The sequence below is a fragment of the Lepisosteus oculatus genome, chromosome 16, assembly GCF_040954835.1.
Source record: "Lepisosteus oculatus isolate fLepOcu1 chromosome 16, fLepOcu1.hap2, whole genome shotgun sequence".
Classification (NCBI taxonomy): Eukaryota; Metazoa; Chordata; class Actinopteri; order Semionotiformes; family Lepisosteidae; genus Lepisosteus; species Lepisosteus oculatus.
Window position 1 is genome coordinate 3,535,470 of NC_090711.1, and position 144,179 is coordinate 3,679,648.

A 144,179-nucleotide genomic window follows, 5' to 3' on the forward strand; every position below is an offset into this window, starting at 1 on the left:
AAGGAGGCAGACAGCACAGGAGGATCAACCATGAGTGACTGTTGTGTGGGCCGGGGTGGAGACTCTGCAACTGCCAGGATTTCCTTGTGCCTTTAATACTTGGTGTGTTTTGAAGCACCATAATGTCTGAAGAACGCTGGGGAACAGAAAAGCAAAGTCTTTTGAGTCCAGTACAGTCATCAAAGGAAGTGTTTATCTTTTCTGTTTTAAAAATGCTTCCTAATATTTTCTGCTTAATACTTACCCAAAGACTGGTTTACTTGACTTGCGGTTAATACGTTTTTCCCCAGTGAGCTGAAAAACTCCACATGTGCGCTGTCATAACATGTTACTTGTTTAGAAAAGTTGTGGCACAGAAAATACATTAAGCATTGCAAAATCATGTGAGAGCTGACGTCTCCTTTGACTGGATATAAAAACATCCTGCCCAGGCAATTCTGTATGTTAGATTTAATTGATGAAGGAGTATACCTAGATTAAGTGAAATTGAAACACTGAGAAATCACAGTAAGAGGGCTGTCTCAGTTCTAAGCTTGTTATAATTTGTAATAACCACAAAAGGCCAATAAATGCACAATTTCAGCTTGATGATTGAAGAGCAGTGTCTGAGAGCGTACAAAAGAACAGTTTTATTTGCGTCTGCATGAGCACCTTATTCAGGAGGCTCAACGGGAGGGGAATATGAGAAAGCCATTTTCCCAGAAATGTCAATAGAGTATGATTTTTTTTTCTCCCTTTTGCACGAAGAGATCCTTTTAAATTCTATGCACCTGAAAAAAAAATTCAAAGGCTTTTGTGTTCTTTTAAAGCAGGTTGCTGCTGGCTTTCAAAAGCAAAAGAAATGTTGAAGTTTCTGGTTGATATTTTGATGTATTGGAGATTAACTGCCAGTCCCTCTTTCATCTTCTGTAGATGGATGTGTGCTCTGTGTGGACCGTTTATAAGCCGTAGACATTTTGTGAGTTAATGCAGGGTTTTGCTGTCCTGATCCCAGAGTCTCGCATACCTGCTGGAGTTTGTTCCAAATGACCTCTTTTTTTTTTAAATTTGGCCCCTTCATATGACTAACACATTTTTTTCATGACTTCTGCAAAATAGAAAAAAGAACTGAGGGAGTGTGGTTGAGCGTGCGGCTCTCTGCATTTTTCTCAGTGACGCTGTGCGTCTCATTGCCTTTCTTGGTGTGTGATTCTCCTCTAATCCATTTTAAGTCTGGGACCTGGACCAGCAGAGTACTGTTGACTTGCATCCAAATCTGGGATCTGGGTTACTGCTCTGGGCTCGCAGTCCTCTTCTCATCTTAAATCGAAGAATTGAGATGGCCGCACGTGCTGTACTTGGCCGTGATTTTTTTTGTCCTTGCTGCATGTCTGGTTGTAAGATGTTGGTTTTTTTTGAAGACATTGAGATGGGATAGAAATGACCATGGCAAAAAAAAAAGGATAAAAATCTCAAGGAGCTGCTCAATTAAATGAATATGATACATTTAGACATTTACAGTAAGTTGCCTTTCATAGGATCTGCGTGGTTGAAGTTTTTGTTTTTTTTTCCTGTTAGCCCCAAAGCCCAAACAATACCTCCGGGTCAGGGTTTTATCTGTCTGATTCGAAACTAAGACGTTCTGTACATAATTTATGATGAACTTATGTTTGCAGCAATGTGTGATAAATTGACATCATTGCTGTAAATGTTTCATCACATAATGAACTAAAATGTGTATTTGTTTGTGCAAAATAGTCTCAAAAGCTGATTGACTTGAAAACGGTCTTACATTTTCAGCATTTCCTAGAACCTCTTTTAATGATTATTTTGCTTTTAAAATCTGTGTGGCATAACTCCCTATGGTCTACTCCCATCACTAAACACTTATTGGATGTTCTGTCAATCTGAATGCATTTTGTCTGCTTGTGCGCACTGTCTCTCCATATCCATAAATTATAACTAAACGACTGTGTTCTTCTTAATGGTGCCAATTTATCACACACTGCTGCGAGCATTAGGTCTTAATAAATTATGTCAAACAGAAAGCTGCTCAGAAGCAGCCCCCCTATTTACTGTTTGTACATATAAATGACCCGAGGCAGTGCCAGAGGAACCAAAAAACCTATCATAACTTGAAGAGTCAGATGTTTAAGGCCCACTTGCTGGCCTGGCGTCATTCATTTTATCTGTTACTTTCTATATAACTCTTTATTTCGAGATTGGTGTTTTCCAGGAGCAAAGGATTTTATGGATTGATCTAAAGAAGCAATGGTTGCTGGAGGTAAAAATGAAGTAAATTTTACAGTGGAGGCAAAAACTCCAAGAGGTTGTAAACCCCTGTGATCGGAAGATGATATAGGAAGCTCTGCTTCGGCTCACTGTTGTCATGCTACTGTACGTTTAACTCCTAACACAGTGCTAACATTAGGTTATTGAGAAAAACTACGTTTGCACAGTACTTGCTGGAGAACTGGAAAACTTGTAGGAAACTCTAGACCCACCAGATCCCTAGGTCTGGAGTAGGACTATCCTGTCCTCGGGTGTTAGATCACTATAAAAGGCATGCTGAATGAGGCCTGTTATTTAAGCAAAACTGTAGTACCTACTGTATCACCATAATACTGTAATCCTGCTGTAATTATTTGAACTTAATACCTCAGCTGTCCAGTTGTACCTTTTATGTGATTTACTGATAGAAAGACACCAGTTCTCCAAGCAATTTCTTTCTTGAAGACATTCAATTCAATTTACATTGAATTGCAGAGATTAAAAAAAACAAAAAGGAGCAATAAAAGTGTGCAGAGATTACCCGGAGCAGAGACCTTGGAATAAGCAGAATTTATCTTAGCTTGGTCTAGTTCTCGCTACTGCACTGGCAGTAAACCCACTGTTGCGTTGAAAGTTACCGATTTCTTTGCTATGCCTTCTGCTGGAAATGCAAGGAAGGAGAAAATGCCAAAAACATATTCATTAAAGAGCAGAGAGGATAAGGAATGTATTTTCTGCAGTAAGAGAAATACTGCCTCACCTGGGTTTTTGCATAAAACAAATACTCTCTGTCCCAGAAAAATACGTCTAATTCTAGAACTGCATGAGATTAAAAAAGACTTTGCCTGAAGTACACAAAATATACAAAGATTTGTACAGTACCATTTTAACATTTCAACTTTTGGTTAGCTACTGTAGTTCTTAAGACAACAACTGCAGAAATCCATGAGATTCCTAATGAAATCCACAAAATTGTGTAATACTACAATGCAACAATTTTATATTACATGTTGGCTTAACTTTATATAAAACGTATATCCTAACTTGCGTGTTTCCTCACCTTGAGGGATCGCATCTTTGAATCAGACAGCCTGGTCTCTTTGGCTGTTAATGATTCTTTGGCTCAGTTAATAAATATTAATTTTTCAAAGGAGGGAAGAGACGTCTGGATGGCTTTTGACATCAAAATGGAAGAAGAGGCACCAAGAGCTTTAAGAAGTTTAGGATATCTGCATTTTAATGGCAGAATAAATCCCTCAGAGGCCTCTCTAGTCCTTTGGGATAATCTCTTTTGTGCGACTGCTCACCAGATCACTTTAAGGACAGAATATTAAAGTAGTTATTTCTTCTAAACCCGAAATGAAGTCTCTTGTCTCCCTCGCTGGACCCCCCTGTTTTATAGGGGTTACATGCAATGTTCAGCCTTCTCCTCGCCTTATTTTACTCTTTTTACAGACTCTGGTAAATTTACAGCCACAAGACTAACTGTGCAATGCAGGAGTTTTGTATAAATGAACTCAGAGGTGGAATCTGTGACCATACTGTACTGCACCTTCACTGACTTCACTTACACTGTGTGTTGGACCATATTTGCTGTTCAGAGATGATACTATATACACTCTGTGTACACATCTTTTGAATCACCTTTGTATGTATGAATATATAAGAAAAAAACAAAGTAAAAGTATCAAGAAGGTATTGTCTCTCACCTCATGGTACCTTATAGTAAGCCCCTGATGACTGTTTGACATCTGGCAAATAAATGAAATCATCCATCCTGTGACAGGCTAACCCTCTTGTCCAAGTTAGCAGAGCTTGAATTCTGTGTGCTTGATTGCTGTTTGCATTACCAAATTAGACGTTGGATTTAAGAAGCAATCAGTTTAATTACTCCACGACACAAGCATCCATTTTCCATTTTCCAAATATCTAATGAGGGATGATCAATAACTCATGTGCAATTGGTGCAATTAACGGCAGCTGGTGCAGGCTGGAGAGCACTCAATTAAAGGCCTGCGTGCTGCATCTCACAGCAGTAACTAGCCTCTCGGAAGAGAACAGTGAGAGGGCTGACATTCTGGTCGAACTTTCTAAACGTGTCTTACAACCTGTTGCTGCAGGGAATTCAACAGGTCTTACAAGCTGTTGCTGCTGGGACAGGGGAGGGGAGAACCACATCCCAGAAACAATCGGGACAGTATGCCGAAAACGAAAACATGGTTTCAGTGTCTTTGTCTCTGTTTTTGTGTGTCATTCCTTCACTGGCGAGGCAGTGCTGCCGTCACCATGTCATTCCAAATGATCCCAGTGGCTGGCTTGCCAGTCTTTTTGACTGGGTCAGGCTGTCCCCAGCGAGAAGCACTTCTTAGGGTGTAGATGGCAGTTGTATAGTTCTGTTGAAGTGCAGTATGCAGAAATATTCTAGAAGTGCAAGGTCACAGGATCCCCACATGTTCTTTTTTGTTGCTGTACATCTTTCTGGAGGTCGGGTCTGCTTTCTGATTTAGGTTTTCACACACAAAAGGTCATCCTTATGTGACCTTTTAAAAAGTCACTTATAAGAAAAGTCCTAAATTAACAGTGTGAAATGGCCCTTTTTTGCAAAAAAAAAAAAACCTTGGTTATTTACTCTGTGTCTCTAAGGCTTTTTCTTCTTGAAAAACACTGCAATATTATCTTTAGACAACAGCAACTTGATTGATATTTATTTTACTCTTCATGAACTATGCTTTACAATTCTACAGATGGAATACCGAGCTCTTCACTTGGCTCTCTCAGGCTTGTGTTTTTTATAGGAGCATATCAGCCTTATTTGTTTTCCTAAGACCTAATAAACAAATGCCCTGTGCCACAGACGAGTCATGTAGCTTTAAATTATACAGTACATCTCCATCTACTGACAGCATTTATTTCCATCCATCCTGTCTTCAAGAGCTCCTCCAGTACAGCAAGGTGTTCTTCAGCACTTGAACGTCTGTGTTAGAAAAACACATCTTTTTCATATATTGTATTTTGTGTATCGTTCATTTTGGGATAGACCTAGGTTTGGACAATTTCAGTGTGGCACAATCTCGTTATATACATTCTTAATGTACTGTGTATCGGCTTATGACAGAAAGTTTACAGGAATATACAGTACATTTTTAATGTATGTCAAAGAGGTTTTGACTGATTTTTTTTCTTTTAAACCACAATACACAGGTTATCTCTGGCAGCTAATATTGTTATGAAGCTTTATTCTGAAAAGTGCAATTATTTTCCGAGAAGTTTGCCATTATAAAAGGATTTTGAAAACGTGATGTTTTCATCCTGTATTTCTATCTTCAGGTCACTAGATGCTTCCTTTTTGCAGTGTTTGTTTTGTTAAAAACATGCTGAATATAAGCCCTTGTGGAGATAAATTCTCTGTATGTCAGCCATTTAATGTTGAGATATGAAATGTTCTAAATATACACAATCACCACTGACCTTGAATTGTTGTGTGTTTTTATGGGATAGCTGATGTAATTGGCTGTAAATAAGCATCTTTTTTTGCTTCTTGTTATCAGTAAGTGAAATGTGATGAGGTTATGTAGACATCTGGCTCAGTAATTTAAATTTGGGTGAAATCTTGTCCATCTACAGGATAGTTAGGACACAGATGTCTGCCTCAGTCTTCCTCTGTTCTGTTTCTTCACATGAGCATGGGTCCTTTATTTAATTGCATTGCTCAGCTTCATTAAGTTAATTAATTTGAGATTTTTCTCAGTGGTGTTTGCTGTAAAATATCTCCATCACCTTGACATCACCATGACTGGGCTTCAGAAATGTTTCTGTTGCTACAGATTTTATTTGAATTCACAACCATCTGCCTTAGAGTGTTAGAAGTTCTACAAAAACGATCACGCCTAATTAATCCTTTGATGGATTAGCTTCTTTAACTGCGCAGTGTTGGTAGTTAGGCAATGCTACAGTCCCCATTTCCTTCCAGTCTTTTGTGTTAAATTTGAAAAATGCAAAATAATACATTTAGTATACATCTAGAAAATTGAGATTTATTTTAAAAAGTCAGTCATCTCCTGTAAAAAGATCAATAAGCGTTTTTATGCCAGATGTGCTTGCTAGATTCAGCCCTTCCACAAACTTGCAACCCATAGTGGTTTCTGAAGCACAGCTTTAGAAAAAACTGAGAGCTGGCAGGCTGAAGGATTACAGTCAACAAGAATGAAGAATAGGCAGTGGATCTTCACATCTTTTTTTCTCTTGGCCTTTTCAGACATGGATCAAATCTGGAAAAGGAGTACAATCTCTCTTACAATACAACAGGAATAAATCCAACAAAATGGCAAACGCATTCACAGCCTGTAACAGGTAATGATTGCTGTGACTTAAGCGCTTGATGAAATTGTGCATTTCAGTCACATAGTGACTTGTTCTCTGTGCTCAGGTAAACAGCACTGCACCAATTATATGCTCGTCAAACACTTGTGGAAGTGTTACAGGGGGGGCTGTTAAAAAATGAGGATAATTGCTGATCATGTTAATTAAAACATGCCTTTTTATATTACTTTCATAGAACCTTTGCAGCTGTGCTTGATTATGCCATATAGGTATAATGATTGATGGAACACAAAAATGAACATACAGTAGCATTAGGTTTCCTAATGATATTTCGGGCCATCACTTCATTTGGTATCTGGTATCTGCTTGATCTCTTCCAGCTGTTTCTTGAGATAAGTTCTGGTATTGGCTTTGACAATGTGGCTGGGCTACTTGTTCCAAACACCTGCAACTCTTTGCATAAAGAAGTGCCTCCTCTTCGTAGGAGTTCTCGGGTGTTTTAAAAACACTTTCCCTTAGTTTCTGTTTGTGTGCTCTGGTTCATGTTGTGCAGGTGATTCTGAGGACGTCCAGAGGGTTAGCTTTGTCAGAGGTCCTCAGGATATGGAGTACTTAAAACAGGTCCTCTGAATCTCAAGCACTTCTTATTTTTATTTAACAATTCACCAGTTTTCCCTGATGATCTTATCTATGTACTTTTGATTCTTTTCAGTACTTATAAACTTGTACCGTTTACAATGTTGTTTGGATGGATTTTTCAAAGTGTGAGAATTTGGGACTCTTCTCTGGTGAGGTCTGGTGTAACCTTGATTTCTTAATCGTTAAACAGTCTTTTGAAACCGTGACCTCAAAGGAATAAGGGAAGACAGCGCCGTAATGAGATTTGCGTAGTGTAAGGCACTAGTGTCCAGATGTTTGTACCTACAGGTTAGTCTATGACTGACATATACCACTTCATTTATTCATTTAGAAAAGTGCTCTAAAAAAAGGTTTCATTTTTTAAAACAAAAATCATTAAGTAGAAACACTTTAAAGATTAGATATATTGGGGAAGACCAAATATCTTAAAACCCATAAAGAACATGAGATAGTACTTTACTTATGGGTATTTTGTTACCGGAATATGCAGTGCTGTATATCCTCGCTAGCAGTGTCCTCTGCCTGCTGGAGCATGCTACAGTACCTCTGCAACAGTCTGTGGCCTGTACAGTACTGTGCGAAGCTGTGCTCTGTGTTTGGCTACAATGTGGCACTTGCCTGTTTATTAATGAAAAAACAATCCACATGAACAATGGAAAAAAGTTATTGGCCACAAGGAAGAAAATGGTTTTATTTCAATGCATATTGTTTTGCTTCAATGTATGTAAGATGGTTATACTGTTATTACTGAAGGTATTGACATTCTGTTCCAGTAAAAGCCTGACTTGTCATTTTTGTATTGTATTCTGATCTGTCATTTTAGAAAGAAGGTGTTTATCTACCTACTGTAATAGCCTGTCAAGATCAGTTACTGTCAGACAGGCAATTTTTCATGACCAATTGTTTTTATTAAATCTGTCAATGTGTAAGGTCAAGTTCCTATCATTTGAAAGGCTAACAGTCAGTTTCAGACAGCTACAAATAGCTAATGAAATTGTTATTGTGATTCAAAGTCAAATCATTGAGAAACAAGTCATTTTCCATAATGGCAACTGGGTGTCATTCAAATCACAGTCTCACAGCCTGCACATCCAGCAAAGTGATTCGTTAATTGATCAAGAGTAATAACTTAACACAAAATGTATGCTTGTTCAACAGTGTTTTCTATGAGGATAATGAACACTCACAAGTTTTATTGACACAGAGGTGCATTGATTCTTCATCTCCTGCTATAACATTGAGTGTTTCCTCACTGGTAATTGTCTGTCAATGACAACAGTTTACTCTTTACAGCTATCACTGCAGTCAAGGATTCCTAGTCTGAACAAGAGGTTAAAGGTGATCAGGCTGTGCTAGGTCACCCTGAAAAGATGGGCTTTTTCCTTGCTTTGCAAATAATCTGGGTGCAAAACGTTCTCCAGTAACGTGTGAGGAAAATTGGATTTACTTGTCTTTCGTTCTTCTTTTCACTGCTATTTGAAAGCTAACAGAATATGAAAGGCAGACTAATTTTAAATACGGCTTGTCGAGAGTGAGAGTCATTTTGTATTCCCCATTCCCCAAATTGCCATTCTTTTTCTTTTGCCATATTGCATTATTATTCATGTTCTGAATTAGGTTTTCAGACTTTTAGCCCATGTCTTCATTATTTTTTTATTTATTCAGTGGGACTCCTTTCCTAGGACACAAGAAAGTAAAAAAAAAGAAACAGACTGTAAACATCCTTCCATTCTCTAAAGCACTTCTTTTAATTCCGGATCGCAGGCGAGCCGAAGCCTATCCCAGCAAGCAGTGGGAGCCAGGAAGGGTACACCCTGGATGAGTCATCAGTCCATCGCAGGGCACACCAACACACACAAATTCACACCAGGGCAAATGTTCCCAGGAGAAAACAAGAGCACCAAGAAGAAACCCACTCAAACACAGGGACAACATACAAACTCCACGCAGATACAGTAGTACCCCAGTTCCGGAAGTGAACCCAGGGCCCCACTGCTGTTAACCATGCATTTAAATAATTGATCAAAATGTAAAATAAAAGAACAATAGGAAAAAACTAAAGCTTTATGCTTTGCGCACATTTGAAGAAAAACTAGACGGCATCAAAATCAAATATTTTCAACAAGTGCAGAGATGTACAGTACATCTCATATTACAAAAACTAGACTCCACAGCCCTCAGGGTCATGATCTGGATGGAAATACTTGCAGACAGAAAATGACAGATCCAGCAGTGTGGTTGGTTATATCTGATGTTCTGAATTCAGAATCCGAGTTCATTAAAAATCGTTGCAGCATAATGGAACCAAGCAGGTTATTTCAGCTGGTTTTCATCTTTCTGACGAGGAATGAGGTCTGGTCTCCGAAATCCAAGTGGCAAGACCTGTGGATGTTTTGTGTCGGAAGGAGATGATTTGTTAGCTGATGAAAGTAAAACTGTGGTCATGCTGTGGTTTCCCATTTAAAATTTTAAAACGAACATTTAATTTGATCTTCCCTGATCCTCTAGTGCCGCAGGGTAAGCAATTGATTTAGTCATGATTGTTCAGGCAGCTAAACGCAGCCGCATTGCAGATATTATAGTGGGAGTTGGGGTTTTGTGTTCAGCTGGGGGGCTTGTGAGCACAAGGACCTCGCCTGCCAGGCGTTTGGTTGCACAGGGATGGTGAGACCGTCCGTTGCACTGAGAGGTGTTGACTAGCCATTGGGAATGACCGAAATGCAGGCCGCCACGCGACGGCAGAGCTCAACTGGAAACCGGCTGTGTCAGAGGATGCTTCACGTTAAAGGTCTGCTGTGGCTGTTTGTGTCACCGCTGCACAGTGGGGCTGTCGCTCTGCGACATCGCCGCTGGGGACATCCGCAGAACGTGCCATGGCGTTGTGACGTCAGACAGTCACGGCACAGGTGTAGCCTTGTTTTTGGAAGAGCAAGGGGTTCGAAATGGATTGCTGCGATGCCTGTTTTAGATGACAATCCTTGCAATGTGGGCTGCAAGTTTTAAATATAACAGGCCAGACTTAATAAGCGGAATGGCTGTGGAAGAATACATTTTGTGCATTGCCTAGGTTTATTGCTCATTTGACCCCTATTTTAAAGTTGCGCTTTCCAGATGATCATTATTGGTTTTTAATGTAGTAGAAAATAAGAGGTACATTTAGACAAGTTATCATCTAATTTGGAGACTACAGGGCTTTTAATGAGACTTTATGAAAGTACTTCCTACGTTGTTTAGCTGTTATGACTCCTTTTAGTGTGCAGTACAATTCCCACAGACGTACTGCAGGTACAGCAGGGGTCAAGTCTTCGCCACTAGCCAGCTCTGGTGAGGAACCTACAGTAGGTGACATGCAGTATAGGATGTTTGGCTGAGCTTGCTTGGTGCTTGAGCTGGCTGAAAAGGTTCAGCTGATGGATCCCAAGATCTTGGTCTGGTGGTGTAGCTGCAGGGTCATTGCCCTGAAGTACGTACCTGTGCACCACAGGGAGCACCTGCATGTCGGAAAGGTTGGTACTGCGCTCGCTATTCCACACCAAATTAGGGGTTTTCATCCAGACAGGAGCCTCAGCTCCGCCTGCTATTCTCCCTGGGGGGGTGGTGGATGGGGGAGTTACAGCCCTGGACGTTTGGAAGGCAGCTCTGCAGTGTTTGGCAAAATGAGTTTAATCTTCCAGTCCGTGTGTGTCTGTCATTGGCAATGCCGTGAAAAAAAAAACAGCTGGAGCAAAGTGCAGAGAAGAGAATTTGAACTAACAGAACTGATGAAAGCCATGTTTGCTCAGAAGGTTTATTCACACCTTACTGGAGGGAGCTAGCTGTGCACAGCGAAACATCACAGCTAATGAACAGTACAGGAGGTTACAAGGTACAAAGTAAAAAAAAATTAAAAGATGTTCTTTTCTCTGGTGGTATTTTTTATTTGTAATATGGCTCAAAATGTACGTCTAAGTGTAACCTAATTTTTCGGGGGAGACTGCACTTTGTTGCCATAGCAAAGCAAATTTGTTTACCAAATTCTCCATTAGACGAGTCTGCCTTGTACAATTAGACCTCTCATCATCCTATGTGCATACCATGAACATATTCCTGCTTAATTATCATCCTCCCGCTTTCTGCTTCATGTGATTCCTTAACCCCAGCAATATTCCTGTTCTCAGTCTGAACCATGATGCAGCTTTAACCTTTAACGAGTGCATTTTGTAGGTTCAGGGGTTTACAGTCTTGGTCCTGGAGGGTCAGTGTGTCCACAGGGTGTCCAGTCCTGGAGGGTCAGTGTGTTCACAGGGTTTCCAGTCTTGGTCCTGGAAGTCAGTGTGTCCACAGGGTGTCCAGTCCTGGTCCTGGGGGGTCAGTGTGTCTGCACGGTGTCCAGTCCTGGAGGACCAGTGTGTCCACAGATTTTCTAGGTATTTAAAGCAGCAGCACCTGAAGAGCTGGGAGATGCTGTTATACTGGTCCAGCTCATTAAACAACCAGCTGGATTCGCTCATCGACTGCTGAGCTGGGATGAAAACCCACTGAAAAACCGTCCCTCCAGTGGCAGGACTGGACACACCTGAACTACGACAAGACATTTTTACTCCCCTCTGCTCATGTTTTAACTTCCCCGTTGAATCCTTCTCTCTCCACAGAAACACAAAAGATGAAGCATTTTATTTCAAATCTGACCTGGCATGTGTTAAAATGTATTTATGTAATAAACACAAAGTGTTTTTTTATTAAGTGCACCTCACAGCATCACATCTGCGAACGTTAGAGTTGCTTCTGATTCTCGTCTCTTTCCAATACAGGGCATTCTGATCCCCTCTGAGAAAGGATCTCAGAAATATGTCATTCTTTCTTTCAGAAGGCATTTAAAATATCTCCACGCTCCTAAATGAGAAGCCTTTCAGGACTGTGTTCTCATCTTCAGTATTTTCTTCCTTTTTGAATATTAACAGCAGACAGAGAAGAAAGGAGGAAAGTGGAGGTCAGAGTCTCTGCCCTAGGCTTCCATAATTTATGAAACTGAAAAAGAAAAGAACACACCTCTTTTATTATTGAAATCGGCAGGTCTCCAAGTGTGTACACGTGAGGGGCAGAAAGGAGGACAAAAGAATTAATCTGTCGTATATCCAATGACCCGACCAAGAAGTCCCTTTATTGTCATATGGTTTGCTAAGGCAGTGTTGGCACATCTTTTACCTTAATGTACAGACAGCGCGTCTAAGCTGTCATCCAATCAGGACAGAAGAGGGAAGCATTCGAGTTTATGATCTATGTTATAGAATACTTGTTAGTGTTTGAGCCAGACAGCAGAATAGACCAATGTAATTATGGTTTGTTATTCCTCTAAGAAGTTACAAAGAAGAAGGTCACTTAAAATTGAGGACAAGAGGCACTTGTTTAGTCAAAGTACACAAAGAGTTGTGGAGGTTTGGATCAAGCACAGAGACAAATCACTTCTTTCAAGAAGGGCCTGCTGCACTTTAGGGGTGGGTCACCTGGGTCCCCTCTTATACGTAAGAATCTTTAAGATCCTGTGGAATATACAAGCAAATTATTATTATTATTATTGGTGGTAAAAAATTATGGCTTTTATATCTCATAAAAAACAGGTAAATCAACTACAGGGTCCTCTGGGCAAGTGATTATACAGAAAGGCTTCCCAATAAAGTGGATTTGAAAATGAGAAGGAGGAGGAGAATTATGAAGGAAAAAAAAGTTGATTGAAGTTGCATTGAATAAGCAATATTAGATGTACTGTAGGACTGTTCTTGTCAACCGAACTGAAAAGGCTGTTCTTTATGAAAATATTTTGATTTCATTTGTACATACAGTATAAATACAATGGAATAAATGTTATGGATGGAACCAATTTCCATCCATAACGTATGAATATTTTTCAGCAGATACATACAGTATAAAGTTGTTGCATTCTGAAATAGTTCATTTTATTTCATGAGCCTCATGAAACAGCAGAGGAAAGAGAAGGACTGGTGAAGAAACCCATGAAACAAATGAGAAGAGGCTGCTAGCCTGTTTGCTAGTTAGTAGTTATTAATTTGTAGTTAGTAGTGGATCCATGGATCTTACTCAGTTGTATTTTTTTAGGGAAGCCAGGGTGTCGGCTTCAACAACATGGCTGAGCTGCTTGTTCCACACTCCCACCACCTTTGGTGTACAGAAGTGCCTTTTGTTCTTCTTTCAAAAGCACTTCCCTGTACTGTAAGTTCCTGTGTCCCTTCTGGAGCATGAGTTTCACTGCTGATTTAGTAAGAAATCCAGTGGGCTGAAATACAGCCAGAGGCCGCCCTAGCATATACAGCAGAACTGTTTTAAATTGTGTTGCAAACTGTAGCAAACCATCGCAGATCATAGTGAGTGTTTGCTATACAGTAAGTGCCAACTGATAAATAAAAAGGTAAAATTAATAAAATTAGACAAAATGTCCAAAATTTCCTGTGACACGTTTTCAAAGGGGTGTTTTATTGCCAAATAGAAAAACACAGCTGTGCCAATAGCTTGGCCGATCCACAGCACCGTTAAAACCAGTTATCACAACAAAAACGTACTGGTGCTATCCATCAGGGAGAGAGCCCAGATGATGTCATTAAGCGCTAATTACATTTTCTCAAGATGCAAGGTTGGAGATTGTGCTTTCGGCTGAATTTGTGGTGGCTTAATTAAATCCAGTCAAAACAGAACAGAAAGAGAATGCAAAGGAAACTGTATTTGCTCAACATTCCCCAAAATGCCCTAGAGACGCTGCAAGCCCCAACATGACAAGTTATATTTATTTTTTTTAATAAGCGCACATTACTTGGATTTAGGAGCATGTACAGTACTGAAAGCGTAAACACCCGTTTCAGAATACTGACATCAGATCATCTGAGTGTTTGAATTCACATTGCAAAATCACAACCAAATGCAAAATGAAGGGAATTTGTCCGTCAGAATAACCCCTACCGAACTGTGACTTAACTTTTCCAAGAGCAAATACGGTACAAACATAATGCATAATGAGTACAATAAACAGGTAAACAATGGCAAAAAAACAAAAACCCAGACATTTACAGTAAAACCTCTGAAATTATATAAAAATTCAACCTCTAATCAAGCCTCGTTTTCTTCTCTATGTAGTATTCATACTGTTTTAATCTTTTTTTAAATGTAATCCTCCACTGGTTATAGCTAAATGCCAGGGCTCTAGGGGGAAATAAGTTATCTCTGTGATCGAGAGCGTAATGATTTTTCACAGTCCTGTTACTCACAGGGCTACAATGTTGATGTGTTCTCCATCCGTCTTCGGTGACTGCGCAATCGTGAGCGAGTCAAGGGGAGCCAGAGTCTGAAATGGGACCCTCAGTGCAGCAGGTGTGCCCACTCCATGGCCAGGATGCCAGTCCATCTCACAGACACACACACACACACTCCCCCTGGGAAGCATATGGTATCTCTGGGAGCGGGGCACCCTAAAATAACCTAAAAGAACATGCGAGCTTCGCACACAACGGGCCCCTGGCTTGATTCAGATTCGTAGGAAACTATGAGCCAGCAATGCCAAACTTGTGTTTACAGTTTTACGTGAAAAAGTGTCAAAAGCCAAATGCTGTCTTGTGTAAGCCCTCCTAGTTCCGTTAAAGATACAGTATGCCTTCGTGATTTTCACTTCCGTATTTAATTTAAATGGCCTGGGCACAATAAAAATGGTTCTAATCTTTTTCTCCCTTTACAGCTTTCTATTAGGAATATAGTACAGAAGGCAGACTGCTCTCTAGTCGGGTAATGTCGCCCAAGAGTGAAATACAAGCAAAGCCAGTGTTCAGATTAGAGGAGGCGGCTTCAGTGTTTATTTCTTTAATCTGTTTTATCCTAGCCATCAGCATTGACAGCTGCCCCTGATTGGCACTTATTGCAAGAAGCGCCGGCCCTGCCATCGTTAGTTTTCAGAAAATGCGTCATTGAGACTGACGGTGTCTGAGAAAACTGCCAGGTGCAAATATCAAGATTCCCAAGTGTAGCTTGGTCTCGCTGCTGCAAGCATTCAGGGGCAAAGTGAATGCTCAGAGAAAGACAGGGCCAGTTCTGCTGGTAGGCTTGTTCGTTCTGGGCTCAGGTCTTACAAGTGCGATGTTTGCTCGAGCAGTGAGGTGCAGGAGCTTGGACATGTGCCCGTGACACCGATTTGTGCCGGGGGGGCTGAGCACACGTGCACAGCCACCTGTGTCCTCTTTAGCGCTGCAGAAAGCATGAGCCATCACCGTTCCCTAAGGCATGTGCGCTTGGCTTCAGCCCCTGGGCAGCGTGCAGTCCTGGTTGCCCAGCGATCGGACAGCAGTGGAGAGACCAGTGTGGTCCTGCCACAGCTGTGAGCGAGCATGCACTCTGTGTCAGGATCCCTCAGGAAGAGATGGAGTGTGCAGTCGGTTATGTTTGGTTTCCAAGAAAAAAACTGCTTGCCTGCTACCCTGAACTGCAATTAATTTCACTACATGAAGCAATATCTGTTTTTAATATATTTTTAACTCACTCTGGGTTGGCACAGTAGCGTGATATTGAGCTCCACAGCCTCAGGGCTTCACTTGAGTAAGTGGATGTTGCATGTTATCCCTGCGTATGTGGTGGTGCTTGTCTGGGTGGAGTTTGCATGTTCTGTCTGTGTTCATATTAGATTTTGCCAGGTACCCTTGCTCCCTCCACCTCCTACAGACATGCTGGCTGGCTTTGATCAGCTACTTTAAACCTTCCCTTTCTGCATAGCCTTGAAACGGACTGGTGTCTCGTCCAGGTGTGCTCCCAGTGTTTCTGGGCTCAACTCCAGGTTGCTGTGACCTTCGTCAGGATAAGCAGATTTCAGATAATGAACAGATGGATGGAAAAACATTCACATCAATGGGTCAACCTCTTGACCAGATCATTGGCGAGGCAGAAAAAAAAAAAGAAACCCTTCCAAAATCAAGATTAAGCAGAATTGTGAGTGGAAACGTGCAAAGTGTCAGTCCTTGCAGTCACATTGGACTGGCTTTCCATCTCTCTCCAGAGAGCAGCACTAACCAGTAGATATGAATTCAACGAGAGCTGCCACTTTGCTACTTGAACTGGACTAATTTGATGTCAGGGTCTGAAGGCACAAATCAAACACAACACTGTGCCCCGAAGTGGGATTCCATAATTTATATTTGGAGCATCTCAGTGGTCAGCATTTGACATGGTCTCTTCCTGGAAGGAGAGAAGAATGCCTTCGGCTTACCCTGGAGGAAAACGAGCGACCTGGCTTTCACATCAGCACGATGGCTGTCGAGGGACAGCTTCTGAAGAACAGGATACACACTCATCTTTGCCCTTTGATCTTTAATTAGCAGCTAGGCCAGCTTTAAATAAGATGGTGTGGTCTGTGTAATCTCTGTTGAACCCAGTCACATGAAAACCATCAGTGCTTTTCGGACATGTTATTAGTGGGAATTTGTGGATAGGAATTTCGATTGTGCTACGCTATATATTGTTACACGATTATTAGATGGTGCCTGTTAGGAAACATGTTTAAATTCCTCAGTGTGAAAGATGAATTGTCGATGTTGGTCATAGAGCCAGAACCAATTGTCATTCTAAGTATCTGCCTTAGAAGCGGGTTCGCATTGCAAACAGAGGAACCTGGACTTCCTGTTTCTAAACACTCATCTGTTTTATTAATGAACGCATAGTATTTATTCACCATTCAGGACTACATTGGTGTCCTGAAGGGCATATAAGACATTTCTTGATGCTGTAGCTTCAGAATTGCAACGTTACATATGGAAGACAGCAGAATTACTGATACAGTAATAAAACTAATAAAACAAATTACGAATAAAACAGATTACTTGCAATCTGTTTATGGTCTTGAAATCAAAGTAACACTGTGCTGCTCAGTGCAGTGTTTTTTTTTTAATAATCAACATTTACAGCTAAACACCGTGCCATTCACCAAAATCATTTTCCCACGTTTTCAGTCCACAAAGCATTTCAATTCCTACCATTTCTAAATTAACGATATGAAAACAGGTTCTTTCAAACTTACATCGCACACAGTGCTTATAGACACGGAAAACATAACTCATTTCTAAAAAAAAAATACATTATTGATACCCCTTGTGCCAAAACGTGAGTTGATTTTGATTTATTTTTGTTATAATTATTAACAGTAGCTGTTGCAGAGTCGTTCTCCCTAGTTGGGTTGTCTCCAAGAGCCAGCGCGACTGTGTTGTTGCTGTGTGTGTGTGAACACAGCACTCCAGCGCCACATGCTTGTGGGACTCTGTGCTGACATTACCTTGGTCTCCGAAATCTGCCGCTTCAATGCTACTCTGCTCACAGGCGGAAGCTGGGGCCTGCTGGGCAATAGCCTGCATCAACCCTGTGCAGCTCTTCTGCCAGAAACACGTTTCCTGGACGAGCGGAGAGCTCGTCGGGAGACGTCCAGGGGGGCTGAAGTATCTTTGGAGACCGACGGCTCTCGGCTTTGAGTAGCCGACAGCTCGCTGGCAGCCCAAACATTTCTGTTCCTCTTTCAGAGGCACTTACTGTACTCACGGGCCCCAGAGATGGTCTAGGCAGACTGGTAACACAAAATTACACGATAGAGATAACGCGGAGGTCTCTCTGCTCCTCTAACTCATACTCCACCAAAACGTCACTTCACAGTATACCGTGGAGAACCAGTTACACAATATTCCGGTTGTGTATTTCAATGGAAGATCTGTGTGTTAAACATCCAGTACAAAATACACAGATCTACCACTGCAATACACAAATGGAATATAATGCACAGACATTTTTTTTTGTGGAAGGGTGCATAACACTTTTTTATTTTGTGCCTTTGGACGTTGCATTGATTCTAAATTTCAAAATACGTAGCTTAACACTGCTTAACTAGTTTCCCCGACTGGCGCTGAACCATGGCATTTGAGCGCCACCTAGTGAACAAACGAAGAAAGACCCAATGTACGGACAAGGGGAAGGAAATGTTGAAGGTCCTGGATCACTGAAGCTCGATATCCGCTGGGCTGCCAGAGTCGCAGGAAAATCTCAACACACAAATGTGAAATGTGCAGTGTGAGGCTACTGATCACCTAGGTGAGTCCAGTGTGTAGTGTACTGTAGGTGCACGTTTATGATGTGTATTTAAATGTCAGTGGTCATGGACGAATGCATTGGTTGTGCACATTGACAATAACAGTGTTTCTTTATCGTGATAAGTGTGCAATATCAGCTTTCAGCCCGGATGTGTATCTTAATGAATCTGCGAAAAACTTACCATGAATATGATTTTTTTTGGGGGGGGATCGAGGTTGAAAAACTACAATTACTTGACATTTTAAATAAGAACTTTTATTTAAGCAAACTGGTACAAAACATCGTTTCATAAAAAAAAAACGTTGCATTGTTTAGCAACGCCAACAAATGTGCTGTCAGTTTTAGATGCAAATATAGTTCTGAGGCAGATAGAGCATGTACACTTTACACCAGACAAAATCACAATTCAAACAACATTGCATGTGCTAACAGCAGCTTTTCTTCTCAACAGCTTGTTGTTCTCTGTCCGTAACAGAGCCGTTCATTCTAGTTCATGTTAAAATGGCACTAAATTGCCTTTTGAACAGAAACAGGATGAAAGAGAAGCACAGACGGCAGAACCTAAAGAACTGCTGAGCAGCTCTTAGCAAGCACTTCACAGAACTACAGGCAGATAGATCCTGGGTCTGCATCATGCTGAAAAGAGTTGCAGGGAAGTAGCTACAGTGATTGGCTTTCAGCATCTATAACCTATAATGGCATCGGACTGTAATCCTCCATACAGGACTTTCCCTGTCAGCCAGTCCTCAGGAAAAGGAGAAATACCTGCACATGGGTGTCGTCAACATCATTGATAGGAAAAGTAGAGATTTCTCTTTAAGAGACAGTTGTCCAGGTGGACTAGCTTTTCAGCCAGATAGCAGCAATACTTTGAATTTATTTCAAGCGTAACCTCAGTCATTCTGCTCTCCACGGCAAAGGCTGCAATAAACATTTATTTCACGATCATTAAAGTAATATCCACTTAACTGCACACCCTAAGCACTTTACACCGAAATGTACCACGTCCAATGAAATATTATCCTTTACTCTGCTTGCTTTGTAAGCCAAATATGTAGGTTTCGCATCAATCCCGCCTCTTCAGCCTTGCAGATCAGCAAAGTCTTGCGGAAAAGGGCAATGTTTCTTTTTTCCCTTCGAAAAGTGGCGCCGTGACTTTTATCTTCCGCCACCTACTCTTAGGAAAGAGAATACAAAAAATATCTACACGCACAAGCACGCACACACTGCACAACAATCACACCCACCAACCCAGAGACATCACGAGATACAGGATTCTCTGCCACTGTTATTCTTCAGAAGTCCACATTTAAAGTGCCTGCAGCAGTACATAATAAACAGAAGAAGAGATGGAGCTCTTCGTCATTTTCATAATGAAACGTGCATTTCCGAATGCCAGCATTTTAAACAATCTGGACTACTTCACAATCTCTTGTGTCTCTTCTGTTATGTTTTACACTTTGTTTTGACTGAATTGCTACCCTCTGAACACACGGTTGATTCTGTACATTTGTTTCCAAAGCTCAACACAAGAAGTTTGAAAGCACCTCCTGTTCCCGAAGGACACTGCGGGCCAGTGCAGTGTGCAGACCAGTTCCTGACCCTGCTATTTCAATTGCTGTGCTGACTCCCTGTTTTCTTAACCCTTTTTCAAATAAAACTGTTTTTCATCAGCGCAGTTATTCCTATCATTTTTCCTCACATGTTTAGCAGAGGTACGACGGCATTGGGCACAACGTTGCTGGAATATGAGCCAAGACCAGCTTCTCCAGCTCCAGCCACGCACGGTACAGTAAACTGCTTTGGACCAAAATACTACCAAACCAGACAAACACACATCTATCCATTTTCTACTCAGTGCAGCCCTTTTAGCACGCAGCCATTGAGGCAGGCTCACGTAAGGAATACTAGTTACAACTTGTCTTGTGCAACAAGAAAATAAAAGGACTGGAATGTTTTGGGCTCGCATCTGTGTTTTCCCTGATTCATTTCATTTCCCTGAGCCCAGTTCCGTCGGCTTTTTTTATCACGAGGAGCTCTAAGAAAAGACAAATCCAGGCAGGGAAATTGATTTTCGGAGTGGTGTGCTCAAACCGCAGGCAGAGGCTTTGGAAGTTTCTTCATTCCTGCTTTGCTTTCCTACAGGGTCGTGTGAGCAGGATGCGGCCCCACTCCGCCGCTGACCGCCCTGCGCTCGCCTGGCTGGAACCAGGCTGTCCTCGTGGCCGCGGGGGCTGGGGTCTGGGAGGCCCTGGGCACCGCCCGTCCCCATGCTGCACAGGCTTGTTCAGCACTGCGTCCAGAAGCAGAGGAAAAAGGGAAAAAAAGGAGAAAGGTTAGTAAAATGATCAAATGCACTTAACGTCGTTTGTCACGAACGACAAAAACAGATGACAGGCGCTTCTGCAGCGCCCCAAATCCTGGGGTACAATGTTAAGTGTGTTGAACTGGAATCAAGGGTCTTCATTGTAAAATGTGGTTTTGGTTACAAGACAGGTGTTGCTGCCCCTAGAGGCAGGACAAGGGAGAGCAGCCAGAGGAACTGCTTGTCTAAAGCAAAGGTGTTATGAACTGAGTCAGCTCAGGGAACCTCCTTAAGATCATCAGCATCGCAAGGACCCAGGGACACAGTTGGAAATGAAGTTCAGGACATTTGAGACTGAAAACAGGAGACTGTCCTTTTCACAGAGGGATTGTGGGGGTGCTGGAACCAACTCTCAGGCCCATGGAGTTGAGGCTGTTGCTGGAACATTATTTAAGAAAGGATCAGAGAGAAATCTTGAAACAAAAAGTCACTCGCAATCAAATGAGCAACTGTGTCTCGTGTTCTTAACAAGGAGGGGACATTACAGAATAGGCACACCTGGGGGCAAAATGATTCCCGGTGTTGAGACCCCTGAAACACTGCCCACAGGAAGTGGGTTTGGACTGCTTGGTGCACATGTCTGTGGGATCGTTCTGCACCAACAGGTTCATTTCTTATTCGAGGTTCTTAGATTGCACCTATGCTGCAAGTTCTAAAGAAACTGAAGGGTGGGCCATGCTGAATTAATGGCTTGTAGACAGTTTGTCAGCTACAAAACCTGTGAAAGCTGACGGTACTTATTTATAATCTAATATGATGGATAACATGGAATGTGAAACAACAAAAAGAAAAATCACACTGAATGAACGAGTAAATAAAAAATGACACACAAGACTTTTCATGCCATGCATTTCCTGCATTTTAGTTCTTCATTTAAAAAAATGCTTAGAATTACATTTATGTTGCCATATAAAATAACAAACAAAAATATAGAATACTTGTCATTTCAAATCAAACGATAAATGAAGGCATTAAAAACAATCTGCTTTTTACAAGGAAATACAGAATGAGAACTGTTTAGGTCACATAGTGCCTTTTGCCACAACAGAATATATGAACATCAGTTTGTAATCACAGACAATGACAAGGACAGGTTTATAAGATCAAATACCCACTGTATTAAATCTGCTGTAGGCATCTAATTATTTGCCATGTCAAGAATTATGAGACCTTATCTCCAGTATTCAGATGTTGATGTGTCAGTGATTTTGTTTTAAACTGGAAGAAACAGCCAGTAGTCAACTGGGTGTTATTCACATCTTTGCTGGCAGCTTCAAGCCTTCAGTATTGTGTACAGAGTGAGGAAGCAGACCCCTCCAGCCTGTCCACCTTGTCTTTTAACATGTCACATGCTGCACCTGCCCCACATGCCAGAGAATCAGTGCTGATTGGAGGAGAGGCATGCTCCTCACAGGCAGCACCGCCTCATGCCAGAGCATCAGTGCTGATTGGAGGAGAGACATGTTTCTCACAGGCAGCACCGCCTCATGCCAGAGCATCAGTGCTGATTGGAGGAGAGACATGTTTCTCACAGGCAGCACCGCCTCATGCCAGAGCATCAGTGCTGATTGGAAGAGAGACATGTTTCTCACAGGCAGCACCGCCTCATGCCAGAGCATCAGTGCTGATTGGAGGAGAGACATGTTTCTCACAGGCAGCACCGCCTCATGCCAGAGCATCAGTGCTGATTGGAGGAGAGACATGTTCCTCACAGGCAGCACCGCCTCATGCCAGAGCATCAGTGCTGATTGGAGGAGAGGCTTGTTTCTCACCGACATTCTCCCCTTACCAGGGGATCAGTGCCGATTGAAGGAGAGGAATACACCTCACAGACATCACCGCCCCCTACTGGAGCATCAGTGCTGACTGGAGGAGAACCCCCGATCGTAGAGCTCATGCCGAGACCCTTTACCAGTTGAGCCATAAAGGAAGCCACTGGCCAGTGATTTCTGTATCCAATTTAATACAAAAGAGCACAGTCACTGCTCTCCTGTTCCATGAAATCCCAGACACAGGGCTGTAGTGCCATACTGAAGAGCAGACACAGGGCTGTAGTGCCATACTGAAGACCAGACACAGGGTTGAGTGCCATACTGAAGGCCAGACTCAAGGACTGTAGTGCCATACTGAAGACCAGACTCAAGGACTGTAGTGTCATACTGAAGGCCAGACTCAAGGGCCCCATCCTTTGGGTCTAAACTCATCTAGGACTTCAAACAGCTGAGCTGGGTAGGAGCTTTGACTGTTCCTCCTTGTTGAAATTCAACGATAGGAAGAAAGATCAAAAGGATTTTGGAAATCAGCTCTCGGGTTTTCAAAATAAGACATTCATCTTTGGAAAACCTAATGTGACATCTAACTGCTGTCTGTGGCCAACACTGGCTGGCACTCTGACAGGGTCTCTGAAGAGATGCCAGCTTGCCTTTAGCAAACAAATATGAAACCAATTAAAAAAAGAAAAAGATGTACTCTGCAGTGTTTGTACAGTACATCACAAATAAATACTCTTAATAAATAAACTGTGAAGAAGCAAGACATAAAGAGAGCACACATCTGCACCAATTTCCTGCTCTTTTCTGTGCACTTCGATAAAACCTTTTTAAGACATAATGGCAGAAATTTTGGCAATGGACGTCCGAGAGACAGGTCACTTAAACTAGGGAAGAACTATCGCCTAAAGTGCTCTGTTTGGGGTCAGCAGTGTTTTCTTATTGAAAAATCATGAGTTTATTTAAATTACACCCCTTAACCAGCTTACTTCATTCGCCAGACTCTGACACCTGCTATCAGATTCAGGTAGAAAGGAGATGAAATACCTAGTTTCTCAAACCATTCATCCTTTTGTTTCTGTTTTGTTCCATTTCAGCTTATCTGGAGATCAAACACATTTGTTTTTAATTATTTTGGTAAAATATGAACTCTATTCTTTTGCTTCACTGCCATGCGTTTCTAATTTGTGCTTAGGATTTAAAGGCCAACTACCATTTGAAAGTCAATTTAAATAATTCTCTTTGCCGCAGATTTGAGCTACAGTAAGAACCCCTGATGGCATCCTTGAAAATTATTAGCAGAAATAAAATAATTATTTTTGTCTAGCAGTGCAGACTGCCCGCCCACCTTGTAGCTTTTTCCATCAATAAAATTGAACATATTTACAAAACACATCCATGGCCTGTATGGTCCCAAGACTATTGACTTCATATTTCACGTGTAAAAGACCTGCAGCTTGCAGCCTGTAAACACAGGATAACCATCACCACGCCAGTTTACCCAACAGAAGACCAGCCCTCAGTGTTGGTGTCAACCACCAGCTTTAAATTGACAAAAGTGCTTATTGTCTGTCCTCATCGAGGTCCGGTCACGCCGTATCGGCTGCGAGTATCTTACACATTCCTCTCTGGGATAAGGACGTTGGGCTGTTCAGCACTAGTTTACAGCGCCGAAGACCGATTGTAGACGGTGCTAAAACATACTGCCGCAGCATTCAAACGGAAATCTGCACTAGCCTTCTTGCAGGAGCAGTGAAGCAGGAGGAGAGCGCCTCTCTCCGGGTGATGACGTACTTCACGAAGCTCCAGATGGTTATCGCTATTGTTAACCCAGATAGCGGTCACTGATTGTCACGTACTGTATAGCGGTGCGTGCTCAAAGCAGTGTTGGACACCACTCTGTGAGAACAAGTTTTCTTTTTTGTTCAGTAGTTACGAGGAGTGTGAAAATGTGATTGTATTAATCTAGTTAATGTATTAGTGTGTAAGTATATTAAATATTCAGCAGACATTTGCTAGTGGAAATTAAAGAATTAAAACACTGGATATGCTGGGCCTATTGTCCGGCGCAGTCTTTGGCCTGTTGAATTATTTGAGGTCCAGGAGGCTACATTGAGTGAATGTCATATAAGTGAATGACCGGCTCTAGAGGAGCCTACAGGATTTGCCAATGGAGCCACAAGTGCTCTTTTAGTATCTGGCAGAACACACGTTTTTGACAAAAAGCCTACAGTACAGAAACAATGTCTGTGGAACTGAGGTTGACAGAAATACTTCAATAATTTTCAGGTTCAGCGTCTTGAACTGTCTGCGTTGATTTCTTAAGAGCGAAGAGCTCCGAAATCAGCGCTGTTGAATAGCTTTGACTGTCCCCTCGTCTCCTCTGTGACCTTGGCTGCGCTCTGGAGGCCTGCAGGGGGGGTGGATGCGGATGGGGGGGAGTGATGTCAGAGCTTGGTATTTACGGCCTGGAGGATCTCCTGCGGCGCGGCCTTCTCGGGCAGCTCGGGCTCGTCCTCCTTGTCCGCCGCGCTCTGGTCCGTGTTCTCCCGGCTGCTCTGCGGCGACTCGGGCGGCGGCGAGTACAGCACCGCGGCCAGGAAGAAGAACAGCGTCCCCAGAGCCTGCCGGGAGGAAACCAGTGGGGCCTTCAGGCAACGCTGCCGCGGAACGAGGGTGCTCGGCGTTGCAAACAAGGATACGAGGACCAGGGGCAACACGTGCCCACAGACACTGGGGACCCCCATACCTGCTGGGTTTCATTGCACCCGAGCTCCTTAGGGCTCCTGAACTGAACCAACAAGTTGTTTGGTTGGAGTCAATTGCCGGTTTTCTCTTCTACTGAAAGGTTGGAGACTTGAGGTTACTTAAGGACTCCTCCTACATGTTAAGGAACTGAAAACAATTTAAAGAGGTTCAGTTAAACCTATTATTGGGTCTATTTAGGTGGAACAAACCCCAGTAGGCTTCGTGGGAGTCCCTGCTCTCGGCTGTGAATGTGCAGATCACCTGTAAGCAGCAGATGGTCTTCAGGAAGGCAACTGAGCCCCACACTTCGGCGGCCCCTGGTGTGTACTGCTATGTCCTTGTACTTCAATCTATAACCTGTCTCTATCCATCTTCCCATTATCGGACAGCCACGTCTCTTCCTGGTGAGAGCCATGGCTAGCCAGCGTGAACCCCAGAGGCACAGTGTGCAAGGAGGGGCCGAGAGCACGAGACGGCTCTTCCTCCAGACAGAAGTCAGACCGATACTGATCCTCAGTTTTCACGCTCGGCAGGGTAATGCCCATGACACAGGTGTTTGGGTAAATAGTTTAAATGTGAAATTTAAACACTGTCTTCCGCTGAGTGTCATGCCCAGACACGCAGACCAGTTATCTTCTGCACTTTTAAGGAAGTGACATACTGTAGGCACCTGCACCTGACCTAACTTCATTTCCTGCCATGTAAAGAACAATATGTTTCACTGTGTGACTAGAGATGTGCTGCAAATGGACAATAGTTTTAAATAACTTAGCTTCTGAAAAGTGTCCTAAAAGTCCAGTTTAGGCTAGTTACTTCTGCACAGCCCTGAAGGTCATAATATCTGACTGTGCTTTTCTGGACTGTTGATGCAAACTGCGTGGTCATACTTTCTGTAAAACCCTCTTAACAAATTGAATTCAAGCTTTATTATTCCCTAGGGGAAATTGGTTGTGTGCTAGGACTACAATATTTCATGAGATAAAAGAACCATTTTGCATTATTTAAGAATGATTCTGCAGAGGGAAGAATCATTTCCTGAGTTCGTTTCTGTTACCCCTGAGGGCACAGAAGCGTCTTCCAGATGGGAGGAGTGTAAATTCACAGTGGAGGGGGTGTGCCACATACTCCTATATCTGTAGAGTGCATTTAGGTTGTTCTGTTTTACCCCAGTGATTAAACACATGAATAAAACAACGGTAATCTTGAGACATGGGGGTGGCATGCAAGTTTTCATGAGGACTGAATCTGTTTCATGACTGAATTGAGGGAAGTCAGAATAGGACTCTGTGCTTTTACCTTGTAGATGATGCCAGCTATCAGGGTATATCTGCTCATGGCTGAGTTTTGGTAGAGGTAGCAGGATCCCTGTTCTCCACATTGGTCTTGCCACAGCAAACAGGAGATGTCAATAACCGAGCCAAAGGCTATTGGACCGGGAATCCCCCCTGTCGACACACAAATGGTGGAGCTTAGATTAAATCTGCAATGACACAGATCGTGACATAAATGACATCAATTTTATAGTGAAAGTGAAACCTTAAAAAGTACTACATGTGGAGAACTGAGGTTAAGCAGGGGAATGAAATTCTAGAAAATTGCTTACTTTAAAAAAATAATAAAATTACGCGGGTCACCCAGAAAGCAGTACTCCACTTTTTTTCTTAGGCAAACTGTAATCAGAAAGTTCACTTGGCAGCACAGAAGGTTTCTTCGTTTTCTTGTGGGAATGTGCAGGGCAGATTGTGGGCAGGCATTGTACAGTATGTTTAAAAGTAATAAAAAGATGCGCTGGTTGATCATTCCTAGTATTGACTGTTAAATGGAGTTTTTAGTGAACTTTCTCTAGACTGGGGTGTTTGATTTGGAACGGGAGGTAAAAACCAGGCTGTACCCAGCGTTCGGACAACAATCCACTGAATCCCCAGGCCAAAGGATCTCTGACTGTCTGGAACGCACCTTTGGGAAAGACAAAATAAAGGACTGGAAGTCATCGGAATGCCACAGTGCAAATAAACTCGACAACGGGCGATTAGCTGCAGGGATTAGTTCTGTCCTGGCTATGAGCTACTCGAACAGTCAAACAGCAGGCGCGTATTTTTCCTTTTTTACATAAAAAAAACTGGGAGAATAAGTCTGGAAAGGGGCGAAGCTTAGCAGCCAGAATGAAGCCAGACAAAATACAGCTTAATCAAATTTTGCTCCTTTGTAACTTGAAAGACGTGCAAAGGCAATGATGATGAACATTTTCACGTCTGAAAGTTAAAATAACATCTTAATCATTCATGGAAAAAATAACATCTTAATCATTCATGGAAAAAAACAACCTTATAAAGACCTGACATTTATCTGCCTGTTAAATCTGTCTTGTTTTAACTGCAAAACCAGACTGATCTATGTACATTTTGTCAATTTTATTAGTCAAAAATGTGCTTCATGCTCCGCGGCCCACAGAGAAGCTGGTTCAAGACACATTGTTTGTGTCTGGGGGATGAACCACAGACCATAACATTGGCCAAGAAAATGACACAGGGCCACGCCTCCATGTGGAAGACCTCATGCCCCCACCTAACAGACGACACTTCTGGGAACACGTTTTGCTCAGCCCTTTTGTACTGGATGGATTTGATCTGAGCAAGCCACCGTTTAAACAATCAGCCCTCCCGGATCGCTCTACCGCCAACGCCACAGGGCTCCGGCCTCTGCTCATACCTCAGGGTAGCTGTCAAAGCGGGGATGCTGCAGAGGAAGGTGAAGAGGATGACGATGAACAGGAAAACGAGGAAGACGGGCATGTACTGACAGGAAGAGGTGCACTTCCCTGCCTCCGCGACACCCTGCTCCCAGGACGACAGGTTCCACACAATGCACCTGCAGCCAGAGTACACCTGCAGCAAGAGAGAGCACACGCAGACGGCCCGTTCAGTTTGATTGCAACCGGTTATAAAGCAGTGGGCCAAGATATACATTTTAAATTTAAAATGCGTGGTTCTGTACTGGAAGAAACTATATGAGAAAGATCTAAGAGTTTGACTCAGATTCCTCATCTAGACAGCGAAGAGAAGCAGTGAAAAAAGCTAACAAAATGCTTGCACATCTTGTTAGGGTTGTAGAATTCAAATCAAGGAAAGTCATGTTTAAATTAAATACAGCATCGGTCAGAACTCGCTTGCAATATTGTGCTCAGTGTTTGTGACCACTCTGATTCCTAAAAGGGAAAGACACATGCAAACAATGGGACCTGAGATGTTATAGCCTAGAACAGAGAAGGTTATAGGGGGACTCATAGTGCAAGGCATTGCCTTTTTAGAGATCAACAACCCAAGGACCCAAGTGGAGAGCAAAGCTTAAAAACATTCTGCACAGGACACAGAAACACGGCCTTTCTTTACCCTGTAGGAGACTGAATGCCAATCCCTGTGGCTGAAGCTGGCTCTATGGGATTGTCTGGGAAACAGCTCTGTGGAATTCTTGGATTAGTCCATAAACCCAAGCAACCAAATGAGCCTGATGATGGTCTGAATGGGCTCCACTTGGCTACAACCTCTCCATCTTTTAATTTTGTTCCCCTGGGCAGTAGGAACCTTCTGACTACATAAACCCTTCAGTAGTTTGGTCAGATGCTAATAAATGCGATAGAACTTTGGAGGGGGAATGTTTTAGAGGCTGTCCGGTGTAACTCGCCGATTGAACGACAGCCTAATTGTGAGGAATGAGCCAGGAAGCTGCTCCAAGGGTTCAGCTGGGGTGCCTGGAGGGGAGTGAGAAACACAAGCAAAGGGAGGTACACAGGGAGCATGCCTCTCATTTCCTCAAAAGGAAGACAACGATGGGCACCGAGTATTTTCATGGCATGTTCCCCCGAAGTGAAGTCCATTTTATGTCGACGAGAACCCAGGCTGCAGTTCCCACTCCTGCCACCAGGGGTCCGCGGCAACGCCGAGGTGCGACCGAGCGCACTCGTTGTCGGAATAGGAAAGCTACCTTTTTGCCTGCCGTGCTGAGCGTCTGGTTGATGCCGCTGCAGCCCGCGTGGCAGGGAGAGTAGTACATGGTGCCGTCTGCCCCACAAACGGGGTTGTAGAGCTCCTTCGCACAGCTGCACTCCGAGTTGCAGCCCACTGTCAGGTTCAGAGGTCCGCCTGACGCTGAGCTGTAACTTCAAGAGAAAGGATGGACTCAGTTCGGTAGGGTCTCGACCTCTGCGAGCCAAACATTCGCGAATTCGCCTATTCGTGATCCGGTTTGGCCCACCGGGTCTCGTATGGAAGGAGAGCCGAGGGGGAGGACACCAAGACATAGGCTGTCACCCACAACGTCCGGATTGGGGGCGCAAGAGACTGGGCTCGTGAGAGGAATCTTTCCAAGTACCCACTGCCCGGCGTCCACATCTCAACGCGCGCCTGTTTTTATATAACAACGCTCCAGGTTCTGTGTCAGCAGAATGACAGGCTGGAGACAACTTTACAGGCCCTCTGGCTGTTTTATTTTAGTGTTGTGCTACACTGGGGAGTGCTGATCACTGCGGAGGCACACAGAGACACAGGAGAAAGGATTCAGAGGGAGGGCTACTTATGCGTTTTAACTACATATTGTAGTACATTATGTGACGGTATACATTAGGAGTGGCCTTGGTGATCCATGAATTTAGCGTTTTTCTGCACCAAACCCTCGCGAATGTGGAGACCCTAAAGTACACAGACTCGTATGGAAGTAACCTATAGAAGACCCATAAGACGGCATTTGGACATTTCTAAAGAAAACTTGAAGTTATTTTTGTAAATAATAGTTAGAAACAGTGAAACAGTTTCAATAACCATGGACAAGGAAACGTTGTTCTAAAGTGGTCTTACGTTACACAGAACAAGTTGACCCAGATGTCTTCTTCTAATGCTGAACATAAACAGCTTTTGACTTTACAGTACTCATTATTGCTGTGTTTGCCAGGGCATCATTTCAGGAGGGATCTACTCAATCCCTCAGCGCTGGGAAAATGAACTTCGCCCTCTTCGTAGCTATCGCCCAGCTGCCAAGTCACAATATTTCTGTTGGCCCCATTTTTGGCTTTTATCTTCGTTTTACTTGGTGGTGAATTTGACATTTCATCTCTTGAAGTCGCCGTGTTATCTCCGAAATCCAAAACGTCTGAAATTAAAATTCCCTGGCGATTAATGATTTTCTCCGCCTCTGCATTCTCTTCGGAGCGCGCCCCTGTTCTATCCCCCCCCCCCCCACTGTTGTTTGTTTTCCGTCGTTTGGGCGTGTTCTTTCTGGAAATAACCCTTCCTCATACAACGGACGTGCACAAGCGGGGCTTTCGCATCGCTTGCGCTGCTGGCATTTCGAACCCTTAGACAAAGGGGGCGGGGCCCAGCGGCTCTTGGCACTTTGCGGGACCCTGCCTCCGTTTTCCCTCTAGTGCTCCTGGGGCTCAGGGGTGCTGCGCGAAAGGGGGCGGTGTAGGAGCGGAGGGAGGAAGACTGCCCATCCGACGCGCGAGGATGTGCAAGACCCAGGCCGCCGCCACGCCTCGCGCCCCTCCCGTCTCACCTGTCGAAGTAGGGGGCGTTGACGCCCGCCATGGGCATGTTGGGGCAGTGAATCAGGAAGATGAAGATGGCCAGCAGGCTGATGACGCCGCAGAACATGCAGAACTTGATGATGCCCCTGCAGCGCAGGTTCAGCTTCTTCACAATGTAGCCCCCCAGGAACGTGCCCCCTCCCCCGGCAGGCACCACCATGTAGCCTGCAGAACCAGGCAGGGGGGGCAGGGGACACAGGCACAATAAGAAGAGGGTGACCTCAGCACAAGTACTGTACATAATGAAGCGCACTTACTATTGAAAGAAGCAAAACGCATTATATTATCATAGGACGGCCACTTGCATAAAGAAAGCAGGCTACAGGCTACTGCCTGCCTGCCTCCTTCGGGTCTTTTCGGCAGTGGTTGTATGATACTTGTTGAGCGTACTGCTGTGTTGGCAGAAGCGAGCCTGTCGCTGTCCAGTACATTGAGGAGTTTTATTTTTAAATCAAACGCTTACCAAACCACGTGGCTGCTTCTGAGGCACTGAGGCTGAACTGGGATTCCAGGAATTTGGGGCCAAAGGTGGACATGCCCGCAATGAGAGTGGCTTCTGTGGCTCCGGCGAAGCACAGGAAGATGAAGGTGGGGTTCTTCAGCAGCAGCAGCACGGACCTGGGGAGAGGGAAGGGCATTACGCGCGAGTAGAAAAGGAGCTCATCGACAGATGACAAGTTATTTTATGTTGGGACTCATCCACACATCGAAGCAAATTTTAAAAAGGAGATCAACACATAAGGACACACTTGTTGTATCCTTGTTTAAAAGTAAAGAATTAAAATCAAGTGCGGTTAAAATTGGGATATGGTGTACAGTCTGGGGTCTGTGTTGGGTTTAGGAGTTTCCAGAAACATGTCAGGTGAAGCCTCTGAACACTCCACAAAGATCTAAAAACATAAATACCTATATATTTACCTTCTCATAATACTCACTGTGTTTCCTAAGACCCTTAGATTCTTCTAAAAATTAAAGTCACCTTATCACCCAGCTCGGACTTAAAAACCTGTGTTTTTTAGCCACTATAAACATCAGTAGTGTCCAAAAAAGCTTTTGGAAAAATATCATCAGTGGTGTGTGCCAAGACTCTGTTTGGCTCTGGTTTGTAAATGTAGAACTTGTGCTGAACCGCCTGTTTTCCAGCTCTGCTCTAATTCTGCAGCACAAAGGAAATGTTTACGATGGAGTTGCTTGAACAGAAAGGAGAGTTCTGCAAAGGCAAGTCCAGGACCTCACACCTGAAGAAGGCTCCATGGCCGAAACGTTGCGTTTTCTTTCTTCTCTTTTCAGCATGGAATAAATTACTTGTTCCTTTATTAAAAAATGGCTTCTGTATCAGGCTGAATGATTTTTTGCTTAAAACAGTCTTATGATCTTACTGATCACCAATAAAGGTTATCATTCCTGAGATGTGGTAACAGTCATTCAGCTAAAGACCAAAACCATCAGAACTTCATATACACAACACCTGTCATTGTACCTTGGAAGGCTTTCATGCCATAATGGAAGCTGGGGCCAAACGTAGGAACTTTCTATCTTTCTCAGGGTGTGGTTTTCACCCTTTTACCCTAGAGAGGAGGTAATTCTTCAACCAGGCCAAAGAGTGTGGTGATTTAATGATGCTGACCAAGGGATTACACTGCATTAGAAGAGCAAGGCAGTGAGAGCTTGTGTACCAGTTTGTCCAGCCTCAGAGATTGCCACTGCGGCCGCCTGGCTGAACCCTCTGTGTAAAGAAGCACCCAGTGCTGTACCTGGGCATATCTTTGACGGTTTTTCCAAACTGGGGGTCCAAGGCCGTTTCCTGGCTGCCGTCCTTCAGCTGGTGAGCCTCCGACACCCGCATGGCCACATAGCGCTGGGATCCTGGAGAAGAGGGAGCAGGTCATCACAGCTCAGGAGCTGGCCGGTCAGAAGCTAGCTGGCACGAGCGCAAAGTGAGCTAAACACAGCCCGAGGGTACGGATTCCCTGGGCTTGCGGGCACTACAAAGGGTCATTTCTGGAGGACGGAAAAGCTACCAACCACCAGTACATTTTACAGCATTGGGACAACTGTTATCCTCTCGTCCTGTGAGCACAGACTCCTCACACTTACAAAGGAGAAGAACGCCCTTGTATCCACAAACCCACCAAGCCTTTATGTGGTACGACTAAGCTCTTTCTCCGCCGGGAACAGTTTGCACCTGTGGCGCTGGGGATCGGTAGCTTGTTGCAGCGGTGCCGCGGTGGCGGAACGGCGGGAGAGGCCGGGTACCTGGCAGCTGCCTGGGATAACCCAGGATAGGGATGGACACGAGGAGCGAAGCCGCTCCCCCCACCAGGAAGCCGATCCACCAGGCTCCCACCCAGAGAGGGTTCTCGGGGGTCAGCTCCATCCTGGAAAGGTCAAGAAGGAAGGAGCACGGCGTCAGCACGTGGCGGACGGGGGGGGGTTTCAGCCGAGGCAGGACACAGACGAGTCTATAAACCCAACCCTTCGGTGCCCATTCCCCTCCAGCCCAATCAAACCTCATTCCAGAAGAGCCCGTTGCAGCTCTCCCTGAGCCTGCACACAGCGACTGCAGCCCTACTACACCCCAGCTTCTCCCCCTGCAGGAAGCGAGCAGGAAGGAGCCGGGGAACTGGGGCACAGTTTGTGTGCTAGTGCCCCCGACAGCTGGGGAGCTGGACGTAGAATCATGGGATTTGACACCGATAGGCTCCTGTCTCCTTTCCACAAGTTTATGAGTGTTTGGGGGCAGTATTGCACAAGAATTTGGATCATGGGTCACGTCTGTGAATATAATTTTTGCAGGCTTGTGGACGTGAGCCAAGTAGTGGACAAGCAGAGGTCTTTGAATTTTTGGTTCAATACGTGTGATCTCTTATTCTGTTTTCTGATTATCGACCCCTATGACCTACATTTATGACCTTGACTACAGCTGCAGTTTGGGAGTTCTGCCTAAATACCTGTATCACAAGGGTGCTAGACACAGTTTATTTTCTAGAATATTTTTTCTTAAAATTGTATTGGTGCTTTTTTGTCCCAATGGTGTCAGGGTTCACTTGAGAGTTGTGGCATCGATCATGGTTATTCGCATAATTATCCCCAAACTGCAACATGTGCTCTTTCATAATCTAAGCTCTAAAATAAGCTCTCTTTTGTAAGGACTTTACTAGATTTGCTCCTTTTGATACTCGATCAGTAAACAACAAGGCTCTGACTCTTAATGAGTTTATTATTGACTGGAAAATGGATGTCTTTTCACCAACTGAAACATGGCACCTACCAGATGTCCACTGAAAGAATTACTGTAGAATGAGGTTATACCCTCTGGTTACACTGAAAAGAATCCTGCAACTCTGGTAAGTGTAGCAGTAGTTCATCTCTTAGATGCTGGTCTACAAATACAGCTCCTGTGCAGAATGGTACAGCCTTTCAAGGTTTCGTTTATAGCACAGGATCATCCAAATTAGACTACTTGCTGGGGCATCTTCAAAGGTAATATGCTACAGTATGTCCAGACGTCTTCGTGTCATGTGCTAATTAAAAGGTTTCTGCCTCAACATATAACTCTTGTCCTAAGTAAACTACACTGACTCTATGTATAACTTAGAATGGACTTTAAGGTTCTCCTCTTACACATAAGGCACTGAATGATCTAGCTCCAGATTATTTTAAGGTGTTTTCAGGAGTATAGTCCAGTTCTTAATCTGAGATCATATGATTTGGGCATTCTGCCACAGACCAGGCTCTACACTCTGGACATAAGTGTTTCTACTCAGCTGAAGACCAGGCTATATTTCTCATTCTGCGAAAACCAGGTTACACACAATGGATGACAGAGCCTTATTCTGTGCAATGCTGTGTTGGAGGAACTCACCTTAGACACCGGAACCCTTCTCAGTAACTGAGGACTCTCTTAAACCTCACTTAAAAATCTGTCTAAGGCATTTAATGTGTGGTTTAGTTGAATTCTTACTGTTACAGGGCCACTGATCTGTGCTTTTCTTTTCTGTTTTCCTTTTTTCTCCTCTCTGAAGTATGATTCGCGCACTATTTAACAGCGCTTTTCTCACAAGAGCTTATGAAATTAAACGATTGTTGTTGGCGGTAATGCGGTCTTGCAGCAGGATATCTGGACCAGCATGTTTTTGATTCTACCGCTAGAGGGCACTGCCTAGGCAAATCAGAGCCCTCCCTTCACAAACAGTAGCTTGCCCTCAAATGAACCAGTGCGCCTGCAGGAACTAATTATGAGAAGAGCCCGATTTGCGGTGTGTGTTACCGTACCTACTGTACAGCACTGTTGCATCTAGACAGGCGGGGTCCCGGACGACAAGGAAAATACTTACGTTTCGTGGATTTCCGTGTACATGTTGAGAAAGAAACCCCCTAACAAGTAACCAGCAGCCGGTCCCACGATAGCAGCTGTGTAAAAAATTCCTACAAGAGGAAAAAGAGAAGCAGTCGTGACGATTTAAAAAAAAAACAGCGAAACGTTTCCAGTGGTTAAGCAGCGTCGTGGATTCTCTGTCGGATTAATAAACCACTGAAAACCAAACGAGACAGACGAGCCGATTTCTTCTATACTCGGATACTAGGATGTCCCTTAAACTGTATTTGTACAGTATGTTATCAATCAGTATATTATAAATTAATATGGATATTTGTTGACTAGTTTTCGTTAATTTTAATAAAGTAAGTATAAAACAGTATGATGCAACACCACAGCAATTATTCCTTATTGCTAATATTAAAATAATATTAATATTGATGCTCTTGGTGAATGAAGCTACAGCACTCATATATCACTCATATACAGTACTGTACATCTTAACCTCTTTTCTCAATGAGAGCAAAAATAAGCCCAGGTCCAAGTTTGATTTTATTGATTAGTTTCAGTCATCGGTCCAATAACAATGCAATAAAATATAAAATTATCTTAGTGATGCAAAGATCAGGTCAATCTAATCTTTTTCGGATGCACAGAAAACATCCCACGCTTTTATCCGACCCTGATAAGGCTACTGCAAGTACTATAGTCTGGCTGCTGGTGGTGTCACTAGTCATGTCATGTGCTGAATGTTTCTGAATGGGCCTGTTGGTAAAAAGGCCAAATATCCTGATGGATTTCAACATTCGTCTACTAGAGGTCCATACATAACCACATGTGGTTTAGCACCAGATTATACTGATGCTGTGACTGTCTCTGCGTACCGACCATGAGGTTAAAATAACAGTAAGAAGCTGCCGTGCCTGATGAGTCCCACTGCATTACAAGCCCCGCTTCTGCGTTTATTTTTACACCTGTTCTCGACGCTTATTTCTGTACGTTAGGTTTGCATTTTCTGTTGACACATTGTTCACTTTGCTCTCTGGAACTCCTCTTGTCTGTTTCCAGTTCTCTTTCCTCAATTGGACTTCTTAATTTTGTTCAGTTCCCCGAAGGTACTTTTTAAAGATTATTTTTTTCAAATGTTTTGTAACAAATGATAACGCTAAATTCAGACTTTCTTAGACATAAGAGACAATGGTTTATAATGGTTTCAGAAGTGAACTCTTGCAGCACTGACTTCAACCTCGTTGAGCAATTATGTAAATCGGCATAATGGTGTTTGTTCTAAACACTGCAGTGTTTGAAGAACTTCAACAAAAATAAATATACTGTAAGGCTTACTGACTCTTTCGGGAAAAGCGCTTCTGGCCTGTTTAAACTGAGACTTCTATTTAAACCAGCGCTTCCATGGCTACAGCTAAGAGTTACTTTTGTGCTACAAGTTCTTACTGAGACCTTTTTTTGTTTTCTTGTCTAAGACGCAGGCAGTAGTGATGCAAGTCATCTACTTCTCAGAAAAGGCCCGGAAACTCAACAGTCAATTAAAAGCCTGTTTTCTGCGAGACAAAATGCTGGGAATCTTTGCCAAGTCAAATTGTTAGGCTTCACACTTCACATGCAGTGTTTTGGTAACAGCCCGGCCAGCCTGGTTGTGATTCCTAGCAGCTTGTTCGGTGATTCTAAATTATCTAATTATTTAAACTGTCCCAAAATCTCAGGTCTCCTGATGAAAATACATAACCAAGGTAGACATGAACAGAGTGGTTGCACTAAATAAGGTCTTCAGTAGATGAAGTATTTGCCCTCTGTACTGATGTGTGTTGTATTAAGAGTTAAACTGTTTTTGTGTTAAACGGTCTATCTGGTGTCTGACTACGTGTCTATTTATGAGAAACAAGTATGCTGCATGTAGGTGGGGCTGGTGCACAAGCACAGCTTCTTGATGAGCCAGGAAAGTTCATGCATCACGTACAGCACTGCACTTTGTTACTGTTCTGTACATGTGGCTCCTGTCAGATTTTATCACTGTTGGATTACCTCACTGGCAGATACAGTATTTCATGTTTTATGACCTCAGGGGATTAAAAAACAAAATCCAAGTTTTAATAAGGGGAGTTTAAACTGCATTAGCTTTTAGCACAAAAACAAATGCATGTTATAAACAGAAAAGGGAAAAAGGCCCAATCTGTCTCGGGGCTAAAATAAAAAGTCTTCATTGTTGCCAAAACAAAACTCTCCCCAAGGGATTACCCTAGGACAGACATCATGGAGGTTAGACAATGCTGTAAGATTGCTACAGCACCAGGAAAGGGTTTTGCAAGTAGATAACACAGGCTTGTAAACCAAAATACAACAACTGGAAACTCAGTTGACATACAACAGCTATCTTCAGCTGCTCACATCAACACAAACATAAGGCCTGTTGCACATGGGAATGAGAACTTCCCTAATGATACATCGAATGACTCCTCTGTTCCCTTGTGCCCTTAACTCCTGAATTCCCCTGCACTCAGACACTAACATTAGGGATGTCCACTCAATGCCTCAGGCTTGAACTCCTCCTGAGAGCGGACCATGGTGGATCAGGGGTCAACACAGAGAAGTGGAGCCTGCCTAAAGCAGACTGTGGAACAACCTGCCGGGATATAGTCCCCAGCCCACCCAGTGGAAATGCATTGCCTGCACCCAGTGCTGGGCGAGCACACCACAGTGGGACGGTCCAGGTGGGCACAAAACAGGAGACCATCTGATCCAGCACTGCCAGGGAGCGTGCATGCTGCAGCTGCCCTCCATCGGGCAATCAGACGAGATTCATCAACCTTGAAAGAAGGGCGAGGGTATTGCTATAACTGATATTTGACATCTAGTGCTCAATCACAAAGCAGTCCCTCAGCCTGAGCTATTCAAAACACCATTCACACGCGAGAGTCTTCAGTTGCACACTGTAACAGAGGGACGTTTGTAGTCTCAGCTGACCTTACTCGGCAGCCTGAGGTTCCGACAAAAAAGTAAATGACAAACTCTGCCTGAATACTGATTCTTCTTCTTGATCTGCAGAGTATTTTCATTATTAACAGATCAAGAAGGTCTCTATACTATAACACCTAAAATTACAGTATATACAGTATGCTAAAAGAGTAAGTAAGGATTCTAACTTGCACTGAAAGATGCTATCATGAGCAGGTTAGCTCACTGGTTTTAAGGACGCTGCCGCCTATCGCCTTTAATCACAATGAGGATATTATTCACAAATCATCTGAGAAGTTCAGTTCAGAATGAGTGTTTCGATCTGGTAGGAGTGGTGGTGAAATGTGGTTTATTATCTGGGAGCGGCTTTAATGTAGGAGAGGTCATAAAATGTGAAAGAGTCAAGAATTTTTTTAAAAAGTCTTTAGTTTTAACACCCCCCCGCCCCCGAAGTCACAAACGTATTAAAAAGGAGTTTTCCTAACGCTCCAGCACACTGTGAACTGCCACATGTGCAGATGGAAATGTGGCGTCCAGCCTCTGAAGCAAATAAATAACTGAGAAACCACATTGTTTCACAAGAGAATGGGCACAGAAGCATGTTTCCATTCTTTCTTCAAGCCGCATGTGGACAATTGAGTCACTGCTTTATGTGCCCCTGAGGAATTCTTCTTCATAGGTGTTTCAGCAGTGTGATTATATTATGGTAAAAACATTGTGTGCTTATTTTTTAAAATGGGAACGCCCTGAATTTCCCCAAATCTCTAGGGAACATCTCCTGAAAAACAACACCCCTAGCCGGTGACAGGTGATAGAATCAGGAAGGCCGGCCGGACTTACCGATGTAGACAGGTGCATAGTTGGACTTGACGTTCTCATCCAGGTAGGTGACGCCCAGGGTGTAAAGAGGCGTGGCTCCCATGCCGTGCAGGAACTGCCCCAGCATGAACATGTACCTGTAGCTGGAGAGGCTGGAGCTGCTCTCCTGGCAGGGCGTCGTCTGGTTGTCCGAGCAGAGGCCGGTGTGGTCCAGCACCGTCACCTTGTAGCTGTCCGTGACGAAGTGCGGTAGGGAGAACACCAGGGACCCCAGCGCCATCACCAGCACCCCCCAGCCCAGCCACTTGGGCTTGTGCCCGGTGCCCCCGAAGTAGCTGACGAAGGTCAGGCAGATGCAGGCGGCGATGTCGTAGGAGCTGGCGATGAGGCCGCTCTGGTAGCTCCGCAGGTCGAAGCGGCGCTCGATGGAGGTGATGACCGTGTTGATGAAGCCGTTGACGATCATGCCCTGCAGGAAGGACGCCACGCAGAGGAAGAACAGCACCCACTTGGGCGTGTTGAAGGCCTGGATGAACCGGGGCGTGAGGGCGCCCCAGCCACAGAGCTGCTCCGTCTCCGTGGGGACGAACTTGAACCCGTAGGGCTGGTCCTCCTCGTACTCCCCAGCTCCGCTGCCTGGAGCCCCCCCAGGGGAGTCGGCAGAGGTGGGGCTGGCAGTGTCCGACAGTGCGCTGTTGGCAAAGCCATCCAGGGGGCTGGCAGCCTGCAGTGGCAGGTCACCTGCGCCAGCCTGGCTGTCATTCAGGTCCAGGAGCTCCTGCTTGGAGCTGAAGGAGGTGTCTGTGTTTAGGAGGTTGGGCATTGCCAGTCTCGGGGCTCAGCTACGCTTCACGTACGGGTGTGACTTACTGAACCGCACGGGCATCGACTCCCTGCAGGTGTGGGACCTGGTGGACGGAGCTCTTGGCTTTTAAACACAGTGATCCTGAGATGCAAGCAGAGGGCTTCTGGGACTTCATGCTGCAGGAGGGAAGCCAAAGCACAGTTCAGTATTTCTTAAGAAAACATGAAAGGTCGGAGTGTAGTGAGAAACACTGCATTTCAGTCTACTAGCATACTGAATCAGAACTGGAGGGGAACTGATCTAACTTGTCGGGCGATTCTCACATTTTGAGAAACGAAAACAGAGAGCAAATTGGGATAAAAAAGTCATGTTCGCAAAAGAGATAAAATGGTGCAGTAAAAAAAACTAAAGTGGCATACTAAAATACAAAGTCTGCTCTATACGGGTGAAAAGCAGGTTCCCCAAGCTTGTTGAGCATTCAGGCCGGGTGAGTCAAGGTGAGATGCAAAAACACACTCATGTAAAAAAAGTCCTAGCAATACTAACCAGAGAGCCAGCGCTCAAGCAGCATCTTCTCCTGCCAGCAGCATGACTTGTGGAGCAGCACAGCCACAGGCGTGTGCGATCACACAGATCAGAAAACCCCAACCTGTCAGCAGAGCCCCCCTTTTTTTCTTCTGTCTGCTACTAAACCTTCTGCTTCTGCCTTGTCCGGAACAACCGTCAGGTCGAACCTGCTGCGCCGCGATCGAGCCTCGGCGCATTTTATAGTTCGGATGAGTTTCGAAATCACTGAGATCAGAAGACAAAAACATTTCTGGATCTGCCTTTCCGGGAAGTGCTTCAGTTGCTCCACAACACGCCGAATTCAGCTTTCCAAGGCTAGCCCTCCCAACTGCTTTACAATTACATCATTCCAAGCGCTGATGTTTTTTTTTTATACTCCGGGAGAGTTCACGGGGCAGCCTGTTCTCGCTGCAGGTAGAGAGCCAGGGACACACAACTGTTTAAGACCGGGACGGACCAGAGTATCATTTACAGTGTTGCCTCGCAGCAGATGGCTACGTTTTGGAAATGCGAGCTTAGTATGTTGTGATTTCTTAGTATTGCGACAGTGGAGCACATGTGCAGCTCATCAAGATTCCCCACGAGAGCTCGGACGGGGTCCGGGCTCCCGACCCGCGTTGTAGCGAGACGGCTACTGAACTATGATTTTTCCCTTTAGTGGGAAGATGCGACCACACACCGACATGCCGCTCGCTCTCTGGCTAAGGAAGAGAAGCGCTCTGCTGGCGCTCAGGCAAACCCAGGAAGTGCAGTGAGCGCCTGGCCTCGTTACTCCGTTTTAACTCCCTGTTCCTGCTCCGGATTTTAACTTCGTCTGTCTCGGCTGGATCCCCCGGTTATAACACTATAAAATAACACTAGTGGATCAACTAGAAGGATGCCCAAACTTTTGCACATACCACGTTTACTGTTTTATTTTTTTCAATCTGTTAATTTCAGCAAATAAATAGTAATTGTGCATTAACATTTTGCAGAAATATGTCAAGTTTAAGCTTGTCTGCTGCAGAGGTTGTGTTAACTTCTTTTCACTTAGAAAATCAACAAAACATGTAATTTGGCCAGGGGTGCCCAACCCTTTGCGTACAACTGTATTTAAACTCAGGAGTGAAGTATTTGTGGTATTTGGGAACAAACCAGCTTGGACAGTGTGCGTCTTTTCCCCTCCAGCTGTCAGTAGGTTTCAGGCACCGACTGCATCTTGCGGTCTCAAATTTCCCAAATGTTGGACCACAACCATGAAAAGAAAAAAAAAAGTTTTTTTTTTATTAAGCATCTGTAATCGTGTGATAGAAATGGTGGCTGAGCCATTTTGTGACCTGTGACAATTAATTGTTTGACTGCTGTTTGAAGTGGATACACATGCATCCAGTCCTACAGCTGGGTATTTGACTCAATTCGGGTGACGTGTTTTAGTTTAGAACCCTGAGCACTGCTCCCACAGACAAGAGCGCGTGCTACAGGTTAACGTGTGTATTAGCGTGTGGATACCTACGTGTGCTGTGGATTAAAGGAGGCATGATGTTACATAGAGAATATTCTTTGGTGGCCGTCAAGGTGGAGCAGTGATTAGCTGCCTCACAGGGCTGGGGCTTCGGGTACAATTCTGGAAATGGGGTGTTGTCTGCTGGAGTTTCTACGATCTCCCCATGTTTGTGTGGGTTTTCTCCAGGTGCTCCGGTTTCCTCCCACAGTCCAAAGTCCCGCTGGTAGGTTAACTGGCTTCTGGAGAAACTGTGTCTGTGTGTGCCTTGCGATGGACTAGTGTCCTTTACGGGTGTACCCTGCCTTGTGCCAGTTGCTTGCTAAGATAGACTCCAGCTCCCCTTCGAACCTGAACTGGACGACGGGGTTAGAAAATGGATTGGACTGTTCTTTGGTGTTCACATAGGGAGGGTCCGAATTGTCCCTATGCAGCTCATAGTTTTCTGATATGACACTGGTATTGTGGCTGAGCTCTATGATCCAGGTGTCACGGGATCGAGCCTGAGCTTATGTCACTCGCTGACTGAGCTGGCTGGATGCCTCTGGGTGAGCAGGTTGTGATTAGTCTCGCGGGGCTCTCTCGACAATCCCAGCGATCCTGGCGAGGGAGCTGAAGGAGTCTGCTTACACTTCCTTGTTCTCCCCTGCCTGAGCTGCCAACACCCAACTGGAGATTCCCAATCAGCTGGGCATGCAACAGAAAGTGACTGGCGATCCTGAATTTCTAAAAAAGCTAGAAACAAAGTAGTTGGCACCATTGTCCGTTGCCACCTCACAGCTGAGGTTTCAGGTTTGTTCCCCACAGAGAACAAATAGATGTTCTGCTGTTAAACACAGTTCACAGTCAGCCGAACACATTATAGTTAGAAATATTCAAGTATTCAAATTTGGCTCCCGTTTAGACATCACCCTGGAAATGATGGCACCTGTCAGACCGACAAAGGTGTGAGATAAACGGTTCTTCTCTCACCCAGCAAACTCTCCCGCTCCTGGTAGATTTGTCAACAGCACCAGAAACAGCCAAATAAACTCAGACAAACAGAAGAACTTAAATCAAAGCCCAGTGAAAAAGTAAAAAATGTGGAGGTCGCGTAAGTACTTTTGGAATTAAATTAGCCCTCACATTAAGAGTAAATCCTCTTATAGCTTAATGTCTATTGGGACCAATATATTATTATTCATGAAGAAGAAAAAGACTTACCCAAACCATAAAAATCCTAGACATCTAAGTGTTAAATCCAATCAGCGGTCACCATAAAGCTGTTTTTTCTCTAAGAAGATTACCCCATATTTTGTGTTCTTTCCAGAAAGGTGTCACTTTGATAGGAAAATTAGCTTCAGTACCTCCCTCTTCCTCGCTCCACTCAGCACGCTACTAGGCACATTTGGCAAGAGCCCCTTCCAAAGCCCCGAAGACCAGTAGGTACTAGGAGATACCGTTTGTGAGGTCCAGCAGCGACACGCTGACACTCTGCAAGCTCCACAGTGCCTGACAGGAGAGTCAGCACCAACTGGATGAATGACATATCCCTCGCTGACATCACGAGGGCAGGCTACTTATCCAGAAAAAGGAGTAGAAAGCTCCTGTTCTTAGCAAGGCTGAGGTGGACGAATGTGGTAGTTATTGTTAGCATTATTATTTGTTTTTATTATTAACAAGACTTAAGAAAATGTAAGTAAAGCCTTATACTGTATGTATGCAAAACAATAAATACATACTTATACTGTATGTATGATTCAATAAAGCAAACAGGATGCTCTGAAGTGGTTATATTTACTGTTTTAATGAAGAGCTTTAAAAAACTTTCATAGAAAAGCATAGTGCAATGGAACATAGTGCAATGGAGCACGAATGGTAAACAAGGCCCAGTCTCTGTGCACAGCATTCGGCATGCTTTTGTGTGAAATACTGCCAGACTGGGCCAGATGACAATTACTCTCTTGTTATGCTTGAGAAAGGTGGTATGTTTTGCATACAAAAATTCAGAGATAATTCTCACAGTATTCTTTCTGTTTGTGCCATTAAGGAAATTATCGTTCTTTTTACTTACAGCCTCTCTGGAGCCATGGCAGAAGTATACAGTACCAATTCATTGAGATCTGATGTTGTTTCTGTTGTCCAACTCTGCAGCTACAGAGCTACAATGCAATTAAGATTCCAAGGAAATCTACAAAAAGCTCAGTAGTCAGGGGTCTGGGCACCTTTTGAACTTCAGACCCAAAGCTTCTTAAACTGTTGCTGAAGCAACAAATGCTCCTCCAAGCACCAATCCTATTAACTCAGAAATTCAACTGCAGCTACTGTTACAAAGACGAACTCTGTTTTCCAACTCTGCTCTTGATAATACAGCCGATGAAGAAACACCAACAGCAATAAAGCTGACAATCAAGAGAGATGCTACACATTTGCAACAGTGAAGATGTTGCTAGATCAGCAGCTCTTAAAATGTAGCATTCATGATGTTTATGCCATGAGGAGAGTGAGTAGGACGACCGTTATCTGACTTTAAACCTGAGAGGTTCGTATTAAAATACATGCAGGAACTGAAGAGTAGCCAAGTAGCTGAATGGGACACAATGAAGTTCTCATGGCTTGTCCTCCAACTTGTCAAAACTGGGCACCGAGCATCACAGATCACAAGAAGAACAATTAAGTGCCATCAGCCCTTGGGCTGAGCAGAGGGAAATGGAGAGGAGATGGGGATGCTGGAACGGTGGGGGTCGTGCTGGTTCTCCACCCACCAGAAAAAGAAAGAGGCTCCCCAGTGACTCAGCCAACAATGGTCTCGCCCGGAGCAATGGCTGAGCCCCACAGCTACAGGACGCCAATTTGAGACGGAAACGGTTACAAACGAGAGGAGAATATCTAGCCCATTTGGCAGTCAGTAGCCAATTGATAAGAAAGCTGCTGGGTCACCAATGCCCATGAGGATTTGGAATATAAGAATATAATATTCTGTATAAGCATTTAGGTCTGTGCCTGAGGCTCAGGCACATGGCTAGTCCAGCTCGACCCAGAAATGTGCAGGAATGCAGACACACGAGAAATGTGGGACACCTATCATGACTGCTGTCTCCACTATCTCCACTGTCTCACACTGCTGTCAGCTCCAGGCAGCCAACAAGGCGTGCAGGAGAGTCTTTGTTCTCCCTGTTTAGTACAGTGACCTGAGATGATTAACAGAAATTGATCATTATACTTTAAAACACACACACATACACAAAGGAGAAGTACCGCCATCAAAATATCTGTGAATTTTCACTTTCCACAGTTCTGAATTGCAATGCGGTCCCAGGCGCAGCTGCTGTCCATCAGTCCTGCGGTCACCCAGGAAGAATGAAGTTAAAGATCTTGCTGGATACATGAGTCATGACCACAAGCCTCTGATCGCACATGACAAAACTCCTGGTCCAGGGGCTTGAAGCCCAAAGAAACGTCAAAGTAAGAGCCAAGGGATCTTAAAAACCTGGAGGAGACGGTGATGTCAGGAACACAAGCCAAGGTTGTGTGCGTTTGTTTATTCTGAGTCTGATTAAATATAAGAAGGCCCCAGTCAATAAAGGCACCCTCGCGTTTGAAAACTAAATGTTTGCTTTTGAGTGCTTGGTCTCCTTCCCCTCCACAAATAATCTCCTTTGTTTTCTCCACTCCAGTCCATACATTGTCCGGAGGTTTACTTTCAGAAGACAGCCTGAAAACAATGCACATAAATACTGATCTAACGAAACAATAGAAACTAGATCTGTGCCAAAGGTTTCTTTTAAAAACATTTGTTGCTGTTTTGCTTTGTTAACAACAGAAAAAGCCCTGTGAATGAATCAGGACAGCAACCCGCCTTTGAAAGGACTTAATTCTGGACCACAGGCATTTTTTTTGCTCCCTCGGGCACAAGCAGTTATCCTAGGATGTTTTACACAACACTGAAAAAAGGGCTTGGCCACATTTTAATTTCTCATCATAGTCATGAATGAATTTGGTTGGTGGACAATGCAGGTGAATACAGCATGCCTTAATAGTATGGTGCAACTGTCTCCTGAAGCCCATTTACAAAAATGTCTGGGTAAAAACTCAGCCACAATTAGACTGCTCATTACTAACAACTGAGAATCATAGTTATGGAATAACTAATTATAACTGATAATTACTCATCCGTGTTATGATGAGAACTCACAACAGATGATTGTCATGAAAACCACCCATCCATCCTCATTCAGCAGGTGTGAACATCACCCAGCAGACACAGGGTCCAGGTTGGAGAGGACACCAGTCCATCACCGGAGACAAGGCAGGACTAGACACTGGAGAGGACACCTGACCATCACAGGACACAAGGCAGGACCAGACACTGGACTGGACACCAGTCCATCACCGGAGACAAGGCAGGACTAGACACTGGAGTGGACACCAGCCGATCACCGGAGATAAGGCAGGACTAGACACTGGAGTGGACACCAGTCCATCACAGGACACAAGGCAGGAGTGCACCCAAGGCAGGAACACAGCCTGAAATCCATCCATCCTCGTTCAGAAGTATGAACTTCACCAGATTCTAAACCCAGGACACTTGTCCATTATAGAAGACAAGGGAGGACCACAGCCTGGACAGACACGTGGCCATCACAGGAGACAAGGCAGGTCCATACCCTGGAGAGGATGCAAGCAGTGGGCCGGTTAGGGCCGCTGTTAACCATGTCTTTGGGCGTGAACTTGGGGAGAACTTGCAAATTCCACACAGACACAGACAGATTCAAACGCAGAACACTCGAGATGAGAAGAGATGGTCCTTCCCTCCTCCATCAAACATCACTGATGATTCTTTCTGAGCAATCCGAACTGCACTGGGTTATATCAGACCTGTTTACATTCTGTTCTGCACCATTTTATAATATCCAAGCCACAGCATCACATTGCAACAGTCCCAGTCAAGATGCAAAGATAGGGAGCCAAGACGAAATGATAAGCTATTCAAGCAGCCCCATCTCTGTATCTCTGGGGTGGCAAATTATGCTGTGTGTAGAAACAGATAATCAAATCAGATGTTATTTTCAAAGTGCCGGTATGCCTGCAAGAATGAAAACAATTTTTCACCCGGCATCATTTTATTTTGTGTTTTGTTATTTAATTTCCACTAACTGACAAGCTCAGACAGTCAGTCTCAGGTCAGGAGATAACATACTGGGCAAATGTTAACTATCAGAGTCTAACAATTACCCTTAACAAGCCTACCGGCAGGAACCTGGTTTCTGCAGGGTTAAGTGAAAGAAGCATTGAAGACTCTTCTTGGGTTGTCTGCAATGTTGGCACCCACCTAACACAACATACATATTTTTATTTCATCCTTTATTTCACCAGATAAATCAGTTCAGAACAAATGATCATTTACACAGCCTTATACAGCAGAGCAGTAAGTGAAACAATGGGGATGAATTACCCTGCTCAGGAGAACAAAACCAGTGTCCCACCCGGGATCTAAGGACTTCAGCCCAAGGCTCTCCAGAGCCTGACGGAGCTCCACACTGTGTGGTGCTCAGGGCGCTGCACCACTCCACAGTGGGAACATGAATCCACAGCACTGACCATTCACTGAAATATTAATATTGCAAACCCTTCTTTCTGCTAGAGCAGCTAATGATTCATAACATGCTTTGCAATCAGTGCACATCACATTATGGCATTCTTCAGTCTGGCTTTCCCTAATGAGCTTAATGGATCTCTGGTAAACAAACTGCATGTTTTTATCGTTAGGAAACAATACCACTATTACTTCCTAATAGCTCTCTTAACTAATTTATAAGGGCAGCATGTATTCACTCTTAAGGACAGTTTTAAGACCCTTTAATTATGTTATCTACTGTACAGTACATTCACAAATTCAGGGTACAAATTTGTCTTCGGCAAATTACAGGTTTGTATTTTTTAGGAAGAACTCAACGGAAATGGGCACACTTACAAAATGCACAGTAACAATAATGGATTGCATTTATCTCAAAGAAGTACAGAATCAGGTGTCCGAACAAGACACCACACTTTTATATGATCCCAAAACGCTCACTTGTCATTACTTGAGTAATGGATCTGGGACAGTTCCTTTAATGTGTGTATCCAGTGCACAGATGTTTTGATGCCACAGGTTTATGAAATCTGCTCCAAAAGCATGTTGTCAAATTGTATTATGTAAAGATAATTTCTGAAAAGGTACTGTACAGTGAGGATACAAGTGTGAGTGTGTTGTCCTATCCCACCCTGGAGTGACACGGATTCACACAGGCCCAAAGCAAAGCTCAAAGAACAGTCACAATAAACACACCCCACCTATCTGTGCTTCAAGCAGAGTTGTTTGCAAACTAGGACTGGATTTTCCAACTCTGGCGACTTCATTCAATAACAATTATCTTCCACAGGAAGCAACTGTAATGACCACTCAGCACAGGTTCTAGCACAGAGATCACCCCTGGGCTTCTCTCTCTCTCTGGAACCGGACAGACGCCTCTGGACAAAAACATGACAACTTCCTTCCTACCGGTCAGCTCTCTGCCCGTCTGCCACAAGAAGACATCATCACCCCGAACTGCGAGACTCTATCAGAAACTAAACTTCACAGCTTTCTGTATTCCTCTCGGGACGGTGAAAACGAAACTGGAGCATGTGAACGGAATATCTGGGAATTGTTTCTCCATGTTTGCATGAATCACACTTGGATCCAGGGAGCTCCCAGTTAATCAGCCAAAAGGAGTGGGTGTCCATAAAAAAGGGATAATTAGGCTGCGTGGTGTTTTTAATTTTGCTTCTTAATGTACAATGGAGATGTTAGATGTTTTGGTCAAAGGAGTGTCCCCTTAAAAAAAAGCTGAGGGCAGGAACCCAGCATGTCTCAGCTGGGCTCAACAGAGGAACAACGAAACCGTCAGAAACACAGCAAGCATGGCCTGTATTTTCAAAGCTCCGGGTCGAATTTTACTGATCCCGAAACTTTTTAATTTCTACAGAGCTGCTGTGGGTTTTAGAGCAGGATGTGAGATGGGGCTGCTTTTTGAGCAACGTGTCACAGATGTCACGGGTTCGAGCCTGGGTTATCATGTCACTTTCCAATTGCAACCAGGTTTCCCCAAGCAGGCTCAAGGTGACGTCAGACACGGACGAGCCACACGCCAGAGATTGGTGCTTGCTCTGTTGTTCCTGTGGAAAGTTCACCTGTGGAGAGCAGCACCCTCTCTTGTCTAATAGTCCCTGTACTGCATGCAGGCCAGCTCCTGAGCTCATTTACTGCAGCCCTTCACAGCTGTCCTGGAGCAGATGGTGAGAACGAGCGATATGTGTGGTCATGAGTGTTTCCTAATATCAGATATGAAAGGCTCTGACTGAAGGTAAACCCCAGACAAATCAAACGCAATCCCAGGAAAAAGAAGTGCTAACCTCATGATTCAGGCCATCTGTGGCTTCATCTTAATTCTTTTACACTGGGACAAGGCCGCAACACATTGCAAACTATCTCCTTAGCATTTGGCAGGCAGAGCGGTGGCTCTGTGGCTAAGGACCTTCCCTGTGGCTGGAAGGTTGCTGGTTCAAATCCTGTGGCTAGCAGAGGAATCCTACCCCCTTGGGCCCCTCAGCAAGGCCCTTAACCCTGGCTGTATAAATGGCTGACCTGGAACTCTGACCCCAAGCTTCTCTCTCCCTGTCTGTGTGTCTCATGGAGAGCAAGCTGGGGTATGTGAAAAGACAAATCCCTAATGCAAGAAATTGTGGCATGACTGGTCTTTCTTTTTTTAAAACTCTGGACAATGAAGATTATATGTTCAACCACAAGCAAGCAAAGGCTTTTTATGGTTAAGCATATTCTCCCCACTATTCTTATACTTATGATTACTGCTGGAGAACATCTGGCCTACTGTACTAAATGTGATTCACTGACTATATTCTCACACGGAGTAGCTTAATACCATTTTAATAACATGTATCACATGTAACACATGCCAGGGCAAATCATACTAGAGAGAAAAGGATACAAGGGGTCGATCACACCTCTCTTCCCACGGGATTTCTCCCCACAGCAATGGAGCCAGCCTGCAGAGCCAAGAACAGCTTGGCGAACTGGCAAATTGAATTTGCACTGCCCGCAGTCCAGTATGTACTGAAACGCTACCCCAGCCTCCGGCGTGACGCTATGCCTTGCCTGCGCGCGGACAGGGCTTCGCTGTCCATCGGGGCTGGCCTTGACTCGCCAGCGGGGCTCAGCGACCCGCTCACTCGAGCGCTGGAAGTGCACAACGGCGCCACTGCTGTGCCTAACCAGCTGTCCCGTGATTAACAATTCATGTATCACTTAGGCAGGAGAACGAGCCAAAACATTTCCTGGAAACCTGCTGTGCGATAGGCAGCGTTGGGTAGCACATTTGACTGGGGAGATATCCTTCCATTCATCTGCTGACTGCTGCTTAAAATGCATGGCTGAGAGGAAGCCAGAGCCTATCCCCGGCACGCGGTGGGGATAAGGGAGATTGTTTTCTTCCACACTTTCATTTTTCCCCTTTTTCTCCTCCAGGGCTTGAACTGCCCTCTGAATGAGTTAAATCAGCAGAGGAAAACTGATATAATGGAATACTTTCCTCCCCACCCTCCAAAAAGATGCAGCACCATTAGCATGAGTGGGCTCACTTACCCTAATTGCTGTTCTTAAAAAGCAACGTGGCGAGTTTTTTTTACTGCTGCTGAAAGAGCACGGTACTGTATTGGATTTTACAGTAGGCCTTGAAGCAACTATGAAACTGTGCAACAACCTACACAATGTGTTTAGAAAACAGAAACCTTGAAAGGGTTCCCCTGCATTAGGACACAGTTGTACTGCACATCAGGTGCACACGGCAGAAACACATCAACTCTCATCCCTGATAAAGGGAGCATGCACATTCCAGAGCTAAATCTTAATCACACTGTATCACCCAGCTGTTATCATCAAACAAGACTGTGTCACCCTTTAGATCAAGTGGTATAAAGGAGTATTTCATAGATATTGCAGTTTCCAAAATTAAGAATGTTAATAAAGCATTCTGTATCTACAGATACAGAGTAGTGTTGGTCCTAATCCTATCCTTAACTTAACCATTATCAGGTATCCAAGGTATGTTCTATTAGTATTCTGCAGGTCCTCAATTTTGAGTTAACTGAGGATTAACAGAATATCATTTAAATTTAAACCACTAATTATCTGATTTACCCTACACCCTGACCCACAATTGTGTAAAGCACCAGTGTTTTTTGCTACTTAAGCTGGGGGCCTTCCTGCCCACCACAGCTAGCAGCCCACACTGTGGTTTGCTACAATCATTTCACTGTATATAACGTCATATGACCTAGATTTTCCCACGATTCCCAGAAGTGACTCTGCTCGCTTTAAGCCCCGAAATCATACGTCGACCATCTTTATTAAAAACCCTGTTCAGGGTTTTACTGTCAAGCTTTGCCTGTGTAGTCCTACCTCTTCAGAACTGCCAGGCAGTAAGACCGATGGACAACTAACTGCACTTCCTGCTGAACACAGCTGACCCGACTTGATCTGTGGAGACACGGCGCCTCTCAGACAGATGCAGAGGAAGTTCTGTTTTGCAGTGGACACCTGGGAAGCAAGGCATCACAGAGAGAGACCTAAAGCTCATTATCACACCCATCCTTCCCTACTGTATGTCACTTCCTGCCATTCAGCTTTGAAAAAGTTTTTTTTTTTAAGTTATTTTTGCTGGAACAGTCACCTGTTATGGAGAAGCACGGTGTGCGTGGCTAATGTAGCAGAACACATTTCAGAAGATATACAGGAATGTAGCAATTAATGGTGGTGATTGCTGTTTCTACAGTACCTTGCTCCTTTAAAACCCTGCTCTTTAAAGATGTCCTCAACTGAACCACAGGGCCCTAGAAATGTAAGAAGGGGGTATCAGATCCACCCTGCTGTGTTTCTGGGTCTCCTCTGGGTGACCTTTTTCAAAAGCCAAGCTGGAATCTTCTCCCCGCCGGACCCTGCACTTCTCGAGAGCTGACAAGTTTGAAATGCCCCACACCACGACTGCCCCGGCAGCATTTTGACGAACATCTGTTTCGGTCGAGCTCGCCGCTCAGGTTACGTCGCGCTGACTGACAGTAACTGCACTGTTCGCAGCGCGCACACACACACACACCAAAAAATGTAGTTTCGACAAAAACATTTTCAGACGGAGCAATTACGCGGGCGAAACGTACTATCCTGTACGTGCCGTGACGGTTTTTTTTTATCAAAGCTTTTCTTGTCAGGCTTTAAGCAAGCGTCTTATCACGACGCTGACTTTTCGTCCTTCCTACCGGTTCAGAAGCCTTCTGTGATAAAAAAAAAAAGATGTCATTGAAAAGTTTGTGCAGTTGGTCGCGATAAAGATAATTTTTCAGGGAGAGGCAGATTTAAGGGTTGAAAAGTGCAACAACCAGATTTTGCGAATAATTTATGTGCTGGGATTTCTGAGGGAGGAAAGACGTGCAGGTTCATCATCACACGTGAGACTTGAGTCAGAGCTGACCAGATCTGAGATAGCGCAGAACATCACACTCGTGGGAAGTTGTTTCATTCAACATAAACTGGAACAAATATAGGGCAACATATGGAGACGGCTCTGTCGGATTCATGGAGGTCTCAGAAGTAGAAAAAAAAAACCTTCCACTCCATCACATTGAACTTCAAACAAACAGCTTTTGTCATCAGTCCAAAAGCTAAGAAAGATGAGTTTCAGCTACAGGCAAAAGATGCAGAAGCCTTGTTTGGCAGTTGGTTAAAAAAAGAAACACACACACACACACCTTTCAGACAGTCTCTCTCCCACCCACACAAGCACCAGAACGCTAGTCTTACTTTCTTAACTGCTTCGCATTCAAGTCCAGGCGTTCAGGTTACACTGCATTCTGAATGACTGCAACCTCAGGCGCAAAGCAAGAAATGCGATGTGATGCATTATATCGCAATGCAGCACCACTAGTGTAAACAGGTTCACATAACTGCTGTCCTTCAGAAGCAATAAGGCAATGCAATTTCTTTTTACTGCTGCTGATGGGGCACTCTATTACCTTGTGGGTGCAGGTGGCTGTAACCCAGGGCTGGGGACTAGGAAGGAGCTGTACAGTGCAGCCTGGGCTCCCCTCTGCTCGCTGCAGCTCTGGGCAGGCTGTCATAGCTCATGCCTGAGTCATGTGAATAAAGCACAGGAAGGACTCTGGTACAGATACAGGAGATGAGGCGATATACAGCCCAGCTGTGGCTGTGGCAGAACGTCAGAGAAACGTCAGGCTTGTTATATTCAAGAGCTCAGTAGACGCACCCTGTTCGGGATTTTTTTGTGCTTAATTATTAAATATTTGCTCATTCTTCCAACAGAGAAGGGCGGCACCTTTTGCAGAAGTATGGTTTGCCATGGATTGGACGTGACAGGAAGCCGGATGGACTGAATCTGCGAGGTGTCCCTTCCGTTCCCCTACAGTACACAGCATCTCCTAAAACAAACCCCTGAACCCCTGTCTCTGTGACCAAGAGGCAGCTGTGGAATAGTGCTCGATCTGCGCACATTGACCCTCTCGTTTGTGTCAGCGGTGTTAACTGGGACGCTTACATTTCGGTATTCCAGTCTGTAAAAATTCATTTTTTATGTGCTGTGACACAAAAGAGGTGCAAAATTACCGCTGTGCTTAAAACTCCACATCTCCTTCTCCCAAGAGTCCTCTATGAAGGCATTTGTGATTGGTTTTACAGCATGAACGACTAGAACGTTATAGAAATGCCACGTACTGCTTCAGAACCTTAGGAACATAGGTATTTTACAGTATGCCATATGACTGGCACAGGGTGACCATCAGGGAAGCATGTAGTGCCTTTATGACTATGTGTTATTAGAGAGATTACTCAGGTGCCAGCAAGGAACTCTGCCATTACACTTAATATTGTCCCTGCACAGCTGTGCACTGTATGTTACAGAGGTTACTGTTAGTTTCTCCAGCATAGTCGGTGGTTGGAGAGCTCTATAGTGTGACACTACACAGGGCAGCCTCTCCTCACAGTTTGCTTGCACTTTTATTTTCCCTGCTGGCTCTCTTGTGTGCATAACACATTTTTTGGTTTTTGTCTGTGGCTCATTTCTGCTCAGGTTACATCAAAACAGATCAAACCATTTTTCAAGTGGGCTCAATAGGGTTCTGTCTCTGCAATACAGATGTCCCAGGACAATGCCTGGACTTGGCAGCCTGGGCCGGCCTGTGAACACTCCCCATCTTTTGTGTTGCAACGGATTCTATCAATGAGCCCACGAATGTTTGTTTTTTCAATCATCGCTAACACAGGGCTATTCTTAGTTTGCCAGCCCTATCATTTTCACTTTCCCCAAGTTAAAAGGAAATTAATCTCTAAAATCACGCAGCTCTGCTTCTTTCTCTGCTTGTTTTCACCATGAAAATATCTGGGGCAGCAGAGCAAACGTCATGTTTTGTGGAAAAGGAATTGACCTTGATTGCATCCTTGCATACTGGAGCTTCCATAGAGAACATAAGGCTAATGACAAAGTACTGTATGTGTTTCATCTTTCCATCAGTATTTTCTGTAAAGTGGTACATACCAAGTCGCAAGGCTTCCCTTGATCCCATAGATGACTTTAAAGTTCCATAATGATCTCTGATCCTCTTCTGCCAGAGTGAAGTCTCCAGAGTGGGTGCAGGCCCTCTGTGACTGTTATTAGTAGAGTTTCAAATGGTATCCACTATTGTCACACCATGAACAAACAGGCAAATGTTGATTGGACGAATGCCGGTAGTCTCTCTTGCCTGGTAGTGTGACAGTCTTCTCCAGGTAAAGCTGAGGCTGCATAAATAAATAAATTTAAAAAAAAAGCAACATGAGATGATGAACTTTGAGCTGCTGGGGTTAATTATTTTTCAATCACTGCCACTCCTCTGGGTGTTTTATTTATGTATAAAAAATCTCTGCCAGCTTCCACAGGTGCAGCTTCACTTCCTGGCTCTTGAGCTGGGAAAGGAGCTGCTGGAAAAGGAGACTCGACCCAAACAGAAAATGCATGAATGCATCACAACTAATGACTGAGTGATTAAAAGCCACTGCTATAAATTGACACAATACATTTGTGACACAATTGCAAGCTACATGGAAAAGCCAGGTGAAATACAGACATCGTTTCCTATATACAGTACTATATAGGAAGTAAAATAATATTATTTGTGTATTATATATTATATTAATAACCATAAACGTTTATAGTTTTTAGGGCTTTAAAAATACATCATCTCAAAGTGCTTGTTTTAATAACGCTAATAACGCAAAGCGCTTCACCTGAACTACTCCAGTTCAATGCCCAGCTGTATAAATGGGTGCAGGTGTGAAAAACCCAGCGTCTGGAAACACAAAAGGAAGAACAGAGCTGTACAGTTGCCTGCTTTCTCGGGAGTGTGGCAACGTGAATTTCATAACAGGAACCTGAGGAACGTCTTCACACAGAGCACGTGCTCATTTAGTCCTCGTCTTCACTTCTGAATATCGTTATTTTCATCAGCGGGGGTCCAGATGGCTTGGCACATACAGATTGAGGGTCAACAAATCTTTTATTGTAAATGGCTTCCTACAATCCGCTGACCTAATTGTACAGACGCAGCCACGGACTGCTGTAGACTGCAGTGCAGTGGAATTAATTCCCTTGGCCCGCGATTGACCCTGATTTTGCCTTAAGCTATAGCAGCAGTAGGTCAAGTTGTAGGAACAGCAGTTATTGCAGGGAAAACAAAAAAATGATGTCACATGACATACAGCCCATTTGTCCACATCGCACTGCGCTCGACACCGTGAAGGCACCCGTCCTCTCCCGGATCCCCGAGCTGTGGGCTCACAAAGGCAGGCGACCGGAAAAGGAGTTGGGGCGCAACTCGACACGGATGACAAATCCATCGCGCTTTGCCTCCAGCGGGATACTTTCAGAAAATAATTTTATTTTTCAGTCACATTCATTCACGGCTGACTGATGAGACCCATTAGGTGCATCTAGTCAGGAGTGACGAGGCAGACTATATTTAGGACTATATTTTTATCCAGGCCACTCCCTAAAAAACATGGGCAGAGCATGGGAATATGGAAAAATGGGAATAAAGGAGCTATGGAGAAGACTTACTGTAGGTCTTGTGACACTGGTGTGGCGAATTTAGACAGATCGTGGAAGGCCGTGCTGTGCCCGAGTGCACGTACAGTACAGGTGACCTGATAGCTGGGGCAAGAGGGTGGCATGTCTGGCCAAGCTGGAGAAACCCATTCCCATTAAATTAGCTCTGCCTTACAGGGGACAAGCTACTGAGCTACAGCTGTGGTCATTTTATTTCTACAGCACCTCCCTCCCAGTGTTAATTCTAGTACATACGTGACAGCAGAATGAATACAATCAAAAACACGAAGTGTGCAGGCGAAAGAGTGTCGGAGCATGACGTGTTCCGTGTGCACGGGTGTGTCGCTTTCAATCTGTCACACTCGGAAGTGAGCGTGGCACCTGTAAGAGCAGAACCAGCAGAGGATGCGAGGAGATTGATCGCAGGTCTGCTGGGACGAGACCATCAGCGCCGACGTGACAGTGCCTTTTGAATGAAGGACCAGGCATCTTGCAAAACATACTGCAGATCTGAAGATAGCAAGTGAAATCAAAGACGGCCTGATATTTGGGTTCAGCAGAGCACAGCTTTGCCGTTAGTTTTAGTGACACGAAAAACAAATGATTTTCATTGTTAACCTTCACCCAACCACAAAGCAGCATAATGTCACATGTGACATTTTACTGAGACCATTTCCCGTTTGATCTAAGGCCTGTGCGAAGTTCCATGAAGCTGTAGTGCCAGGTGAGTGCCGTGTCATGTTTTGTTAAGGTTTAATTGATATTGTGAGATACTCGAGCTCTGGATCTGGCCTCTCCCATACTGGTGCGACAGGGTGCCCTTTTCTGCAGGTATTCATTCTCAGTTCTTAGGGGCACGGATCAGCTCACTATTGGTTGAACTAGATTTAATGTAACAACTTCTCCCAGCTCTCTAGGTGATGGCTGTTCCAGTGTGATGATCCTTGAATCCAGTTTGCGCTTATATTGCTCATGAGGTTCTCCCCATTATCATACAGAGCAAATGGTAATTATACAAGTGAACCAGTTACGTGGATAAATTATTGGCATTTCTAGTGTATTTTATGCCAGTGGTTCCCAGTGCTGCTATTGCGGACCCAGACAGCTGCTGGGTTTCACTGCAGCTCAGTCTCTGTCCTTCAGTGACTCCTGAACTAAACCAACAAGCTGCTCGGCTGGAACCTTAGTTTCTGGCTTCTGTTTCTTCTCAGAGGACGGAGACTTTTAAGTTTCTCAAGAAACACGACAGTGAAAAGGCAGCCTCTCACATGTTTAGGAAACAATTAAATAAGTTTTGATTAAACCTACGATAAGCTCTATTAAGGGTTCATTGATTTAATTGAATACTCAGCAGGAACAAGCACCAGGAGCAGGATTGTTTTATACAGACTTGGACGCAGGCAGTTCTTGTATAAATGACTTCATTTTTGCATATACAGTATGCAAATTGAATTCCACATTTTAATTGCCAAATACTGGCACGACTGCTTTATACTTTGCAATTTAGTGTGCACACCAAGTGCAGCCTCTTCCTAACTGGTCCAGTTCCTTCACCATCTGCCACACGTGACTTTGTCAGCACAGGTGCGTACTTTGGGCTCTTTTTATGGTGCAGTGTGTGATTCTGGGCCGAAGGCCTCCAGAGTCAGGCTATGTGGTGAATCATATGCTACCTGTCGGGGCCAGCTGGACGCATGACAGGCAATATCGGGACGCCAAGGCTGTGTGCCAATGCCCAGCCACCTCCAGGTCCGTCACAGTACATGTAAAGTGAACTAGGAACTGGGTGAAGGCTTACCCAGCAAGCTGCAGACTGCAGGACTTTCCCGTAAAGACCATGCTAGAAGAAGATTCCAAAGGCTCTCAGAAGCGAGCAGGCTCGTTGCGTGTGCTTGCGTAATAAGCAGGAAAGGATGGAGGAATTTCACGGGGCGAATGTTATGAGAAATATCTCATTTTATTGTTCGGTGCATTGCTGAGGTCCACAGGAGGCTGTGGGAATCTGTGCTCTGAGAAATCCACTCTGATCCAGTGCTGTGATGTCCGCCTGCTATTTAACTTCTCTCTGATAACAACGGGGTATTTATTTGTGCTTTTCGTGAGATCAGAGGCAACTGCAACAATAAAAGGAGATTTAAAAAAATGCAGCCTGTGAAATTGATTCCAGTTATGCTCCCGAGAAAGAGAGAATTAGACCGAAGACTTCAGTTTTTCATTTGTTTATACCAAGGTAGTGCCTTTAACCAGAACCAGGGATCTCAAATGTACTCCACAGGAGAGCAGCAGCGAGTCCAACCACAACACACCTTAGTACAACCAAACACAAACTTGAGCCGCAGTAAATGAGTAGGGTGGGGGTGAGGGGACAGTATGAAGTAGAAGTTAAGGCTCTGAACCCTGTGTTGGAGGGCTGTTAGCTCAAGTCCCCATTGCTGTTGCTTCCTTGAGCAAGGTAGCCTGACAGCTCCGATCCAGCCAGCTGCACCGCCCCCTAGAGGCAGAGCCTCGTATTCTCCATCCGCCTAACGCTACAGAATCTGGAACAGGCTCCGGCTTGATGAATCACGAGGCTCGATTACGGACCCTGCTCCCTACAGAGTGGGGCAGATTGTGAAGATGCTAAGGCACCCTCCCATTTTGCACCTGGCAGGAGAGTGAGTGACTAGCAAGCGGCCAATGAGAGGAGGGCAGGCAGCCCCGCCGGGTCCCCTCTGGAGTAGGAGTGGCTGGCCCGAGTCACATGACGCTGAAAAGGGGCGTGTCTTCGCGATGAGCCCCTCGGCCCGCTCAGCTGGGCTTGGGTCGATCACTTATGGCTGGTATTGTCTGTGACACCATCCGTTCAAGAAGAAGTGTGACACACATGCCGATAATCTGTGTTGCCACCATTTTATTTGTCTTCACCAAGACAACGCATTAGAGTGCAGCCAATCAAAGAACGTGGAGTGGTGAACCAACAGCATGCAATTGCACATGAAACACTCCCTGCTGCACTAGGGGGGGCAGGGAAACAGTCTGCGTAGGGCCCTGCGCCTATGTCAGCCCATACTGCCATCGCTCATCTGTCCTGTAGAAAGTGCGGATTGCCAGTTCTCCAGTCTCTGATGTTTTCACACCCACTAGCTTTTACATTTTTCATTACAAGGGTGGAGAGATTTCCTTCTCCCTCAGAAGTCAAGTCAATTGTGAGAGAGAGCCCGCGGGAGGATAAAAATCAAGCCGCTGGAATGTCGCTGGTTTCAAAACCAAACCAGAAATAGTGGTGTCCACATCCCCGGCACAACCGTAATTGTTAATTAAAGCCAAACTCTATGTTTTATAAGTATAAAATAAGTAATAAAATATCGTTTATGGCTTCTCTGTGGATGAGAACTGAATAAACATCCATAAAGCACATATTACACTATTTTATTATCAGTAACTGACCCACATCTTTGAAAACTCATTGTCTTTTCAATGTAATGAGATGTTTTCTTTGGTAAAGTCGTCTTTCTATGTCCGAATTTCAGACCTAAAATTTATAGGAAAAGGACGTTTTTTTTACTATGTAATTAGGCTAATCCTGTTACACAAAGCAAACTATCCATTTACAGTACACAGCTGGGTACTGGAGTGTTGCTGTTTTGCATCATGATATCGTACTGTTGGTGTATTGTAGTACTGTCATACTGTATATGTTACATGCTTAGAAGCTCTTGAAGTACAAGACAAATTCACTTCGGGCTAATGAAGGGCAATTCAAAGTTAATTCAGCTCAGGTAACTTACTCGAAGGTACTGTACAGCAGCACTGCCTCAGCTGGGATTTGAACCTCCAGCCTTCAGATTACAAACTCAGGACCCCAAACACAACTCCCTGTTTGACAGCACAAAAGATAATACCCCAAAGGCTAAAATAAATCAAAGCATATTGCAGAAGGGCTACGATATCTGGTCTCTGTTAAGTCTTATGTAACTAGAACTTCATTAATTCAGACTGTTGCTTCCCAACTGCTTTCTAAACAAAATCCCAGCAAGAACCATTTTTTTTTCTGAAATGTAATTTGAAAAGCAGATTTCTAACGGCACCCTCCAAACAACAACATTGACAATACAGCAATCCCTTGCGTGTTTACAGGTCGCGTCATGCCAAAGTATCCCATAGTGCTTCACACAGCGGCTCAGGCATGCAGGCGAGAAATTGCTTCACCTATTGAATCAAGGGGGAACTGTTGATGGACTGTTCAGACCTGGGGTGGAATTCATCCAGGCCACCAGGGTAAACACCCATATGCTTACAAAACAGGGCTAAGGGACTGGTGATGACCAAGCAGTGTCAGGAGCTCTCTCTAACATCTCATTCAAGGGACAATGACTTTACAGCACAGAGCCCCTGGTCCCCACAGGTTTGGCAATTGTGTTCCAGAAGGAAGACAGCCCACCTACTGGTCCACCCTCACTGCCCACAGTGACACGCTCTCCTTAAGAAGTCTCCTACCCCGGCAGTGACCTGGCATGTCTTTGCCTTGCTTATCTTCCACCAGCTCCTGTATTTTTCCTGCTACTGTGCAGCTCTCATTTGGTTACTTGCTGTGGGAGCAGTGAGCTCACACATTACATTTGACTACTGCGATCAAAGTGTCTTTCAGCTCTTTCCCAAACAAAAAAGGCAGTCCTCCCTGCAACAGGAGGCAATGCCCTGCCACTTGCGTCAGATTCCATGGAAATTGAACATCTCATGCTGCGAGTGTTATTGTCGGATTCAAATTCTTACGGGAATTCAAACTTTGAAGCTACACTATGTGACATAACAAAAATTTGCTTTGAAGAGAAAGCATGATTTTTTTTTCCCCCTCCGTTTGTGTTGGCTTTAAAGGATTGATATCATCTCAGTTATACCGGTTTATACTGAGTAATACTGAAGTCTAGTGGGCGACACGGCACGGACATCTTTAATCTACGGGAACCACCGGTCTACCATGACAAACGTTTAAAAGTCGGGGACTCATCACTAGAAGTCATGCCTATTTGTTTTATACTGCACTCCAGCCTGTGCATGCGTGCATTTACATCGAGAACGATCCTATTGCTCGGCGCAGAGCGACGCCCCCCAGAGGCAGCCCGCCGCCGCGAGGAACAGGTGCGCGACCGCTAGTAACCCCCGCGAGGGGAGGCGCCCCAGTTCCGGTAACCGCCTCTCAGGTGAGGCGGGTGGCGGCCGCTGGTCGTAACCGAACCGCGGACCCGGGACCCGGAGACTGGGGTTCCGGTCCGGCGGGGCCCACTGAAGAAACCGTGGCGCGATAACGCCCCGTAGTGACAGGCGAAACGAGTGCCGCAGCGTGTCTTGTGAAGACGAGCACAGCGGCGAAACGTCACGGGAGCGTTAGGGGCAGCTCCTTCCTAAACCTAAACCGCCGCCGCAGCTGCTAATTCACATACGACCTCCCGTGTTGCGCGATCATACACGGTATAAACGTGATGTGAAGGAAATCCTAAATGAATCACCTGCGCCCCGTCGAAAGGTGGACCCTTACCATCGCACAGTACCTCTCCTGACCCCCGATCTGATCATCCCGGTGACGTCGGCGGGGCAGGTGTACCCACATCAAGTGAAACGCACGATGGGAGAGTCATTCAAACGCCGTGGCTTCTGGAAAGGCGATTTCTGATATCTTACACCTTTTGCGGGCTTATTTGCCTCGGGGGAGGCATTTACGAGAAAAAAAACAACACACCACCACTGGATTATTACGGCTACGAGACTGATCAAGCATCTCCCGTGAGGAGGGAGAGCGTTGTACTCTGGTGCACGGTGGTACCACAAAACATTTCCATGAGGGGATATCCCATTTTTTCATTTTCTGTCTGAGCGGAGCTCAGGGGAGATACTATCCCCGGGCTCGACACGAAGGGCCGTCATAACGTGACAAGTCATCGATACGGCAACCCCCCCGCACGCCGATTTAAAATGGATGAACAAAGCCCACCACACGGAGAGATTTCTTTCTTTTGCAAAACACGGTCCTGTTTGTTTAAAAAAAAAATCCGTACACACCCCGTAACCCACGGACTGACAGAAAAACGATCTTACCGATCGCATGGCGATGTATTGGGGAGAGAAAAAAAAAAGACCAAGCAGATATTTATCAGAAATGATGAGATATTCAAACGCGTTTTACAAACATCGGATGGAAGGGCCGATTTAAGACGCCGAATGTGCGCACATAATAAGGAAAATGAAGCTGGGAGCGGAATGAAGATACTTTAACTTACACAGCTTTTCATCATTCTTTATCACTGTTAGGAGGGTCAGTCTCTCCCGGCTGTGAACCACTACAGCGTGGTTAATAGGATTACCCGGTTGGTAATGACATTAATTCAATCTTGCACCGCTGCTCCCCTCTGTACGCGCCGATGTCTCCGGGATCGGCCTCACAGTCCCGCATCTCGCTTTTGCGAGGACAGAAGAATCACGATCTCGGTAGGAGCTGGCTAGACAGCTAGACGTAGTAGCATCCTCATGTACCCCACATGGGGCAGTGAGGGGGGCTTTTCAGCCCGCTTCCAGGCAAACGCTACGGAAACCCATTTGCCGGCTTGATACAACGCCGATCACTTACCCGCCTGCTGGTGCCTCAGTCGCCGATGTATTGCTATTATTATTATTATTATTATTGATAATAATATTCAATGATCACCTCTCCGTAGCGGCTCCATTCCTTTCGAGCGATTCACCGGCTTCATCTGTCATTATAATAGAAATCTACCGCTCAGCTTCCGAGATCGGCAGCCAATGCGCTTCAGCCCCCTGTGGTGCCAGCATGCTCAGCCAATGGGGACGGCGGCTCAGGCGAGCCCACGCCCGGCTCCCCCTCGCACGCAGAAGCAGCCCGACAAGCCCAGTGCACTCGTGTGTGCGCCGCGAACACGCGTTGCCTGTCGATTATTGATGTCAATCATCTTTTAAGGACAGTGGTAAGGAACCGCATTCCCAGCGTGTTCACTGTGCGGGCTGAGAGCTCGTTTCCGCTTTCATGCAGCAGTTGGATTCCTGCGCTTGGCTCCATACAGCAGGTGTGCGCGCCAGACAGGAGGAGGAGAGCAGACCTTCCCGCAGGTCGGTCATTGATGCCGTTCAGACGAGCCAGGCCAGAAACATGTACAGTATAAGAGTTAGGAGTGTCCTCAGTCAGTTAAGGTCGTGACTGGGGCACTGAGCTGGAGAAAACACAGCAGATAGGACCAGAGTTGGGGGTTAACGCGCTCCTCCTGAGCTCAGGGCGTTTTAGTCTGTCACAAAATTGTGACGCGTTCCCTCCAAACACAAGCCAGTGTGATGGTGCAGCCTAAACACGTGAACTGACCCTTTCTACACCCCCCTCCCCAATCAATCAATTAAAAAGAAATTGAGAAGGACCCAAACAAGGCTTGAATTATATGATCTCATTTCTTCACGAGTTGTAAGCGTCTGGGTGCCTCTGAGGACCTCAGGTCGCCCTCAGTCGACGCAAGGATATTTCCCAGCACACGAATCTCACTTTATTTCTGAAGTCCCGATATTCTATACTGTATATATATCCCATTTATTGATATTTATATATATGCAGATTGGCAAGTAATAATTTATTGTGAAACTGTTAAGCACAGGGGCCCAGAGACTGTGACTCACGTGAACTTGTGAAAGTTCAGCTGAAATGTACATCGGGTGAGGGCTTTGAATTCCAAGTTTGTTTTGGCCTGATATCTTAAAAGGGGGGCTACGCCACCTGCTTCGGAATCAGATCACAGGGAGGATGAAGGCCGATTCTAAACTACTTTTAAGCCCTTTTCCTGTCATCTGAGCCGCCTGCGCTGAGTGGAGGAAGAATGACACACTCCTGCAGACAGATCCTGTTTGACTTGGCCAGAGACGGGCTGTGGCTAGCGAGAGGCTCACAGAGGTCTCGGGAGGTTCACCCAGGGCCGTGACAGCAGTGCACCGCTGCAGGAGCACATGTGGGCCGATGTGTTCGTGTGTCGGGTCAGGGGGTCAGGGGGTCGAGGGGAGGGTGTGGGGTCGGGGTGACTGGGGGCTGGTTTGGAAACTGTTCTCGCCTTCGATTTTCAAAACACCTTCACTTCAACTGTCTCCCGGGGACGCTTCTCTCATTAAGTGTCTTCCTGCAGGATGACATAACAACATCCTGTTTATTTAGATCGTATGTAGAATGGTGCTCTCACATTCCTCATCCTCAGTCAGTAGACATCCCTAAGTATAATGTCCCCATGTAATGACGCTGTGAAAAAGTCAGATTTTAATCCTTTTTGTGTTCTTTTGATGTACAGTGTACGAACTAATGAGGTCTTGATTCTGATGTATGTATATCAAACAGTGTAGATTTAAATTTTGTAATTTAATATGAGGGTATGGTGTTACTTAGATGTTCTTTAATACTGTATCTATAAAAACAATATTCTAGTGTAGATTTTAATTCTTTTTTTGTCGCAATGAATACATTTTGCGAAGTTGACCAGTACAGTGTAACCGCCAGGGGGCGCTATTTTACCATTGGGGTCATTGCTGGAACTGCAGCTTCTTTGTTTTCGATACCGGAAGGACAAAATGGAAAATTATTTTTTTTCCACTTCATTCAGTCACAACAACAGCTAAATACTCTTCCATGAGAGACGGCTCTGACCTGAATACGTTTTGTTAACAGGAAATACAGGGGTGGACAGGGAGAAAACTGTACAGAGAGGACTCACCTCGTACTGATCCAAAACAGCAGCAAAGACGACCACAGACAGGTGAAAAAGAAATAATGCCAAACACGCACCCATCTAATCATTTTCTCAATTGCGTTTTTTTAAATCTAGCTGTAGATAAATTTTAAGTTTCCCTTAAAATTTCATAGGCAGCTTGAAATCTTAGACTTGAAACCAAGTTAAAATAAAAAGGCGCCATCTTCCGGATGAGACGTAAAACCGAGGTCCTGACTCTCTGTGGTCCTTAAAAATCCCAGGGCGTTTCTCGAGAAGAGTAGGGGTGTAACCCCGGCGTCCTGGCCAAATTTCCCATTGGCCCTTACCAATCATGGCCTCCTAATAATCCCCATCTATGAACTGGCTTCATCACTCTGCTCTCCTCCCCACTGAGAGCTGGTGTGTGGGGAGCGGACTGGCATCATCCAGGTGGGGCTGCGCACTGGTGGTGCTGGAGGGGATCCCCATTACCTGTAAAGCGCTTTGAGTGGAGTGTCCAGGAAAGGACACTCCACTCAAGGAAATTATTATTATTATTATTATTATTATTATTATTATTATTATTATTATTATTATTATTATTATTTAATGAAAAGGATCTGCTTCAGGAAGCGGCTAGTTCAATCCAGGCCGTGGCTAAGCTGTCTGCAGTTAAGACAGGAAGAGACGGGGGTCTCTGAGCAGTCCGATGAGGAAACTCATCAAAAAGTCTGTTGCACACACTGCCCCTCTGGTAGTTTCTCTAATGGGGTTGCGTGTTGGCTTCTGGATATCTAGGGTTTAGAATGAGATGAAACAGAACAAATAAAACAACATTTAATTCAACGGAAACCATTACTCTACGGAACGATTTGTTGAGGAGCCTGGAATATATCTGTCTGTTAATAAATAGATGCAATTATTATTAAACAGTACCGTTTGGAAAATCTGCTGAGATTGTTGCTCTTGAAAAGATTAATGTTTGTTTCCCTTTAAAGGGATTTTGAGCCCCGAGTTTAATAAATTGCCCAGATTTGAAAATCCCTGTGATGTTTTTTGGCTGTTGAGCTAAGAGCTCACTACGCTTTCCAAATGTTCGCTCTAAAGACTTTTACAAATTTAATGTTTTGCATCTGTTTTCTGATATGTGTTGCTGATCTAATGTTTTAAGTATCGCGCTGTAATTTAATAACCGCATTATTTGTTGATTTTCTCCAAAATGTCGAAGAAAAAATGTTTATACTTCAAGCATTCTTTTCCTAGACATATAATGCCTGTGTCCTATTACCCACCAGATCACAAAATAGCAGAAACCAGAAGACTATGAGTGTTACCACCACTTTTCATAAGTTCCTTTAACCTAATATAATTCTGTCATACTATTAATCCTAAAATCGCGAAAAGCAGTGTTAGTCAACACGCACGGTGACTTAAGCCAGGAAATAAGATGTTGTTTCTAGGATATCCAATTTTTGGATCCAATTATAATAATTGAATCCAATTATTGTATTGGTACAAAATCGTATGTAACAGCCTGTCTCTGTTTTTCCGTGTTTGTGACTGATTTAGTATTGGACTCCACGGCAACCTTTGTTTTTCTTTTTCTGTTTTTATTTTTCCACAGCGTACTTTGCCCTCGTTCAATGTGTTGATATTTGAATTGTTCTGAAGCTCTCTGAGCGATATTATTGACGTGCTTTGCCCTGTCAGCGCGGAAGTGTTCATTGATCCCTGGTGTCTTTTCAGACACTACACCGTGTTTTACAGTAACAAAAGCGGTTTACAGAAATAACAGGTGCTTATTTTTTTCCCACATGAATGATAAAAAAAAATCAAAGGTCATCTTTACTGGCTCATGCACAACGCGGTATTGTTTCCCGTGGGTATATTCATTCATTCCTGCGGCTTAGGTTGCAGCACACGATCTAGATACTGTATTAGGGAGCTCCACACCTGCGTGCGGTACTTTCCACTTTTGAGCATTTTTAGCTGTTCTGCTTACTGGAGCTTTTGTGTCAGATATCTTGCCTTTTAAAAAAAACAACTCTCCGTAGAATATTTTCTTATGTTTATAAGCTGATATTGGAAGCGTATGTTGTTTTTTTATAGTGTCAGGAAAGCATTGCGACCCGTTCACAAGCCAGTTTTAATATCTACCGCTAGAGGGCGTCCTTACACAAAAATGGTTAATAAATTATTTGGCTGAAAGGCTCTGAAGCATCTTTTTAAAAGACATATCTCTTTGACGTTGTTCCGTTGATTTTAAGGGATTTTCAAAAGGCAAAAGAAATTTCAGTTTCTTAATATCATTAGGTTTTGAACAGAGGCAGCTCTGTCCAGCAGTAGGCTGTTTTTTTTTTTAATGAACTAAAATCTATCCTTCCGTGTGTGGGGAGCTGGAGCCTGTGCTGGTGAACAACAGGTGCAAGGAAGGATACACCCTGGACAGGATGTCAGTCCAGTGCAGGAGCAACACAGACACACACACACACACACACACACACACACACGCCAGTACCAGTTTCCCCAGAAACCAATTACCCACCAGCGTGTCTTTGAACTGTAGGAGACAACTGGAGCACCCAGAGGAAACCCATGTGAACCCCACACAGACAGCACCCCAGGAATTGGACTCCGGGCCGCAGCGCAGAGGGGCAGGGATGCCGCCCACCACGCCACTGTGCCACCCCAAAACCCCAACTGAGCCGCAGCATTCCGTGAGCTGAGGTTTGAGATCTTTGGACAGTGTGCTTTTGTGTCTCCGGCTCGAGAGGAGTGCTTGACACCGTAGCTTAGGCTTCTGTGGAACAGTGCAAAGCTGGCCCTGGCTGCTGTCCAAAGTGTTCACATGAATGGGTGATCTCTGGCTGAGGTCCAGCTGGAAGTGAAACTGGTGCAGAAGCACTGATTTGCTCATCTATGTATTAAAGAAACCAAACATAATGGAATTTAAAAAATATATATAGTGGAGCAGGAAAACAGAGATCCGTAAAGAGAGACAGAGAGCGTGTGAACATTGAAAGTTTTCTAGGTGTTTTATTCAGCCTTGTAAGGTCTTTTAAGAATGCCTGACCTAAAAACAAAGGGCTATTTTAACAGACTGATTTTACTTTAATCAAGGTGTCTCCCTTAGGATTGTTTAGATATTAGGTATCATTAAACAGGATTGTTTCACACTCCTCTAAGTGTTATCTGTAATGTAAAAAGGCAGTCATTTGTAGGGGGGAAACAGAGTATAGGTAAAATACTCTGATGACGTCTTCTGTGTCTCAATGCAGGGTAATTAAGAGAGCGTGCTTGGCAGGGAGGCTGTGGTTTGAAAAAAAAATGACTTGTGCATTTCATACGGTGCATTTCAGACAATGGCTTTTGAAAATTGCGTGGTGTCTCACTGAAGAAGGCCGAGGTGTGCGGACAGCCCAATTTTGAATTGATTAATGCCTCTACCGCTAGTTAGCAGAGCTGTAGCCAGGAGGGTGTGTAGGAAGTTGAAATTACATCTTCATTAATCAAGCATGCAGCCTGTCGAGTTAGTATTCATCAGTGTTGCATTATGATTTTAAAATGATTCAATACAAAGTGAATTCTGTGCAGAAAATCAATGTGCATAGAAAAGGGTTTAGTCAGCAGTCAAGTCAGCCTTGCTGGTAATAGAGTCTTACTGGAGAATTGGGTGGCAGCCGGGATTAATGACCTGGCTATTTTTTATGTTAGGCCTCGGGGTTTCAATTCACCTTAAAAAGGTCAAAGAGCTTGATAACAATCAAAATGGGAGGAATAGCAGACTGTACACTCACTATGATCACAAGTATTTAAAAGTACCCCATCGTTTATGCATAGCTAAGGTTTTAATTCACCGGTACATCATGACAGCTGCGTGAAATAGCCAGTACCTGGAAGCTAGGATCTATCACGTCTATGCTTTTAGTAGCAACATTAAATTAGATTTTTACAGGTTTCAAACCATCAAATATGCAGTACATTGTAGCTTTAATCCCTCTAGAGATTCAGTGTGAGCACAAACCAGATACAAGATAATAAATCTGGCGTGTAACTGCTGACAAAATTATGGTTGCATCATTTCACTCACATATGTTATAGAGAGCCTTTTCTTTGTGAACAAAATCTGAAGGTCTTCACATAGTACTGCTGTATGTTTCCGAGAGGCGTTACAAGCTGTTTGGACCCACGTCATCGTCGGCTGGGGTTGGACAACTGTGAAATACAGTAGCAGCAATGCTTTGGGTCTTAATTGGGCTATTATATTGTGACATATCCCAATTTTTGCAGTCCTTACACAATTGCTGGATTAAATGCGAAAAGTAAACACATTGAAACAATAAATACTTTTTTTGTACCCCCTGGAGCATAACATTTTTAAGCCTTGCATTTGAGAGGTGTTTCTTCTTAGTGGGGTGTCAGTTTGGGGCTTGTGCAGTTAAGATATGTGGATTGTTTGTGGCTGGCCAGAACTGAAGCTGTTTTAGAAGTCAGCTCGTTTGGCCGTTCGGCTCCAGGCTGTTTTAATTAAGGAGAAACTGAATCTTTGATTATCCAGGAGGATTGATCGGAGAGATAATTACCATTGTAAAACATGGAAGGCAGAGCGCATGGGGTGCTAGCCCGCCATAGCTGGGACTGCAGTCTTCCCCAGGAGCGGAGCCCTAAAGTGGTCTTTGTCAGAGTTCAGAAATCTCAGGAAAAATTAGGATAGCTGAATTAGTTTGGCTGATACTTTAATCCCAAGCAATTTATATTTGCTTTGCACTTCTACAGCAGAGCATTGCTCTTTTATTGGAGCAATGTGAATGCACTCTGCACAAGGGCACAACAGCTCTCCTTCCACAGTTTGGACCCACAACCTTCCAATTAGGAGCAACCCTGCACACTGCAGCCACTGTTTAATTTGATCACCATTATTCTTATAACGAGCCGAGGCTGTGATACAATCAAACGGCAATAATTAATTTCAAGAATAACCTATAATGTAGGATTTTTTTTAAATGAAAGCTTATTACAATAATGATGATTAATCTGGGGGAAATAATCTTTTATTGCTTCTACAACTTCCTGGTGTATGAGGATATTTAATAATCAGTTGATTTATTGTGACATTTTGGTTCAGCAGTTTTACCTCTAAAATTACCACCAGCAGATGGTGTTGTTATGGCCAGTGAGCACATGAGTATGTCCTTTTTTATAGCCTGCTGTCATGCACTTTTTATTTTACCACAGGAGGGCGCCATGCTGTTTCTTTTGTAGGCTCTAAGAAACTTGTCTCAACAGGGCCTGGGACGGTGCGGTCAGAGATCATTTCTGCGTAGTGTAGTGCTCACCGTGGTGGTTACACAGCCTGCGGTTGTAGGTGTAGACTGACCAGGTGTTGAGAAGACAATAAAATGAGTTCACATAGTTTGTATTATTATTATTAATGTGTAATTCACATTCATTTAAAATTCATTTATTTCACTGGTTGGAAATCAAGTGTGCTGGACTTTATACTACTGTTACAAACCTTGGTTGTCTCCCCAGAAATTACTTTTTGTCTCGGATGAAGAGCCTTGTGTGCTCATAGTACAGTATGTACTGTAGTGCAGCACAGACCCCTGAAGAGGTTCAACAGTCCAAATGTTGTGATTGTTCTTTCTAATCTTCAGAGTGAAATGAACTTCCACCTGTCCCTTGACAGCCAGAGGAGTTCTGCACTCGTACAGTTTACACGTCTAGTAAATGCGATGGCTTGTTAATACAGATATATCTATATTAAGAAGCAGCCACAGAAGCATTAACTAAAAACACGGGGTATATAAAAATATACAGATATAAGACTGTGTGAAGGATACCATACATAACCGTTTGTAAAAAGTAATTGAAACATGTAATGTGAGAGTTTGAGAGTGAGCTGGACCAATCAGACTAAAGGTGACTGAACACTTGGTGGAGGGCAGTTTTAAATAAAACCGAACTTCAAGAAAAACTCTTGTTTTATATAAAGACAGGACAGGGGTATTCTGCGGGAATAATTGTAGATAGTACATTTCAGTGCAAAACACTGTATTACACTTCAATTTGTAGAATGAATGTGAGATTTATTTCTTCAGTTCAGATGCAAAGCTAATCTATTTAAAAACCAGAAACATCTTGTCAGCCCTTCGATGAAGCCGGGGTTTATCGGTGTCGGAGAGACTGGGGCCTACTTGTGCTGTGTGACCCAGGAACAGGAATTCAGCAGAAGGATTGACTTTAAATCCAGGTTAGAATCAAGCTATACAGCCACAGTGAGTTGTACTTTTTGTCTTCAAAATCTAAGTATGATTCACAATCGCTCATACCTTAATGCTGACTGTTGTTTTGTGTGTTAAACATCTCTGCTCATTGCGATTAGCTGAAGACATCGACAGCAGTGATCATCATTATCCAAATGATGATCACTGCTATCACTGCTTTTTACAGCTAAGAGGCTGCAATTAATTAAGAATAAAACTGATTCTTTACACTTGACTAAAAACAGTCTTAAGTACTGATTTTACTCAAGTGCAAAGAATCAGTTTTATTCTTAATTAACGGCAGCCTCTTAGCTGTAAAATGCCTTGCCTCTTTTCCTTTGCTGTTAAATTGAATGAAGAAATAACGCATGATCCTGAAATAAGAAACCGTGCTAACCACAAAAAAAAAAATGTTCTGACGCCGAGGCTCTCCCAAATAAGGCACCCTGTGGTGTGTTTACGCATTATTCACGAGCTGTCTTGGGGAAGGCTGGTGCTGTCATCTCTTTGATCACATTCCTCGATGCAGGCCTCACAGGGCGTTTAGCAATCACCTGTGCTTCCGCAGTGCGAGAGAGCAGCTGGGGGATGCACAGCAGACTCCAGGGAAGGGAGCAGGGTTTGAAGATTCAGATTCCACATTGTTCCCAGGTCAGGCCCAGCAAGTCCCGGCTGGGCGAGCACAGCCCAGTGCTCTCACTGGAAGGCAGCGCACACCGTTCACTGGCTTACAGCTGTTCTACTGGGAGATCTCTGGACTGCAGAGGCTCCCAGCCCTGGCCCCGGTGCCCCACACCCCTGCCGGTTTTCAGTCCATCCCCTCCTTCTCAGATAATTGCTGTCTTAATCGATCTAAGGAGTTGTTTGCATTGTGTTTCCAGTCGCAAGTTTGGGATTTCGTCTCACTAACAAAATACAACAACAGTTAAGGCTCCAACATACCAAAGACCTGGGAACAAACAGTTCCACTCAGTCTAATTATTATTAAGTCAATTAAGGGTTTGATTGTGAAACTGAGGGCTCGATTGGTAGGTAGGTGGGTCACCATAACCAGGACTGGGAGCCACTGCTTTAGGTGGAGGGGAAAAAAAAAGAATCCTGTCTCAGGGAAAGGTCAATGTGTTGAGAATCCCTGTTTCAGTTTCACCATTCAGTCTGCCTCCAAATCTCCCATTAGCTTTGATGAATTACTCTGCAGCAATTAGACCTGTACAATGAATGTATCCACTGGCATTTCAAAAAAAAAAATAGACCTCAAGATTCAAATAAAGGCTCAATGAAAAAGCACTTCTGTGTCAGCATTAAAGTTTTAATTTGACACAGCTCATCTGACTGGACAGAAATGTGACATGAAAGACACTTTGAATTACTTCTCCCTCCCAATCACCCTCTCCTCACAGAGAGACCTAATTTGTTGTAGAAGGGAAATAATGAACACTTCAAGATGCAAATCTCTTTATAGCTGTTAGTGATTTAAATTGAAATGTGTTTACTTTAATATTACATTTCAATTTAAATCAGCGCAGAGTGATGCTAAAATAACCGATAGATCCCTCCGAAATGCGTCCTTTAATACAACCCTCGTTCTGTAGAGTCGCAGTCTCGCAGTTCGTGAAACACACGTGAACACACGTGGCTTTTTGGTCAATTTAGTAAGTTAATTGGTTCAAATTAATTCTGAAATAGCCACCTTTGGTCTTTGTGAGCTACGTGGTGTTGGTGTTCTTATTTCAAACGATTCCCTAAAATAATTAAAACGCACTGCCTGCTTACAGCAAGAGGCTGAAACAAAAGTTGTTTTGAAACTGCTGATTAAAAGGAGAAGCGGTTCTCGGGGACCAGGGCTGGTAAGACATATATATATATTCTCCCGACAGTGTTACAGTCTTTCTTTATTCGTGCAAGTGATTTGTAAAGATACCTTTCGCCTTCCCCCTGGCGTAAAGGTCTTCATTGTGGCGCATTGCAGTACACGTGCGCACGCAGGTCTGCTGGGGGGATAAACTGAAGAACAGTTCAACTACACTTTTATCGTTTTATTATTTTGCCTTAGTCGTTTTGGCCCTAGTAGCAGCTGCGGGGGCGGTACTGTTGTCTTAGTTAAGAGCGTTATTTTTTTTTGTCCGCCAACGATGTAGGAATAAACTGCATTTGGGGGGCGCTCCTAAGAAAAAAACAGTAAAACGTTGAAAAATCGCTTCCTGCCCCCCGTGATGTTTCAGACTTGCGGAGGGGTACCAAAGTGGTATCAGGAATACCGCACGCCTCGTATCCCCTCTTCTGGGGAGAACCAGCTGTCCTAAAAGTGACTTGGGCCGCATGTAAATCGGACACTAACTTTTTATAGCTGCGGAAGGGATAAAAACCACTCTGTAAAGTGATTATTGATTTTTCCGCGTTGCCTTGATTCATTCAGCGCCGTGGCGTTTCCAAATGTTGGCTAATTTATTTAATTTAATTTGATTTAATTTCTTTCGTTGAGAGCGTGATTTTTTTTTCCTTCCTCCCCCGAGTGTTCGCGAGCACGGCGGAACCTCGGGAACGAGTGGGTGGGAGGAATGGGACTGGAACTGGGGGGGCGAGGCGGTGGGAGGAATGGGACTGGGACAGACCCGTCCTGTCTCCGGTTAGACCCCGTGGCCTGGGGGTGAGAGACAGGATTCTCAAACTCATTACAGCCGGTGCTAAACGGGGCAGATCCATTCGCTGTTGGAGTGGCAGTGTGTTATTTTATTGAATGAAGTGAGTAAAGACCACCACGTTCAAAGAGTCTAAGGAGTGGACCACAGTCGCTATGGTGTCTTCACACCCAGGACCACAGGGGAAGTCGCAGTGTTTGGATTATTCTGTGGAGGTTTCTTTGTTTTCCTTGGAAGTCTGAATGTATCATGGAGGGGATGTTCCCAAACGCAACATCTTTTAAGGATTTTTTTTTAACTAGCTGGACTCCGGAAGGGGTCAGCTTGTCTGGGCAGCTCGTTAGATCATATCATACCTGAACGTGCATTCCTGTCCTTGTCAATTAAAAACAATTTGTGAGATTGCTCACAGTTCAATGAACTCCACTTGACTTGAAATTTACCACAGCTTATGCGTCCTTCTTTTTAAAAAAAAAATCTGAGCAGGTTCAAAAGCCAATTTGCTAACGGCCATCTATGACGTGTACAAATACTGTTTAACACAGGACACCTATTGTATCTGGGCCACTGTTGCCTGTGTGATGCGACAAAGTCCTTCACTGCTGTTTCGCAGGGGTCTGATGGAGAAAGCAATGACGTTTTCAGAACATATACAGTAGTGAGCAAGCTGTGCCAGGAGGCCAAGTGGGGTTTCATGAAGTGTAGTGAAAGCGCTTGAGTGTCAAGAGGCTCCATGGGAGGATTCGGGTCAGCCCGCTTGGCTAAGGGCCAGCTTCCTGGCCACAGGACGGGGAGCCTGGGATCGCCGTGTGGAGTGAGGTGTGACCCCAGGATCCTGCAGCTGCACAGGCGCAAAAGCAATGGAGGACGGGAGCAAAAGACGAACGCGAAGTAAAAAGATAGGCTTACGTGTGGCAGCGATGGTTTTTGTTTCTAATTCTAGGGGAAGTGGTTCCAAGTTAGAGCAGCTGAGGTGAAAGCACACACCCACCCACCGTGACACCCATGTGCTGTATCGAGAGTATCGAGAGACTGGACAGTGTCGGTTCTCCTACCGCTCATCTTGGAGGGGTCTCGGAAGACGGCCACCCCGATCCCTCTGGGTCTGGGTTTTCCTTCAGTAATGTTGTACAGTATTGGCTCATGGCTGCTGTTGCCGACCGGTCTGAGTGATCTACAGTGCATCAGTGGGGAAACTTAATTAAACCAGCTGGCACAGACATTTTCCCTCTCTTCCTTGTTCTTCAGACCTCCTTAATCTCGGAATCGGATGCCTTTCAGTCCTCCCTCTCCGTCTCCTGTGATGATTGGGCCACCCGGGCAGTCCCCAGAACTCTCCCGTGATTTGTGACAGACTGTCAGCTTCAAATCTCCATCACAGCCACAACGGCAATGGAAAATACTGTAAACTGGCAAATATCCCAGTGGTTTAGACCAAGTTGTGTAACTAGTGCTTGAGATGGCATTTTTCTTTTCTTTTTTCTTCCCCCTCTTCTCAAAACCATGCGACAATGACTGGTTGTGCTGCGTTTACAGCCATCAACAAACGAGATATTCCCAGAGAAAGTGCCAGCTGGAGAAACACCACTGGTTTGGGTTATTTCCAGAACCATTTGACCCCAAACCAGGAGAGAACAAAAGTATGCATGCGCTGAAAATGAAAGGGGTTGGTGGCAAGTGAGGTTATTTGTTTTTGCTTTTGTTTTTAGTTTAGTCAGAGAAGACTAAGATCCTGCCTAACGGACTCTTTAGGTTTTCTGGACTCTGTCCTGTTCATTGCTTATTCCCCACGGTAGTTTCTGCTGTACTGAGCAGCACATGGCTCGAGGTGTGAGGGGATACCGGGGGCGTCGAGCTGCAGGGAAACTGCTGCCAATGTGGCACAGTGACAACCACTTTAAATACTGCTGAGTCAAAACCACTGAGCAGGACCTTGGCATGCTGCCGCTGTAATCCTCTGGTCAGAGATGGTTTAATTATTAATCGCCGATGGTAATCAATACCAGAGTTTACAAGAATCTTTTCTTTGATTGGGGAATTTTTTGGCCGCAGAAACCTGCGCTATTCAGGAAGGGAAGATTCTAGCTGTAGAAGATGCTTGTTCGTGCATGCCATTGGAGGGGTGAGGAGATTTCTGTGAGTGAGATGAATAAACTGTGCACACTCAGATCTGGCATTTAAAACTTCTGCTGAAAACATGCCACCATGGCCAAAATGTGGGTCTTTGCTTTTGACTCCTGGGGCACTTTCAAGTCTAGGAATACTGTGCCAGGATTTATACAGGAACAACCTATTGTAACTGTAACAGAACTCTGCTTTCATCTCGTACTGTAAGTCACGATTTAGAAATTATGGATTTTAGCCAAGCGCTACAGGCACAGTACAGCAGAGTGACCATTGCCAGGGCTGTAAAAGCACGTAGTTGGTGAGTGGTGCAGGTCTGTGTCATTATTTAGGCTGAACTTTTCTTATTGCCTCTTAACTGAAGTGCCATTCTCTCTTAGACATAAGGCAAGCTTAGTTTTCCAGCAGTCATTTACTCTGAATCATAGCTAAATGTCTGGACCTCTGTTCCTAATGACTCAGACAGGAATCGTCTCCATTTTAAACACTCTGTCAGCTAAACCCCCTCTCAGCACACGTCAGGACTGAAAATCCAGTCTGAAGGCAAATGTAGACTAGTATGGAGAGGAAGATGTTTGGCACATTAAAACAATTTCAATTTAGGCTCTTTCAGGGGTTTATTTAGCGACGAAATTGGTTAATCACATTATCTGCTAGAAGCTGGATTTAAGAAATATTTATATGTGACGAACAGGAATTCAGAAGAAACTGGAAAGAGATCTGTATTCTTAGTGGCATTTCTACTTCCTCAATACCAAAGCAACAAAATGCAGAACAAGTGTAACAACACACCTGTTTCAGTGAAAGCACGTAGCCTAAAGCAACAGTAAAGCATCTGTTACTGTATATCCAAGGACAGTTTATTTCAACAGCAGGAAATCAGCACAGAGTGTTCCCCTCCAGCCCCTAAGCTGTGGGAGTCTGAAGAGTAGCAGTCTCATGTGAATCATTGATATCCATCACAGAACATACCGGCCAATCGCAGCACAATATGTGATGTATTAGAACTTGGATTTGAAAAAATGTCTTATTACAGTAATAACTATGGTGGCACATTGGTTAGCACTGCTAACCTGGTTTCAGTTCTGCACCTTGGTTGCTGTCTGCGAAGAGTTTGTATATTCTCCCCTTGTTTGTGTGGGTTTCCTCCCAGCCCAAAGACATACTGTACCGGTAGGCTAATCAGCTTCTGAGAAAAATGGGTAGGTTTGTCTGCCCTGCCCTGAATAACTGATAGATATTCTTAATGGGAAGTGTTGTTGTTGTTATTTCTGTCTGAAATAGTGTACAGTCCCAAGCTGGAGTCAGACAGGAGTGGGGAAAGCAACAGATCCCTGCTGCAGGCTGAAGTGACAAAGCAGTAATTAAGATCAAATGAGAACCTAAACAAACTGTTTCACCAAGGCATTAGTTGGGCTTAGTCAATAAAATGATTTATACGCTGTAGCAGAACAAACAGTAATGTGCAAAGATAATAAGTTTCGTGAATACAAATTATCACGCAGCGAGAGCCCCCAATGAAAAGTTGGGATCGGTTTCAGATATACATATATACAATATACTATATACAGATATTAATCTAGGACCTTAAATGAGATTTTTCACTTCATTTGCAGGGCAGGAGGGAGAGGTTTAACCAACTGTGGGAATGCAGTTTGGAGTTCTGAAGCTAGACTGAAATGTTTAGTAACATTATATCATCACATGTCTGTGTGTGTTGATGCATTGAGCTGGGGTGAGGAAAGCAAGCGTCTCTCTGTCCTGTCTGTTATTGTGGCTTTTCCTAAATATCCGTCATACACTGCACATGTGCTTACACCGTGTGTTCTTGCTGATATAAAGAAGCTGAGCTTTCCAATGCACGTGTGACCTTTTCTTTACTCGTCGCAATCTCTATCTGAGCAGAAGTCATGTATGACAACGCACCGTTCCACGCATCTGAGCCTTTTCTTGTACCGCTCTGTGTTCACACGCCACGTTCAACAGTGTCATGCAACTTTTATGAAACTGCCTCTTCAGGTCAAACGGTAACAGATGTAAGATCCAGCCTGGGCAGAGGTAAACTTTTCTCTTGTTTCACTCTCTAGGGATTTGACAGATGTACATTTTTTTTTTACATTAGCAGGGAAGGAACACAGTATTTATGTGGCCTCAGACGTGAACTAGATTGTTGCTTTGTTGTCTTCCAGTTCATCCTGTATGGTACAGTAACAGTATCTCGGTTACCTTCGATAGCAATCAGCTGGGTCTCTGTCTGCAGGTACGGTACAGCAGACAGCCTTTACTCCCAGCAGCAGACAACAGAAGGCATAATAGATTCAAAGCCCATCACCCCTTACTTCCTAGCAGAGAAGCCCAGAGGGAGAGAATAATGATTTTACTCCATCAAGGTTAAATTGGACATCTGATTCTTAGCTGTGTAAAACAGGCCCGTGATCCTGGGCTCATTTATTGTGTGGGGGATTTTTTTTTTCTTTTTTGTTTTGTTTTGTGCCAGAGGGACAGTTTAGAGGGGAAGGAAATTGTTAGTTCCTGGGGACCACGATAAAACAGTTTATTGTATTTATGAAAAGATTGACAAGAAGTTTGATTGTGCGACACAGAGAATTACTTAAACCTGTCGTGCTTCCAATGGACTGGAAACAGCATGCGGTAACTGGAGACTTATGGGCTTTGAAGCAGCTGTGGTACCCAGGAATTGAAAAGGGAAGGGAAGAAATGTGCAGTGATTTTCACTTTAGCTCTTTATTGATTTTCCTCTGTTTGCTTTCTCTGGGGCGGCCTCGCTCGGAGCACACAGCACAGCAATGTTCAAGCTATCGTCTCTATTTAAGCAAAGCTTGGCTGACCTGTGCATGTTATCACTTGCCCGGCATCTCTGTTTTGGAAAGAGGAACTTCAAAACCTTGCGTGAGGCTCTAATTGAACAAGTGTATTGGGTCTCCTCTGAGCTCTTGACTGGTAATGCCATCAGAATTGCTCTTGAGACAAACCTGGGTCCAATCAGCCCCGTACAGTACCATTCAGTTCAGTTCAGTCATTCATCTCTGTTCCAGCCTGGGCTTCACTGAGATCCAGATGTGGTTAAGGGTAAGGCTTTGTAGCCCTACATACTGTAGACCCCCATTTGAAGGAGAATTTCTTTTGCAAGTAACACAACTTCACATGGGGTTTGTAAAGAGTGTTCTGTAGTGCACCATAAAGGGTTCTGTGAAACACCCTTGATATTTCCCTTTCTATAAAATAATGAAAAGATTGGGTTTGGACAAACATAATTGAATACATGAGTGAGCTGCAATTTGCAAACCTCATAATAACACAGCAGATTGATTTTATAGATGGAATAAACAATGCCAATATAGATATTCAAAGTAATCGACCAGGAATAGTACAGCTAGTAGTAGTAGTGATGGTAGTAATTAAAAATTAATACTGTGTTCTTATTTATTTATTTTACTTTATGGATACTTGAAATTCTAGAATTTAAAACTCCAGGCATGAATGATTCTCAAAGCCTGATGACCTCATTGAAGTTTTCCAAAAATAAAATATGCACTTCTGGTAAAAAAAAAAGAAAGAAAAGTATGGTAATTTCCACTTCTTTATAATGTTACTTGTTAAGTGACTGGTTTGTCCCTTATTGTGTTTCCTTTCTTTCTGCAGACAGACAACTGAGGCAAAGCTTTGTAAGAACTGCCACATTCAGGGTCATTAGAGACCAAAAGACCTCATATCTCCTTTTTCTCTGGCAATAGCTGTATGAAACACTGTTGTTAATTACACCACCTCAATAAAGATGCTAGACATGTACATTAAGTTTATTTACAACTTTAATTGTCAGTGTAGTGGTCTTTGGGAGACTTTCACCAAAGAGAGACACTCACTGAGATAGCTCATTCTTATACAGCTTATCTCTGGGGCAGAAATGGCTGTCAGTGAGCAATGACTGCAGTTCATGTATTCACTCACATTTGGAATAATTTACGTTTAAACTCTAGATGTATCAATGAGTGCTATATTCGCACATTTGGCATAAAAAGAGCTTAATTGATTTCCCTCTTAGCTCTGAGTGCTAATTTGAAGGTGCATTATCCTTTTGGAGTGGTAAGAGTCATTATCGTTCTGCGACAAGATTTTTTCTTTTCTATTCTTGGGTGGCATTAATATATATATATAGAAAAAGTAGAGGCTTTAGAATCTCAGTAGCCCCTGGCTACTTAAATATTAACTGGGTTAATAAAGGCTCTGATAACAATGTCTTCCTAGTTTGTTGCTTGGTTGCCTGCTTTAGCTGTTTTTCTTCATTCCTATACCCAGTGTTGGTTCTGGATTATTACTCTCTCGCTCAGTAATCCAGCTTTAAAATACAGTACTCATGCACTTAACTGGAAAATTAGAAAGTTAATAAACTATAACTGTAAGCCTCTGTAACATTCTGTAAAGTATTACAACACCTACATTACAAAACATAGAATTCTATAGAATTACAGGTTCTTTCCAAACAGAATGACTTACAGTATTTTTTTTGTCTTTGTATATCTAGTGATTGGCTGGTGTCTAGTCCTGGGTTTCTCCTGCCTTGTGTGCATCAGTTGCTGGGATAAGCTCCATCTCCCCCACTACTCTGTAAAGCAGTTAGAGGATTTGTCGCTTATGCATGACTTCGGTTTGTCTGTAACTAACTGAAGCCTTTATCCAAAGACCCTTAATATTCAAAAAGCGTATAGAACTGTCAAACTTTTCAAAGGTTTTGTCTGAAATGGTGTCATTTCCTCGTCATTCTTGATGGTAAAGGTATGTTTCTGTGTGTGCAATAAACCCAGATTTCCCAGGACTGTATACTGAATTCTATATACACAATGGTCGGGAGAGTCCATTCACCCTGGTGTTAATTTCCCTCCCGGTGTCCTAGGTACACATTTCATAGACCCTCTCAAGACAAGATGCTTTGTCTGCCACAATTTTTTTTAATTCCTGATCTAGAGTAAGCACTTTGTGTGTGAAGCAAGACCTTCCTTCCTCTGCTTGCAGGAGCAGTGTTGAGCCCAGAATCTCGCACTCCGTTCGGCCGAGGGATCTCAGAGGGCCTGTGGAGTCTCAAAGGAGGAGAGGGGATGTGATACTGCCAACGGGCTCCCTTGATTTGGTCGTTGCGTCTTTGGTGCAGAAGCTGAGCCGCGAACTGCTGTGAGCAGTCTTGGCGTGCTGTCCCTTCAAGAGTGAAGTCCGTCAGCCGCATAGAGAGGTCCAGGGAGGGAGGCTGCTGTAGTTTACATGCAGACAGCATGGTGCTCTCTTGGACACATGCCCCTTAATGTTAAGTACCAGATAGCAGTTAAGAACCTTTTTAGCCACAGTTGATTCAAAGGCGATTTCCTCCATGTACAGCTGTGTCCTGTGCTTTTTTTTTCTTGCATAGGATTTAGGTAGTCTCCCAGAATGCAGGGAGGGGACTGCACTCAACCACATGAAAGATGCAAGAGAACGCGTGCGTTCACATGTGAACAAGATAAGCACCCGCCGCAGTCATGTGCGCTCAGTAGTGTAGTGGCGTCCCTTTTAAATGACAAGGAGCCTGGCTGGTTCTTTCCACAATCTTTGATGTTTAGAATTGATTCAAGCCCAGAAATCACAGAGTGAGGAGCAGGCTGCTTACCAGCCATCTTCTCTCCAGGGACAGTTCTCGATTCGTTGCGAGAAAGTGGGCAAGTAGTAAGGCTCTGCCGCTTCTCTTGTATTAAAAGGCTGGTTTTTCCTTGGGCCTGTGGCGGCAGGTGCAACTCGCTCCACATTCGTGCCTTTGCATTGCCCTGACGTTGCAGTCTTTCGCGATGGCTGCCTGGTTTCCACGGAATTGATTCTCGGATCTTGATTGTAACTCACAGAGCTCTGCCTGGGGAACACTCTTGTGTGGCACAAAGATAAAAAGTTAAAGTGTTCGAAAAGACAAGCCATAAAGTATTTTAATTACACGTTTCGTCATCCAGCTACCACCCTGCTCAGTCTGGATCTCCACACACAAGATGTCTCTTTTTATTGAGATGTATTTATGTGAATAAATGCATCATAAAATAAATGCATGTCGGAGCCGTGCTTCTGATGTTTAAATCTGTTTGCAGTGTTCTGGCATGCAGTATGGTAGACTAAACTGAACCTTTTATTTTTATTTTTTCTATTACTCTCTTTGCTGTTAAAAGGACATCTGACGTCTCTCCAGATGGAGAGGGATAAAAATGAGCATTCCTAACTTGCAAATCCATTCACACTCTCCTATAAGAAGCCGCTGTCTTTTGTAAGGCTTTGGTTCTCATGTACAGTATTACATTTTCATCTGGGAATTAAAGAGCTCAGCTTTCGTTGGACACCTGTGACAAAACTGAGTGATGAAATTCACTGGAAAGCATTTAACTTTGATCCCTTTGATCTGCTAAAGATATGACCAATGAACTGCTTCATAGGTGTGCTGTGTATAATTACATACACCAAAGAAACATTTGTGATGTTGTACATTAACAAGCCATCACTGCCTTCTCAAAAACGATATGGTATAGAACAAGGAGTTTCTTAATAAAAGCATACTGACCCCTTCCTTTCTGTTTGATTGGCCTACCTGACATTTAAGGGCAGCTTGTTGAGGTCTAATTTTATTCACGGCGCTGCAGGTCATCGGAGTGGAATATAGAATGTGTAAAAGCTTCTCTCTTTGTGCTATTCATATCATTCCCGGTCACATTTCTCTAGAGAGAGGTTACCTCGAGCAGCTCAAGGACAAGCCAAACACTCAGGATCTGCCTGTGTGCATCTGTCTGAGGGGGTTGAGAAGCACACGTCGGCCTTTCAGACTCAAATTGCGGGAGTTGAATTGAGGTTTCAGCCTGGTTGGACTGTGTGAAGTTCCATTAACAGCCCGTTTATGAATGTTAGGGTAATGCTACATTAGTACTCTCTTGGTAGTTTACAGTTCTGGGTCAGCCTATATTTCTCTGTGCCTGTCCTCCAAGTCTGTTTTGTCTGTCGGACTAGGTGTCCGTCAATCTCTAACCATGCTTCTGGGTGACTGAACCATACACACAGTGTATCTGTGTGGATCCAGTGGTTTAATTTTTGTCTGGGGCGGTTCTAACGAACCACCAGCCCACTATGAGTGGACTTAAATCTCAAAAATGTATTTAATTAATGATAGTTTTTGGTTCTTCTCCCCCAAAATAGCCTAATCTCAGTCTTTTGCAATCCTGATAGAAAGTTAATGCTTTTCTCAAATTTGAAGGTGCACTGAATCATTATGGAACAAATAAGGCTGAATTAATGAGTGTTATTGTTGCTGTTTTTTTTAATAAATCAAAGCTGGGATCTGCAATCTTGGTCTTAGAGAGCCATGGGTACAATATGGGTAAAAAATAGTAATGTTAAATAGTTTTGCAAGTCAAATGTTTGGGCTTTTATTTCTGGATATCTAAACTTCAAGAAATAACCTGAGACTCAACTTTCATGCTGTGAATAGGGTTTTCATACAGTCCTGCTGCTGGATAATGCAATTTATTATCGGAAATCTAGAGGGATTTACTGGAAGTTTAAAATATGACTCGCTAATCCTGGGTTTGGAGGAAGTATGTTTATATTTAGCAAGACAGAAGAAAAAGTGTTTTACCTGCCTCTTCTTCTGGATCTAAAAAAACGTCTAGATACATAACCATGTACGGTGAACGAAATATTTGTTTTGCTTTTTTTGTGGTGTAGTTTTAATTTTTTGTCATTGGCGTATTCTATTTTGAGCCCAGCTGACGTAGCTTCAGGAGACATCTGGTATTATTAGAAGCAGATTATATACAGCCTGTCTCTGCGGCCAGCATGCAGTTGTGTATTATGCTGTGCCATAAACTCGACAACAATGTCTTAAATTTCAACCTCCAAAACAAAAGAAGACACATTTTACCCCTTCCACACTCCATCTACATTCTTCCCGATTTCATTTTCACTTTGAAAAATGCATCACCACAGCATAGAGAGCCACTTTCTTCAGCTTGACCACAATACAACAGTTTTCTCAAATAATTCTCCCAAAATTCAGATGGACAGTTATGTTGCAGAGACCAATGAAAAATAAGGACTGACTGCCAATATATCAGTCGCGTCTCTATTCAGTGACCAGTTTGTAAAACACACATCAGAAATCTAGTTCAAATTTTAAGAAATATAGACTGTGCATCCAAAACTGGTCTCATAACCTACATCAGAGCATAAGATCACCTTTACTCCAAAATGCTCTGAATTGCACAACACTTCCCTCAAGTGTCATTGGAAAGTTACCTTAGCGCTGCTGTGATATTTTATGTTATCATCAAATTATTTTTAGTTCACTAATGCTTAATTAATTGTTATGAAATTAAATTAACAGTCAATTACAGCCTCACATCTAAACTTCAGCATTGCAATAAGTATGCTTCACAATCATACACTTCCACATGTGAAAGCTGCAGAGGGCTAATTGAGGTTAATTAATAATTAATATAACTTAAAGTAAAATGCATTAGAGATATTAATTAAAACCTATTATTTAGGGAGGTAATAATTATGTTGCTGTAAACTCAATCTCAGAAGCCCCTCTATCATTGCAAGCTTTATTTTTGTCAGTGACTTGCACAGAAGGACCAGTTTTCCTATAGTATGAGGAGTCCATAATTTGGTGGATCATACTGTATGTAGCATTGCAAAATATATTTTGTGTTTAGGATAAACACCTTGGTTTGAATTAAAACTGTACTGGTGATATCTGTGCAGCTTAAAATGATATGCTATTAATTTAATGCATATGCACTCCCTTCTATATCTATTACAATGCCAACATCCCTTTAAAGGAATAATAATAATATAAAACATTTTTCAGAGTGACAATATTGCATGACACCCCTAAATCAGGTAAAAACATAAGAAAAGTTCTTGCACAATCAAGAGGAAGCCGTTTAGCCCATATAGCCTGTTTTGTTAACAGTTACTTGATCCCGGGATCTCACCCAGCTTTTTCCTGAAAGAAGCTAGGGTATCGGCTACAACAGCACGCTTGGGTAGCTTGTTCCAGTCTCACAACCCTTAGAGTAGAGAAGTGCCTCTTGTTCTCAGTTTTAAATGCACCTACTGTAGTTTCCAGTGGATATTTTGGAAGAGCATTTAGAAGTCAAGAGCCACAAAACTGTAGCTGACAGGTCAAGAGCTCTGCATGTGGGAGATCTTTGTCTTAAGAACAAAATGGGATTCAAATGGGATTCATGAAAGGGGGTTCCCATTGGTCCAGGTTGAGTCCTGTAGTCCAGACCTCAACAGTTCCTGTTTGTCTTGTGCCAGCTCTGACCAGCTTCCCCAGGAACTGGGACACAATTGCCCAGGCTGCGCCATGGTGCATGGGCTTGAGTTGGCCAGGGTCTCCACACAACTACACCTGCTCCGACGCACTGGGGTCTTCATTTGCCCAGCTGGTGTCTCGCAGCACATAAAACGGAGAAGGGCTCTGCACGTTGCATGTTTCAGGGTGAGAGTGTGCGCTGTCCTCACCTCCCCAGTCTCCCCTCTGTTGTGCTGGCACCGGTACTGAGATGATTAACAACTGCAGATTCTAAATTGGATCTTCATGAGGGGGGGAACATAACAAGTGACTTTCAGAGTCTTTAAAAAAGATGATTTATGTATGAATTGAAGAAACCCTCTGAAAAATAATCAGCATTTGTAAATTACTTGGGCCTGCAGTGTACAATATAGATAAGAGCCACCAGCTTTCTGAGGCGTTTTAGAAAGGGCTATCTACAGATTCAAGTTTTATTCAAAATGAGCTGTCATTTGGGTTGGTTTCACTGGTTTTGACATGTTTAAGGGGATGCAGAAGGAATAAGTGGAGTTGGCCGGGCTGTATTCTGTGGAGGGTTCTCTGGAGGGTTAATTCTGCCCCCGAGTGGCACCGGCTACAGAGCAGGAGTGGCGTTATAATGGTTTCGGTGGCAGAGGGCCTACAGTGGCAGGCTGCCAGGCAGGAGGAGCGCAGCACAGCACAGCGCGGCGCAAGGAAACATATCACTTGTATGATCGGCGAAATCATCGAGCTCAATGACAGATTTGCCCTCTGGGGCCATATTTCACGGGAAAAGAAAGATGCAGCCAGCCCATTATATTTATTGGTAATTTTTATCAAGGGGATGTCAGTGGAACCCAGTAAGAAAGAGGGATCTGTGTTCCCTATGATTTCATTTATCTTTAAAATGTGTTAATGTAGGAATAGAGACGGAGGTCTTTGAATCCTTTGGCCTCAGGGGGTTAAGATCTTTAGAGGAGGTGGAAGGCAGCAGTTCACATAATTCATTTTTGTCTTTTTCTAAAATAATGTGTCTGCTGCATAAGGGACTAGAGGATTTACCTTGAAAAATGTATTTCTATGCCGGTTTTGATAGGCTGGGGAAACACTAGAAAACCGAAACTTTGACCTGCCAGCAGGAAGTCTGTCTCGCGAGTGTGTCACAGGCACAGTTCGCGTGTCTTCTGGTGTGGGGTCCTCCCTTAACTGCTCTGCACGTTTTGTTAAAAGCAGAACAAGACGAAGAACAAAATACTTCAGGGAGAAACAAAAATGGTAGCTGAAAAGAAAAAAGAAGAAAAGAAGAAAAAGAAGAAAAGGGAAAAAAGGCAGGAAAGGGAGGGATTCGGACTTTGAGGATGAGAGAAATGTGACCCTCTTTAAAAATATATGGTGTATGTTTAGAATTTTGTTTGAGCTGCTGTGCAAACGTGGCTCCACACCGTGAAATAAAGTGGCACCTGTGACGATTAAATGCTTGACGGTTTTCAGTGCATTTTCCGAAAAATGTACCCTGTGTGTCAGATTAATTACTGTTTTTTATTTCCAGTTCACAGCAGTACAGGGGTTTAATGACTGGTGTGATGACGCCTGACAATAATATATTCATTTGCATGGTTTCAAAAGCAAAATGACCTAGTTTCCTTCACGAATGGGATGTGTCCGTACTGTAAAGAAAACATTTTATATTTGAAACAAGCAGGAACTATTACAGAAAAAATAGTATGAGGTCTTTGTCTTTGATTCTCGCTAAGCTGAGCTCATGAAGAATCAATTAGTTTATGTACAGCCATTAGGCATTTTGATATTAAAAACTTTTCCTGCTCATTGGTGCCGGAGACTAGGCACTAACTAATTGATTTATTTAATTATAGGAGACCTTGATGTCAAGTAATTAAGTTTTTCCACTTCTTTTGTTACATTAAATTGCACTGAATCCTTCAGTAGTTTCCCTCTGCTCTCTCGCCAGTAAGGTAGAAACGAGGAGAACAGTTTGAATTAAGCAGAGCCGTTTTCAGGTGGTGACTGCTGCTGTTTTGCTGTGAGCCAGTTGGCTCTTTGACAAAAACCTTTTTTGTCCATCTACTGAAAAAAATTGGTAGAAAGTAAAATATGCAGCTTGTGTAGCTTTCAGACTACAAGAAAAATGAATGGCCCTCAAACATTTTTTTATTAATAATAATAATAATAATAATAATAATCTCAATATTTCTGTTGAGATCCAACTGTTTTGCTTCTTATTGTGAACTGGCATTATAACAATCCTTTTTAAGACCCCTACAGAAAAATTTATTGCATTTGTGACTTTGGTTTATGATTGCCAAGAGCTGAGTAATGACATCCTCAGCAGTGTATAATCACTGTCCTGCACTGCAATTAGATTCTCACACTGCTATCACCAGAGTATGCACTGCTTTTGAACAAAGCCTCTCCAACACAGTCGTTTTTTTTTCTCCGTAGATTTTTGCTTAGGTCGGCATGTATTACCACACACCAGTCTCCAGCACAGCGCGCTCCTGGTTTGATATTGACACAAAGAAAAATTATTAAGGCAAACAAAAGAATGAATGGAAGACCTTTTGCCCTGTGTTCTGGAAAAACCAAGTAAAAAATGTTTAATATTTAGCTGAAAGGAATATCTCAATGACAGTGATTGTGAAACAGCCTTAACAGCACCGACGCTGTTTCACATGGGAAGTGTGAGCTTTTGACAGAAATGTCAGTTCTGGAGTCACTAATTTCTATGGTACTGGATATGTCTTGTTAATAATAATATGCTATTGTTTTTCAAAAATGCTTATTGGGAAAAAAATAATAAGATTATAATATGATAATAAGATCAAGACGAGCGTGTTTTGAATCTAACTGTAGCTTAACTTAATCCAGAGCATGCTGAAATATTAAAACACGGGTTTTGGAGAAAATCTGCATTCTTGTTCGTTTGCTGAGGTTCTATAATCTGTCCCTCCAGTTAATAGGTTTATCCGAAAGAGATCATTTAGAAATGGACCCAGTGGTTCCACAGTGTGCATCTCCAATGCGAGAACGTGTCGTGTTCATGTTTGCTTGTCTATAGATCTGATGTAAAGTTATAAGAAGATGACACCAGGTTTACTTTTAAACTAATCATTGGTACATGGAAAAACCCCAGTGATTTCCTTTAACTCATTACTGCTGCATCAATTCTCATTACTGGAAGACTCGGGGAATTGCATGAGCCAACGGGCAACTCTGCCTTTGTATTCATCTATCTTGCACGAGGAAGGAGTGGAAAACTTTCATTTGCCAACCACTCACAAAGGCGGCTCTAGCTGCCAATGAAAGGTTCAGCCACCTTGAGCTCTTCCTTCTGCAATGACATGCGAGAACTTAATTTGTTTCGAGATGATACTGTATTACAGGTGTATTCAGTTATTTTTGTTAACATACTCACTGTACATAGTCATTTGACCTTTTGCAACACTCTACCACGTTTTTTTTGGGGTTTTGATCACCTTTGATACAGATGATCATATACACGACCTGTGGCCTGGATTGCTCATGAACAACTAATACATTCTGAGAGTATGATACTATATCTTTGTTTGGGGACACTTTAGTAATCATGAAGCTGAGGCTGGCAGTTGGACTGCTTTGTGAGTTCAGAATAAGGGGAGTTAAGAATAAGCTCCAAGGAGCCTATTATTGACTTTGTATTGACTACTATATTGACTATATATACTGTATACTGAGCATATACTATACACTGCCTGATGTGCCTTGGACAGTGTAGTGGACAATGCTGCAGCCTTGTACGAATTGGAAAACACAATCTGCCTCCCTTAAGCTGTACAGTAGTTCCCTCCCTTCATGTGTGTTTATCACTATCCGTTCCAACCTGGGTGTCACAGGCCTCCCTCCTTTTCAAAGAGCAGACATCTGTCCCGCCTACTTAAAGAGATCGCTCCAGATTACAAGTCATTTCATCGAGTTTTAATTTGCATGGTTAATGTCTTCCTTTGGAATTGCGCGAAACCCGTGCCGTAATTAAAGGGCCTGTTTTACAGAGGGAACGTTGTGTGGAAGCAGCAATATTTAACGCGCAGCAACTGTTGAATTTCTTTTTAATTGAACTGCTAATCAGCAGGTTTCCCAGCCATCGTTCCAGAGTGGAAGAGCCTCTGGGGGTGGGGACGTTTCTGTTGGGTTTTATATTGCTCGTTAAAACGCAGCCTGTTAAGAACTTGGAAGTACAGTGCAAATGCATACAGTGCATTGTGAAGCTGCTTAACTTGTGTTTGCTTTGAACTTACCTGCTTTTAAGAAGGCCCCATAGGTGCGATAGAATTTTGAAATGTAGATGGTAGGTCAAGATAAAACAGTCTTGAAGGCTAAGCCAGTTCCATTTGGCCTTATAGCCCAATGCAGTATTTTACAGTAGCTAATCTTGGCCTGGCCAAGTAATGAGTGAATTGATGCCGAGTGATGAAACCCCCGAGCGTGGATTGTTCTCACATTTTGATGGTCAGACAATGTATTTTGTAATGCATCAGAGCCTGTTCGCCGCAGACTCTCTGAGAATTATGCGTTTAGGTATTATCATTTCAACAGCACTGGACCAGAAAGGAGGGTGGGACGCATTCTAATGCAGCACACTCATTCTCAAGAATTCAGCTTTTTTGATTCCACCAAAAAAAAACAAAAAAAAACACTAAGTTATAAACTGATACCATCGTTGAAATATTGAAATTATTATCTTTATTTCAGTTGTTGGATGTTCTCTGCAGTACAAAGTCAGATGCCAGTTAATGTCTGCACAAGTGTCAGTTTCTCAATGGTTGTAAAAGGTGAGCGTTTATATCCTGTACCCTTGTGTCAAGAGCAGAGCAGCTGAGGCTCCTAGCTTTAATAGGAACTAACTGGTATATAACCAGGGATCATTTTTCAGGACAGGTGTCCTATCCAGCTCAGGAGATCTACTGAATTGGACACTGGCGGGTCTTAGTTTTACTTTTTTTTTGTCCTTCCACTTATGAATTTGAAACGTTTACATACAACACATCCTGATTGTCACTGCACGTTTGCTATTTTCCGTACCAGTCTGTAGTAAGCAGCTGTGTGTTTATCTTTACAGCCTGCCAAATCCCAGACTGCATTGCAAAACCTCGTGCCCACTCCTGACCCCTAAAATGCACAACACCAGTGGTTACTACAAGTACGTCTTGTCCGACAAAATAAAAAACACACAAAACAACAGCGGCAGCTGTAGCACCAGACACCCCGGGCTACTCCATGTGAAAGCTGTCAGCTCCATATTAACGTTTTGTTGTTGGTAAATCCGGTGGGGTATTTGTACGTAGACAGTGGTTTGGAAGTTTCTCTTGCAAGCACACAGAGTACTGATGCTCACTTGGGTGCTGCTGCACAGGTGATGTGGAAAACGAGGTTGAGCCGGATGAATTGGGGACCTCCAGCATCGCAAGGGCTGAGACTGTCTTCTGAAAGGGGTAGGTGCCCCGTGTCCCGTTATATGGCACTGACAAATCCGAGCCCCCATCCTCTTTACGAAAGCAAATAAAAGAGCATAAATGATCAACAGCTCAGGTGCCTGTCATAGGCAGAGAGCAGGACTCAGCTGGACTCGTTGGCAGGGAGCAGCTACATCCTCTTCCCCCTTTGAATCGCTGCTAAGACCCTCCATCGTCGACTCTGCAGAAAGCTGTGTTGTGTTTTTTTGCACCTAGCCTTATTTTTCATGGAAGTCGTGGGACTTGCTGAAACCAGGTGAGAAAATGGACGTTAATCCATGCCTGGGCTGATTTAGAAATTCTGAGGCTGTCCCGTACTCTCGTGTGTCCTTGTGGATAGACCTTCATCTTTCCTCATCGTGCTACAGGAGGCGATAGGGTCAGGAGGTTTGGACCCGTGTTCTGATAAAGTCGGTCTGGCTTTCCCTCGCTGTCTGGATCTGGTGAGGAAAGGATCTGACCTGCTCGCTGCTCCTCATGCGCTGCCCAGGTGGCGCGACTCCAGCGCCTCTCTGGCCAGGGACAAGTAATGATAAAGATACGGAGCGACCTACTTGTGGCTTGAAGTGATGAGCCCCTACAGCAAAAACTCAATTTTTGTTTATGCCGGCGCTTTTGGAGAAATAAAGGATCATCCCAGTGAATGTTAAATGTGGGTTTAACAACTTCAATAAGAGGGTTACACACTACTTACTGTGATCCACAGTCAGCGTGCAAGCTGTAAGCCCCTGGTTCGCATTAACCTTCCAGATCACAGCAAATAAAGCGGAGCAGACTTCAGCAGTTTATGAATTGAATTAAATTTATTGATTTAAACCTGCACATGAAAATCAAGAAAGGAATGACAGTTTGTTTATACAAAGGCAGTCTTCCCCCCCCCCCCCCACCTCTTACATGCATCTCCACAAAATCAATGAAGGCAAATGAAAATATGTAAAATGCCTCGTAATATAAATACCCACCTTGATCACGTGTGCATGCGTGTGAACGCTTACCAGACACGCACCTACTGTATGTGTTTGCATATGCACAGCTGCTGATCCTCCTGTTAGGGTACACAACGCCGTATGGAGACTCGGGAGCGGTCAAGTAGCGAGGTGAAGATTACCGCTATCGCTTTTTCACGGCATTGACCGGGGCTAGAGCACGTAATGGCTCGGGCTCAGCCCACCAGTTCAGTGCAGGCGTGATGGATCTGTGGAGATCAGCCATCATCATTTCCCCATCGACAGCGTCTCGCAGGCTGTTTGTCTTCAGCCTGCCGTCTGGTCGGGGCAGAGCCGCGCGGCGCTGCGTCCCGGGAGCCCTGCTGGCCGCTGGGTGTGGGGGCGATCAATGCACAGCTACAGCTGGTTGAAGGGGACCAAATCCATTGAACAGTTGATTTGGTTCCATTTTACCAGCTTTAGCAAAGCATTTTGGGGGATCGGTGCTGGTTGTTGCAGGGAAGGGGGTGAGCAGGCCCTGGGAAAGGAGAGAAACCTCATCAACTCTTTCTACCAACACAACAGCGCAAGAACAGCAATAATCCCACACTGTGACAAAAAACACATCGGAGGTTATAAATCAAGAGTGAAATATATACAGCAGTATTTATCACTGGTAATGGTATACCCAAACTTATTCACCAGCAGGCTGCGGATGGTATCTTATCTTCAGGGGTTCCGACTTTATATTTGGTGTAGTGGAGGAATTTCAGTTAAAATAAATGATTGTTTTGAGGTACTGGATTAGAATTCTTTAAATACACACACTGTACCCCATGTGTGTGATGCACTATATATATTTTTGGTAAAGATGATCTTCTCAGTGAGTTGTGTATGGGTGGGCATCTGATTTAATAAACCTTTTAAAGGTGTTTTATGTGTTTAAGACACATTTAAAGAGATGTTGCCGACAGCCAGAACAACAACGGCAACATAAAATATGTTCTGGTGGTGTCGTCTGATTGATAATACTTGAGTAAGTAGTGGCGTTGTGGCCGTAGAGCAGAGTCTCTCTCTGTCTAGACTCGGGCTTGACAGTGACTGAGTCCCCAAGGAGAGCCGACGAAGTTCGCTGGCTCTCAGAGGGCAAACTGTAACGACTAGAGGAGCGCGCACGCTCACTCAGCGGCTCAGAAGGGAGGCCGCGGATGTGTTTGTGCAGCAGATGGTCGCGCACGGTGAAGAACAGCAGGTATTACTTAAAAATCGCACCGACTCTCCCAGCACTGAAAACAACTGCTGAACTGACATACTGTAGCTGCGCCGTGATTTCGTTTATTTACTCGGGTTGGATCCTGGCAGTTCGAAAAGCCACATGAAAAATGACAGCCATGCAATCTTTTTCTTCCTTATCATTGATAATTGCCAGGACTGCAAATTGCTCTTCATCTGAACTGCTGTCAGCAAGATCAGTTAGCAGACATTCAGCCCATTCCAATATTAACTCACCCATGCACCGGCCCTGCTGCATATCGAGTACAATTTACCATCACTATTGTTTCTACACAAAATACCAAAAGCAACATTTTCAATGTGCTTTGTACAAAATACACTGCCAGACTGTCACCAGCAACCACATAACCATAAAAAAGATGTCACATCTTGACGAAGTATTTATAGTAGAGGACAGAAGCTGTACATAAAAGGTTTCCATTTATTCCGAGAACAGTTAAAAATTGCAGTAATTTATAATGGCATGTTAATGAGCGTTTGATTTTTATGAAACGGTTCTGTACATCTACTGACGGATAGCAAATCGCCATGTGCACAGGATAGGAGGACAAGTAAGATTCCTGAAAATTTGCTGCACTATGTCTTTTACACAGTAAAGACAGGCGAGCTACAGTACTGTGTGAAAAGTGCACAAATCAATCATAAAACATCATTTAACAAAAAAGTTTTTTTCAACTACTACAGTACCTTAACAGAATGGCATTTGTCTTTATTTGTGAATATAATGACTGAAGAAAAAGAAAGTACTCTAAAGAATTTAGAGGTAGCAGCATGGTGCTCTCAATTCAATTCCGTTTATTTTTATATAGCGCCTTTCAGAACAAGGTTGCCCCAAGGCGCTTAACAAAGCAAGCCACTGCAAGAGGTAGATGGTCAAAGTCATTGTCTTTGCTGCAGGTAGAGATAATGAAGTAGTCCTGCAGTATGTGGGGTAAGACACGCCTGTCCACTTCCGTGCTCATGCGGAAGGTGTAACCAGCACCAGGTCACCAGCAAGCCAGCCGGTCTCTGCTGAGAGCCCCAGTGCCTGTCCGATTAGAGTGGGGGCTGTGTGACCCCCCGGCAGAGAGCTGTGGAAACTGAGCAGCTTGGGCAAACTGCTTGTCGCATGGCCCTTTTAACAGTCTTGACACAAACAGCCGACCTGATAATAGAACGATTTCCTGATGTGCTTTTATCAAAACGGCTTGCTGCTGATGTCTAGAGAAACAGAAAAGGGAGACAAAGACGGAAGTGGTCAGGAGGTAAGGCTAACGCCAGTGACCACTGGGTTTTCAATGTCAAGCGCACCTGGAGATACAGTACTGTAGGTGAAGTGTAGGAATGTGGGAAGCTAAGTGCCAGTTTCCCTTTAAAGCGTGAAACAAAGTGGAGTAGGGCGCAGTGAATCTCCAGTAAATACATGAGTTGTGCATACAGCCTTTCTGCCATAGATTTCTTCCCAGTCATGTCAGTGGTGAAAAGTGTGTTTTGGGCTATGAAGCAGGGCAGGTCAGTGTGCTGTGTCAGTCGCTCTTCAGAGCCAGGGTACAGCTGTCACCACGGGGTGCTCCATAAACTTTATCTCAATGAATTGCACTTAGGGGGGTTTCTAACTGCTAATAGGCTCTTCTAATAAATGATCGCGCAGGACTGGCTTCTAAAAACAAAGAATTTATCATGGGCATGTCAATATTGCTAATGAAGCAGCAAGATCCAGCACACAGCAGAAAATAAACTTAAATTGACCCCTCTGTCGTTCTTGCTCCTTCGCTATTCCTCATTCTCATTCTCTCTCCGTCTCCCTCTGCCTCGCTTCTCACTTCTCCCTCGGCCTCCGCCCTCCGCCCTCCGCCCCTCGCCCCTCGCCCCTCGCTCGCTGAGCCCGCAGCGCGCAGTGTTGTGGGACGCTTGGGAAGCAGGAGCTCCGAGCGGCGGTGCCTCCGTCGCACGCAGCAGGTGTATCAACCTTCAACCCCCAGGTGCTACGAGGCGATCCTTTCTCCTCAAAATACGCAAATCAGATTTCGAATTAACCGCGCGAGCAATTTGTCAGCGAACGAAACATTAAACTGTGGAACAAAACAATTGAGACCATTGATTCGTCTTTTCTGGCGTTATCTTAATGAAGTGAACGCTCGCCTGGCTAATGACCTAGTAATGTTTTTTTTTTTCTCTTGCTTTCTTTCTCACACGCTCTCACAGATAAATACACTTTTGCAGAGTTCATTTCGGCACATCTTCAAAATGAGGAGAGAGTGGGGCGGCTGTAGCCACCCGTTCCCTTAGAAATGGTAGATCTTTTTTTCTCTCACCTTTTTGTTTTGAACTTTTCTTTACGAAATATTTCATGTAAACTGAAGCCCTGCGAACTGAAGACACTGCAGCTGACAGCGGAGTCTGTTACTAGTGGAGGAGAAACACCCTACACTTTGCATTCCAGAGGCATTAGGGCTGCTACAGAAGGATAATACTCCATTAATTCATAAATGCTTAGTGGCATATCTATTTATTTCAAATGAAATGCACCATAATATTCACACATCAGGAATGAGTTGGGGCGTCTTAAATACTACTGAAATTATTGATCATTGCTTTTTACTTATTAAAATTTTATTAAAATAGAACATTCCGTGAAGTTGGCTATCGGGTCTTGCAGAGCAGGATGTTTTTTTTTTTACTTCAGCTAGAGTGGAAATCTGCTAATTGTAGCACTTGACAATTGCTGAGAAACAGGAATGAATGAAGCAAATGACGTTAATTTAAGCTGCTCAATAAAAAAAAAGGAAAATTTAGCACCGACACACATTTTTAGACCGAAGTGAGATACTCGCATTCCTGGATACCCACACTAGATAGTGGTCAATTTGGCTTAGATTTTAATTCACTGTACTACTGCCGAGCTGACCTGAGCTGTCTTTGATTTCTTGATTATTCTTAACTTGCGATATAATGTAACTGTGTATAAACTCTGCGAGTGTGCGTGGGTCTCGGATGGTTATTGTTACAATGCTGTTGCATTCTAGAAAGTGTGTAAGAAACAGATATACTATCGGCTCCAGTACTCCAGATATACTATCGGAGTTGCCAACTCCAATACTCCAGTTTTAGTTCAAATGGACCCCTGCTTATCTACACTTTCACATCGTTAAAAAATAGTTGCAAAGATGAACGGATCATTCACTGAATTCATTCGCATTTAAATGAAAATGAAAATCCATTTTATTTTCATATTATTTCTAAGGCGCCTACAATTCTACTTATTTTGCCAGTGTTTAACATTTGCTTCTGACACAAGTCTAACACCAGCCCTGCAGCCCTGAAGCCCCTAAGCAGCCCGAGCAGAGCCACTGAACCTGCCAGAGACATACAGTACATGGATCCTGTAAAAGACATCTGAGCACTTCTCCCAAGCTAAATTTTCACACCCTGCAAACTTAGCATTTGCTGTAATTCTCCATACACTTTCGGCTTTAGTATGATCTGCACAGTCGTATTCCAGGATTACAATTTTACCGTTTTGTTTTATCTTTAACCAGCGGTTCTCCAGTACGGTATCTGATTGTCTCAATGCAAAAACACGAGCAACAGCCAAATTCAAGCTCTGCCGTTTGGACAGCTCAGCAGGACAGCGCAGCCGGTAAAGGGAAAGCATTTTTGTTATCTCGTGGTAACGCTTGGCGCCATTCAAAAAGTAGATTTTTTTTAAACAAAAAAACCCCCGCTTTTTTTCACCCCCTTTCTCTTTTTTTTTTAATAAACTTGTCATCAAAGAGCAATAACAAATTGATGAGGGTCTTCCAAAGACATAAATTCAATTTCGAGTGGACTAAATGAATGCAGAGGAGAAGAGAGAGGCTGCCTGCCTGTTTTTTGCTGTCCTTTGCAAAACTGCAAAATAGATTTTTGTGTCTTATTACAGCACAGACAAGGCCGGTATGTAACAAAAACTAGTTTAATTATAGAGTTAAAATGATAATAACAGCACTAATAAAAGACTGGAACTGAATCTGTAGTGGGAGAGGTTATGTCCTTTGCAGTAAATCCAATTTCCATGTGATTTTTTTAATTCCAGACCCTGATAAGAGAATATATTGTCCTGAAAGCAGTCTGTAGGATTCAGAATGCTTCTCTTCTACGTGGAAACAGATGAGTGTCTTGATAACTTGTGTCTGAAGTTGTGCTCTTGTAGTCGCCATGTGACTGACCTCTCAGTGCCATTTTCCTTAACCCTCCGGTTCATTCGCTCTCAAGTTCTTTAATAGTTGAGCTCTGAAATGGCCCAATGAGCTGTGAACTCCGAACCTCTTTGTGTTAAACCAGTACAGACTTTTCATTAACCCACTAAAGCTCGCTGGAACGGTCTGATGTTTTTCTGGGTGTAGTTTGTTTTGGGAAGCACAGCTACTATCTTTTTTTTTTTCGGTCTCTAAATCCTGATTGGTGCTTGGGGAAAAAATGATCACATCCTTAGGTAAATCAAAATATACAGTATGATTGATGTAAGCATGTTGTGTTTTTTAAGATATGAAGATTGAGATGAATATTCAATTATCCTAGATGGCATTGCTCTCTGCTGTTGTAAGTGTAGGCGGTTGTTATGGATACATATTGTATATAAAGTATATTTTCCACCTCGCACGTCTGTGCGTTAGTCTTAGATGGTGACTTGAGTGTTTTCTCATTCTCTGTCTTTTCTGACACTGGGATTGCCTGTCTGCATGGGGACAGCTGGGTTCTGGTCCTCTTTCACAAGTGTCATTGCTTTTGGATAAGAGGAGGGCAAAGACTGTGCCCCACAGAGCTAAAGGTGCCATTTTAAGGCTGGTTTTTCAGTGGCAATGGCAGCTGGGAATGGCAGCTATTAATATCAGCTGTTCTGGAGAGTCATCCTGCCTGTCAGACAGTTGTGACCCCCCCCACCACCAAAAAAACCTGCTCCTCGTTGGCCCTCACCAGTGGCCTTTATAACAAGCAGGGTGCACTCAGGCCTTTGCCTTATCTGGGCACAGCAGCACATGCTCTCAAGGCCCAGATATCCAGCTTTTTAAGAGCCATGTCTAAAAAAAGGGACATCTGTTCTCTGGCATCAGTCAAGTCGTGTTGCGTACCTCCCCACCCCACTAACGTGATCCCGATAACAGGAAAATCACGGGACGACTTCAGATTGGACGTGCAAATGCGTTCGAAGCTTTACTGGCTACTGTGAATGAATTGAAAGCGACATGTTCAGTTTCTGTAAGACCAGTGTTCAAAGTAAAGCATTTGTCTTCAGTGTCTTGAGGGCATGCAGTTAACCACTCTGCTCAAAAATAGGATTTTTAAGGTATTACTGATGCTTCGGAGAATTCACTAATTCTTAAATTTGTACGATAATTAGATATTTTAGAATTCAATATGTAATAAGATGAGTGAAGAGTTAGTGTAAAATAATTTTGCGTTTGCCAGAGAACATTAGCAGCAATGCATCTACTGTAGCAGACAGACAGACGTTTGTCTCAACATGGGTAAAATTACATTATAAATACATTTAGCACAGCATTGCGCAACAACAGATTGAGCTAGTGAACTCCTACAGAAGAATGGCCCTGTTTTAAGAGCTTTTATTATTTTATGCCATGTTGTTGTAAGAATTACTTGGCCTCGCCTTCAGATAAACAGTGACTCTCAGCGGCAGATGCAATATTATGGTACAGGCCTCTATAAATTTTAATTAGCCAGCTAATTAGGTTGTTTTAGACTCGGTGCAATAGCAAGTTGACCTTTGATCCGACTATAAAGTTTAATGACGTTTCCTTGCCAAGCCCAGGATTCACTGAATGTTTTTTCTTTTGTTGTTTTTGTTGTTGTTGTTGTTGAAATAGTCGTGGTAACCCAGGGTGGCCGGGGAGAGACTCTTTGGTGAGGCCTGTGCCAAGAGGCCTGGGATTCGCAGCCCGGCACCTGTCCCTGGCCCAGGCCAGTGTCAGGGAAGGGAGAGCTACTGCAGTGCAGTGCTGCTTTCTCATCCCCTGCAATCGGACGTGCGCAGCACCCCAGCCTGAGTCAGCACAATTCCTCTTTTGATTGGTTGATCCGAGCAGGATACTTGCAATTTATGCTAAAGGAGAGACAACGTCAGCCTCCCATAACAGTAACAGTAGTTGAGATTTTTTTAAGTGTTTTGTCAGGACCGCCCATTACATTCCTAGCCGTGCTCATTTTTGAAAATGTACTTTTTTAACGTTTTCGGCACGGTCCACCCTCCTTTTTTCCGTTCCACTTTTCCCATCACCTTTACCCTCAACAGCACTGTGGTTTGCGCCCATGCCTCGGTTTCTTCGTATCACTTTTTAATTCTTCTTTCTTTGAAACAAACTTCATCGCCAAAGCAGGTTTTTTGATCGACCAGCTGCTTCTGCAGCAGCTAAAATATCTGTCCTGTGGGTCAATGTAATCTTGCTTAATAGCGGTTTACTCTTCAACACAACATTTTTCTTGTTAGGACGACAGTTTCAAATGAGATTGCTGATGCGCTCCTTCACTAATGCTTTTACCAGGGACAGCCTATGCTTTTAAATACTTGTGCAATAAAATGCTCTACAGCTCCAGATGAGAGCTCTATTAAATTTGGATCGCTAACCATCCCCATCGGTTTCTTTCTGGACACCCAGATTTACTGGACTGCTTTTTCGCCATTGGACTAGGCTTAATTAATTTTACAGTTAACGTTCACGGCAAAGCTTCAAAATGAGGAGGAAGGTGTAATTACTGTACACAGGAGGTTGTACTGCAAAGGGTTTCACAGGTAGCCTCTACTGCAGTGAAGACAGACAGGAGAGCAAGAAAAGCAGAGAGTTTCCCTTATTTATTAATTAAGAAAAGCCCTGATGTTATTTTAACTATCTCCCCCCCCAATAAAAATTGTTTCTCAGAAGTCATTCGTTTCATTCTCTGCCTTGGACGGTTTTCAAACTTCGCGTGTGCTGCCGCAGTCCAGCTCAGTGAGTCCTAGTTAACTTTTATTGGTATTTTAACCATGTCTTCATTATCATAAACACTGTGGGGCCAAAGCCATTCTCAAGCACCTTCAGACAGAGAATTAGCATCCCGTTCTTAGGTTACACAAGGGTTATCTTCTAGCAAATATTGTAGATTTACTCTGGAAAAAGTCAATAAATCTCTCTTAATTATGCATTTATACATAGACCAGATATGTGCAGTGTTTTGATGTACTTTACAACTAAAAATGTATTTTAAAGTTGGCATGAAAATATAATACTGCACAGAGTGAAATCACTCGAGCACTTATCTGTCATGTTACGGCACTGGCGGTGATGTGGCTGGTGTGTGGATGCCCCAGTTCTCATCCGTTCCGTACGATCTGGCCAACTTGAAACATTTGATCAGGAAAGAATGGAAAACAACGCAGTTGTTGCTGAAACTTGGGGGGAGAAGCATCTACTAGACTTCATACTGTCAAGAGCTTAATCAGCTTGCTGTGTTCTCATAGAGAGAAGCTGCTGTAAACTTGGCAGCCATTTTTCAACCAGTGGCTAAATTTCCTGACCGGGTGACAGGCCCAGACGTCTTGCTTATCTGTTTGAAGTGGCATTTGCTGATACATTATCGGGGCTGTCGCTCACACCAAAGGGCATTCCTGTCCCCAGTCCGACATTCCCGCTTTCAGTCTGTCTCACACCAGAGGTCTGTCTCCTGTCAGCGTCGGCAAGTCCCGGTGTCTCTAGCGAAGGCTTTCTGCTCCAGCCTGTGACAGGAGTCTGGACAGCTCCACTCACTGCACTGCCTGGTTGCTCATACACTGTCTGACTATCTTTAACAGAACAGCAAGCTACACAACTTGCAGCCTTTAGTTCCATTTGTTTTGTGTTCCTTTTTCTCTCCAGTTTGAGTGCCTTTCTGCAGTCTCTCTCATCTTTTCTTGATTTGGTATTCTCGTAATTTAGGAGAAAAAAAGACGATCTTTGCAAAGTGAACACGGCCAAAATTCACCAGCAACAGCCATCCTCTCTACTGAATACGAAACTATGAAGCAACACTTTTGCAGCAGTTGAATTGACACTCATTTTAAAAGCCAAGTTCATTTCCCCACCTTATTCAAATTATAGCATATGAACCAAGAAATGGTCTGAATACATCTTTTGCAGTACGTTTTTCTCAATCTTAAAAACACCCACTAATTTCTAAGCAGCCAGTGATTGTCTGATTTTTCACATCTAGAAATTCCACTTTTTTAACAGTGGAATATCCTCTCCTGCTGAAGAGTAGGGACAGTTTAGTAGGTTGGCTCACAGCTTTAGGCATCTGACTCGTTGAACTGTGCACCCTTGTCTGAGAAATTCATACAGTGTAGGTTTGTTTCCTAACATTGCGAACTGCATGGTGGACTCCGCTCCATTAGAAACATACCCGAAAAAAGCAGTACCTCGGTCACAGTGCAGTGCACAGTTTCAACGGCACAGCCTCCATAGTTTTGCTCTGCCCCAGGAGAGATTCCATTGATCACGAGTAGAAGCCTCTATTGATGAGAAAATACACCAGCAATGCCAGTTGTCTGGCTATCTGTCTTCCTTGTACCTCAAGAAACCTCCCTTGTTTTGCAACATCAGAACCATTTCAAGTGTCATCTGCTCTGCAAATGTGCTGCTGTGATTCCTGACATAATCTTAAATACCGTATCTGCATTTATGGTGCAATGCATTAATCACGGCGTTTGGTCTGTATTTATAGACAGTGGCATTTATGCCTTTTTATTTTTAAAACTACAAGGTGGAAAGAACGTTAAAGCGACACAGTTCCAAGGACATTTTAACAGCCTTTTCTAATATGTACGCTGCTTTTCTGCCGGTATGTCACTTGAAAATAAGCAAGCTAGGCTAATGGCGTTTAAACTCTGTTATAATAAGAGTAATAATGAATAGAGAAGAAAATGGGCAATAGCCTCAAGAGGACGTTTAGACGCATCTTTCTTCAAATGCATTTGAGTGATTGTTTCTTTCTTCAATAACTGGTTCAAATAATGTTTTCTTATAGCTCTCTCTGGCTTTTAGCTGAATTCGCCGCCGTTGTAGAATGCTAACTAGGTTCTCACTGTCACTGCATTCTTGAAATATGCACTTTAAGGAAGATATCTGATTGGTGATGCAGTCCAGGGCATCATCTTCCTACTTAGTGAACTGTTAAGACATCAATCTACATAACAATACAATTTTCAATTAAACTCGGCTTACAGTATTGCACTATATGAGTATATGCCATAAAACACTCTCTGGATACAAAGTATGTGGCATTATTGTGCTTCAAAGAATTCTGACCACTATATGATCTTTTTTTCCTGTTAAAAGTTTTTTTTTAAAAAATTGTTCTGTTCTAGGCTCTGAGTAACTGGACTTGTCAATGGGGTGAACTTTGTATTTTCAAAATAATAATAATACAAATCATTTTAATTCAAATATCTTCATTCAGTGGTCTGTCATTTTGCAAATGTTAGCTAAAAAAGTGTCTGGGTGGCTTTTTTCATTTTAATTACCTCCTAATAGCTGACAGTTCCCCTGAATTTTAAAATGTTGGATGATTAATTTTAGGTTCCCATCCACTTAAATTAGAGGATAATTTAAGTATTCTAGAATTAAATTTATTCCAGAAGTGGCACGTTCCCTAGATTAATCCACGAACCCTAACTGTCCTCTCATCCCTCAAACCCAAACACACGTCTGTCTTTCTGCACAGATTACAGACACCTACAAACTCATAGTCCCTGACATCCCCAGCTGGTAGACTTTGAATCCACAAGGAAAAGATGAAAAAGAGCATCTTGTGTTATTTTATAAGCAAGTTTTTCGAAAACTGGCCTTTTGACCCATACTGTACATACGTTATGAGATTTTTCCCCGTGTCTGAGTAATAGAAGAATATGAATTATAGTAATGTGAATATTAATCGGCCCTGGCCATTTCTCAGTGCTGAAAAGCAGACCTGTCTAAACATACTTTTCAGACTTTATGTAAAGCCTTCCATAATTTATATAAGCTTCACTCATATAAATATAAGGTTAGCAGGCACAGACAGCTGTTTTGTTTAGTAGGACTCATCAGAGAGGTGAAGCTAATACACCATAACCCTGAAGTTTCTTACTTTATAGAACTAGATTCAAAGAACTTCAAATGGTAAATAAGTTAAACGCTTACTATGATCTATAAATACATGATAAGCAATAGAAAATGCTTTTTCCTTGGTAACATTTTTAAAATGTTTTTTACATAGTTTAATGGTAGGACCTTTGTGACAGAACAGATGATGATATGATATATGATGATAAGGATATTAAATACACACGTTTCATTTCATTATTGCACTGGAAATGTAGGCTTGGAGATTCAAATTCTGTTTTAGTTAGGAGTTCAAGGAAAGCAATTCAGAACTTAATAATAGAGCACACAAAGCAGTTTGCTAAAACTCTAAGAATGTTAAATATTATTTGCCCTTTTTAGCGCAATGCAGACTCTTGAATGAATGCAATAATTTACAATAGATTAAGATCTCACTTCTTTTTTTTTGTTTTAGTATGTCCATTTTTTGAGCAACTCAGTAGTAAAATTGAAAGCAGATTTATTTAATGGATAAATCCGTGCTTTATTGATGTGGTGTGAATAATAAAAAATTCAGCTGTGCTTTCACTACTGAAAAGATTAATCATTTTGGCAACACTGGAAGAAATACCCCCAGTTGAGGAACAAACGAGACTGTGGTTTTGCTTCGGAAAAGGCCGGGTCAGTCTGAGGCCCATGTGTGATATAAATCCTTGACACTCTCCCTCTTGCAAGTTATCCACCAGTATCTAATCAATGGGCACCAGCGATCAAGTCCTGGGGATGGACTCTGCACCTCAGTATGGTAGTAAATCCTCCATGTTTATGGTTCTCATTTTCTTTTTCTGTTCCCCTATTGCTGTACTTGTTGCTGCTGCTGCATGATTATTGGATTGAAACCCAAACAGACATTTCTTCCACTGATTGAACAAATTGATCCCGGATTTATTTTTTTTCCTCCTCCTGAGAGAGGCGGACGGCGAGCTTGGAGGCCCCCCTTGTGGAGCGACGGCATGGAGCTGTGCCTCTCCCGGGCCCTGCCTCTCGTGTCCCTCCCTCGGCCTACCCGCCCGCTGATGGTATCGGGCCTGACACCCCCACTGGAGGGGCTGTGCTAGTTTCAGCCCCTGCTCCCTGTAAGAGCTGCATTGCAGCTGAGGGCTCTGGCCTGGTTCCTGCTTTAGCCCAGCTCTGAACTGGAGGACCAGTTTTGTCAAAATAAACCCCCCAGACTGGACCAGAGCCTATGCTGGATCTGCAGCAGGGCTACTTACAGATAAGAAATGACTTGTTTCTGGATTCAGTACCTCTTCACGTGGTTCCCTGCTGTAATATTTATTCATTTAATGATTTTTCTCAGTGCAGAGGTGGATAATACTACTACCGCCCTTGTTTTTATTTTAACAGTTTGAATGTTTAGACGTGTTGTATGAGGTTAAGACGAGGACCGGAGGATTTGTGTTCTCTGAACAGAGCACAGGAACACAATTCCTCCCGTGTGTTTTGCTGTAAAGTGGCAGTGCAGGCCTTTGGGTCACAGGTGAATGGTGCTGTGTAGATCCTAACGTGAGTAAATCCCACTTTTTTGGCGTTCAGAAGCGTATACGTGTTTGAAATTAAAGATTTCCATTTTGTCTCCGATTTTACTGTCACTGCTGGTCGGACGTGTAATTAAATGATTTTCGGTGATAACACACATACAGCAAATGGGTGAGAAAATCGTGTCTGTTGCCTCTGTGTATCGAAGACTGCAGCGGCAGAGATGAGCAGATTCCATTCTCCTTACATTATCTGAGGACTAATTCAGATCGTGAAACAGCTTATAAGACTACTTCTTTTAATGAGTGCTACTAAGTGGAGTCCTCTTCAATTTATTGTTTGAGATCTCCTCCTTCAAAACTGAACTTTTTGAGGTTAAGCCTTAATTTTAAGATTCAAGTTTGTCAATTTTTTTTCTTTCTGAATGTCCTGACTTCTTAAGGCTTCTTATCAGAAATAAAGAAGGTGAAATTGCGTATTATGCCTTTAAATCCTCGTTTTACAGGCTGCCAGAAAGATATAAGAAGGTATTAGCCTTTGTAGACCTATACAGTATGTGAAATCTTTTTATTTTAAATAACAGTACTTTTCCAAAAATACTACAATACCTTAAATTCTAGGCAAGATGTTGGTTTTGATTTCAGAAAATTCAAAGATTAATGGAGCCCACGCTATTTTCACTGTAAACAAAATCTGGTCCATTTACATTTCGTGGTCATACATCTTTAAAGGAAAATAATTCTAAACTTCGGCCTGCATGTTTTCAGAGTGGAAGCTAGTGGCATGTTATCTGGCATTATACTCCAGCAGATATCCTTTGAAACATAAATATCATTATGTAGATCAGAGTTACCCTTCTTGACTGTTAAGTGGAGTTTCTGGGCTCGTTGTCTGTCAGTAATAATATATCCACCATTCTCCCATTGTAAGGCTTGCGTCATGATGTCGATAGCACTGCGTCTGAATGCTCAATACAGCTCCTGCTTGAAAATACGCATGCCAAATAAGGGAGCTTTGAATATGGTAAGGACAAACGCCACTGAAGTGATTTTTTGTTATTCTGTTTTATAAATGGCAATTATTCCGCTACTAATTATTTTTTCTTCCAATTATTGACCGCTAATGTTTAAATTCTAAAGCTTAAGAATGAAAATTACACCCGAAGTTTTAAAGTGTAATGTTACAAAGGGACTGGCACAACGGGGTGACTGTTAACACTGTTGTCTCACAGCTCCTGGGTCTGGGGTTCAGTTCTGGGCTGGAGCACCCTTTGGGGTGGAGTTCGCATGTACTTCCCAAAGTGAAATGGGTTTCCCCCAGGTGCTGCGGTTACCTCCCTTTGCCAAAAGACAAGCAGAGTAGGTTTGACTGGGGCTATTCTACATCATCTCTTTCTCTGTTCCTGTGTTATGGAATGGCATCCTGTTCAGGGCGAGAGCTGTCACGTGATCTTAGTGGTGCCTTGCGCCCTATGTTTCCAGGATACAGAAACGAGGAAGAGCGGTTTTCTTATAACGAATAAGCGGATGTTATAAAGGCGTCAGATATTGTCTGATTCAGTAATACAAAAATACTCTTGACACCCAAAGCCACCTCATGTCCTGGTAGGAGATAAAAGAGAGAAGTCTCCCCATCTGCTCTGAGCTGCTCATGCACAGCCAGCACTCATCAGGCTACACAAAGTGGACCCAGCCAGATCTTGTCTTGTGGCATTGCCTTTCAAAGCCCCTGCCGCAGTCAGCATTATTGCATATTTAATGTCCTGATGAGCACTTCCACCTGCTGACACAGGCAAAGTGACAGAACAATACACCCCTCTGGAACAAGATCATCAATCGACTCCGCACTCGTGCTCTTCAGCAGCAAGGGAAGGGGGCAGGACAGCGCTCACAGAGCCTCGGGTTCCAGATTGTGCGTCGGACACACTCGCAGACACCACGTGCACTCTACGGGCTATAAATACCGTTCTGCATGCAAATGGAACTGCAACGGCTCTGCATGGAAATGCATGTTGCATATAGCTCACATCTACACAACATATATGAACCCTATTTGCAACAACAATTTGATTTGTGTGCATTATGCGCACAACAGTGAAGCCTCTTTTAATACCTATTTTTTTTATATATATACATCCACTCACATTTGTTAGCATCTCGGCCAAATCCTGCTATGTGCTTCTGCTCCTGGTAAATGCACGCAGACAATGGAATGTGTTTTGTATCTGTGCCCTGGCATCTGTCCTTTGTGTTTTGCGTGTGTTGGGATATAGTGGCCGCCACTCATATTTAAATTAAGACACCCTGTGTCTTAAATGAGTCAGTTCCTCAGAACATCTTCCCTGCCACTTTTGCGATATTGTCAAATAATGAGGGGATCTTATTGTCTATCATACAAGAATTTTAAGGCAGAGGATGCCCAGAATTATAGGCTATTATAAATTTAAAAATTAGCTGGAAACTGTAGTCTTTGTCTTATATTTCAGTGTTCCTAACATTGTGCTAGTTACAAAAGAGAGAGTACAGGTTCGCAGTATGAGACAGTTTTGTTGGCTTGCGACTCTTGTGTATTTACTCTACGGGAACAGTTTTCACCAACGGCACTGAGAATCCTGACACTCGCATACGGTGTACTGGGTTTTCATTTTCAAAATAACTTTTTGCTGCTTGACTGGGCAGCTGCAAGCCCATCTGTCACGTCCTTACTCGCCTCTCTTTTTCTGGTCTTTCGGGTTTGCCACATCTCTGCAAAGCTCACCTGTTCTTTACAGCTGGCTACCTGTCTGTCTGTCTTCCTCCATGGGCGGGGAGTCTCCCACCTGAGATACATACTTCTTTACATTCCATAGCTGGTCTTGTTCATATGGGCATATAAAGAAGTATGTCCCCCAAGCAGGTAGTTTCAATATGCGCATATAATCATGCTTGAAATAAGTGCTGATTCAGGATTTCAGCCCCCAAGAGAGCTGGAGATCTGTCGAAGCCTGTAATGTCCCCTTTTTCCCCTCCTCTGCTCCGTTCTTCATTGATTAATCTATATTTAGCGTAACAGCAATTACTTCAGAGCTTTACCTCATTATTGGGGTGCTCAGATTAATCAAAGAATTTTTGCACGGCCAGAGTCATAAACGAGTAATAATTTAGCAAATGGTCACATTTAAGGGATTTTATGTTATTGTGGTATTTCACTACATCCTATCAAATCCTTCCACTGTAATGTCATTTGCCTATAGAACAGTTAGATTTATGTTTTCAGATAACTAATTCTTTTTACAATTTAGTGCTAGAACCGCTGCTGAAACAGCGATAATTAAAACTATTTTTTAAAAAAGAGTAAGAAAGAACATTTACTGTCCGTTGTGCGCATTACCTCAGTCCTGGGCCCTATTCTGCTCCACACACCGCAGTTTTCAAAACTAAGCAATTTTCCAAGTATTTTTTTTTTGCTATATACCACTACAGTTTACAGCTAAAAAACATAACATTAATCCATATGTCATAGTGATAAGAACATTTCTGTGCAACCTACGCAGCATGAAAAAGACTTCACCTTGAATACAATGCCAAAGGTAAAAGCAGGAGAAGGGAAGGTAGGAGCTTACCTACTGGCTAAGTGAGTCCAAGGCTATCAAGTTAACTCACTCCCCCAGCCAGAGAGAAGAAGCATCATGGAAAAGGAAACCCCCATTTTTCGGTTCGGTTATCAGATGCTGTCTTTCAGTGTCTCCCTCCAAAAACTTTGGCCAAGATGTAGTCCAGAGAAGACGCATTCGCCTCGTGTGCCGCAGGCCTTCAGAGAAATTTGAAGGTTGCCGCTGATAGATAGATTGGGCTGGGGATGCGAGACTCAGGATAATTTGCTCCCACCAGAGTCTACCTCTCCTCCCCTCCAGTCTCTGTCTCTGTATCTTGCTCTGCTTCTGTCACTTTCTCTCTCATACTCTCTCTTTCTTTCGTTGCCTCCCTCCCTCTCTCTCTCTGTCTCTCTCTCTCCCCCCTCTGAGCTTTAAAGCTCTGGTAACAATGTGGACCAGGCGGCACTGCAGAAACTGATGATTGTACTGAATGGGAGGCTATAATGGGCAGATTTAGCAATCGGGTGCACACTTGGGGTCACCCAGTGCGCTTTGTGCTCGTTCAGCACTGTAACGACCGGCGCTTCTCTGGTCCGCTCACCTGAACTCCGGTTTGGTCGCTGTCATCTCGCCCCCCCCCCTCCAGCTCCTACCACCTCCCCTTCCTCAACTTCCTCTCCACCAATAGATCAATACCAATTTGCAGGCTAATGTAGAATGGCTGCTGCTGGTGTTAATGAATTTTACCATTTCTCACATTCCTTTAATGAATACGTTAGAGGAGGTTTAAGTAAACCTAACAAGTGGAAAACAAGTGCTCAAGAATAATGGTAGCTCAACACATTTTAAGGTCAACTCTGCCAGCTGCACTTGTCTGAATTTATAGCAGTTTCCTAGATGAAGTGTTCTTCTGATAGTCTGTTTCTAATACAATTAAAGTGGATTAAAGCTCCAGCCTTCACTGTGCAGAGTACACTATCCAACTATATACATGTGTACTCAAGCTGAATATAACTGTAGAAATGTGCAACTGCAGTCATAATATTGCATCATTTTATATTACTACTGTACTGTATATAATGCGCGCATTTAAGCACTATATCCTAACAGTATTCTAGAAGAAATTGAGATACATTATCGTGGTTATAAAATCACTTTTCGCTTCTTAAAACAGAATTAAGCAGGAATGTGACAACACACTTGTCATCTTTCTTTTACAAATTTCTTGAAAGAAGGAAAATTATTTGTTTCAAAATTAATATCGTTCAAAGCCTGAATTTTGAACGATTTTACCAATTTGTTCAAATACAAAAGTTTAGTGCATTGAGCATAGAATTTAAAGTAGCTGAAAATATGAACAAAATGGACATTTTTGTTTTGCCAAGATATACTGTCCATCCTTCCCAGAACGTGTAATAAGCTGTGAACACGAGCTGCACAAACAACATAACTGCAGAAAGCACATTTTATAAAATAACGAAAGCAAAAACCTTCATGTGTTTTCTAGAGAAGTATCTGCCCTTCAAACTAAGCAACCAAATGCTACTGTACATATATCATTCAGTGCATGTTGCAAAGTACATTGAGCTGGAAAAAATACTCTTGACTTGAGAGTAATTAAACTAAAAGTCTAGCTCATAAATCTAACTTATTTCATTCATTCTTTGTCCCTCTTATGAAAGCCCATTCGTATAAATCATGAAGAAAATGATAACTCACAATACACCTTCATCCCCCATGCCCCAAGTATGCAGTAATTAAAATAAAAAATGTTTGAAATTAAAATAGTCTTCATCTGGTCTTCCTAGGATTCTGGTTGTTGTCTTGCTTTATTTATACCTTGTAAAATAAATACATTTTCTACTCGAGGATAAAAGAGGGTCATTTTTTCACTGAGCATTGCTACCAACGTCCATCCCTCTGATCTATAAAGTCATTCAAATGCACCTCAGTCCACACCCTAAAGAAACCTAAATTTATTAACAAGCTACTCTCTCCCATCAATTTTCAAAGATCTGGTTAAGGAGGAATCCTTAAAAATCTAGAGCTGCCTGACAAATGAGGGAGCCATATTATTGTAGAGAGACAGACTGATCATCTGAGAATGCTGCTTTCTCCAAATTCAGGTGATGAAGGACAGAACATATTCACAGCCGGTAACCATCACCCCATCTTCACAAGCCTCTGTAACCCTCTCTTGCCTTCTCTTAGAATGTCTTTACATTTTACATGGAGTGCATGCATTTTGGCAATCTATAGATAGACATAGCTCCTGGGACTAAACTTTAGCAAGGCAGTTAAAAGCAACAGACGCCTCCTTCGTTCAAAAGCAGCAGACGCAAAATCATTTCAGAACTGACATCTATAAAACAATCCCTGCCGATCTCTCCTTTTCAATAGTCACTTAATTCCTCAGTGGGAGCGGTGGTGTAATACACAGGTTATCCTGCTCAAATGAGAGATGTTTCAAGATTTTGAATTTTACTTTAAAAAAAAAAAAACTTGCAATGTATAGTTGGTGCAAGCCTTAAACATTTTGGTTTGTCACAAACCTATTTATGCGACAAATGCTCTGCATTATTGTCATAACGACAATTACGCAAAATAACACCGTTAACATTTTTTTTAACCCAGCACTTCATTCCTGGGTGAAATTTTTTAAACATCTGTACAGGATGAAAATCAATGATGGATTTTGAATGGTTAATGTCAAGTGAAGGCAACATCAATAACTTGGACTAACTTCCTCCCAATTTCAGGCTCCAGTAATGCCCTAACAAGAACAGGCCACTTTATGAGTTTTTTTGGCAAAGCTCATTATTTAGTCAGCAGCCATTAACTAGCCCATAGTTTCAGCACGAGCCATTAAGAGGCTTTCTAACCCTGCAAAGTGATCGCGTGTCAAAGGTCTAATGTTTCAATGTAGATCATTCCAGTGGACTGCTAGCGCTGCATTTTTTTTCTTTTAAATGCGTAGTGAGGCAGAAATGAACAAAACCTCTTGCATGCATAGGCACCCACATATTTTAAAAACGATAAAAGGAATTGGCAATTGGCATATGTATATCCATGTACACAAAAGCCACCACCCCCACCCCCCCGCAACCTCTCCCACCCCCACCTCTCCCAAAACACAATAATGCTGCCTTACCCTATACAATTCTGTACAGTACAGTGTGGCTCATCTGCCCTGGCTTTTTAGCTACAGCAACTTTAACAGAAAGGAATATCAGGCTGCAGACCTTCTGTGTTCCTGTCTTGTAAAGTGTCAGAATTGAGCAGAGCTAGTTAAAGATGAGAAAGAAAGACCGGGAAGAGCAAGAGGTTCACATGGAGCCTCACGCGTTCCCACACGCACACACACACATACACACATGCACGCACAAGGAGACACAGAGAGACGTACCAGTGCAGAGAATCCAGAGGCAGCAGCAGTGGAACAGTTACCCGAGCGCTCACTGGAAGCTGAATCAGCTTTTGAGAGTTAGGGATGCAGAGAGGAGGGTCACCGAATCACAAGGTAGTAACGCGCTTCAGACTGCTGCCGTCAGACATCTCCCTTAACCAATCTCTTATGCGGGGAGGTAGAAAGAGGGGAGAAGAAAAAGAAGGAAAAGGCCCTCAAAAAATTTTTTTTCCCAAAAGGGGGTCTTAGTAGTCCACAAAAGAAAAAAAAAAAGACGAAACCCCACATTAAAACTAGCACAAAAACACGTGCATTTTAAACGCATTAAAGCAGGGCAGCCTTTTACTGCTGCTTGCAATAAAGCTCTACCTAAAAATCGAAGGGGAGAATATGCAGGGAAGGTGTGTGGCGCTGAAGGACAAAGCTCCCGGAGAGAGGAAAGGCTGGCTGTCTCGCGCTCTGGGGAAGCCACGCGCCTTAGTGCCTGGGAGCACGCCGGAGCAACACACGGGCTCCATCCCCGAATCCCCCTGAGCTCACACCCCAGCGCCCCCCCCCCTCCTCCACCACCCCGACTCCATTCAGAGGTCACGTCAAGGTAAAGGTCAACCACACGCACAGAGAAAAGACTAAAAAAAAAAAAAAAAAAAAAAAAGACCGAGAGACCATTCTGTGAGGGAGAGACCAGCGTTTTCAAATGTACACGCAGAAGACGGATCTTTTTCTCTTTTTTTGTTTTTTTGTTTTGCTGAGGAAGAAAGGAGGATGGAAAAACAACGTGAATAAAAAAAACCCAAACAAACTTTGCACTGTTAATCGGAATAAAAGCCCACCTTCCCAGTGCTTATATACCCAGCCAAGCATGAGAAGCATGTACTCCCATGCTTGCAAGCTGTCACTGGGCCACCCCCACCAAATACACTCCCCTCTCAACCCCCACAGGCCCCCCCTCCACCCCCCCGCCCCAGCTGATCCCTCACTGACCATATTTAGTCAACCGTGGCAAAAAATAGCCTGTCAACTGTAGATTGCCGAGCAGAGAGTACGTAGAGTTCAGATCACTGTTTCAGTCCATTGACTACTCTGTTCTGCAAGGTCCTGACAATGACCCCTGCCCCCCCACCCATCCACCACCCACTTCACTCCTGGCTATTTTTAGCAAATCCAAATAAAGAGGTGTCCCGTCTTACCCCCCTGCTACTGCAGCGCAGATACAGTGTCAGGCAGGCCCCGGCTATGTATGGTAAGAGTCCACTCGGATGCTGGGAAGCAGGCAGCAATATCTGCTGTGATCTGGTGGAAACCTTTTCACAGAGGGAACGCATCTTGAAAGAGAAGTGGGGGGAGTTGAGGGAAAAGAAATATTGATTTTTACCTTAAAGAGGCAATCTCCGCAAGGTTGTCATAATGATGAGCAGGGTAACTTTTCTTTCCCAACAGCTGGACCGTCTGTCTCTGACGCAAGGACCTTTTCCACGGTGGGGTCACATAGCACAAGAGCACTGTATCATTTAATAGCGGCGGAACAGCCATTAAAACCCTTTAAATACTGTATCTCAGTAACATCTTTCCCAGCTCTCTCTAGGCTCCAGTCTCCTCTGAGGCTGCTGAGTTTGTGTATCTGTTTCCAAGAGGTGTTTGGTAAATGCAGGAGTTGTAGGTGCCTGGACTGTTTCTTAAAGGTTTGGAATACCTTGTCTTTAGGAATTCTACGGAGGACAAGAACTGATTGCGTCGAAACTAAAATAACTGCGGAGCATTTTTTTACAGGGAGCAACAGAAACAAAGAGAATGAGTTTGATTTAAAATCACAGTTAAGATTTTTTACTTGACCCTTGACCATTTTTTGTGTTCCGCTGATTAAAATTAAATTTGTAACTTGAATGCACGTGCAGCCTCAAATTAAAAACAAATATTAACATACTGAATAAACAATAATAGGAAATGTAACAGGTTTCGTATAAGCCACCAGTTACTCATTTTTTATTTTAATGTGTTGGTAACACGTTTGGTGTTTTCGAGTCATGTATTTCTGACTTTGAGCCTCATTTCCAATTTTAAAGCCTTAATTCCGAAATCTCTATTTAATTCCAATATTCAGAAATCAAGAATTTATAACAATGGAAAGAGCCTAGGTCAGAAGATAATTTTTATGTGAAAAATATACAAGTAGCACACTGTGACAGATAACACGAGAGACCCAGGAATTCAGGAATGTCCATGTGTAGCTTACTGGGTGCAGTGCTCGGTTCTTAACTATCTCTTTGTTGAGCAATGCATGCTTATGGAGTTCCCTGGGGCACAGAACTGCTTTTTCATACCTTGTATAAAACACTGAAAGTTAGAGGCAGAGCAACATGACTGGTCTCTCTGCTCTGTCGTCACCTGTTGAAATCCTCATGTGAACCACCAGTGCTATCTGGGACAGAGACACACTTCTCAGTGGGTTTTCCTGGAATACTGTGTGGAATAATCTGAAGTTGTCCTCTGAAAACCCCGACCGTCAGATGACTCCTTTTGATTTTATCCCCAGAACTTACTTGACTACTCTGAGTTATTTCCTTTTATCACGCGATGCATGAGTGTTCAGAAGACTGTAGTCTAGGAGTCTAGGAGTAGGATACTTCAATATTATTTATTCTTCTAGGGAATAATATTCCTCGCTAGTGCTAGCTGGCATTACTGCTGATAAAAGATGGCCTCCTTATTTCGTTCCCTGGCGTAATTGGGCCCTGTATTTTCTTGATGCTGATCTCTCTATTGCAAGAGCCTGTAAAGCAAGCAGGTTCTATCAGGCTGCCATTCTGCGTGACAACTACCCAGAGGCAGAAGTTGTAAAGGGGAGAAGGAAGGGTAACTTCTTGAGGATGGTTCAGGGGTACTTGATTATTTTATGTTATTTTGGTCAATGAAAACTTGGTCAGGGCATTTCCTTTTTTTTTCTTTCCCAAACGTCTACACTTCCTTTCTAATTTATTGGACTGTAAAGTGTGCAATTTGCTAATGACCACCTCGCCCACAAGGAACATTTTAGTAGTTCAGTCAGACTATAATAACGACAAAATGAGCCAATGGATATAAAAAGGACAGAGCGCTTAATACTGTGGCATATCAGTGGAATATCAGTGCTGTTACAGCCCTTCTCACAGAAGAGGAATGAGTCAGGGAGGCAGTTGCAAGGGTGCAGTTGGGGTGGAGGGAGGGGAGCTGGAAGAGCTTCATGCAGAGTTGTGGGCAACCAGGGAGTGCTTATACGTTGGAAAGCAGAAGTGGGGCAGCAAGGTGTCGCGGTGTTTAGCGATTGTGCGATTTCTACCTTACAGCACTGGAGCCCTGGGTTCAGTTCCTGGGGTGCTGTCTGCACAGAGTTTATATGTTCATCCTGTGTTCATGTGGATTTCTTCCGGGTGCTCCAGTTTTCTCCCACAATCCAATGCTGGTAGATTAATTGGCTCCTGGGGAAACTGGCCCTGGTGTGAGTGTCTGCGTGTCTGTGTGTGTGCACGGCGATGGACGGGCGTCCTGTCCAGGGTGTACACCTCTCGCAGGGATAGGGTCCCCTCAGGCCTGAAATGGATAAAGGGCTTAGAAAACGGTTAGATGGAGCGGAAATGTGAGATCATTTTCTGTTAAATAATAATAGAAGTTCTGTTCTGTTTTCTGAACACCATGCACAGTACATGCCTTGAAATTCAGATTTACAAACAGATATGTTTTTTTTAAAGGGGACATGTATGTGCTGATAAACCTGCATCCTCAGAGTGCTGGTGCAGTTCTTCAGGTCGGGGGGGGTTTGTGGAAACGGAAGGAATGAAAACGGGGGAGGCACATACTTTAAACATGACCTGAAAACAGACCGCTTGAGGGGGAATTATTATTGCAGAAATGGTCGTCAAGACGTTTCGGTATCATGCCAGGTGTCTGAAGACTTAAAGAAGGTGCACATCTGCTTGCTGAAGGAAGACGTCACACTGGCTATACAGACAGAATCACAGTTTACAATCAGCCTCTTCCTTCCTCTCTTGTATGTTACGCCTTATGAGCAGTGTATTAAATTTCCACAATGTATGTGCCTTTTCAGCAGTGTGCATCCCTAGAGTATATGACTGAGTGTGTGTGCATGTCTTTGTGAGCATGGCTATGAATATTGCTGTGTTGTGAGTTTTATTTTTTACCAAATTGCATGTTTTCATTGCAATGCAATTGTAGTTTTACACACTATTTGTGAGTAAAACTTCTGAACTTTGGAAATGAATTTTGCCGGTGTCATTAGAATATATTTTCCCAGTGATAGTCTTGGTCCATAGAAAGGAGCTGAAAATGAGAAAAGCCTTATTTCTCAATCTTTCAAACTTTATTAAGGCAGATATGCCTTACAAGCATGTACGTTTGAGTAACCTTAATGAGTTTCATCACCTGGTGGTAAAACTGCTTTTATGGAAGAATAGACATTTTTCTTCTTCAAATTATTTTTTATGTCTTTTTAAGAGAGCAAGCAGTTCAGTACCAGGGAGATCTGAAAAAAAAGAATCAAGGTTTTTAGTAACAAATATGCAGCTGGGATTGCTGTCATTGATTTAACAGAAAAGTAGTCCTGTTTCTCTTTCTGTTCCTTCTGCAATGCATATATTTACATTTGGCTAAGTGGGGGAAAAAAAGGAACTCTTCAATGGAGACTGCAGGTTGACAAATACAAGTGTGAATCCTTATCTGAGTGGGTGACTGAGCCACCTCCTAACAGCTAATAATATCCCACTGTGCAGTGACAAACAATAAAGAAAGCACTTGTTATAATTGTGGTCAATTACAGCGTAGTGTCAGGGAGACAGGCTGAAGCAGTGCACACAGTATGCTCCCATCAGGTTCCTTAGCCCTGCTCCATTGAACACTAATCTACTGAAGGACTCACTGGAGGAGCCGTGCAGGTCTCATGGGACACGGAGGGGGGTGTAGGGAGATGAAGAACAGACAGGGTCAAAGCTGATATGTGACCAGATACTGGAGACAGACACCTCCCAGGGAGAGGTAAAACCTACCCTTTCCTCAAGACTCATTTCAGGCAAGAGAGTAAGGCTTGTATGTAGAAAATTATATAGGTATCCGTTTGGCCCAAAGACTGATCCTCTCTATGCAAATGAGCTAACATGAGTATTGATTTTACTCTGTGTCTCAAGAGTGCCATGCGCCGCGATATGGGGCTCAGAAGAGACGCTGTCCCTTTCCCAGCTTCCTCCTTCAGTCCTGCGACATGCTCGGCTCACAGTCTCCTGTCCTGGAGCAGTGGACCTTCTCGCAGTGCAAGGTTCTCCCTGGAACCTCAAACGGCAAGGAACCCCCAAATAAGGGAAAGCAGGAGTTCTGGCCAGCTGCCCTGGCTCAGGTCACACCACGCCTGGGGTCCCCTCTACCGCCTGGCCACTCTTTTTTACTGTATTCTCACAGGTGACAGGCATCGCTTCAAACTGCGTGTCACCTGATTTACCCTCGGCAACACATCACTCCTTGATGAGTCCTTGATGCACTTCACACTACAAAAGCACTTGAACACGGGTCACAAGTGACTATGGCAATTGTGAGGTCAACTAGGAGGACCTTCCTTCTTGTGCTGCAGCACAGTTCTTTTGTTCCTGCAGCCTGGGGACTTTGGGTGGATGTATAAGCAGTGCATACTGTGCTTGGTTTGGAACATCGGACAGCTCTGCAGCACTAACTGTCTGTTGTCTAAATGGGCTCTGCCTTGTTTTAACACTGGGATTCATCTGCCGTGAATAAACGCTCCCACCTGTCTGAAAGGCCGGCTAGCCCTGTTCCCAGGGGTGGCCTCTTTACAGACAAGTTCGGCTGTAAACAGCTTGTTCAGGCCGTCGCAGGTTTAGTGCTGCCGCAGCTGGAATGCAGCTTGGGGACACACCGCCTGTTCCCCGAGAGCAGGAAAAAGCGCTTCGTGCGGAGGATGCAGTTTTTTTTGTGGAACATTACTCCAAAAAAAGAAATCGTCTCTATGCATCGTGAAAAAGAAAGCAGAATGTAAACTGCGAAAGCTGACCTTATGCCTTTGCAATCTGAAAATGAGTTACTACCTTATTCCCATGGTTTACCAGAAAGACTCTTTCTGAGCAAAAACATCTTCGAGAAGTAAAGTCCAAATCAATAATTTCATGACAGAATATTTTACTGTGCATTATTAGTAAGTTGCAGACATACAACTTTAGCAGCACTTAAAGGCTTCTTGCAGGCCAAAGCATTTTATGCATTTTGCAAGTATTTAATTAAACGCTCACTTTAACTACAGCTTGTCAGATATTGGATTACAGTTGGCACAAAATAATTGAAAACCAGATAGCTTCTCTAGAGAGCTTGGTCCAGTACAGCAGGATAAGGGGACTAATACACTAGCACTCATTTTCCAGTTCTTTACCTCTGTATGAAATCTACCCCATGAAAATTGGGAATAGTCCAGTTTGCCCCCCTGTTTCATAGTATCCTGCATCGCAAAATTGCCACTTTAGTGTGTCATTTATCAGTGGAATTTCAGGAGGAGCCTGGTACTCAACTTCTTTTCCAAACTGCAGATCAGCTCTGCTGTCACTATTAGCATCATCCATTTCCATCAAATACTTGCAATCTTCATAAGAAGTATATTCATACTTAAGGGCACAGAACTTTCTCAGTATGGGTTTTGTATAACCTGAGTGGGGATTTCATTTACAAGTGATTTAAAGATGCTGATACTCCTTTTCTGTCAGAGTGGTTGGTCTAATGTCTGTTTTTTTTTTAAATCAAGAAACTTTTGAACAGAGTTAGCTACTCACTTTTAGATAAATTAAACAAATAGTTACATGTATGTATGTTACAAGTTACATGTACTGTATGTCTGCAACTAGTATTCACGATTCAACAGCAAACGTCAATATTCTAGGATTCTTGTAAAGAATCATACTCCCCTCAAACAAAACAAAAATCAGTGAAACACCTTCCTTTTTTTCAACCATCATGAGATCACTTCCTCTATAATTAATAAAGTCTCCGGTACATAGTTGCACTTGAAAACATTTTTACTCGTTTCTTAAAAATGCAGGCAATGATCATTAAGCATTCTATACTATACTAACCCCAATGTTATTTGTTAATGTCTGAGTAATGATTTAATGCCAATATCAATTTAGGCAATCTCCAAAAATGAATCTGAATTATTCCACCAGATAGTGATCACATTATTTCTGTTTTGAATCAATAAGAAACCTAAAATTAAGTAGGTATCGTGTGGCGAAAATTCGTTTCTATGCATTGCAGTCCAATAAGGCTGTCTCAGAGTGAAATTCTTGATTGCTGTAGCAGATTGGCTGGGCAGAAGCCCTGGTTTTGGTGAAATCGCATTAGGCAGAAAATTGTCGAAATGTAAATGGTGTCTCAGTCATAATTGATGAGAGACAGAAAGGCATGTTTGTTGTTTTATTGAAACCTCTACCTAATTGCATTGCTTAAGACTACATTTGCTTTATTCAAAGCGAAAGATTGGGAAGCCACTGTTTCAGATCTGGACAGATCATACAAGGACAAATTAGATATGCTATTATTACCCAGTAATTATACATATTACAAAGAAAAATGCACCTCTTCTAGTGATGAATGTGCACATCACTGCAGTATAAATATATTTATTCAGCATTACATACTGAATAGATTATTCTATGGTGGTAAGATGTTCTGTCCTTATAGTGGAAATGCGATACAGGCTGTGGTGTCTTGAGTTAATAAATTGCAGATCACCAGGTTTTATCATGAATTAAAAGCAAGGGTGATTTTTATTCTGCTTAACTTGAGATGTGCATGTTAGGTTTTTTCCTAGGCATAGCTAATCTTTTCCTAAAGACGCTTGTCCCATTCGGCACTCACGTGATCTAGGGAAGGCTGTCCGGTCCCAGATATGGATGCAGGAGAACCATGTCTCCTGCCTTCGATAGCTCAGTTGGTAGAGCAGGGGACTGTAGCGCTTATATCAGGCATCCTTAGGTCGCTGGTTCGAATCCGGCTCGAAGGAGGGATTTCTTTCATCAGTTTCACTACGGCATTAATAAGGTATTATCTATCTATCTACTGCTTTTATTTTACCAAAGAATTCCCAGAGAGTGGCATTCTTGCTTTTGTATTCCCAAAAGGACTAACTTTGTTACATCCAGCTATTGTTGGTGTAGAACAATGTAAAATAAAACCCCGTACAGAACTTTCTTTTCAAAACATTCCTTTGATTTCCTGATTGCCTGAAGACATGGGTAATTTATTTTCTTAAAAAAACATGAACCAAACACAGGGAGATCGGCAGAGTGCCACAGAAAGAAAATTGAAATAAACTGCAACACAGAAGGCCTGCACAGCACAGCCAAAAGGGCAAAGCGTTTGGACTGGACCCAATTGCTAATCTCAAAACCCAGCTTTTCCACTGAAAAGACCAACTTTGAGCCAAGCCTTCAGTGAAGACCAGTGACACTTTGACTTCCAAGAGCAGTTGTTGGGGCTAGTTCCTTGTCTAACAGTGAGAGTTGTTACCCAGAGCATGGCCAGCAGGAGCTCATCTGTGAGTGCGAGGTAGCTTGATGTGCAGTCGGGACACTGCAGTGATCCATGTCTCTGGATGGTCTGGCTGCTCTGCAGAGAGCCGGAGACTTTGCATTAAAGTTTAAGCAGCACTGGGAACGTCCAACCTTTTGTAAATGGCTTGAAGTGTGGGGGTTATTATATCATTTACAAACCTACAATTAATCATTCCATATAAATATTGCTTTCCATGTTCTTCATCCATTACCAGAACACATACCAAAACATTTCCCCCTTCTGCCCTTTGCCGGGTAATATTGTTTATTACCCTATTAATCTTTGACAGAGCTTTGCAGCTCTGTACACAGGTCATGTTTGCATGATAGCAATATATAAACCTGTAAAGCAGCTACTAGCAGATTGTATTAAGTTGTACGCCTGCATTGCCTAGCCAGGAACAGTGAAGGGTGTGTAAATTGCTGGAGGAATTTAAACCTGATTCTCACAATTGTCACCAGGGACATCTGTCACAAACATCACTGTGCACAGATGTATGTTGTTAAGGTGATGAATTTAGTAAGCACCCAAAAGTCAAGTTATTAACATGATAACAGGAGGATAATCAGATTAATTGAATTAATATATTTTATTTAAAAAATTGCAAGGTCATTTTTGAAGGTGACTTCAGAAAAAAAAACTCCCCATTGTGCATTAGTACCCAGTGTATCCTGCAGCAGCTTGACTCAAGAAGACATTTGTGCAAAAGCTATTTTTCTTGTGACAATTGCTAAGCCTCGGCCCGGGTTCATATTTCACGGGAAGAAAACAGAATCCTTCTCAGCCTAGGTGTTCTTCCCAATGTGCTAATCTTCCTCTGTGATGTTCAGCAGAAATCCGAGGTACAGAAACGAGCTCTTGATATGCTTGGCCTCTCATTCCCACACAGAAGGAGCTGGGCTTGATTATCCTAATGATCTGTCCAGATTCGCTGATCACATGAAAGCAAATGTCTCCCCGCTGTGGCATCGCTTCATGTGCGCGTGAGGATCAGAGGTGCAGAGCAAAATGCTTTTTCTACATTTTTTTAGGTCATAGTTAATGCAGTGTTTACAGAGAGGAACACATTCATATAACTTATATATAAATAAATGCAATGTTTCAATTTCCTTTTCCGGGATGGCATAAGGGTTTATTTTCTATTTAATTTTCTATCTAATTATTGTCTGTATCCTCAGATAGAAATTCAAATCTATCAGGAAGGTCTCTGAGAGGGAGTGTGGAGTCACTCAACTACAGCAAGGTGGAATTGAGGGCGTTGCCACTTTCTGGCTGCCTGGCTAGACTGTTTTGTTGATAGCCTGGGTTTCAGCAGGATGTCATTGCTTTTGTGGCTTATATTGGTCAGAAAATCAGCTGGTTGGCCAAAAGAAAATTCAGCTCACAAAAAAGTGCCAGTCACCCCAACTGAGCTGGCATCACACAAGGCCAGCTGTAGTCGGATCACGTCATCTAGGGGTACAGCAACTGAGCTCCCTCTATTTAATCACAGGAAGGCATCTGGTTAGAAAGAGGGAAAGGAGGATTAGCACAGACTCTTGGGTTCTAGGGCTAAAGCATTCCACTGAATAGAGAGGGCAACAGGATGTGAAATCCTGATACGCAAATTATCAGCTAAACTACATTCGAATTGGCAAGTTCTTGTCTTTGCGAATTTATTTCAATTTTCCTTTTAAGATCCTTTTAAAAATGTTGGTTTTAGCTCTAAAAAAGCTAAATGAGATTTGCAGTGGGTATGAATGCTTGCTGCATTAATAAGTGAGTTTCAGGACTGCAGCCTCAAATGAAACTGACTGGACTTGAACAGGAAGAAAAACATGGACTTACAGTGGGTGTGTCTGATGGTGTCATTCCCACCTGTGTCTGTCTGGCATCAGCTGATTACCCATTAAGAGCTGTTCAGTCGGAAATAAAGGAGCAAATTCCTAATTAGCAAGTAGAGGAGAGACTGCATGATGCTCTATGTGCTGACATTGTTGGAAAAAATGCACTTTATCTGAGGTAGGTTTGAGACCAAGGATTGAATGCAAGAAAAGTCCAAACCAGCAAACAGATCTGTTACAGGCACAAATTAGTGCTACTGATTAAGGGCTCAGTTGGACCTAAAACCAGCAAACCAGGATCAGGAAGGAGAACCACTGACCTATGGGACAAGAGAAATACTGGTGAACCAGTGCTCTAACCAGCAATTGCTACAGTCTCCAGTTTGCTGGGGGATCTGACAGCTGTGACTGCAGACAGCAGTGTATATTAAATACTGCGTGACTTGCTTCGGCCTTGAAGCTGTTGCAAGCATTTCTCTTCTCAGATTACATTCTAATACCACGCGTGTAACCCTGCCCTATCCTATTATCCTGGAGGCAGCAGAGGATGTCTAGGTGCCAGCCTGCGAAATAATTTGTAGCACAGGGCACAATGTTGCTGTCTCTCCTGGAAAGTATTTTTGTAAAGCCTGACATCAGGAGGTTCCAGTTTGATTTGCAAGAATGGCATTGCAGTGCTCGCTGCCAAAGAAATCGTTTAAAAAACAAACTCTCTCTGGATTCATCCTCGCTGGTCTGTTGTACCCTTCCATCATCGCCACATTTATGATGACATCTTTCTTCAAAGTGAGACGCAAGTTTGTAGTAATAAATATGTAGTTCTTATTCATTAGCATCAGCTTTAACCTCATCTAAACAGGAAGTAAACTTCCTGCAATCTGGATAAAGGACTGAGATGCCTTAGTAAGCATTTATTCTTACTTTATGTATGTACTGCTTTCCACAACAATGAAAAAACGTTATACCAAATAAGCAGGTTTCAGTGATGTGTGAAGCACAGGAACGAGAGCAAGATAAACATATTTCGATAGCACAAATGTGAAACCGATTTGCAGTTAGGAGTTCTCTGACGTTTCATCTCATAGTGGAAACAAATAGCTAAAGGAAATTATATCCTCGTTGCACAACTGGTCCCACTCATCATCATTATTTTTCTGCCTCACTTACAAGTCAGATTTGCAAAGAATGTTTTCTTCATGGTTTCCTGCCGTAGAGAGTTAAAACGTATGACATTTGATTCAAGGCATTAATTCAAGAAGACAGAATTTAGATCCGTACATCCAAAATCAGGACGGAGACTTTTCCAACCAATTTAAAAAAGCCAATTTGAATACAAATCAGTTCAGCCCTAAAAGCCTTCAGTTTTCAAAAGCTCCTCTCTTTAAAAATGTAGTTCCCCAAAGCACGACTTTTGAACACCAATGTTTTTTTTTATAAGCAAATGTTGTATTATTGGCCTAAGGGGAATTATTTATTCGAGGGTGAAGTAACATGAAAATGACACTTTGATGGATTTTTTTGCTCACTACCATGATCATTTTCATAGCCGCTGAGGACATGAGAGGGAAAAGAAATGAGGGAAGATATCGTCTTCTTGTTCGGAAAGGGTACCCAGCAGCAGAGTAGGATCTCAGTCTAGAACGGTTAGGATCCAGCAGCAGCTCAGTGGTATTAAAGAGCTATAACAGAGGAAACCAGCACTGCACTAGAAATGTCTGCCGTGTTGGGGAGTCAAAAACAGTGAGCTAATCTTCAGAGTTTGATTGTCTGTTGATTCTGAATTGATGGTCGGTCCCCTCCAGTTCACTCGCTTGGTAAGCAGGGGGATGTGTAGAGTCAGAGTGCTGTCAGCACCCAAAAAAAGAGGCCACTTCACTTTCAATTTTCCCTAATGTAGCATTGAGGACTCAGAAATTCATTGAGATATTTTTAGATTGATTTCAGCAGTTGCAATTAACAGTAACAATAAATCCAAATATCTTTCAGCCGGTGACATTTTATTTTCGCAGATATGCAGTCATACATGAAATTTCCAATAACAATTAAATGTTCGGGCTGGATGTTTACCCATTTATTCTGAAAGTCACCCAAATGTCCTTGTGTTGTTTTTATACAATGAATGAAACCATCCATTGTTTTTGTTTTTTTTAAATAGTAACCGCAGAGGATTCAGTAGGCCAGCTGTGGGCAATACCCATGCCTTTGTTCTGTGAATTTATGTCTTCAATACTCCTGCCTCTTACCTGGGCTCTTCTGGGATGTTTTGGTTGTAAACTATGCTTCCTGCTCTTGCCACGCTGTTACACAATGCCTGTTACACGGGAAGGACTGGGGAGCTATGGATATCAGTGTGGTCACCCCCTCAATCCCAATAACCGACTCATGGTTTCACGCCACTCATCTTCAAGTGACTGTCCTGTCTGAACTCAATACAGAGACGCTAAACTGATTTCCTTTTCTGTTAGTTAGGCATTTCTTTTTTGATCTGCGATCATCTTCCTTTTACCAAAAACAAACCACCAGTCCTTTGTCTGAAGAATTTGTGATGGGCGGCATACCCGTCAAGATCCTGGATCCAAATTCCAGCTTAGGGTGCCTGAGTGGAGATCCTTTTTTTTTTCCTGTGTGCTCTATTACTCCCTCCTCCTAAAGCCACAAAGCAAACAGTATGTTTAATTGGCTCCTCTAACAGGTTAAAGGAATTTCATACCCAGGAGTACAAAATATGGGATTATGGAAACATTGTACCAAACTGGCTTGCTGAGCCATGTGTCCTCCTCATCTATAGCTTTGAATTGATTTAGTATACAACGGCGATACATGTAATTATTATTCTTTGTGTAACAAAGTGACAGTAGGCCTTGTGTCTCACAGTGTGGGGTGGTGAATCCGTGTTATACCGTAAGAACCCCAGAATGTAGCGCTGATGACTTCTGTAGTGTTTTAAATAAACCCTTCTTGCGAGAGTTTCCATTTCTTCTGCTCCGGAGGTTTGAGCCAAGAGTCTGGCGGGTGGCAACATGGTGGCGGCCCGAGGCTGCTGGGAGCTGATTTCTCCCAGACTCCCCCCAGAACCCAAGCGTTGTGGACGTAGGGGGCTGGCAGCCACGGCTCTTTTCCATTTGTTTATCTCTTAATTTCACATGCAGTGGGGGGGTAGTCCAGCAATTACAGCGAGCCTGGATGGTAAATGCGAGTGTCACGGGGAACAAGTGGGAGCATCGAGGGGCTTTTAGCGGATAACGGTTTCTGAAATATATAAATGGACTTGGGGACCTTTTGAGACACTTCTGCAAATTTACATTAGAAACTGTGAAAGACATCAGATAATGCCTGAGGAGTCAGCGTGCCGCTAACTGTGACTTGCGAGCTAATGGCAACCACTGTATGACAAGCCCCCGTCTGAAGGACAAATCCCCCCCCCCCCAACCCCCCCCGCCGCTGCCCTGCTTTCAGAAAGGACAGCCGGCGAAGTCTACGAACTGGTTAAAACGGGACGAAGGGGTAAGAAAAATGAATAAAACGTTTGCTAATCCAGTGATGGATCTGTGTGTGTTTTTGTGTGACAGGTTTGATTTATAACTAACATTTTATTCAAGGTCTAGAAATTAGTGAAATGCGGGTACAGGAAGGAAAAAAAAAACTAGGTAGGTTTGGAGACTTGCAGATTCTGGGTAGTCTGTGGGCAATCTTTTTTTAGCTCTACGTGTCCTGTGATTTCATTTTTCACTCTTTTATGTGTCATAAGCAATGGAGACACTTGACTGCAAAAAGAGGAATTTCAAATCATTGGCAGAAAATACTTTCTGAACATAGCCTGTGAAGTTGCTCTTTTTATGATCATTTCCTCCCCATGATGCACCGATATGTGATACACACTGTATATATGCAGCAAGCGTTGTCCCTCAGGGATACAAATACAGGGACCATTTGCAAGATTTATAACGGATGTCTCCAGAACACGGCAAACTCTTACTGATGTGGGTGAAGATCCCTACTCATTCTCTTAGATTTCTGAAGATCGTTGAGTATGTTAATGTGTGGCTACTTGTGTGACATAATCAATGATAATACACACACATGAATTGAGATATACGTGGTAAGTGACTGACCTTTATTTCTTTTTCTGGAGAATTGAAAATTGTGCAGAATGTGCCACGCAAGTGAAAATGATTTAATGTGTAGGAATATCTACGGAAGAATAAGGCAAAGTACAGTACCTTCACTGAGATGTTACTACTGCTTTATCATTTAAAAGACTTTGTGTCGTTGTGATGTTTTGCAAGGAAACACCTGTCCTCTCCTGGCGATTTTAATTCTATTTAAATGATGTATTCAACTTTCAAGTCAGATAGAATGCTTCCTTGTCACAGCCCTGGGTGGGTGTCTCGTTCTCCCATGTTCTGAAACAGAGCTACTCAATTTGCGGCCCTTACAATCCATTCCAGGATGTCACCCCCAACAGCTTAGCTCCTGTATTGATCCGGTTAATTATCAGTTGAATAGTTAAGGAACAGGATGTGACAAATTGCGGAATGAAGTGGAATGGGGGAGCCACAGGTTGAATAGCCCTGTTATTTACTGACATTTTGTGGAAAGCCGATGTATTAAACTCAAACTGGAACCTGCATTTCAAGCTTAAACATGTATACGTTTAAAAATAAAAACAGTATGAGAAAGGGTGGCGAGGCACTGATGCTTATCTGTACTCTAGGGGGAAAAAAAAGTGTTTTACTGGACAAATCTGGTCCTGGAGCAGCAGATTCAATCCAGCAAACAGCAATCTCCTCCGAGTGGGTTATTTACAGTGGGAACCAGCAGCCATGGAGTATAACTTGCGAATTGCTCTTCCCATTTCACCTACTGCTTGAAGATGGATGGGACCTGGGCGAGGGCTATTGATTTCTGTCCCAAGTTTTGGGCAGAGTGCAAAGAGAAAAATGGCGAAACTCACCAGAAACACAATAACTGCAGGAAGCAAGTAACTGTTCCAGCAATATGATTTATCGTTACACACCCAAACATGATTCTCTCACTCTCCAGGTTGTTGGTATTTATTAATTTAGGTTCTATTTCTTTTCTTTTACAGATAGAAGTAATTTCTGTTCTATGGAATAATGTAGGAGACTCGTTTCTGTAAGTGTAAAAACATGCCAATCTCAAACATCAAAAAGATGCAAGCAAATTAAATTGGATGGCAAGCATTCTTTTAGATGTTGACATTTTATTCAGACAGTGTTAATTAAATTACTCATTGATGTATTTTATTTGAGTCTTTAGAACAAATATAAATTGTCCTTTAAGGTTGATTGGAAGTGCGCCTATCTGTCAGTGTTTCATTTTTACTCCTTGTGTGTTAGGCTGAGGGCTTTTTTGAGCTGTCTATAGCCCACAATTCAGGGAGTATTGATTCTGTGCAGTGTCCTGTTATCACAGGATAACAAGATTGGGAATCCCATTGCAGCAAAATGGAACACTAGATCTAACTTGCGCCCTGAGTAACATGAAATACCGTAGACAAATAGGAAGATACTCCAGGAAGATGTTGATGTCTAGGTTGAAGAATACTCCAGTAGACAAATAGAATGGCAGTGTTTCAGATGTTTTCATTTAAACAATGTATTTTCCACTTTTCTGTGGTATTAAACAGGCAGAATTGCACAGTATTTCATAGGTTTAAAAGTTTATCTTCTACTGACCAAGCCTTTTTCTTGTTCTAGCAACAAACATACCGCACCAGAGATGCAGTGTTCTTTGCTCAGCAATGGATATCAGGCTTGGAGTGTTGAAGCCCAGTTATTGTTTCAAGCACTTCATGTTTTCATTAATTAGGAGCGAAAGCAGAGGTAACAAACGACTCCCCTGGTGCCAAAGCATTCATTTTTCATTGTCAGGTTATGAGAGGCAGTGGGCAAAGACGATGTATATCCTGTCATAATTCAGAGAGCTGGGTGTCAGGGCAGGTTCACCAAAATAGAATAGGCTGTAGATCCAATTGGGGGATAATTTTAACAGCTTGCGTTTGGGGGGGGGAAGGGGTCCTTTCTGTGAAGTGAACATTGGCCCTTTGCTGTGACCTCCTTGACTTTTCTTCAAGACACTCTTGCTGGGACTACCTTGATGGTTCTGATGTCAAGTGGAATTGGGCACCATTGCTCCCCTGTGGCCTGATCTTGTCAGACCTCAGGAAAGAAGAGGTCTGGACCAGGTCAGCAATGCAATGAGAGGCCAGGTTAGGCTACAGGTTGTTGCGGCCCATGAGGTGGTGCTTTTATCAGAATTTCCTCATCGGAGCTCAGGTGTGGTAAATGGGGACGCTGAGCTGTAAGATTCATTGCAAGATTCAACTTAACAGTTGAGATGTTAAATCAAAAGTAAGAGTAAGGGGAGGGAGGAGGGATGTTATCGCGAGGGTCTTTGCTAAATTCAGCTCTGGTCTTGTATAACCTGGCCCCCCTAAAGGTTTCCATTAAATTCAGCTGCTGAAGCACTGTCTCCCGTCCTGGCCTGCTCTGCTGTGACACAGATGGGTTCAGCACTTCAATAGAGGGCTGTTTCCTATGTGTAAAGTGCCTTGAGACAAACAGTGCTATGATGATTATTCTTTATACCTTTTGCCACAATGCTTCATACATTGCATTTCAGTTTCATTTCATTTTTCTTAGAGGACAGAAGGTGCATTTGTCAAAGTTCAGCTCCTTGCTTTGTTATAAAGTACTTATTTTAAGTGCTAAAACAGAATACAATATGCATGACGACTGGTTTCAAAAACACCACAAATCATATGTAAATACATATGAAAGTTCAAGTGTGAAGCTTAAGATGTTTTTTCAATGTATGTAATTACATGTTTTAAATGCAGCCATTATGGTATGTCTGTACCTCTACGCAAACTACAGTAACTGACTAGAATTGTGGATCTTCTGGGAGATAAAAAGAATGTGTTGTTCTATATATTATCATATTACTTAGTATTTTGTGTTGTATATTCTATTTTAATGTCATTATTGGGTCGTAAAAACAGTGTTAAACTGACCTTGGATATGTGTAGCTTTTTAAATTCATTCTCTTGAAAATCATCAGGCCTCAGTGCAAGGTTTTGATTGTAAATGCAGTTATTATCCTTTTACACTGCATGCACAAATGATTGAAAATGTTAAAGGCAATAAGGCACAAAAATGAACCTAGAGGGATACTGGCACTTAAAAATGTGCTTGTGGGTTTGTCCTAGATTTACATGCTATAAGAGAGGCTTCAAAGTGAAAAAAGGACTTACACATATGCATGTCAAAGTATTTCACTAAGGATATTTACAGCTGAAATACACACCATGAATAATACATACTGTACCATTAAAAATACTATATATCGCAATGCTTGATGTGAGCTTGCACAGTGCTTTCATAAAAAAGAAAATGATTGGGCTTTCTTAAAAGATGACTTAAAAATATGTTTGGCATATTAATATAATGTATTATGAATAACATAAATCTGCTCTCATAAGAAAAACAACAAAAATGCTGACCTTTCTATCAAAGACCAAATACAGCCACTGTACCAGTCAGACATCTACTTAATAATTAACATCACCAAAACGTCTACTTTTTTTTTACTTCTCGTTCTCATCAGAAATGAACTTCACATTAAACAGGTTACGATCACAGCCCAAACTGAACATCGATGCCTTTAAAAGAAAACGTGTCTGCACCTCACTTAAGTCAATATTTTAGATATTAAAGTTGCTTGAGTTAAAAATAAGCTATGTTTGAAATGGGTTTCAATTCACATTAATGCATTATTAAATTTATTAAGAGACACCAGCAGACACACATGCTGCATATGTCTATTCAGTGTAAATATGGCATGCTTGCTGTATTTCCTGGAGGTTTTTGGCTTTCTCTTGCTGTGCATCTTTTACGTTAACCAGTAGAGACCAAAGTGTAGCTCAGCATCACCATTCAACCTTACAGGCGCCTTATGGTAATTATTTATGTGCACCATCAACTGCTAAGCTTGTCAATTGCATTGCAACTGGCTAACAGCTTTTGTTTTTTTGACTAAGCCACCAGCCGTTGCTCTTTGAGGGCACCCAGACTGGCACAATTGAGCAAGGAGGATGGGGACTGATGTGATAAAAACCCAGTTCTGCAAAGTTTAGAGATGAATTGACGTACTCTCTTGTTCTTGGAATTACAATAGGAATTCAGGGTTGCCAATATGTTTCTGCGTACATTCTGCATATTCCACAATATACTTTATTTATGCATGACATCTAACTGGGCTTGATCCAGCTCCTGTGCTCCTGAAAGAGGGGTTCTTGATGTTTTCTGGCATTTTATTCCAGCTTGTCTTGTTCTGTACCAACAAACCTGCCCAGTTTAGAATTCCCGGTGTCAATCAACTTATCTTACCACTGTAAACAATCTGGGAAGGGGGGAGGAGAAGGAGCTACTATTACTGAGCCTCTTCAACATAGCCTCCCATCAGACTCATCCATCACTGGCACACTGTGCGCCCAGCACTGCGATGCAGGAGGTGACATCTGGACTGCTGGACTCCGCTTGATCTCCAGTCTAGCAATTATACTGTGCGCACTACAGCTGTATTTTAAACCCAGATAGAGAGCACACACACCAGATGTGGCTGCTGTGCACTCAATGTTTCAGCACCAGCGGTGTGCTGACCCAGTTCACCAATCAGACTTCAGTGCTCATAACAGTTTACCGAACGTCATATAACTATAATAATCTTTATAAACTATGTTTCATGGATTAAGTATTTAACTCTGTGACCAGCTGTAGGTTGGGTCTATATATAGAGAGTAGAAATTCAAAGCAACACTTTGAGGTTAGCAGGGTAACTGTTGTCTTACACCAGGGAGTTTTCTCAGAGGCTTGAAGTCTACTGAGGTTCTTTGTGTACGTAAAATACTCTGTAAGTCAATGTCAGGCAACAAAGGCACTTTCTTCACTAGCTAACACATCAGATAGAATGGATAATTGGACCAAAGTGAAACGCCGTAGATGAAAATATACTTTCAATTATTTAAAGTCTTATTTTATCCCTAAGAGGAGAAAGATTCAATTCATTAAATGGGATTAAATAACAATTTAAAAGGGATTCTGATGTGAACCAACCATTTACTGTGTTATAACTTGGCTAATAATGGGAAAGAATGTAATACAAATCTTCTACATTACGATCAGAAAATGTCTTAGTCTTACATTTCACGCTTGCCGACCTGTATCATATATACCTCTCGGTGACTGCTAAAAAAGATTACCCCTTTTAAAAGGCTGGATGCCTTTTTCAGTCAAGCTTTTAAGCTGTAGTAAAGCAAGATGTTCTGGAGTCAGTCGGAGTATTTCATTGGCTAAGAACTCTTTCTCCATTTGGAAAAATCAATTTAGCCTGTTGACAGATATGGAAATAAAGATCCATATGGGAATCCATAAGGAGTGGTGGTGAAAGTTGTCATTGATCACTACAGACTTGGTTTCTCTCAGTCTCTGCTTCACCAAATAGCTTTATCATGATGACAGCAGAGAACAAATGCATGTTTGTTGCTGCAGAAATGAATAATACAATTCAGGCTAGATGCGTCTCTTAAGACACTGTGAATCTTTGCGTTTCATGGCGTGATGTACTTTTTGCAAATCCTGTCTCCTAGAGAAGTCCATGATCATGAGGGCCCACATGGTGTCCTCTGATGTGCAAAATCTTCCAGCTTTCAGTTCGTCACTGAAGACTTAAAAACAAAAAGGCAAAAAATGTACTTATATATTTTTTATTTGTTGGAAAGCATCAAGTCACATGGTTAAAATCTATATAGTTTTATTAATCTTTTTTTGGCTTGCATTATCAGTCTTCTAAACTACTCAAAATTATCCTAATAATTTAGCAGATGTCACAGACGAGCTAGGTGGGCACTTTTCTTCTTTTGATGAGCATTTTGTTTTTTTGTTCCCTTATGTCCAAAGACTACGTATGGTCACACCCCTGCTGTATGATCTTCAATGCAGTATTAGATGCATGGCCCAATCAATGCTACAGCAAGAAGCCTTTCTTAATAAACACTCTATTGACTAGTTTCTCAAGTTTTGCTAATTTTCATCTATTAACCTTTTACCTTCCATTACCAGCGAGAGCAGAGCTTTCTAGCTTACTCGTTGAGCAATCGATAGTCTATGAATATTCTTATCAGTAACAGTGCTTCTCGGAAAAATGTCACCGCTTGGACAAAGGAATAGAAGGAGCTCTTTGAAAGGGAGAACCGAAGGAAAGTGTTTTGTAAATGCAAGGGCGTAAAATGTTAAGGTGGTAAGGTTACTGGGGTCACCAGCACAATCTGCGATGCCCCATCACAGAATTTACACTGAAGTGGTTTGTATTACTGTGACTCCTGGTAATACACTGACCCTGTATAGGGAATAGTAAATTACTTACGGAGGCTGAAGAACTGTTGACATATAATATACTATCATGTCACAGAGAATGGATAAAAATGGATCATTCAAAATGTTTTCAATTCTTTAATGCAAAACCTTTCATCTTTAAATGAAAAATTCTAATGTGCAAAGAAAGTTCAACATCTGGGCTAGCTGGCATAACAGCACCATAATTCCATTAGGACCTTAACAAATGTACTCTGCAGAGGAACTCTTCCATATTGATAACCTTGGTAAGAGTGTGCTGAGAATATGGGATTAGGATACCCGCTTCTAGTAATGCTTAATTGCGATGAATAGCTATGAAAAACAAAGGGATAGTGCTTTTGAAGGACAGGCTACAATCTTCTTGGATTCATCACTTAAGTGATGTCCTGCACATTCCATTTAATCTCTCCTCTCTGCACGGCAAGTGGGAACCAAAAATTTATCAAAGCTCCCTGTGCAGCCAGACTTTCACGTGATAGCCAGTGACCCATTTCAGGGTTCATGTGAGGGACAGTCCAGTACTGTATCACTTGCTACCTGAAATGCAGAGCGGGCTCCTCTTGCATGACCCATCTCAGAAGAGGTTGCGTTGCAGTCTCCCCGAGTCAAATGCATTTTGCCAGATGTTATTTTTGTGTGATGTCCTTTTTTCATTATTCTTCTTTTACAGCAAAAAACGGTAAAAGGTAATAATAAATTAAATAGGTCCGTGCCACTGAAATGCTGCAAATGTTCTACAAGGCCACTTTTTACTACACTGAACAAAAGACTATATATATTCAGATCTTTGGTACTTTCTCCTCTTTGAAGCAGCACCCTCATCACTGCCATTTATGCTGTGTTCATTTGAGTGGCCTGGTTTTTATACTGGGAAGAAATCACTTTCAATTAACACTGCAATGCAAATGAAGTGCATAATGATTATTTTATGCTCATAAAAAGCTACGGCATGGTACGCCATGGTACTCGTCTGCTCTCTGTGACACAAGGATGCGATACTCTGGTAGTTCCTTCTTTGTTTCGATTGCAGTAAAACAGAAGGTTTTTTTTTGTTTGTTTACAGGTTTCTTTTAGTCCTAACCAGCACAGACCAGGCACACTTGCTCCACAGATTATTAACGGCAGAAATCACTTTCAGAGACACTGTGAAAGGAATATGATTTTGCAGATCATTTATCATCTTCACACCATTAGATATCTCTGGAGAGAAAGGCCTGGTTTCTCCAGGCTTGATTAACTCTGCCCAGTGACAGGGCCTCTGACCTCTTGACCACAGGTCAACTAGGGAGCTGTTGTTGCCATTCTGTAGGTACTGTATTTGTGCCTTCTTCCACCAGGTAGAGTTAATTGTTGTCCTTTGAGACACAAGTTCTTTGTTCTTGCCATTTACGATATCTCAGGCCAGCACTTCCCAATTGAGCAGAGGCAGAGTATGCAAGTTCAGGGCGTCACGGTAACAGAACACATATTTATCCCTTATACCCACCTTGACCCTCTGTGAAGCTCCTCTTGGTTTAGAACAGCACGGGGGTAATTTTGATATAAGGGGGTTACTATTTTACACAAAGGGTGGTGGCTGTTATGAACAAGTTGCCAAATTGCGTTGCTGCAGTCCGTTTCCTGGGAAACTCCAGATTCTGAATGGGCGAAATATCTCCTAGTAACCAAAAGACCACTCAAAGCAGTTTGGACTACTGAATGCAGTATTACATCAGTTCTGTTAATATTCTATACCTAAACCTTATTATTATGTATATATTATAATTTTCTTGGCAGCCTGACATAATAGGTTAAAAATATTGATTTTGAATTTTTAATACAGTGCTGCTCTACATCTATATATCTACAGTATATGAAATTTCCTTGATGATTTCTCCAAAGTCTATCGATAGTAAGTGACAATTTAATTTGTTTAGATTCTCAGTGAGTACAAAGCAGAAATGAGCAAGTGCTGCATCAGCACTGGGTTAAGTAGAAAAAATGAAAGAGATGTCTGCTGGCTGTTCTGCTGCGTGTCAGGAAGAAGACTCAGAGTGACTTTGGAAAGTTATCCCGCATAACAGCCTGAATGAGAGAGGCCGACACTGAAAACCTCTGCTTTGTCTCAATACCAATACTTTAGTACATTTGTGTCCCATTGCTGGGAATCGAGTAACCATACACCCTGCAGATTATCCCATCTTAGTCCACCTTAGCCTCTATTGGAAAGGTCATACAGAGCAGATGACACAGGTGGCTTAGTTTGACGACAGTGTGAGATCGTCTTTCATAAGTCAGTCACTTTCACAAACAACTCCGCTCAGTCTTTCGATGTTTGTTTAATTGAGTAAATTGCCAATTATGCGCTTTTAAAAGTACTGCTTCTTGATTGGCTGCCAGGGGTGAAGTTTGCTCTCCAGGCAGCAGCAGGGCAGATGAGGGCTGGGGTGCAGAAACGGATGAGGTGGGATGTTAAGGTAACCCAATTTCTCTAAGCTGTGGGGTGGAGGGGTTCCCCCTTACAGCATGTTGAGAGAATGCAGAAAGTTTCCTTCTTGCACAGAAATCTACTGTTTCTTTTTACTCCCCAAAATACAGCACAATTTTTTAAAAGCAGGAGCACCCAGGTGTGCCTGAGGAACAGCAGAAAAGCAAGTGGTCCCTTACTGAAATTCTGTCAAAAAATTTTGGAAGTGTGGAGTGTCTCTGCGCAAATTTTGAGTTCATTATTGGGTGTCGGTAAGTTATGCCAATATGAGACGTGGCAGGGCCCTGTTCCCTGCATTTCTCAATCTTTCTGTACCAGTGTTTCTCGTAAACACTCACGACTGTTCTGCGACTTGTTACAAACCTGTAGTGACTTACCCGAGTGCCACTCTGGGTTCAAAGACAACTGTGCACGGTTAAAGGCCACAGGTTTCTATTCACCTTAACACGGGTAGCTGTGTAACAATCAAATGTCTAAGATTTCATTTATCCTAAGACAATGAGCCTCTGTGAACCTGGATCAGCAAGGGGCCAAATGATTCCTGAGGGGACCAGGTGTTTGAGCATGTCTACAGCTGTGTACCCCCTGCCTCCAAAACGACAGAGGCCCCCTGCCTCACTCTTCTCACCTTTCACTCAACGGTCAGTGACTCAACCACCAACTCAGTATTAAAGCTTGAAAAAAGAGCATCTGTTTGTCATTTCAAAAACTTTCCTTCTTGTTTCACTCAAGGTGAAGTAGGTGTGTTTCCACACCTTCTCCTTGATGAACTTAGGGTAGCTTCTACTGTGACAGGACCGGCGATGTCGGAAGAAAATAGGGATTTGTCTCATCTTTATTAAGAATGAGGTTCTCCCTGATTTTGGTTAATAAACTGAAATAAAATGTATTTGACCTCAGCTGCATATTAACGGTGTGCCTTCTTTGAAAAATTGCCCATTAATACATCAAAACTCTCTCCTTAAGGTATTCTGACCTTGATTTCTTAACCAAGTATCACTGAAAGTAATTGACTCTCTCCCAAAAATCCATTTTTTAAACAACATTGGCATAATTTCAGTTCAGGCTTTGGCATGAGATTAATCATTGGGTCGAGCTTAATGTTTCCCTCTAATATATATGATTCAATCCATCATTGCGTTTCTGTGTATTAGGAGTGTTGGATTTTGCAGAGAGGGTTATTATTTATACTTCAAAACTTTACACCTGTTCAATTTCCTCCTAACCTTTCTAGCTTGTTTTAGTTCACAAGCGCTAGTGTCAAAAGGCCTTTTATGCACACAATTTTGTAAAGGGCTCCAAGCTCTTGCTAAAAGTCGAAGTATATCAAGGACAATTGCATACATGATCAGAACAGTATCACATCTCACTGACTGACCTCTTGACTCGGTGCCACTGAATTTTGTATGGGTGTGGGTTTCGGGTTGAGCCGCAGTAAATAAACACATTTAAAGGAGCCAATCCTTCATATTGCATTTATCCAGTGCTCCATTTTTGTTAATTTGGGATTGTGTGCTTCTGAGTGTATTTACCACGCAGGTGAATTATTCCATCCAAACCAGTTCGTTGGCTGGACACTGCTGGGATAGGAAAGAGATTTAGTGGACAGTGCTCTCTTTGGAGTTCAGCAAACAGCAACTACTCTTGTAGTTGCTAGGCTACTAAGTCTAGCCTAGCAACTAGACTTGCTAAGCTGAATCCTAATTAATTAGCAATTTCTAATTGGGTGAGATTTTAGAAAATCTTTTCCAATTCTTAATTAAAAGAACAAGTATGTCCTTACTATGCTCTCTCAAAACCACAGCAACAGGATACGTACAGGGGGAGAAAGTTCACATGGCTCTATGTTGGCAATACAGTCTACTGTTTTTGAAGCCTTTTGTGACTATGATTTCCTTTCCCCCGCTCATTCAGTCTGCAGGAATTTTTGGGGATATCGTGAAAAATGTCTCAATGTGAGCGGCATAGTTGATATCTTTTCCTTCTTGGAAAAACAGAGCCATGTTACAAATTAGCTGACACTACTCCAGTTAAGCGGAGTGTTGGTGATTGTCCTTTCTCCCTTTTCTGGGGCTGATGACCAGTGGGGCTTTCTATAAATGGAACAGGGCTTGTCAAGGTCTGTGATTTAACTGCTTGTATAGGTACAAGGACTGCAGAATTTGGAACATGTGCAGGGAGTGCCTGAGATGATCTCACTTTTGTAGTTTACAAAATTTGTAAAAAAGAACCGAAAATAGTTCAGATTCACCCTTTGTTAGCTAAGCGAAGTGACTTGAGCTTTGTGGAATGACCTACATACATTTATGACCTTTTTTTCTGAGTTCTCTAGACAGGTGTATTTTTTAAAAGTTTTTAACATGTGTAAAATATGAGCTTTTTTTGTGTTCTTATTTGTTTTTACATCATTAATGACTACTTTCCCATGATGTTTTTTTTTTTTGCTGAATTTGTTAGTTTTTTATTGAATGCTTGCAACGTGCATTTCGTCATCAACAATTCAGTAGTACTGTGGAACACCAAGTCAAATATTAACAATAAAAACAACAATAATGTAATAATTCACACCCCACTTTGATATCACCAATGTTTCTTGTTCATGGTGCACCCCAACTTTCACCTCACCTTGCCAGTTTCTGTGGGTTTCAATGACTTAATTCTGCAAGCACATGGGCTCAGACAGGGGGCTTCAGACCTTACTGGAGTGGGGGTAATTTTGCCCCTCCATTTTAATAGGCCAAAAGCATTACACATATTTAAGAAACTTCACTTTGCACGACAACAAAATGTGAAGCAAAACTGCAAGCCCACGGATCCAGTGTAGGGTTTCTCAGAACTGGTCCATTAACAAAGGGTAACTTCATTAATTGGCCAGGACACCATGTAAATTTTGCACACTGCTGTTCTAGTCTAGGAAATTGCACCTTGGAACCCCCCTCAAAGTCAGTTAACCCCCTTAATCTGTGTGGACTCCTGAACTTTCTGCACCTCCTGGTGAAACAACTCCGCTAGAAAAAAGTGCTTTAAAACCATGCAGTTCTTTTGTGTGTGTTTTTTTTTTTCCTGTACATAATGCAATCTGTCCTTACATTAGAGAGCAGGAATGAATTTTGGAGATACTGTACTGGGTAATTACCATGATGAAACATGATTCGAGCAGGAAGGTTTGTTTCTCCCTCAGTGTTTATTATTAATATTGGTTTTCTAGCGGGTGCAGCTCAGTGGAGGAAGGAGAAGGGGCTCTTTTTTTATCCTCAGATGCAGTGCTAAAAGAAAGGACACAAACGGTTCATTTTGCTGAGTTGCATTATCTAGATTAAGACTTCAGAAATACCTTTTGGCCCCACGGCGCCTCAAAGCCGTTGGGGACCTAAAGCTGCTGTTTAAACCGTTAGCTGAGTAATGGAAGCGCATTAGCAAAATACTCATGATCCTAATTCTGCGAAACAGTGGAACTGAGCAAAGGGGAAAAAAGAGGACTATAATGAAGTCATTGCGAAAATGACAGGTTACAGGGCTGTGTGATTTGGAAGCTGATTGCTATTAAATTGACTTATTTTCCTGTGTTGGTGACAGTGTCAGTGATGTGCGTCTTCCATTGTATTTTACATCAGGTCCCAATTGAGCTCAATCCTGAGAGAGCGTTCATGCATGAAAGGGAGAGTTTGACTAATACCAGACCTTCGCTGATCGTCACAGCTTTGAATGTTAATGCCACAGCTGCATTTGCACCAGTTTCTTAAATAAGTCCAGGAGGATTTTTTTTTTAATTTCCTGTCTGTTGCTGCATTCAAAAACAGGGGATAATGCAACAATCCCAGGTACCGCCAACATATTTCAAAAACCACTGTGTAGTGAAAAGAAACATGGTGCTAGAGCACAGTCATTTTTAACTCAATAAAAAGACTGAGTTGTTTTTTTTACTTTCGTGTCTTATACCATCAAGCAAGAAATTAAATTATATTAATTCAATATAATTGAATTATAGCAAGAATTAAAATGAAGACAATGTATTGATGCCTACACTTTTGTTTTTGAAGGTATGATATTGGTATAAGAATATTTCTAATGCATTGAAAATAAATTTGTTTGAGTAGCTATTTTTTTCACACAATGTAAAAGATATAAACATTAGTGGTTGTAAATGCAGGGCTTTATGTTATAATAAGAAAAAAATGTTAATTAATTTTACTTGTTGGGTAGTGGAAGTGGGATTTTCAAGAGAAAAGTGATTTGATTTGTTTTTTATTGTTTTGATTTAGCATTCCCGGTGTTTTATTTCGTAACAGGAGCCTGGAAATGACAAACAAAAAGGTTTTTTTTTTTTATTTCTGCAGTGCAGGATGATTCCAGTTTTTAAGCTTGTTGCAAAGCAAAGTGTGAGAATGGCTCCTGCAAAAAATATGTTTTTTCATGCAACCAGGCAAGATCAATTGAGTGCCAGCTCTGCTATAGTCGTTAAGAGGAACAAATGTGTCTTAAGAGGCTTTTTCCTGTAGCTGCAACTGGATGTAGAGAGATGGTGGAATTAGTCCTCTTTAGTCTTTCTTTTTTTACAATATAAATGCCCACGTACCATTTCACAAGAAATCTCATCTGCACAAAACATCTGTGGAGAAAATCAATATCACTCTGGTTATGCCTTAAACGGATATGTATGCAAATCGGAGAATTTCATTTTTCAGAAAATGGAGCTTTCTCTATCAAAAAAGGGATCCAACCAGAATGTGCAGTCAACAGAACAGGTTGGCTGACAATTTCTTTACAGGTCTAACCTCATCACCATCAAGGGGCGATTGCTTCTCATCACGCACTAAATTACATCACCTATTCATCATTCTGAGCATTATTAGCAGTTTACTTTCTTCTAATTATTATTTAATTAAGTACTACTGTAATAATACTATTGAAATAAAATTTGGAATACAATTATTTTTTCCCCTACTGAGGAACAGCATGGGAAAAAGTGAATTTCAGCGATGAGATGCGTATTTGTGTAACCTTGACAAAAAGGTGTTATTTCAGAGGTTAGACATTTAAATTGCTATCATCTTCTTCATATGTTTGTCTCGGCTCTTCAGACTTGTGTCACAGCTCCTGGGATCACACACAGAGCCCCAGGCCGATCTGGAACGCCTGCTCTCTTTTCTGTAGGTTTGTCATTACTTTGCAGCACCAGGCACTTTTAATGTGAACTAATCTGGGCCTGCTGTATTGGATTTTACTGAGTCAGGCTCTGGGTATGCTTGGGCGCTTTCTGAATGTCTGTGGCCAGACAGCCCTTATTGGATTCCATCAGTCTCCTGGCCACAGCAGGTTGTGTCCGAACGTGCTCAGCAGTGGCCTATCTTAAGCTCGCTGATCCCTGGCTGCTTTCAGCTGACCTGACAGATGGAGACATTGATACATCAAGCTCCGGCCAACTGCCCCCGGAGCTCAGGAGAGCTTCCCTCCCCAGGCCAGGAAAGGCCCGCCCAAACAGCGAACTTCCCACTGTCTCTGCTAAAAGCCAGTTCAACTCTGATGTCAACTCTATTAGTTACCCTGGCAACCGCCCAACTTCTTCACAAACAGCACCTCGACTCTTTCTGTGCATATAGTGTCATTGTCCTAACTGCCCCCCATAGCAAGTTAGTTAGTTACAGTTGAAGGGAAGCAGTTGGATCCATTTCATGTTCCTTTTTTAGCACTAGTCATACATCAGGTGTTCTGTACGTCCACCTGGTGACCACTCCGCAGACAATATACAGACAAGGATCTGGATGAACACCGATTTTTTGACAATTTCCTTCCGTGTTCACCTGATGCTGATTTAATGACTGACACTTCCTGTGTATGACCATATTCACTTTGCATTATCTACCTGACTTTTGGTAATAATAACCGTACATTTAAATTAAACAGCACATTTTGTTACAATGTGCTTCACAATACAGAAAAAGCTGAAAGAGAAGTCGAGGAACTTCAAAATAGCTAAGGAGGAAAAATGATTAGAAATTAGACTGTTTATAGTTCTAGACGTTGAAGGCTTGCTGGTGGAGAAGCATTTTAAGATCTCTTTTAAAGGTCTCAGTTGAAACTGCTTGTATGAGATGATCAAGAAGGCTGTTCCACAAGTGAGCAGCAGAGACAGAGAAGACATGGTCACCAAGAGTATGTAGTTTGGCTCTGGTTTGATTTTAGTTTGTTTTTATTGTAGTACATATCACTCTCAACGTACACTGAATTTTTCCTGTTTCTGAACAGGTTGCAAATTCTGCAAATCAAGTTGCACAGTGATATTTCAGTTGCTTTCCATTCCTTGTGTTCTGGATGACTGCTGCACGAAAGTGAAAATAAGACACTATCCTTCCTCAAAGCTATCATGATTTTCTCCCCCACGTGTCAAAATACTGATTTTCCCCACAAAAACATGTACACTGTCACTGAACAGAAAGGGTATTTTTAAAAGTACTTGGTAAAGTTACATGAAACAAGAAAAAACTTGAAGAGGCAGAATCCTCACTTTCATGGTGTAACCTGGTTTTGTTTTGTTACTTTATCCAGCTTGATAAACAAACAACGCTTAAAACAAAAAGCTAATAAGTCAAATCTGATAACAAAACTCATCGGCAACATATGATACATTCTGCTGGTTCTCCAGCTTACTGCTGCTGAGCCTGTAACAGTGGCACAGGAGCCCTGAAGGCCTCCAATTCTCCCACTCCAGGGAGCTGGCCTTTTGGCATAGCTGAATTCACCGCTGTGTCCAGTAGGGTCGTGAGCCGCACGCCGCAGTGGGGCCTGAGCTGGGACATTGGAATGTGGAATGTCGTTCGTCCCCGGATGTCATTGCGATAGCCTTGAAGTCTCCTGGGACCATGGCCTTTTAACAGCAGGAGTCTCTGCTGTCTGAGAGCAACTTGCGGCCTGATAAATGGTGATCCAATCCTTGCAGGGAACAGACTGTGCAATTCACACATGCTTTGGAGCCTATAATAGTTCTGCTAAAAGGCTACTTCTTCTTCATTTCAGGTAAACTGCTAGATGTGTATCCAATCGTAACGCAGTGACGCCAATGGTAATGCAATTAGGCAGCTGAACGTTTTTGTCATGTTAGATTCTCCTGTGTCCAACTGAACAGAGTGGCTCTGCAAACAGTCCTGACCACGGGGATCTCTCTGGGTCTGTGGGGAAGATGAAGGGTTAACTTCTGCTTCTACTGCTTGGCCGGGGGTGCCAGAAGGGAGAAGGGGGGGGTGGAGTTATTTAAAGTAGGAGATCTGCTGGAGAGGCTGAATTAGAGCAGAGGGCAAGTTTTAAGCAGCACTTGAAGTCTGGAAGGTAATTAGGGAATATTACTGTGAGTAAGGAAAAACTCACCTGGTAGGGTCCTCTCTGCTGCATGTCCTTGGCAGATTCTACAGTATGTGTTCGCTTTGCACTTGATTTATTCCCCCTCACGCTCGCTTGCTTCTCAAACACCGCTTTATGGTATACATGACGATGCAATAGTTTCTTACTGAAGGAGTTCAAACAAGATTTGTGTTCACAAGCAGGGTGGCAAGGCTGAAATTGAAATGAGCTTTTACTGCATCTGCCTGGTGAAGGCAGTGAACAATTTAAATGCTGTGAGTTAATTTTAACAAAATGCCAGTAGTACTTAACCTGAGGTAAGTTTTGTCTTTGTGATCTTTTTGTTTAGTACTTAGAACTAGTCTTACTGGAGCTCCTGGGTGGCACTATTTATACAGATCAGATGGAGCCCTATAATCCAGATAGCAGTAGTTTGAGTCTGGGGCTATATCTCTTGCTAACCATGACTGGGATTCCCTAAGCAGCAATGAATGATTAACACAACACCACTGATTTTTGGGTGGACTTGAGCAGAACAAAGTATCTCCTGCTTTCTGTGCAACAGTCACCACTAGGAGTTTCAAGACCCTGTTAGAGCTGTCCTAGCTTTGCCCTAGGACAAAGCTGTATCAGACAAGTGTCTGTTTCCAGATGAAAGCCTGCACAATTCTCTTTCCCCTGGCAGGTATGTGGATTGTCGGGGGTAAGGTTAGTTGGCAAATTAGTAAGTAAGAAATTGTTCAGTCCTGAAAACCATTGCTAATTCCATTTTTTTTTTAAAAAGTATTAATCTATAATTGTTTTAATTATCTTTTTTCAAGGTTCTTTTCAGGAGGGACACGATTTCAAAGTATTTAGCAATGTGTAACACTACAATAGGCATGGCGCACTAGAGGAGCTGCATGTTGTATAGAAAGCACAATCAAATTTCAAAGATAAATTACATCAATCTAACACACCATAGATGCAAAACTCAATACAAAGCACTTTACATTCTGGCATTTACAGGAACTTTATGCATTTAAAAAGAAGTTAAATATATCCACACAAGGTTACAAGATAAAAGGGGTGGGATGGCTTACAAAGTAAAGGCTCAGCATTGATCAGAAAACAAATGCCACAGTGGTTACATGAACGCTTGCACATCTTGGTGATGACATGCGAATGAGTCCTGGCCTAAGGTCTATTCAAGGAGAGCCTGCAGGGTTAAAAACTGCGTGGACTTAGTGAACAGAGCAGGAGTGGCCTTTTGTAACTCTTTTCAGCACAGGAGCACAGGCTTCGAGAGATAAAACACTTTATTCATTTCGCAGTGGGAGAACAAAATAGTGTGATAACAAAGGCTAAAAAAAAAATATGTGGCTTGTGATCCATTTTTCATATGGAAATTGCACTGCAACAGAAAATATACAACAACTGGAAGCTGGCAATTCTTGGTGACAAGCAAATAGGGACAAGCGATGATAACACGTTGCGATGCTACGCATATTTTCCACATGGTCTGGACTGATGGGAAGGATTTTAGAACTAACTCCAAGGGACTTATGATTAATGACCCCCCTATCAGCTGTTTCACATTCGGTCGGAACTGTCCAACATTTTTAGAGCACCGAGCCAGAATAGGGCCTGAAAAAGGCCTACATATCCCACACTCTTCTGCCTGGTGCTTGACCTTCAGTTGACCTCCTCGGTCATGAATGTCCTCTGACGGCCTTCTTGTTGGCTTCTGGCTGACAGTGAGGAGGCACAGTTCCAGCTGTTGTTCCTGTGTTGAAGTGTTTTTCTCTCTTTGTTTCTCTCTGTACTCTGTGCTCCTGACACCCCCGGTGCCAATTTCCTAGCTGCAGAACTGGGGCTGAAATCCAAGTATGATCCATTAACAGTAATTTGTTAAAAGTGGAAAAAAAAAACAACAGCAAAAAAAAAAAGAAAGAGATTTACCTCTGATTTTCTCACGCTTGTTTTGTTTTTCAGCCCCTTCTAATTAAAAGTAAGCAAATAGACTTTGAAGCAGAGAATAAGATTCTGGGATAATTTTATCGTTTTATCTAGATGTGGATAAAGCTACAGTATCTAGTTAAGTGTAAGACCTCTAAAGTGACCAGCTGGAACTGTGATCTTTACCAACCTTCCAGGTTTCATTGTTTCACCAAACGTCCTACATCTGTTCAGAGCTCCTGAGTGCCTCAACCAGTAAATTAATTACTTTTGTTCACCCTGGTGTAAAATATTGCTTCTCTGGCATCAGTGCAGAAAAGA

The 144,179-nt window shown here is 42.9% G+C and overlaps 1 protein-coding gene, 2 long non-coding RNA genes and 1 other non-coding gene across 11 annotated transcripts; 2 read left to right on the top strand and 2 right to left on the bottom strand.

Moving 5' to 3' along the window:
* Positions 1-18,542: 18,542 nt before the first annotated feature.
* slco4a1 (solute carrier organic anion transporter family, member 4A1) lies at positions 18,543-62,670 on the bottom strand. 8 transcript variants are annotated; one of them, XM_015365217.2, is made up of 14 exons: positions 62,489-62,579; positions 54,343-54,584; positions 38,892-39,851; positions 35,101-35,191; positions 33,020-33,141; positions 32,518-32,629; positions 31,227-31,381; positions 30,733-30,928; positions 29,167-29,341; positions 27,895-28,070; positions 27,077-27,141; positions 26,482-26,630; positions 24,903-25,061; positions 18,543-20,596 (listed from the first exon to the last, which is right to left on the bottom strand). In XM_015365217.2, the coding sequence occupies exons 3-14, from the start codon at positions 39,691-39,693 to the stop codon at positions 20,591-20,593; spliced, it is 2,208 nt and encodes a 735-aa protein (XP_015220703.2). In that variant the 5' UTR covers positions 39,694-39,851; positions 54,343-54,584; positions 62,489-62,579; the 3' UTR covers positions 18,543-20,590. The 8 variants fall into 8 exon arrangements, with proteins under 8 accessions (XP_015220703.2, XP_069035510.1, XP_015220695.2 ...); XM_069179409.1 differs by lacking the exon at positions 18,543-20,596 and adding an exon at positions 52,808-52,921 and having other exon boundaries at positions 23,269-25,061; XM_015365209.2 differs by lacking the exon at positions 18,543-20,596 and having other exon boundaries at positions 23,269-25,061; positions 62,567-62,670.
* Positions 62,671-72,585: 9,915 nt separating this feature from the next.
* LOC107079607 (uncharacterized) lies at positions 72,586-77,331 on the top strand. Its single transcript, XR_001480555.2, has 3 exons — positions 72,586-72,702; positions 74,438-74,597; positions 74,743-77,331. It is a non-coding gene; the product is annotated as an uncharacterized lncRNA (long non-coding RNA).
* A 13,915-nt stretch (positions 77,332-91,246) lies between these two features.
* Positions 91,247-108,901, bottom strand: LOC138223327 (uncharacterized). The gene is made up of 2 exons (XR_011181754.1): positions 107,889-108,901; positions 91,247-91,926 (listed from the first exon to the last, which is right to left on the bottom strand). It is a non-coding gene; the product is annotated as an uncharacterized lncRNA (long non-coding RNA).
* Positions 108,902-119,221: 10,320 nt separating this feature from the next.
* trnay-gua (transfer RNA tyrosine (anticodon GUA)) lies at positions 119,222-119,308 on the top strand. Its single transcript is given in 2 exon segments — positions 119,222-119,258; positions 119,273-119,308. It is a non-coding gene; the product is annotated as a tRNA-Tyr (tRNA).
* The last annotated feature ends 24,871 nt before the right edge of the window (positions 119,309-144,179 follow it).

What these genes read in the sequence shown, in the direction of transcription:
- slco4a1 (XM_015365209.2), bottom strand. Translation starts at nt 39,693, where the DNA reads ATGCCCAACCTCCTAAACACAGACACCTCCTTCAGCTCCAAGCAGGAG. An exon ending in ACCGTCAAAGATATGCCCAG is followed by an intron (nt 31,382 to 32,517) that starts GTACAGCACTGG and finishes CCCTCTCCCCAG; the next exon opens with GTCCGTGCTGCTGCTGCTGA. An exon ending in TAGCTGGCATCATCTACAAG is followed by an intron (nt 25,062 to 26,481) that starts GTAAAAGCACAG and finishes TCCTCCCGGCAG; the next exon opens with GCTCTGGGGACGCTGTTCTT.